This window comes from Budorcas taxicolor, chromosome 4 (assembly GCF_023091745.1).
Source record: "Budorcas taxicolor isolate Tak-1 chromosome 4, Takin1.1, whole genome shotgun sequence".
NCBI classification, from domain to species: Eukaryota; Metazoa; Chordata; class Mammalia; order Artiodactyla; family Bovidae; genus Budorcas; species Budorcas taxicolor.
In genome coordinates, this window is record NC_068913.1 from 54590472 (window position 1) to 54734650 (window position 144179).

Consider the following 144179-nt stretch of genomic DNA (forward strand, 5'->3'; position numbering starts at 1 on the left):
AAAACAACAGAATGGGAAAGGCTAGAGATCTCTTCAAGAAAATTAGAGATACCAAGGGAACATTTCATGCAAAGATGGGCTCGATAAAGGACAGAAATGGTCTGGACCTAACAGAAGCAGAAGATATTAAGAAGAGGTGGCAAGAATACACAAAAGAACTATACAAAAAGATCTTCATGACCCAGATAATCATGATGGTGTGATCACTCACCTAGAGCCAGACATCCTGGAATGTGAAGTCAAATGGGCCTTAGGAAGCATCACTACGAAGAAAGCTAGTAGAGGTCATGGAATTCCAGTTGAGCTCTTTCAAATCCTATAAGATGATGCTGTGAAAGTGCTGCACTCAATATGCTAGCAAATTTGGAAAACTCAGCAGTGGCCACAGGACTGGAAAAGGTCAGTTTTCCTTCCAGTCCCAAAGAAAGGCAATGCCAAAGAGCTCTCAGACTACCGCACAATTGCACTCATCTCACATGCTAGCGAAATAATGCTCAAAATTCTCCAAGGCAGGCTTCAACAGTACGTGAACTGTGAACTTCCAGATGTTCAAGCTGGTTTTGGAAAAGGCAGAGGAACCAGTGATCAAATTGCCAAAATCCGTTGGATCATCGAAAAAACAAGAGTTCCAGAAAAACATCTATTTCTGCTTTATTGACTATGCCACAGCCTTTGACTGTGTGGATCACAATAAACTGTGGAAAATTCTGAAAGAGATGGGAATACCAGACCACCTGACCTGCCTCTTGAGAAATCTGTATGCAGGTCAGGAAGCAACAGTTAGAACTGGACATGGAACAGCAGACTGGTTCCAGGTAGGAAAAGGAGTACGTCAAGGCTGTATATTGTCACCCAGCTTATTTAACTTTTATATGTAGAATACATCATGAGAATTGCTGGGCTGGATAATGCACAGGCAGGAATCAAGATTGCCGGGAGAAATATCGATAACCTCAGATATGCAGATGACACCACCCCTATAGCAGAAAACAAGGAAGAACAAAAAAGCCTCTTGATGAAAGTCAAAAAGAGAGTGGAAAAGTTGGCTTAAAGCTCAACATTCAGAAAATGAAGAGCATTCCTTCTGGTCCCATCACTTCATGGCAAATAGATGGGGAAACAATGTAAACAGTGACAGACTTTATTTTGGGGGGCTTCAAATTCACTGCAGATGGTGACTGCAGCCATGAAAGTAAAGATGCTTACTCCTTGGAAGAAAAGTTATGATCAACCCAGAAAGCATATTGAAAAGCAGAGACATTACTTTGCCAACAGAGGTCCATCTATTAAAGCTATGGTTTTTCCAATAGTCATGTATGGATGTGAAAGTTGGACTATAAAGAAAGCTGAGCACCAAACAATTGATGTTTTAGAACCGTGGTGTTGGAGAAGACTCTTGAGAGTCCCTTGGACTGTAAGGAGATCCAACCAGTCAATACTAATGGAAATCAGTCCTGAATATTCATTGCAAGGACTGATGTTGAAGGTGAAACTCCAATACTTTGGCCACCTGATGCAAAGAGCTGACTCATTGGAAAAGACCCTGATGCTGGGAAAGATTGACGGTGGGAGGAGAAGGGGACAACAGAGCATGAGATGGTTGCTTGGCATCATCGACTCAGTGGACATGAGTCTTATTAAACTCAGAATTGGTGATGGACAGGGAGGCCTGGCATGCTGTAGTCCATGGGGTTGCAAATAGTCGGACACAACTGAACTACTGAACTGAACTGAAGTGAATCAATCAAAGAATTGCTTTGCTTCCACTTCTCTCTTTGAAAGTCTCTCACTAAGTTCACGTAGATAGAGTGATCCTAACCACTCTCAGCTTGGTGTTTGCTCAGATAAATTCTTAAAATATCTACTATGCCTCAGTTTATCTTTTAATGTTTGTTTAGAGCTTCTAACATATTACTCATATTAATTTTAAATCCCCTGACTGTTCTGACATCTGTATCATATCCAAACATCATTCTGATTGCTTTGTCTCTTCAGCCTGTGTCTTTCCTTGCCTTTTGGCATATTGTATAGCTTTTTGACAAAAGCAAAGCACATTGCATAGGGCAGTAGAAACTGAGGTAAACCATGTTCAATGTGAAGATATATGTTGATCCACCCAATAGTTGGACTGTATTTGATGCTCATTGTAACTTTGGGCGTCAGAGGCTTCAAACTCCTCCTGTTCCTTTGTCACCTTATTTTTGTCTCCCTGCTTCACTTTGATACTTCCTTCTGTGCTGAACCTTAGAAAAAAATCTGCCTCTGAGTTCTCCTAGCTGCATTAAACTGTTGCTGGTAGTGAAGTCTTACTAGCTTGGTGGGACTTCCCCAGTGGCTTTGGGGTAAAGAATCTGCCTGCAATGCAGGAGATGCAAGTGACTCAGGTTCAAGCCCTGGGTCAAGAAGACACCCTGGAGGAGGACATGGCAACCCAGTCCAGTATTCTGGCCGGGAAAATCCCATGGACAGAGGAACCCGGTTGGCTATGGCCCATGGGATCACAAAGAGTCGGACAAGACTGAGCATGCACGCAAGACGTAGGGCAAGGTGAGTATCTTTGAATCTTTTGATGTAAGCCTCAGTCTTTGGACTCCTCCCAGGACCTGTGTCTCAGGGGTGTTCCTCACCCCCCCTGTCCTCTATCCCATCCTCAGCAGCAGCAGGTAACTTCTGGGGCTCTCAGTCTATAACCTTAAAAATCTCTCTGTTGTAGATCACCTAGCAATGCTGTACCTGCATTTTTGGTTGTGCTATAATGTCAGTTTTCCCATGAAAGTCTTTCTTTGTTATAATGCAGCCTAGTGATTTTTCTTCCAAACAGGAAAATTCTCTGAAAAAGGGATGTTTCAGTCAGTGCTGTTATTGTTCAGGATAGCTTCACATGAAAAATACCGAAGTTTCATCCTGTTAGCTTCAAAATAATAAAATGCTTATTTTTAATAGATGTCTAATTGGATGCCGCATCTTTTTTTTCTTTTTACTTTTTATTTTTGGCTGTGCTGGATTTTTGCAGCTATGCGGGGGCTTTCTTCAGTTGCTGTGAGCCTGCTTCTCATTGCGGTGAATTCTCTTGTTGTAGAGCATGACCTCTAGCATGTGTAGGCTTCAGTAGTTGCTGCACGTGGACCCAGTGGTTGCAACTCAGAGGCTCCAAAGCACAAGCTCAGTAATTGTGGCCCATGGGCTTAGTTGCCCCATGGCACGTGGGATCTTCCTGGACCAGGGTTTTAATAGGTGTCCTCTGCATTGCAAGGTGGGTTCTTAAAAACCACTGGAAAACCAGGGATGCCTCCTCCACATCTTTTTAAAGCAGTTCTTTGCTATTGATTATTATTGAGACAATTAGCTTCATCTTTATTGCCAAGTTCATTGTTGGGAGTCTAGGAGAGCATTTGATCTAACACTAGATTTTCAGTTCTTTTGAATTTTTTTTTCTCTTTTTTGTGCTTTGATAAGCTGGGCATAGCATGTATTATTTTTATGAACCTGTATATGTTCACTGTTGGAAATTTAGACGTATCATAATTTATATAGGGTAAGTAAAGACTGACATGTACATTTATTTATTTTTTTTTGCAGTTTATTATTTTTATTTTAATTTTTTAATTTTTATTTTTACTTTATTTTACTTTACAATACTGTATTGGTTTTGCCATACATTGACATGAATCCACCATGGGGGTACATGCGTTCCCAAACACCCGTGACATGTACATTTATATAAATAGAATTACTGGTACTGTTGAAATTATATGGCACCTTGGATACTCTCTTAATATACTTTAAGAACAATTGTGGCTAAAGTTAAACTAATTTGGGGTTTGGAGAGATAATGTGTGTGTGTGTGTGTGTGTGTGTGTGTGTGTGTGTGTATAAACAAAACAAATGAATAAAACCACTAGTCTATTAAGTTACAAACTCATTTATCAAAAACCAGCTGCTCAGATTGTTCCAGATCCTTTGATGAGGATGATCTCTAGAAGCTGACATCAGCAGGGTGGAATTTACCTCTATTTTGATGTTCCCTTAACTTTGACTGCCAAACTTGTATCATTGGTTTCCACCATGATAGAGCATTTCATTCATATAGGATATTTTAGAAAGTTTTGTTTTACTAAAATTCTTAAGACAGGCTTAAAGTTTAGGATTCTATAAATGTTGCTTTTGTGAAAATGTAATTTTTAAAAACTCCCCTAAATTTCTCTTGCCAAATCGTTAATAAAACTGATTCTCTAGAAGAGTTGACCATATCAAGCTTACCCTGTGGAAATGTGTGCGCAATTTGTGGAAGGATAGGGCCAGAGGATCTTCTAGGGCTTTACTGCCAGAGGTCTAGGAAGATTTAATCCCCAGGTTAGGAGCAGACTTCAAGTTTTCCAAAATGCTTGGACATTGCTAAGATTTGTCGCATAATCAAATCCAGTCTAGTAAGGAAAGACTTTGTTCAAAGTGATTATTCCAAGAGGAGGGAAAGGGGAACCATTGCATTCAGAGGACACTGTGACCAGAGGATCTGCAAGATCTAAGAATTCAGCAGAATTAACTTTCCTTTCTTTCAAGAGAGATAAACAGGGCTAGATAGAACTGGGTGTAGGGGAGTGGGATGAAAGAGTGGCATGGTCTAAAAGTAGGTCAGAGAAGGTTTTTCCACGAGGCCAGCCTGTTCTCATGAGGAACTGTATGCGGGATCAGGATGAAGGTGGGCCAAAATTCAGGATCCTCAGGGAAGGAGAAAAACTTGACCAAATTTTGGTTAACCAGCATTTTGTCCTGATTGATCTGTGGAAACAAGCAATTCAGTTAATTATTTATGAGGCCAAAAAATTGGAAGGTGGAGGGGCTGTGACTGGCTGTATTATAGGTAAATGAGTTGGGGGCAGGGACGCATCAGTGAGTCTTTCCTAAGTCATATGGTGAAGGGTGTCTTCAGAACACAAAAGAGAGAGAGGATTGCTCAACCGCCCTGTTTTCTTGGAGCACAGGGCTTGAGTAAAATTGTGAGATCGGAAGTTGTCTTCTTTAGCTAGCTCTGAGACTTTGACTCTGCAGCACTTGTGCTTGTATCTCCTGGGCCTCTTGGGCCTTTTGAACCTGGACTGTTGTGTACAGGGCCCCAGATTGCATCCATGCAGAAGGGAATGGAACCTGCAAAACAGGTGAAACGTGCAGCCTGTTAGCCTGACTGCCCTGTGGCAAACAGCATGGCACTTCTTTCATACTTTTCTTCCTGAAAGGGCTGCAGTGAATGCCCAGAACTGCTTTCTCTTCAAGACTGTCCTCTGACCCTTTGAGGTTTGAGATGTTTGGACATAGGGAGTAGAGGCTTTCTTCTACTTTGTTGCGAGTTGAATATTCAGTTTGAATAGTTTTCTATTTTTTTAACTGACTTTTAAATCCTTCTATAATTCTAATTAAGCTCATCTTCATCTCCGGAGCTTGGCTAGCTCTAAGGCAAGAAATAAAGGAAGCTTGCTCACCAGGCCAGGCTTCCTAAGCTCTCACATCTCTACTTGAATTGATTTGCATTATAATGCACATGGGCAGGAAGATAGGTAAATTGAATGTGTGATTAACTGAGCAAAGAATAAAGTCCATATAGAGTTAACGTTATTGCTAGGCTACTTGCAGGTCATTTCTGAAGGATGGAAACAGGCACTCTCTAAGAATAAATGTATGAAATATGATGATTATCTTATTGAATATAAAACATTTATTACATCATCCAGTTCCTTTTTATTTAACATGAAATGTGTTAAACAATTTCTAAGATGAGAGCTAATCATGCTATGTGGAGGTAGCCCAGTGCTGGCAAATGGGAAAACCAATGGATCTGGAAATGATCCTTTTAGTACTAACGGGGAGATACAGTAAAATAATACAGCCCTACCTGGGATGCTAAGATTTTCACATTGTCCTGCAAAAACGAAAGTAATGGTTTTTTAAAGTATATATCTGGCAAAAAAAGTATATCCTATCTCTAACTGGGTTTGGGGGAGTATTTAGTGCAGCCAGGAATAGGTATCATTAAAAAAAAAAAAAAGAAAGAAACTTAGATGACTTAAGAAGTAGCTTTGTGAGGATATGCTTTAAAACAGCATCCTATACATAAGCAAAATGTTTTGTCTGGCATGTGATAGTCATGCTGCATGACCTAATGGCACCCCTAGAAAACATTCTTTTGACATTCATTGTGAATTTGGGTTCCCTCATTCTTGGCATTTTGTAAAATGCTTTGATAATTTAAATCTCACCTTTAGACTTTCACAATACAATTGCTTAGATAAAGTTTGTATTAATCATAACAATACACATATAACACTTATACTTCATTGTCTCTTTCTATGTCAGTGTCCATGGACAGATTTTGCATAATCAAGTTAATAGTATTCGTGAATCTGCATGATACTTCTGGTTTATTCTCAGTCTTGGTTCTTTCCACTTTATTAAAACCAATCATAACAAGAAAATGTTTATTTCATAGGGAAAAAATCCTATTTGTAATTATTAGCATACCATATAGGGTGAAAGCAAGCAGTGTTTTATAATTGAATTATGTACAATAAAAATGTGCTGGGAATAATGCTTCTGTGTGTTAAGAATGAACTCAGATCTCTAAAAAAAAAGTCTTGTATTTTTTAATAAGTAAAAGGTTTATCTTAAGCCATTTCTGAAAAGCGATGTTGCTGATGTTACACATGCTGAACATGTATAAGTAAATTATGGTAGAAATTTTTTTCTCTTGTCAATGAATTTCTAGACTTCTGGAAGATACAATGATTTTAATGAAAAGACCAAAGAATGGTCAATTCTAATACCTAATTCAGCACTCAGCTGTGACTTAAGGGACATATAATTAATATATGACATTTTCAGCATTAAGGTTGTTATTACTACTTCTCTTTTGCCAAAGCAATTTTAATTACTTTCTAGAGATCTCAGAATATTACTTTCAACATGTAAGTAAAAACTTTCATGATATATCATTTACCTACTTTAAAATGTAGGATTTTAATTCAATTGCAATTCCACATTTTAAACACATGGTTTTAGCTACCAGGCTAGAAATAAAATTTCAGCCAATCAGCATACATAAATGGTCAAGGTTTGTACAATACAATACAACTTATCATGAGATTCCCATGTCTGTTGGTAAGATTTTAAAGAACAAGCAATGCTACAGCATAAATTCAATCATGTGGTAATAATTCCAATCAAATTTTAAAATTCTACAAACTTACCCAATCTGGTGACTAAATTATATTTTTGTTTGTTGTTAGTTTTGCTCAATTTAGAATCCTGATGTCCTCCCACTTTTGATTTGTAAAAACAGTATTAACTTTGGTCATTTGTTTCGATTGCAAAGCTGTGAGTGTATTTACCTTGTTAAAGAGAATTATTATCTGAAACTTGCATTTCCTTAATTCATGCCAGAGAATTATCTAACTGGGTTGCCTGAGTTTGAGAATCATCTGATTTTCTCTGGGAATGTAACTTTGTTTTATTTAGAATTCACACTTGATTAGACCCTAGGCATCTGACAATTCTGAAAAGTCAGAAGTTAACTTTTAAAAATTAAGGTGTGGTAATACCAGTCCATTCTAAAGGAGATCAGTCCTGGGTGTTCTTTGGAAGGAATGATGCTAAAGCTGAAACTCCAGTACTACATGTGAAGAGTTGACTCATTGGAAAAGACTCTGATGCTGGGAGGGATTGAGGGCAGGAGGAGAAGGGGACAACAGAGGATGAGATGGCTGAATGGCATCACCAACTCGACAGACATGAGTCTGGGTGAACTCCGGGAGATGGTGATGGATAGAGAGGCCTGGTGTGCTGCAATTCATGGGGTCGCAAAGAGTCGGACACGACTGAGCGACTAAACTGAACTGAACTGAATACTCTATACCTTAAATTTTCTACTGGACAGAAGTAAATTAAAAGTTACATTTTCACTGAACCATAGGAATAATCAATCTTGTAATTTTCTAATCTTATTTTACCTTTCTTGTTTTAAGGGCTGTACACAAGCCTCATTCCTCTCATCTTTTTTTAAACTAACTCTGCCATCTTGCTGGTTCCCTCCTTATGAGGTTAAATAAAGCACTGAGAGGTACTCACAATTCATTGGTGAGAATTAGGTTTCTTTTAATATTTTGAGAATTATGACTTAATAACCTAATGGTTTTTAGAAACAAAATAAGTATAAATTTAAGCAGAAAAAGAAGCAGAAGGAGAAGAAAAATGGGAGAAAGAATTAGGTATTTATCTATGAGATTATTCCAAGTGGTCCATTCAGTCCAGTTGTTGTGATAAATTACTTTAAATGTTTAAGATCTTTTAATCAATAAACTGAAATTGTGCTATCCAAGAATAACTGCTTTCCTTCTCTTTTGAAGGGTATAACCCAGAATTGGAGCACATAATTAGACAGAGTAGACTTATGTTAAATAAAGTAATATTTGATACAAAACTTTGTGGGAAAGAGGCTTTCTATTCCTATTCAATCCAATTTTACTATATTGGACAGGTTTGTTGAACCCTTTCCTGTCAAAAATTTCAGTGAGTTTTATCTGTGTATGTATGTTTGTACATACATATATACTTTTGTTATTACACTTAAGATGTTGATTGCTCGCATAAAAGCATTATGGATAAAAACAAAAGTTTCCAAATGATGTTTAAAATTGCAATGCTCATCAAATCAAAAGAAAAAGGCACCAAATGTTGGATCTTAAAGACAGGAATGCTTTGATATTAAATCTAGAGAACTTCGGTTAAATTCTTTGCACACTAGGTATGGATGACACCATAACTCCCTGCAATTAGTATTGAAAAGAAAAGAGAAAAATACACACAGATACATACCACATACATACACACACACCCACATACACACACACAGAGGCAAGCACGCATATATATATTTCCTCATTGAGGATCTCTTATATAAAAAAGGTCTGCATATAAAAGACAGTCCAGAGACATCTTTGAAGGTTTTCTTTCAAAGCAGCTTCGTTTCTTATGTGTCTGGGGATTTCTGTTATTAATTGAAGTTAATTTTCTAGGATATCAGTTTGCCATGCACGTGGGAAAGATTGATAGCCTCTTCGATTCTCAAGAGTGTTGAAAATGACACTGTTCCATCACCGGGTGCCTTCACTTTTATCATCACAAATCAAATTATAAACATCGGGGCAACCTTGCTGGAATCTGGCTTCGGGAGATTTCCATAAGATTAATTAGGCGGCCAAAGCAAAGATGGTAAAATAGAAAGGGGGAGGGGAGAGGGAGGAGGGAGAGTGGAACCATTCATTCCTCACAGAATGGAAAGTCAATTCAACAATGGGTAATTAGCGTGGGCCACAGATTCTCAAAGGCACTGAGGACACTGGACTCTCTCGCACTCTGATGTTTAGTGCCGTATTGTGGACCCCTCATTTAATTAGTGCACTTTGATACCCACAGGAGTTTGAGGCTCCAGGGCATGCTAAACACAGACTGACACCAGCAAGCTTCTGCCTCCTTCCACTCTAATTAGAGACACAATGAGCTGCAAAGACAATGTTTTACTCTAAGATTTCTTCTGCAGATACCTCTGGCAGGAAACAATCGTTTATTTTGTGTCTATATTGGTATTCAGATTAAATTGTTAGCATGCGAAAGATGAGCTAAGGGCACATATCTATTAAAAATGCTTAGCTGCATTCAAAAATTATGGAAGCAATTTGTGTGAAAAATATATTTTCCCTTTTGGAAACTATTTTCTGCTGGTCTATTTAGAAATAAACTCTAAACAAAAATGCAGGTCGCATTCTAAAGTAAATATCAGTACTTAAAATAGCCATAAGTTCTATTCCTTAAACAAATGCTTCTAAAATGATCTAAAAGGGAGAGGGAGAAAAAGAGGTGAAACCCCTCTCCTCCTCTGAATTCAACTGCATTGAAATAAGTAGCCAACACTGGGGAAAATGACAGAGGTCATTTTTATAGGAAGATTGCTAATCTGTCTAGAGCTCTTTAAAGAAAGCCCTGAAACATTTCACAGTGCCAAGTTAAAAAAAATTTATAATGTTAGTTTTGATGGACAGTTCCATGCTGATTGGAAGAATATAAATATCCCAAGGGAGTCTGCATATTGAAAATTAATCTCAGCATCCACAAAATACTAGTATGTGTTGCTTTAACTACATACAGTAAATTCAGTGCCCCTAAAATTTAAACCCAGGGCAATAGTTTCTCTATCATATTGTTGTCTCTACATATCTATAATACAAAAGCAGCTTGTAAAACAAAATGTTGCAGAGCATCGTCAACAGAAATGAATCAGTGCTATTACCTCCTTATGCACCTATATGCCCACCTAGCTACTTACCTGCCTATTAACCAGTATCTAACTTTTGAGAAAATGAAAAAGCTTCAAATTAAAAAAAAAAATCCATTTTGAGATTGTCGCCACAAAATAAGTATGTCTTAACTAACTTGTGATACGCTTTGACCCCAAAAATCTCCTCCTCCCCATGTCCTGTATTATGCGTTATGAAATAGATACGCGAGGAAAGACATTGTTTTTGTAGGAAAGTGGTTTGTTTTGTTTCTCAGAGTTGCCCTGGTACTTTCCATAGACATTTTTCTGAGCCTTATTCTGAGTTTGCATGCACTTAAGGATCTGTGCAAAGATGGCTCTGAGGATCTCCTGGGAGGACAGTTTTAAGACTGTGTATTAGTGGGGAGGAACGCCATGGTTGTTTAGCAATGCCTTGCATTAGTTTTGCTTTGGATGAAGTGAGAGTCAGAGAACATAGGAGTGGTGAGTTCAACTCCATGATTTTGTCTGCTCCTGCCTGAAGAGTCAGAGGTATAGATCTAATTGACCTGCTGTACCAGTTACCTGGAGCTCTTTCACAGTGTATAGGATTTGTACCCAAATCTAGGAATCTAGTAGAGTCTGTCTTCCCTATTTGTCTCTCTGGATGACCTCATGGCATTTTAGATTCCATTTCTTAGAACTATAATCTCCTTTAGGCATTCTGGCAGATTATGATATATCATTAATTTGCAGTAAACTTGCCTGTGAATAGAGGATGTGTCCCATGTCTAAGGTGAATCTCAAAGTCAGACATGTAGGCCAAAAAGCTTTGATAATGGTATACATTCTTAATAAACGTTTCCAACTGAAAATGTCCCTTTATGTTTGAGAAGTTAAAAAAGTTTTGAGTTAGTCATTAAGAAGCCACTGTCCTGCTCTATGTCCTCTGGTGTTTTTTGATGGTATTCGGAAAATGGCAAAACAGTATACTGTCCAAGTGTGGGGAAAAGACTATACCTATGAAAGGAATATTAAAAATTCACAGTTAAACCTAAACTGAAGAAAACATTCTTATTTGTTTTAACTGAGTAGATATTTTTTAAGCACTTGATAACTATGCTTATATTAAGCATTTTATATTTCAGAAAGTGATGTACCTGTACCTTTTGGGAGAGAATTAGCAGTAACATGTACTATATAACCGTTAGTACTAATGCTTTTGTTAGTGCCACTTGAAAGCAGAATCCTGCCTCCCAAAGGTAACCATCTAAGTCGCTGGTGGAACCGCTGAATAATTAGCTAGCAATACCTTACATATTAATGTTTCAAATCATTCATCACTTGAAGTCCTATATTCAGCCTCAGCACACATTCCTAAAAAAAGATTCATGCTTCTAGCTAAAAAAGTAGGAGGTTCTCTTCAGATATAACAGCAGACACTGTGCTCAAGGAGAGATAATCAGTCCCATTATGAATAGTTTATACATACACCTTCATGTTTTCTATATGTCTTATGAAAATCATCTCATCTATTATTAAGGCGTGCACTAGATTATAGGTGTTTATGGGCACCCCTTTGTTTTTTAAAGCAACTGACTAAGGAGAAATTCCTTGAATATGCAACATCCATAGAAAAGTTAAACTTCATTGGTCAAAAAGGTGAGTAGTATTTTCAAATGACCTATTTGCAGAGTAGGATTACATTACATAGACTTGTATTTAGGCATCCCTGAAGATAGACGAATGTTAAATGCCATGCAGCATAAATGTGACAGCATGGAGCACCATGCTATGACATTGTTTTAGATTACAGGCTATGCCAAAAGTCATTTAATAGCACGATCAGGAAGAAGTGAAGGGACCCCAGTGAAAGGTTTCTATGCTCATCATACCTGCCTTTTAAAGTTTCCTGTATTTCCATCAGCCTATTTTTTTTTTTCCTGTTCTTCTCTATATTCCCTTTTCATTTAGAAATTCATTTCATTCCCTCCTGTATTCAATGATGCTCCTTGCTTCAGGGGCCCTTTATAGTAATTTATTCCATATGCTTATTACCCTTTGTGTAAAAGACTTTTGCCTTCTTTTTTTCCCCTTGTTCCCAACTTTCTAATTTTCAGATCATATCTACTCACTTCTCTGGTCTTGAAGCATAAAGAGTTTGCTTGGATCAATTTTATCAATCCACCTTATAATTTTTAACACTTCAATTGTGTTACATGAAGTCATTTTTTTTCCACTGAGAATTTGTTCAACTTTCCCCATCTTTTCACATAACTTAATCGCTGAGATCTGGTATCATTCATATAATTGCTCCATATCTTTCACCTGAAGAGCAATTAAGCCTTGCAAAGATTTGGTGACCAGCACTGTTTAAATTATATAAGGCAAGGACTAGAAAAGTTGTATCAATAGCAATACTATAATGTTTTCAATTGAAAAATGACCTGAGTGCCTCAATTTATGTTTATTATTACTAACATATTATATTACATACTTCAGTAAGCTTCAGGAAACAAAAAATAGTTTATTATCTATCATTTGACAGAGGAATTGTGTGTGTTTGTTTTAATAATCCATTAACCCAAGTAAAGACAAACTTTTTTTTGTAAAACACATCAATGCTCAGATTTCCATTAGGTTTATACCCGTACGATTTGAAGGGCTGGTTTAATAAAATTACATTAGGTATCTCCCAGAAGGCTTATTCAAGCTTCTTCTGACCCATTAGATAGTATTAGTACATTTTAAGTAAATAGATATTTCTTTTCCAGAAAACCTTCCACTTATACTTATGAGTCTTTTTATTTCCACTGGTAAAAAAGTGGGATATTAACGCATAAAGCAGACAAATAAACAAGAAATATGCCCTCAAAGATATGATTTAGATAAGGCACATCTATGTGTTTTTTTAAAAATTCATTTGCTACTCACACATTTAATTGAATATCAGTTTTGACTCATAATAAATATTGATATGAAGTCTTAGAGGTATTAGAGGATGGAATCTTTAAAAACATTTGTTAATGGTGGATTCTTTCTCAGAAAGAATAATAGTGCTTATTTTTAAAAGCCTTGCTACGACCTTTACTTAGTATCAATTAGGTGACTTGGGAAAAACTAGTTCTCTGATAACTGCACTTACTTAAAAATTGTTCAAATGAAGTTAAATTATAAAATGATTATTTTTAAAGACAATGAAAAAAGCCTTTTAGAGCTTTTCCTACACTCAGATGTCTACAATTGCTTGTGTGTAATATCCAGTGTTAAAGCTCTGAATGAATATGGATGCAGGGCAGTTGCCCAGACCCTCACATTATCTTAATGACTTGGAGCAGCAATTCTCAGTCACCTCACTGTCCTGTACTTTCTGAAATACCTCTTCAATGGTCACTGTTCTCCATATAGGGACAAGGGCCCCTACATAAGAGATTTCAGCATAGACATTCTTTTGACTAATACCTACCACTAAAATGACTGTATTTTTTCCTTAAGAACAAAATGATGGGTAGTTTTGGTGATGGGGTCAAAAAACACAGTTATTTTTCTTAGACCAGTGGTTCTCAACTCTTTCTGCACATTAATATCACCTGGAAAGCTTTAAAACATGTCAGTCTCCAAGTCTAAACCCAGGCCAGTTAAGTCAGTCTTTAGGGGAGGGATTTGGAACTGATTGTTTGCAAGCCTGAGTGTTACTAACAGACATTCACAGTTGAGATGCATTTATTTAAACTAATAGTTCTCACCTAGATCAGGATGCATATTAACTAGACAATATCTTCTGGAACACACAGAATGTGGGGTGGGGGCACGGACAATATTTTAAACAGTTCCCACAGATTGCATGTCCATTCTTGTTTACTCAAAGCAGCATCTGAATGACCTATCAACATGTATTATTATAGAGCTTGCTCCATGATGCTGATGTGCCCTTCACTCACATCTGAGAATCATAGACTTAGGTTACTTGTCCATGCACATATGTATTAATAGGTTGAAGCAACAAATTAATTGGCTCTAAGAGTTGCAGATTTATCCTAAAACTAATCTTGAATACAGCATTTCTAGAATGTGCCAGAGGATACCCTAAAATTTTTATTTATAACTGGGAGGTGTGTGCATGTATATGTTTCTCAAAGTGTTTTCTTTAGAACAAAATCTTGTGGTGAGATAATGGTTATGTCTTTCCATACCAAAAACATGTTGGGGGTGGGCAGTTCTTTGATCTAATAAGATGGGAGAGGTAGTTTCAAGCAGTACTAAAATAGACTTCTTTAAAGCATAATTTATGAGTGCCTGAAATGTGCTGATAGACCCTGGGAATTTTCTAGAGCAGTGTTCCTCAGATTTAATGTACATACAAATTTATCTGGAGGCATAGTAGAAAGAATACTTGTTAGGGATCTTGTCACTGCTAATAAGTCAAAACAGGAATGAAGGGGTCATAAAAGGAACTAATATTTATTGATTGACTACCATTAAATAATTATATGTGGTTAAACACATCTATGAGATAGGTGATGTTTTCCTATTTTAAGGATAAGGAAACTGAGGTTGAAGGAGATGAAATAAGTTGCCCCAAATCATAAAATTACCAAACTCAAGCTGTGATTCTGAATCCAGGTTTGTCTTATTTCCAAGCCTGTACTCTTCTCATCAAATCTTCTATCCCTTCCCTTTTCTTTTAACATAAGGTTTAATAGTAAAATGAGTAAGTCCTAAGTGTATAGCTTGAAAATTTGCTTTGGGTTTATACTCAAGTAACTATCATTCAGAGCAAAACTAGTATATTTCTTTCCCCCAGTAAATTACTTCATACTCCTTCCCAGATAATGATCCTCCCTCTCAGAGGAGGCTCTATCTGAATTTCTATCACTGTTGGTTAGTTTTTGCCTATTTTTGGATTTCATACAAATGGAAATATACCATATGTACTCATTTATGCCTGTCTTTTTTCACTGAATACATTTGTGTTGAGATCCATCCATTTCCTTGTGTGCATATGTGGTTAATTCATTCTCCGATTGGTAGATGTTTACACCGTGGCCAGGTTTTTGATATGATGAATAGAGTCTCTATGAATATTCTTGTAAAATAAATTTGTAGATGTAAGCAGTCATTCCTCAGGGAGGTCTACATAGCAATGGAGTTGCTATATCATAGAGTAAGCATAGAGTAAACTTTATTAAAACCTCTCATGCACCAAAAGTAGTGGTGCCAGTTTACAAAGACTTTGTGCCATCAGCAATGAATGGCAGTTCCAGTTATTCTAATTTTTACCTCCTTTAATTTCTTAACTTTTTATCCATTTCTTCCTAGATGTACAAAATGAATAGAAAAGGAAAGTGTTCTTCTTTTAAAAGATTACCTTGGAATAGTGTCCAAAATTAATAGAAAAATAATTCCCTTGACAACTGTATGTGTGCCCACCCTACCCAACTTTAATAGGGTGATTTTTCAAATCAGAGAAATAAAGACACAGTGAAATGACCATTATAGAACTGAGGATAGGGGCCAAATACAGTTATTGATAAGGCAAAGATAAAAGGAAATATGAACAGACAAGATGTTTTAGCAGGAAGAGGAAGAATAAGCAGGGGAAAGCAGGAGGCCTCAAAGACAAATGCAAATGTGGATAGAACAATAAAGGCAGGTGGCAAGGTGACATGGATCCAGAATAGGTGAAAGCCTGGAAGCCTTCACTGGCAGGGCAAACATCAAAGAAAGCTCGGCAGCAGGGACCAATCAGAAACTGCCTACTCTGAATGGGTTCTGCTTAAAAATCAGCATGGAGTTATACTTTTACATAAGTTTTTCCTAAGAAGAATCACATTTCCCTCCCTCACTTACTAAGAGACTAACTACTGTGATTTTAGCCCCCACTTTTGCTTATCAATCACTCTTTCATTCATCAACCTGATTTTGGTGCAAGTTGGTAATTTACCCAGTTCTTTTCCACTATGTGTGCCGAACTCAGGTGCAGACTCATTTCTTTGGTTTTGCCCCCTGCAATGTTGGGCTTCCCTTGTGGCTCAGCTGGTAAAGAATCTGCTTGCAAATTGACCTGGGTTTGATTCCTGAGTTGGGAAGATCCCCTGGAGAAGGGAAAGGCTACCCACTGTAGTATTCTGGTCTGGAGAATTCCATGGACTGTATAGTCCATGGGGTCGCAAAGAGTTGGGCATGAGTAATGCTCAAAATTCTCCAAGCCAGGCTTCAGCAATACATGAAGCGTGAACTTCCAGATGTTCAAGCTGGTTTTAGAAAAGGCCAAACAACCAGAGAGCAAATTGCCAACATCCGCTGGATCATGGAAAAAGCAAGAGAGTTCCAGAAAAACATCTATTTCTGCTAAATTGACTATGCCAAAGACTTTGACTGTGTGGATCACAATAAACTGTGGAAAATTCTGAGAGAGACAGGAATACCAGACGACCTGACCTGCCTCTTGAGAAACCTATATGCAGGTCAGGAAACAACAGTTAGAACAGGACATGGAACAACAGGCTGGTTCCAAATAGGAAAAGGAGTACATCAAGGGTGTATATTGTTGCCCTGCTTATTTAACTTATATGCAGAGTACATCATGAGAAACGCTGGGCTGGAAGAAGCACAAGCTGGAATCAAGATTGCTGGGAGAAATATCAATAACCTCAGATATGCAGATGACACCACCCTTATGGCAGAAAGTGAAGAGGAATTAAAGAGCCTCTTAAAGAAAGTGAAAGAGGAGAGTGAAAAAGTTGGCTTAAAGCTCAACATTCAGAAAACGAAGATCATGGCATCTGGTCCCATCACTGCATAGGGAATAGATGGGGAAACAGTGGAAACAGTGTCAGACTTTATTTTGGGGGGGCTCCAAAATCACTGCAGATGGTAATTGCAGGCATGAAATTAAAAGACGCTTACTCCTTGGAAGGAAAGTTATGACCAAGCTAGATAGTATATTCAAAAGCAGAGACAGTACTTTGCAAACAAAGGTCCGTCTAGTCAAGGCTATGGTTTTTCCAGTGGTCGTGTATGGATGTGAGAGTTGGACTGTGAAGAAAGCTGAGTACCGAAGAACTGATGCTTTTGAACTGTGGTGTTGGAGAAGACTCTTGGGAGTCCCTTGGACCACAAGGAGATCCAACCAGTCCATCCTAAAGGAGATCAGTCCTGGGTGTTCACTGGAAGGACTGATGCTAAAGCTGAAACTCCAATACTCTGGCCACCTCATGCGAAGAGATGACTCATTGGAAAAGACTCTGATGCTGGGAGGGTTTGGGGGCAGGAGGAGAAGGGGACGACAGAGGATAAGATGGCTGGATGGCATCACTGACTTGATGGACGTGAGTCTGAGTGAACTCTGGGAGTTGGTGATGGACAGGGAGGCCTGGCATGCTGCAGTTCATGGGGTCGCAGAGTCGTACACGACTGAAGGACTGAAATGAACTGAACTGAACTGAGACACTTTCACTTTTCTTTCTGCAGTGTTGTCTCAGTGCTGTGGCCTCTCTTTATGTAACAGGCTTCTGTTTCTAGGACAAACATTCAACAATTTCCCTTAGTCAATTTCAAGAGCTCAGCGGTATCACCTAAATATGGAGCTCTAAACCAGTCTCCCCAGGCTAAAATTAATCACAAATCCCCCAAAAAGCATTTTAAAGACACTCGCAGCATGAGTCTAAAAGTAGCTCTTTGGATGACTCTAAAAATATATAATACTCAGCTATATGTATTGATTCCTATTCTTGCCTAAAGGCTCAGTTTCTTCATGGATGTGTGTATGGTCAGCCCACTCAAGATGTCTATTCTCTTGTTTTCTGTCCATCCACCCTCTGCTCAACCAGGACCTGCTTCACTCTTACATGAATATCCAATTCTCGTAATTACAGGGCTTAATCAGAACTGCCTATGCTGCTTTCCCCACCCCAACTTCTGGTTTCCCTGGTAACTGATGAGCCAACCTAATATCAATTCTCCCTGTAAACCATGGCCCCCTTTTTCTTCCAAGTAACAGGATTGTTCCTGCATCCTGCCTGCTCTTTGCCAAACATCATCACTCCAGGATTTTTGCTTCTAACTCGTAAGAATCCTATCCAAAAAGTCTTTGATGTCTCTGTCACTGCTTCTGGGTTCTTTCTTTGGTTTTGCTGCTGGGCCATTACAAGCCTGCAGAACTGAGGGGTGCAGCTCAATAATGTTATTTTACATATGTGGAAAGTTTGCTGTATAAAATGATATGGAATTTAGACCTAGCTTGTTATAGTCAGCTCTCCAACTTGCCCAAGGAATTTTTGAGACCCATTTATGAGACTAGAACTTAATAGGCAACAGTTGTACCAAAGTTTTCTTTAGCCACCGCCACATTAGAAGTTATCATTCATGTAAGGGTATGTAGAAAGAAGACAAGTCTTGTCATTTGAATGCCCTTCTTAGAGAACTTACAGTTTGACCAAGAAATAGAAATGATCAACCAATAGAAGGGTAATTTATTTAATCTGTTCATCTCTCTTATGTTTTATACTTTGCTGAATAGCAAACTTCAGGTGGATGTATCAAATACATGAAGCTTTATAAGCCAATGGCCTAAAATTCTTCAATGCATCTTTATATTTTCCCTTTTGCTTTGTATGTACACTTGTTTCAATTTATGATTACCAGCACATGATGCAAAAAGTGCATATACTGTTAAAATCACTGACTTTATGACATCTTTTCTCTCCAATTTTCTATATGAAATAAGTGAATCAAGACTTTTTTTCTTTCACGCTATTGTTTTTACTCTAAAAGCCACTCAGGTCTTGAGAAGAAGAAATAGTAAGTACTAGTTGTACAATAGTCTGTCAATCAATCAAGCGCTTACACTTTGGGCAGCCCACTCATGGAGCTTTAGGAAAGATTTTTAAAAACACAAGTAAAGGAAAATCACAATTAAATTAAATGTGGGTTGGAAAACTCCATTTTATATTGATTTTATTACCAGAATTTGGAAAGAAGGGTTCTGATTGTATTAAGCTAATGTTGTAATGGGTGAAATGAAAGAGACAATTAGACTTTTGGCTAGTTGATCACAGAAAAAGTGTTCCCCTGAGCCCTTCATTGAAGCACCTGGGAGGAGGAGCGCATCCCCTTCTATTTAATTGATCCCTGTAAATCTCTTGGCTAGTTTTTGGCATTTTACTGTACTGTCTATAATGAGGAAGATGAGATGAAGGAGTGAAATCCCCAGGAATAAAATAGAAGGTGCTATGCTATCAGTCTCCTTTTTATGAAGTTAATTGAAAATAATAATGATGGGTGAAAATTTTAGATCATCTGATATGAAATATAAAAAATTTCAAAATTCTATTCTGCTTTTTTCTTTCTTAGATAAAAAGTTTGTGGATATAAGTAAGCTTCCAGGTTTTCAAGAATTTTGGGGGGGGTACACTACTACTTCCAGCTTGGTCTCTAAAATTGTGTGCATCAGATAATATCTTCAAACAATGCATTTTTATCTAACTACCAGAAATATTTGCCCAAATAATTTGTGTTTGCAAATTTAGAGGCTGGGTTAAGACCATTTGCAAAAATTGGCCCTGGAAATGTCAAGTACACAGAGCCTTTATATAGCATCATAAATATTAAAAGGTAGAAAACCTAGATCATCAAGTTCCAGAGAAGTAATGCACCATATCTACCCAGTTGACTCTCAAAAGAACAGGAAAGTGCAAAGTTTGTGCATACTGCCACACATTCTTGGGTTCATAGATAGATCAAGTGCAACTTTTCTTTTTTAAAATGGATATTTTGTTTTCCATTGGCCTTTTGTCAGATTGAAGTGGACATACCCTGAAAGGGAGGCTGATCTCCAGGAGTCCTTTGTTTTGGTCTGTGAGCAATGAGCAATGAGTGTGGTAGGCCTTTACTCTACAGTACAGTTCTGCTGTATCAAGTCCAAATGGCCAATTCTTCCTACTATCTATTTAAAACACACAGTTGAGAGATAAAACATGGACAATCTGAGGTGCTAGAAAAGGAGAAAATAGGGTTTCATGACATTTTTGCAACAAACGGTATTCAGAACATAATGGTTAACAGTGACCAACCTTTAAGATTCTAGAAGAGAATATAATTCTAGATTCAGTATGAGAATGAGCAGTTTTGTTGAACAATTTCATAAAGAAAAATTCCTTAAGGCCACTTCTTTTACTTAAGGGTAATTTTAAAATGTAATGAGATAATATTCCTAGTAGCATGCCTTGTAGTTAAAAAAAATAATTTCCCACAGTCTTTTTTTTTTTTAAGATTTTTTTGGTGTGGACCATTTTATTGAATTTGTTATAACATTGCTTCTGTTTTTCTGTATTGGTTTTCTGGCCACAAGGCATGTGGGATCTTAACTCTTTGACTAGGAAATGAGCCACGACCCCTGCACTGGAAGGTGAAGGCTTAACCACTGAACCACTAGGGAGTCCCACAAACTATCTGATTTGATCTTTATAACAAAATGGGTCATTTGCTTTGTTATTCTTATCTGCACACTGAGAATAACAGAAGCCAAAGGACTAAATTATTTCACAAAATATTATACTGTTGATAAGTTCGTGCTTCTGCTCATGTTCAGTCATTAAGTTGTGTCCAACTATTTGCAACCCCACGGACTATAGTCCTCCAGATTCCTTTTTCCAGGTAAGAACACTGGAGTGGATTGCTATTCTCCATTTTCAAATCCAATTTGTAGCTCCACAGAGTTGTTAGGTATTTAAAACAGGAAAAAGGTCTCATTATTTGTAAATATTTTCTCCCATTTTGTAGCATACTTAAAAAAAAAAGTTTAGGATGTGAAAGATCTCATAACATCCATACAAAAAAATTAGCTTGAGAATATGAAAAGAACAAACTCTTTAATTTTACAAGAATAAGAATCGTTAAAATACAAAGGTCTATATCTAGAATAAATTCCAGATTGAACTCAGAGGGAAAAATCATGAAACACCTTCTGCACCAAGGTACTTCTGGGGCTCTTGCATACCAATCCCAAATCAATTTTTTCCGGTTTTCTTGTGATACTATGTGGTGTTCAGTTGCCTCCCTAGGCTTAAATTTTTATATAAGACACAGTTCCAGCCTCTGTATCATCAGCACTGTAGAATCACAATATCCTCTGGTTTCGAGAAATTCTCATGTTAATTGTTGTTTTTGTTCATTCGTTCAGTTGTGTCCAGCTCCTTGGGACCCCATCGACTGCCACATGCCAGGCTTCCCTATCCTTCACCATTTTCCAGAGCTTGCTCAAACTCACGTCCGTTGAGTCAGTGATATCATCCAACCATCTTGTCCTCTGTCATCCCCTTCTCTTTTTGTGTTCAATCTTTCCCAGCAACAGGGGTCTTTTCCAATGAGTCAGCTCTTCACATCAGCTGGCCGAAGTATTGGAGCTTTGTCTTCAGCATCGTCTTCAGTCCTTCCAATGAATATTCAATGTTGATTTGCTTTAGGATTAGCTGATTTGATCTCCTTGCAGTCCAAGGGACTCTCAAGAGTCTTCTCCAACACAACGGTTCAAAAGCATCAATTCTTCAGTGCTTAGCCTTCTTTATGGTTCAACTCTCACATGCATACATGACTATAGCTTTCACTATATGGGCTTTTGTAGGCAGAATAATGTCTCTGCTTTTTAATATTCTGTCTAGATTTGTCATAGGTTTTCTTCCAAGGAGCAAGCGTCTTTTAATTTCATGGCTGCAGTCACCATCTGCAGTGATTTTGGAGCCCAAGATAATAAAGCATTTCACCATTTCCATTCTTTCCCCATCTTCCATGAAGTGATGGGATCAGATACCATGATCTTCATTTTCTGAATGTTAAGTTTTAAGCCAGCTTTTCCTTCTCTTCTTTCATCCTCATCAAGAGGCTCTTTAGTTCTTCTTTGCTTTCTGCCATAAGGTGCTGTCATCAGCATATCTGAGGTTATTGATATTTCTCCCAGCAATCTTGGCCCAGCTTGTGCTTCATCCAGCCTGGCAATTTCAGATGATGTACTCTGCATGTAAGTTATATAAGCAGGGTAACAATATATGGCCTTGACATACTCCTTTCCCAACTTTGAACCAGTACGTTGTATCAGGTCTGGTTCTAACTGTTGCTTCATGACCTGCATCAGGTTTCTCAGGACACAGGTAGGGTGGTCTGGTACTCCCATCTCTTTAAGAATTTTCCACAGTTTGTTGTGATCCACACAGTCAAAACTTTAGCACAGTCAGTGAAACAGAAAGTAATGTTTTTCTGGAAGTCTTTTGCTTTTTCTATGATCCAATGTTTGTTGGCAATTTGATCTCTTGTTCCTCTGCCTTTTCTAAATCCAGCTTGTATTTCTGGAAGTTCTCGGTTCACTACTATTGAAGCCTGGCTTGGAGAATAGTGAGCATGACTTTGCTAGCGTGTGATGTGAGTGCAGTTGTGCAGTAGTTTGAACACTCTTTGGCATTGCCCTTCTTTGGTATTGGAATGAAAACTGACCTTTTCCAGTCCTGTGACAAATGCTGAATTTTCCAAATTTGCTGGGATATTGAGTGCAGCACTATAACAGCATCATCTTTTAGGATTTGAAATAGCTCAGCTCGAATTCCATCACCCCCACTAGCTTTGTTTGTAGTGATGCTTCCTAGGGCCCACTTGACTTTGGTCTCCAGGATGTCTGGCTCTAGGTAAGTGATCACACTATCATGATTACATGGATCATGAAGATCTTTTTTGTACAGTTCTTCTGTGTATTCTTGCCACCTCCTCTTAATATCTTCTGCTTCTGTTAGGTCCATACCATTTCTGTCCTTTATTGAGCCTGTCTATGCATGAAATGTTCTCTAATTTTCTTGAAGAGATCTCTAGTCTTTTCCATTCTATTGTTTTCCTCTATTTCTTTGCACTGATCACTGAGGAAGGCTTTCTTATCCCTCCTTCCCATTCTTTGGAAATCTGCATTCAGATGGATATATCTTTCCCTTTAGCTTCTCTTCTTTTCTCAGCTATTTGTAAGGCCTCCTCAGACAACCATTTTACCTTTTGGCATTTCTTGTGGATGGTCTTGATTACTGCCTCCCATACAATGTTACAAACCTTTGTCCATAGTTCTTCAGGTGCTCAGTCCATCAGATCGAATCCCTTCAATCTATTTTTTACTTTCACTGTATAATCGTAAGGTAGTTTTTTTTTTAAGTTCCTGTTTGAATGGCCTAGTGATTTTCCCTACTTTCATCAATTTAATTCATCAATTTAAGTCTGAATTTAGCAATAAAGAGTTCATGATCTGAGCACAGTCGGCTCCCAGTCTTATTTTTGCTGACTGTATAGAGATTCTCCATCTTTTGCTGCAAAGAATATAATCATTTGGATTATGGTATTGACCATCTGGTGATGTCAATGTGCAGAGTCATTTCTTGTGTTGTTGGAAGAAGGTGTTTGCTAAGACCAGTACATTCTCTTGGCAAAACTGTTAGCTTTTGTCTGCTTCATTTTGTATTCCAAGGCCAAGCTTACCTATTACTCCAGGTATCTCTTGACTTCCTACTTTTGCATTCCAGTCCCCTATAATAAAAAAGGACATCTTTTTTTGGTGTTAGTTCTATAAGGTCCTGTTGGTCGTCATAGAACTGTTGAGCTTCTTTGGCATTAATGGTTGGGGCATAGACTTGGATTACTGTCATATTGAGTATGGAATATTGAGTATGCCTTGGAAATAAACCAAGATCATTCTGACTTTTTTGAGACTGCACCCAAGTACTGCATTTCAGAGTCTTTTGTTGACTATGAGGGCAACTCCATTTCTTCTAAGGAATTCTTGCCCACAGTAGTAGATATAATATTCCTCTAAATTAAATTTGCCCATTCTCATCCATTTTAGCTCACTGATTCCCAAAATGTTGATGTTCACCCTTGCCATCTCCTGTTTGACCAGTTCCAATTTACCTTGATTCATGGACCTAACATTCCAGGTTCCTATGAAATACTGCTTTTTTTTTTTTTTAGCATCAGACTTTACTTTTACCACCAGACACATCCACAACAAATGGATATTGCTTCCACTTTGGCTCAGCCTTTTAATTCCTTCTGGAACTATTTCTCTTCTCCTCTCCAGTAGCATATATATATATTTTTTTAAGTCACTTCAGTCATGTCTGACTCTGTGCGACCCCAGAGACGGCAGCCCACCAGGCTCCCCTGTCCCTGGGATTCTCCAGTTAAGAACACTGGAGTGGGTTGTCATTTCCTTCTCCAATATTGGGCATATTCTGCAATATTGGGCATATTAGGCTCCTACAAACATGGGGAGTTCCTCTTTCAGTGTTATATCTTTGTCTTTTCATACTGTTCATGGGGTTCTCAAGTCAAGGATACTGAAGTGATTTGCCATTCCCTTCTCCAGTGGGCCACACTTTATCAGCATTTTAATCCCAGTTTTCTACAAAAGCTGAATCCTAGCTACCTTTTCATTTTTGGAATTTGACTTCAGCAGGCTGTTTCTGCCTACTCACCTTTGTTGGTGTGGTCAGTTGGGAATAGTATCTTATTTTTGAGCCAGATTGAGTCTTTTTGTTTAACTTCATATATCATCTATATATGGTTGGAACCATGGGGGTATCCAAAAGCATGAACTTACGGAGTAATCTTGGCTAGAAGTGCAAACTGTTTCCTATATTGCTATTTCTTATTTTTCTTAAACATAATTTTGACCATTTTATTCTTTCCTAAAGTAATTTATTGAACTCTCCAAAGTATTAACCTAGGTGAATAGTAAATTCTCTGGTTTAGAAATTTTAAACTAAGTGAAGTTTTTTATTATTTAAAAAAATATTATTTGAATCTTTGGTAATGATAAAATTTCATAGTGAAAACTCAGAATCAGGGCTCCTTTCATGCACTCTTCTTACCTTGTTTTAAAGGGCTCATGTCCAATTCAAACAGCAGTAACCCATTTAAGATATTCCGAAGAGAAGTAACCTGAAAAAATATACCTTCTTCACTAGATTTTCATATAGAAAGAGAGCACAGGTAATAACTTATGAATTAAGCATAAGAACAACATCTTACCTCAAGTAAATTTGGTTCAAATACAGAAAGTTATTGCCTCCATTATACACAAATTTGTCAATTTGAAATGTCTTTCATTATAAATTTTTGGAATAGAATATACCAGTTAGTCTTTGAAAGATTTCTTAATGCATTTAAAGAAGTTGAATTGTATCAGTTTTCTGTTGCTGTTGTAACAATTTATCATAAATTTAGTGACTTAAACAATAGAAATTTATTTTGTAGGTAGAGAAGTAAGAATTCTGAGATGGATGTCACTGACTTAAAATTAATATATCAGTAGGGTACATTCCTTCTGGACGCTATAAAGATGATCCGTTATCTTCCTTTTTCCAGAGTCCCGAGGCTACCACATTCCTTGGCTTCTGACTCCTTTCTCCACCTTCAAAACCAGCAGCATAATATCATCAAATCTTTCTCTGATTTTGGTCCCTTTTCTGACTTCTTCCATGTTTTCGGAACCTCAGTTTTTGCAATGGCTCCCCTCAGATAATCCAGCACAAATCTCCCTTTTTAGAGGTCAATTGATTAACAACCTTAATTCCCTTTGTAGTCTTAATTCATTTCTGCTTTGTAACCTAATACAATCATAGGTTCCATAGATTAGGAGGTAAGCATCTTTGAGGGACAATTATTCTACCAACCACAGGAATATTTATGAAATATACAAACTTGATTCCAATAAAACTTTACAGTTACCACTGGTCAGTTTGTTTACCACTATTTTTATCTTATTTTAATATTTTATTTTATGCTATAGAAGGTTCTTATGATCTTAAAGATCCTGATACTTCCAACTTGGAAGTGTGAAGTATCACTCATGACATTTGTAGATTAAACACTGTTCAATTCTGTTTCATCTGATATGTTCTATCTGGTAAGGTTGGAATTTATTCAATTATAAAATAGGTTTGCATAATATTAGAACTCAAACATGAGTGTAACTAATATATTTTCTCACTTTTCTGAATGTTAATTTTAAACTAAATAAAATTGAATATTTCAATACTTTCTATTTAGCTGTCTGCTTTCTTGTATTTTTTAAGTGAAAAATTTTCTTTTTTAACATTAAGCATGCCATCAATTAAAAAAAAAGCCTTTACCAATTTTTTGTTTTGTTTTGTTTTGGTCTCATAGCAAGTGTTTAACAAATCCATTCTGAGGCCTTTTATTTAAAACCTCCAAAAGTACTAGCAGCCTGAATGTAGAAGTTTTTCACATCTTCTGAGTACCACTGACTGGCTCCTTACATTTGGACCTCCTGCCCTTGAAAAGTTAGTTGCCTACCTGCGAATTCTGCATTTTAAGTGCAGAATTACTTACATTTACCCTTGCTCTTCCTCTAGGCCCTGTATAGTAAGACAGCAACATTTTACTGTATATTGGATTGTAGAACCACTGCCTCCATGTTTCCATGAATAATGAATATTTCATGTTTTTGACCAGTACTGTTCAACAAAAATATAATGCAAATCAGTTCAGTTCAGTCGCTGTCGTGTATGACTCTTTGCAACTCCATGAATCGCAGCACGCCAGGCCTCCCTGTCCATCACTAACTCCCAGAGTTCACTCAAACTCTTGTCTATCAAGTCGGTGATGCCATCCAGCCATCTCATCCTCTGTCGTCCCCTTCTCCTCCTGCCCCCAATCCCTCCCAGCATCAGGGTCTTTTCCAATGAGTCAACTCCTTGCATGAGGTGGCCAAAGTATTGGAGTTTCAGCTGTAGCATCATTCCTTCCAATGAACACCCAGGACTGATCTCCTTTAGGATGGACTGGTTGGATCTCCTTGCAGTCCAAGGGACTCGCAAGAGTCTTCTCCAACACCACAGTTCAAAAGCATCAATTCTTTGGTGCTCAGCTTTCTTCACAGTCCCACTCTCACATCCATAGATGACTACAGGAAAAATCATAGCCTTGACTAAATGGACCTTTGTTGACAAAGTAATGTCTCTGCTTTTTAATATGCTATCTAGGTTGGTCATAACTTTTCTTCCAAAGAGTATTTTCAATATTTCCAAAATATTTTCATTTATCTTGTTGTTGACTCTCTAGGGCATGTCTGACTCTTTGCAACCCCATGGATTGCAGCATGTCAGCTTTCCCTGTCCTTCACTATCTCCCAGAGGTTGCTCAAACACATGTCTGTTAATTCACTGAGGCCATCCAACCATCTCAATCTCTGTCACCCGCTTCTCTTCTTGCCCTCAATCTTTTCCAGAATTAAAGTCTTTTCTAATGAGTTGGCTCTTCGCATAGGTGGCCAAAGAGTTGGAGCTTCAACATCAGTCCTTCCAATAAATATTCAGGATTGATTTCCTTTAGGATTGACTGGTTTGATCTCTTTGCTGTCCAAGGGACTCTCAAGAGTCTTCTCCAGCACCACAGTTTGAAAGCATCAATTCTTCGATGTTCAGCCTTCATTATAATCCAGTTTTCACATCCATAGGTGACTACTGGAAAAACCATAGCTTTGACTATATGGACCTTTGTTGGCAAAGTGACACTACTGCTTTTTAATACGCTGTCTAGGTTTGTCATAGCTTTTCTTCCAAAGAGCAAGGTCTTTTAATTTCATGGCTGCAGTCACCGTCTGCAGTGATTTTGGAGCCCAAGAAAATAAAATCTGTCACTGTTTCTGGGTTCACATAGTTAACCTTGTTTGGGATGAGAAAACTCAGAGCAGAGATGGCTTGGGATTTGTGGACTGAATGACTGAAAATGCTGCATTTCTGATTAAGTAGACATGAAAGTTATCTGGCTTTCAGCTTGTTGATGTGACGGAAGCAGCTCCATCTTGGGGTTAGAAATATTTTTCAGCACTTATTTTTTCTATTATAATTGGTGTTTTGTTTAAAGTTAACAAGTCATTGGTATCATCAATCAAACATAATAAAAAAAGTCTATCATTACTTAGTTGATCATTTTCTAAATGTTTATTTTCTTTAAACTAAATATGTTAATTTTATGAAAAATTATAAATATAGCAATAGTACAAAGCAAACCATGCCAGAATGTTATCACATACATGTATATCTACTCAGAAAATAATTCAAAAATTTCAAAGTATCTACACCCACAAAATAAGAAATGTATAATCTAATTAACTATCCCTCTGAAAACAACCTAAAATACTGGATATGAAATATTTTGAACAGTCGTCTTGACTGTTTCAGTGAGCTGGCATGGAAAATAACCTTGTTAAACACTATATTTAATGCCTCAGTCTTGCAGAATGATGTTTGATTTTCAGAAAAAGTTAACTGTCCACTATCAGCACTTTTATTCAACATATACAGGGGACCTGCTCAGTTATCCAGTGGCTAAGACTCCACCCTCTCAACCTAGGGGGCCAGGGCTTGATCTCTGGTTGGGGAACTAGATCCCACATGTCACAACTAAGAGTTCCCATGCTATAACTAAAAAGAATTTGCATGTTGTATTGAAGATCAAAGATCTGGAAGTGTCTCCACCAAGAGCTAGGGCAGCCAGATAGATAAATAAATAAATATTAAAAAACATTTATAGGAGATAGGGGGTATTTGAAACAGTTAAGAACTAAGGAATCTGTTACAAATCTAATAAAGACAAAACCCAAATATAAAACTGAGAATGCCTTGAGGAATACAACAAATATGGTTTCTAAGCAAAAATATTGAAAATGTGGAAAGAAAGCTAGCTTTCAGGAAATGTTAATTATACTGAACCAAGCTGAATTAGAAAATCAGACAAGACCAATAGATTTGTAGACAACATTTTATATGTTATCTTTCCTTTTAAAAGTATTTTTTTTCCATTCTTTGAGTCTCAAACAATTATTTTGTAATCATTTATTTTTCAATTGGCTGGAAACATTCTCTCACCCTGATCTGAGGGAAAAAATATATATATATTTTAAGCTTCTGTATGCTCATTTGATAGGAGGCTCAGTTTTTTTCCCCCTGCTTGCATTTTGCAGATATTGATCACTGTGAGTTTACTTTTGTTTGCTTGTTTTCTTACTAGATGTCTATAGAACTTAAACAGCAAAAACAAAAACAAACTTTTAAACTTTTCACTTTAGTATTCCAGCAGTATCTTTCAAATTTTATCCTGGTTTTAAATTTTTTATTAAACAGTTTTAACCTAGAGAAAAGTTGCAATAAACAACCTTATACTTTTCACCTAAATTCATCAATTGACATATTGCTGTCTTTACACGTTCTTTCTTTCAATTGTTTATTTTTTACTGAACCATTTGAAAGTTACAGATATCATGATCTTTCACTCCTAAATATGTCAATACATGTCTGCTACGATCAAGGTTCATCACATTCCTATAATTATCAAATGAAGACAATTTAATATTGATACAAAATCATCTAATATTTATTTCAAGTAATAATTTACAAAAATATCCTTTATAACTTTTCTAATCCAATATCCAATCTGGGTTCACACCATTCATTTAACTGATATACTTAATAAAGATTTTCCTGGTTCCCAGTGAACTCTCCTGATTCAGAGCCTGTTTGGTTGGCTTACTGATATCTAAGATTCCTGTTATATAAATGGTGAATCATTTAGATTTCTTTTCCATAACTCTAAGGAATCTGTATGCAGGCCAGGAAGCAACAGTTAGAACTGGACATGGAACAACAGACTGGTTCCAACCAGGAAGAGGAGTACGTCAAGGCTGTATATTATCACCCTGCTTATTTAACTTATATGTGGAGAACATCATGAGAAACGCTGGGCTGGAAGAAGCACAAGCTGGAATCAAGATTGCCGGGAGAAATATCAATAACCTCAGATATGCAGATGATACCATCCTTATGGCAGAAAGTGAAGAGGAACTAAAAAGCCTCTTGATGAAAGTGAAAGAGGAGAGTGAAAAAGTTGGTTTAAAGCTCAAGATTCAGAAAATGAAGATCATGGCATCCAGTCCCATCATTTCATGGGAAATAGATGGGGAAATAGTGGAAACAGTGTCAGACTTTATATTTTGGGGCTCCAAAATCACTGCAGATGGTGACTGCAGCCATGAAATTAAAAGACGCTTACTTCTTGGAAGAAAAGTTATGACCAACCTAGATAGTATATTCAAAAGCAGAGACATTACTTTGCTGACTAAGGTCCATCTAGTCAAGGGTATGGTTTTTCCTGTGGTCATGTATGGATGTGAGAGTTGGACTGTGAAGAAGGCTGAGCGCCGAAGAACTGATGCTTTTGAACTGTGGTGTTGGAGAAGACTCTTGAGAATCCCTTGGACTGCAAGATCCAACCAGTCCATTCTGAAGGAGATCAGCCCTGGGATTTCTTTGGAAGGAATGATGCCAAAGCTGAAACTCCAGTACTTTGGCCACCTCATGCGAAGAGTTGACTCATTGGAAAGGACTCTGATGCTGGGAGGGATTGTGGGCAGGAGGAGAAGGGGACGACAGAGGATGAGATGGCTGGATGGCATCACTGACTCGATGGATGTGAGTCTGAGTGACCTCCGGGAGTTGGTGATGAACAACATGTATCTGGCGTGATGTGATACATGGAGTCACAAAGAGTCGGACACGACTGAGCGACTGAACTGAACTGAAGGTTTCTCTCCTTCCCTTTCTCCCTCTTTTTTCTTTTTTGGTTACTTTAAGTGCCCACTGGAGAGATGATAGAGGGCAAGACTGGTCTTCAGGGCTGCAAGGTATCTTACTGACTCATGCAACCACCAGGCCAAAAGCCTGGAAACTGCCATTTGTCCAAGATAACCTCCCAGTTTAACTTCAGTCTTCCAAAGATGCACGGCCTCCATCTGATGCAGTGATTGCACCCAGTTCTTGGAGCAGCATGGCATCCACAAGCCTTTCTGTAGTGCCCTTGTCAAAAAGGCTCCAGATTATCTCCCGTTTCAGAATTTAATCTTCCAAGTTTGTTCTTATCTGTGGCCACAGCTAACTTCTTGGATCCAGGGAAAATGCCAAGACAGCAAACCTGAACTTCCTAACATACTGCCTGCTGCCTCCAGACTTGCCCACTCAGTCCTGTAGACTGCCCAGAGCCAGAAACCAAAAGCCTACAGATGCAGCCAACGTGGGATCCTACGCCTGGTCCATTGCTGGCCCAGCATGAACCATGTGGCAAGTGTGGCCTCCATGGAAACACAGAGTTGGCACCACAGGAAAAGTGTTTGGTGAGTTGCTTTTAAGGCTTAGTTTCTTGGTTTTCACTTCTTTATCCATCATAAATTGATATCTTGGAGTTTGTTTTATGTCATTAATTTGATTTTCTGGTCTATCCAACATGAAGTTCAATCCTTACAGTATACTGTTTACTTGAACAAATGGTGGTTGTGTGTTTTACAATGTAGCATCCACAGAACTCAGGTTCTTTGTGCTTTGTAACTGCATGCTATAGTTGTGTGTGTGTGTGTGTGTGTGTGCACGCGCTATAGTTTTACATATGCAATATCCTCTTGAGAACTGCATAAGAATATTTAATCTTCTAGTTTTTATGAGTAATTAATTTCATGTGAGAAGGTTACTCTCCAAAGAAATGTCCTCTTTTCTGACTGCATTTCCTTTACATGTGTTGAGTAATGTTTCTCTGTTTACGTGGTACAGAACTCCTGTGTGCTAGGCTTCTGCCTATAATGACTGCCTGGTCCAGAAAGAAAATGCCTCTTGTCACTTTTGGCCTGTGTCTCCTGACAGAAAGCTTTCTGCTATTGTTAGTTGCTCATTCGTATCTGATTCTTTGCAACCCTGTGACTGTAGCTCGCTAAGCTCCTCTGTCCATGGAATTCACCAGGCAAGACCTCTGGATTGGGTTGCCCTTTCCTTCTCCAGGGGATCTTCCCAACCTAGGGATCAAACCTGGGTCTCCTGCATTGCAGACAGATTCTTTACAGAGAAGCTTGGGGGCTACAGTCCATGGGATCACAAAGAGCTGGACACAACTGAGCGACTTTAATGGAATTACCCCATGTTCCTTAATAATTTGATACATGCATAATCTCAGTCTATATATGTCCTTGTTGAGAAAACTTACTGTGAGAGAATAGGTGTTAGTCTATGTATGTTAAATAAGTTCTATATCCATTTTTCAATATTTCCATTGTATTTATAATTGTAAAAATAGAAAATCTATCATTAAGTAAAGAGTTACCCACACTTTTTTTTTTTTACATTTGTGTACTCATAATATCAAATAAAAATAGCAGGATGCAAGGATGTGTATAATATATAATATATTATAATCACACTTTGATTTTTATATTTGTATATGAAAGGGAAAAGATGTTTGGAAGGAAGTGTGTCAAAATGTTAGCAGGCTTATATTAAATGCCTTCCTTTTGTTTTCCCTGATATGCAAAATTTACCTACAAAATCAAGTATTATTTTATAATCAAAACAAAGTATTCTTTTAAATTAAAAGTCATTATCTAAAATTGAATTCTTCATCTTCCTTCCCAAATGGTCTTCACTTACTGACCCCTCTATCACTACAAATGGAATCATTTTTCTGGCTTCCCAGACTTACAACTCTGGATAGTTATTTCTTCCACTCCAGTATATCCTACTTACAGGGCAGCCCCTTATTTACTATGGCAACGGCATATACATACACTGTACTGTTCTTGTGGGGGTTGTGAGTCAGGTGGAGATGACAGCTGGAAACAATGCTGTAATCTATTACAGGAACTCTGATTGGCCAGGCCTGTATCTCACTCTTCCCTGCATCAATGGTGTAGCTCTAACTTGAACCGCATGCATGGAGAATGAGGGAGACTTGACACCTCAGAGGAAATCTGTGGTACTGTTAGCAACAGGGGAATGTACGCTGGAAAGTAACAACACAGCAAAAAAAAAAAGGCCATTGTAAGTCTTCCACTTATTGTTTGGGGATGTACATGCCAAATGCTATCAAAAACATATCCTTTGTTTGTTCCTGCTTATTTTGATCCATGGCCTGGCTTATAATTGTTTTAGACTGTGTTTTTCCTTAAGACAAGGATTATGACATCCATATTTTTATCCCTAATACATAGGTAGTACCTGAATGACAACACTGAATTGCTTTCATTTGTTAATCATACCCCGTTTCATGTGATATTTAGTTTATTGTCTTCTTAAGTAGTTATTTGAAAATTGTATGTTACAAAGCCTCTATGTGTGTTTCCTCATCTTAAGAGTTATAGGGCTCAAAGTTTGAATACTAATACTTATAGTTTTCATACTGTATAATCAAAATGCATTTACTATCCCAAAAAAGAAAAAATAAATAAATCAGCAGTCAGTGCCTCTTCCATCAAAAGCTATCCGTCTCTATCAGTGAATTTGCATTAAGTAGTGAGTAATAGAAAGTTCAATAAGAATACATTTTCCTTAAGAATTTAATAAGCTTTCAGGCAGTCCATTTTCTTCTGGTCAATTCCATCTGCTAGTAACTACATCTAAAAATTTTGTCGTGGAAAATATTTCTCAAATTTAATGTGTTATGAGTCACTTGAGAATCTTGGTAAAATGCATATTCTGAGTAAGTAGAACTGGGTGGGACTTGAGATTCTGTAATTCTAATAAAATCCTAGATGATACAAATGTTGTGGTGGTATCAAAGAGTCTAGAGTTACTTTTACAGTTAGCCATTCCAAGGATGGTTAGCTCAGTAGTTCAACAGCAATATCTAAGAACCAGGTTCTTTCTAGCTTTCCATTGTTCAGTCCTCAGTTTATTAGCTTGTAGTTTTATGCTAGTGTCTTTTATTTCTGAAGATATTGGCCTTAGATTCAGATGTCACATGCATGCAACAGTATTCAGAGGCAAAAAAGATCTTTTCTTTTTTATAATACATACAACTTCTTAGGAGACAGAGTCATTTCCAACAAGTGCCCAAGTATAATTCCTTTAAGTCTCATTAATTAAAATTTCATTACTTATCCTGGCAAGGAAAACATAATTCCATGACAAATTTAGAATATTCTAGTGTTTTAATGTTTTACTTTAATATTAATCTTTGGTGGCTGGATGATGGACAGTCCTGCTGTTCTGATACACAAAGACACCCTTTTTCAGAGCAAGAATGAAAGGAAATGGATGGATATTTTACTACAGTCCTTTTCAAGGTGAGGAGAGGACATCTTAGTATATTTGTCTAGTTATCCACTGCAAGTGGAAGGAGAGATGACTTGAGGAACATATCTACACTGGTAGTGTAGGTAGTGACTAACAAGTTACTTGGCTTGTCTGGGAGTTGGAAAGAAAACAATTTTTAATGGAAAATTGGAAAATTGAAAAATGTTTGGGGGTTGGTTATGTACAGTGGCAATTCTGGAATGGTACAGAATGTGACAATGTTTGTATGTCATGTAATGCCCAGCAGAGGCAATCCATTGCTGAAGAGGCTCTCAGTAATTAGGTAAGGTGACCTACCCAATAGAGAAAGTCATCTTTCTTTAGGTACTCGGTGCTTGCTCAATGTATCACATATAAAATGACCACAGCATCAGGGAGAGAAGCATGGATTTTCTGCCAAGACTGATTTGGCTACTCACCACTGTGGAGTGTCCAACTTAATCTGGTTCGTAATTTGCCTCCAATGCCTGCAGTGCTTCCACAAGCAGCATCGTTCATGAATTTGTAGAATGACTTATCAAGTGTCATTTTCCTCCATATATATCTTATCTGACTAGAGTCACATTTCTTGACAGGGGACCACAAACTCAGAATTCACTAGTTTTTACCACATGCCTCATCCAGGAGCAGGTGACTTGACAAAGCATTGAAATGGCCTGCTCAAGCCTCAGTTATAGTACAAACAAAGAGAAAACACTTTGTGAGAGGAGGGTAAGATCCCTAGGGATGAGATGTGTGCCTTAAATCAGCAGTCAGTGCCAGTGTAGGCTCTCTAGATGGAATGACTAGATCTGAGAGTTAAGGCATAGATATGGGAGTGGCCTCTCTTGTAATTATTCTGAATTGATCTTAGTTAATACTCTAGAAGAATTTTTTGCTTCCTGTCCCCAAGACTATGTATGGTTCAATAAGAATGAAGGTCATAGTGCCTAAAAGACGCATGCTTATGAGGAAACATCATCATGTTTCCAAGAAACTGAGACTATCCCCTGAACGTTTTGAATTTCTCATGCTGCTGAACCATCAGGTAGAGAAGGTGAAAGTCACGATTCTGCCCTGGGTGATTTATCTCAATTACCAGGAGGAAATTAGACTGCTGATTCAGAATAGAGGAAAAGGGACTAATGTTTAGAACTCAGGATAATCACTGGGTTATCTCTTGATACTTAATTTCTTACCTGACTGTCCTTGGAAAATTGTGCTAATCCAAGGAAGACATGGCCACTAATGGCTCATCTGCAGGAATGAAGATATGGATTACTCCTCCAGATCTAAACCCAGTCTAGCTGAAGAGGTTGACAGAGAGTATGAGAGCACAAAATAATAGAAGAGTTGCTTTGATTTACAACACAGGCCTGTGATCTGCTACAGAAGTGAAGAGTGTCGCAGTTACAGTTTATGTTGTTAGTTGAGGTCTTTTCCCCCTCCATTTTGAAGCTGGTACATTATCTGAAGAATATAACATCTGGCTAACATTTTCAATTTTCAGTTAACAATTGTCCTATTTACAATCTTAAAATGTCTTTGGGCTCCCGACTATTTATCTCCCTTAAAGAATGTCATCTTTTCCCATGAGTTTATTTTTCACAGGCATGCTGGGGAGTTCTGGTCCTAAATCTCTTATGAATTCCAAACATTGATATCCTGTTGCCTATTGGTTACCTTCAGAATTTTTCTTCCCCAACCCCCATAGTTGTTGGCATTCCAACAATAGACAATTTCATCCTCTTTTCCCTTTAAGAAAAATTCTGGTTGATTTTATGTTTTAAATGTTGCTTTGTTCTATCCTGTTCTCAATATCACAAGATTACTGCCTAGCTTAGGCACTTATTTTATCTTTGTTGGGTCATCAGAAAGTATAAACCAAATAAAATTGGAGCCTTAGCCTCGCATAGAATCATATTTGAAGAAGCAGCAGTCAAAAGGAAAACTAAGATCGTAATTCTAATCTCTAATCGATCTCTTAGAAAATATCCCAAGGGAGGAAACACATTACCAATAGTGATTGTACTTTAAACTTTCCCACCCCATCTCTGCCTCTTTGCGGCATCCTCCATGTGGATAACATCTGTTTCTCCAACTGTACCCCTGTACAGAGTTCAGCTCTACCATATTGTTCTCCTGCTGTTATTTCTCCTTTTTGCAATATAAGTCTCTTAAACACTCACTTTTTCGTTGAGACAATCCTTTTTCCAATTGTCCTAATTGTCCTTCAGAAGGCCTTGGTGCTGGGTAGGAAGACAAAGACTCTTCCTTAGAAGTTGGAGGAAAAGGAGCAATCAAGGAAGTAGAACCAAGCAACAGAGTGTTAGTTTGCTGAGACTGGTGCATTTTCTCGAGATCTGATGAAGCACCCACAGCTATTCCTACTATCTGGAAGCTCCTATCATCCATCCCCCATGAACACCCTGCTACCCACTTCTTTTGTGTCAGTGGCACTATATCTGTGGAGAGACTTCCTAAATCTACTTTGTGTTCTTTTCAAATTCCTGTTAGTGCACTGACCAGCTAACATGCCATTGTTTTGATTTAATAGGTCTCTGCTAGGAATAAGATGATGGCTCAATCACTGAGTTAATTTTTTTCCCTCCTGTGGTTTCAGTTAACCATGTAATGTGCTTCTTTCACAACTGCTGTATATATAGGCCACTTCTATGGGCCTTCTGATGTCTGGGAAGGGCCAGAATTAGACTTGTGGTGATTGCCATCCTGCTTGTGACCTGCCCTGCGACACTAGAAAATTGCTAGGCTCATTGTCCAAACTTGGTTTAGTTTCTTTTAAGGGAGTTTCCTGGCAGAGACTGAAAAATCTGATGCAGTGGACTGAATGTGTCCTCCCCAAATTCCTGACTTCTAATGATGGTATTGGGAGGTGGGACCTTTGGGGTGTCACAAGAGTGGGGCCCTCGTGAATGGGTTGAATACCATTGTAAGAGGAATTCAGACAGCTCTCTGACTCTTTCTCCCATATGAGGAACAAGGAGCACTTAGTAGTCTGCAGCTTGGAAGAGGATTCTTAGCACAACCTCACCATGCTGGCACCCTGATACTAGACTACCAGCCTTGAGGAATGTGAGAAATACATTTCTGTTATTGATGGCCCAGCCAGCTGATAGTGAAGCTGGAAAGGACCAAGACACTTGACTACTTATACCTACCACAAACTCTCCTGCTCAGGGGCTTCTTTCAGGAGGCAGAAGCATACCTGCAGCTCTTCCTGGATTCCATTTCCATTCTAGAGGAAATCGGGGGTTATCTTTTTTTTCCCTATAATGCTGATTGATGAACTTTACGAGTAGCAAGAAAACTAGACATGGCTCAGTTTTAAGATGTAAGACAAGACTGTTCAGTTGTTAACTGCAGATTCTCACAGAATGACCTGCTCTAAACTATTCTAATTCCGTAGTGTGTGGGCCACAAGGGTTGCCTTTCAAAACTGATTTTTTTTCAAAGGTGAAACATTTTTCATGTTGGTTAGGACATGGAATTTAACACAGGAGTTATGGAAATTCTCTACCCTGATTTGTAATTAGCACAGGACAGTCTGCCATCATAATGGAGATTCTTGAGGCTTTGAGCCCATGAATAATCTCCAGTGCTGAGTTTCTTGGTTGCTTACTGTAGGTGCCAACATTCCTCTGCCGCTGATGCCTACCATTCCTACAGAATTTCAGCAATATGTTCTAATCATGAAGTATATTGTTCTTTCTCTGTCCCCTGGCATGGTGATCTTTCTGAGCTCCTGATCCTATGTTTATGCGAACTGTCTGTTCCAGTCATTCTGAAGCCCGTCTGAGTCCCATGGTGGATGTCAAATCTCCAGGGGATCCTGGATTTTTTGCCCTCCTTCCAAAGAAAGAAGTAAAGAAACTGAATTCACTCAGTTGCGTCCAATTCTTTGCGACCCCATGGACTGTAGTCTACCAGGTTCCTCTGTCTATGGGATTTTCCAGGCAAGAGTACTGGTGTGGTTTGCCATTGCCTTCTCCAGGGAATCTTTCTGACCCACGGATCGAATCTGAGTCTCCCACACTGCGGGAAGACTCTTTACTGTCTGAGCCACCAGGGAAGCCTCCCCTCCTTCTAAGGAAAACTCTAATGTCTTCATAAATTTGATGCTGTTAATTTATTAATTTGCATATAAAGGAAAGCAGAAAATTTGGGCAGTGACTGAAATGGGGAGGTAGGGCTGAGGAAAATATTCTAAGATTGGTGAAAATTAAGCCACATTTTGCTAACAGCCTATCACAGGGTGCCTTTGCATACTGTAAGCCCAAAAGTATTTGTTCCTGTTTGTCAGTCAGTCCTCATACTGTGGTGCTGGATCATTTGATTCCAAAATCAGGCCGTGCTGTTTCCTGCTCTCATTTTGTTCCTCAAATTCTTTCTCGACCAAATGTCTCTCTAGCCCCAACTTCATCTCTTTTTCTGCTTTTATCCCATGCATTCTTTACAGTTTCCACAAGGTAAGATCTGTAACTTTCATATACTTTTCTTTTCTCCCATTCATTGTGAACAAGAACTAATAAGTGCTCAGTAAAATGCTTGCTGATTTAAATGGAATTGAATAATTTTGCCTTTTATTACAAAAATTTTTCACATAGTGTAATTTATGAGCTTTTCCAATTGTCTGTCTGCTTTGGTAGTGTAAATGTTACTATTTCCATTTTGCAGATAGGTTTGTTGAGGCTCAGGGAACTTTGCATGGTTTTCTGGACACAATATTTGTGACAGAGGTGATACTAAAAGTCCTGTCCTCTGGTGTATACTTCCTGCTGCTGCTGCTGCTGCTAAGTCGCTTCAGTCGTGTCTGATTCTGTGCGACCCCATAGACGGCAGCCCATGAGGCTCCCTCGTCTCTGGGATTCTCCAGGCAAAAACAGTGGAGTCGGTTGCCATTTCCTTCTCCAATGCATGAAAGTGAAAAGTGAAAGTGAAGTCGCTCAGTCGTGTCCAACTCTTAGTGATGCCATGGACTGCTGCCCACCAGGCTCCTCCGTCCATGGGATTTTCCAGGCAAGAGTGCTGGAGTGAGTGCCATTGCCTTCTCCTAGTTCAGAGTAAAGACCTTTGATAATATTTTCATGGTTCTGTAGGATCCAATTGGATTCAGCAAAACTTCTAAAATCCTAGTGGCAGAACATGCCAATTTTATTTTGTTATTTTGTCTTTTTCCAAACTGGGAACTGCTAAAACGTCCATTTCTGGAGAGATTCTAAAGAAATGTTTTCTCCCTTTCAGCTTCAGAAGTTCCTCTAGAGACATGGGTTAGATTGAGGGTTGTTTTGTTATAAGAATTTTTTGAAATAATAAAAATAAGTATTACATTTGCAATTTTATCCCACTTCACAGTATTAAGCACAATTTCTAAAAAACTTAAAACATACCATTTTTATTAATGGTCCATTTAAAACCACCAAACATTTTGATGTCAATTACTAAAACAAGGTTTAACGCTGTCAAAAAGCATTAGTGCTAAAAACAGTCATCCTCTCTGTATTTTCATCTGCAAAGCATTACAGTTTATAAAACAATTTTAACTCTGGATATGTAAGGCTCTATATGAAGGTTTCCATATGTTAAGAATTTTATTTGTGTGTTTGATTTTAAATTGCTTTGAAAAACAGACAGTTGAGGTTTATAGAAAGGAATCTTTCTTTTAGGAAATAAATGTCTCAAAAGTGCAGGGCACCAGCAGTAAAAACATTCTGACCACAAATCAGAAACACATTGGAAAGTGTTTGTTGAGTACACCTTCTGAAACTAGTATTTTGTTTCTATTTGCTGGAAAATTGAAAAATCTGTTGTATCTTGGCAAGGCTTAGCCAAGCCCCGGGCCCCGTCCCAGATTCCTTGTGCCATATATGGTATTATTGTGCACATGGCTAGACTAGCTCACTCTGTTTTCATCACATATATTTTAACTGTAAAATGTACCTACTAATAGTACCATTATTAAGCTGTAGTTGTTTTCCGCATCCTATTAGCTTGCATATTCTTTATCCCCCCCCTTAAAAATTGTGTCTAAGACAAGAAATAAAAGTGAAAGAGAAGATGGCAATCAGTGTTACAGCTGCTGAGTGGCATCTGGCCAAAAGCCACCAGGCTGACAACTGGAGTTTGGAGTGTGTTTTTGCAAGGCTAATTTAAGGTGAACTTAGATGGATTCAAGATTTATAAGCCCTCAAATGTCCTGACTGGAGCAAAGTTCAAGTAGAGTAATTCACTGCTCGCCACGCAGATGGGGCTAAGCCCACACTGCCCTGTAGTTTAGTCTATGGGAGAATTAAAAAAAAAAAAAAAAAAAAAAAACCAGGCAAAAGGGCTGTTTCTGTGTTTCACTTCAAAGGTCTTCTAATAACTGAAAGGATTATACTCTTTTAACCAGCTAAGAAGGTTAGGTGGTTTTGAGCTAGTGCTTTTCTAGCTATCGATAATTCTAAGTTTAAACTTTAAGGATTGCCTCTAGTGTACATCTGCTTTAACACATTCATGACTGTGAGAGACTCACACTTCTAGGGATTTCATAAAAAATTCAAAATAAATAGCAGACATTTTTGATTGTAAATACCCCTGGTGCTACAGAGAATTTGGAGTTGAGACACAATCTGGAAAATCATTTAATATATTTAGCCTGTTTGAAAAAATTTTAACTGCTTCAAATACAAGAATTTGTTAATTTGGAATAATTGCCGCCCAAAAGAGGTAGTGGTCTTGGATGTTAGTTTGCTGTACAGTAGCTTATTGTAGGCCAGTGTTATCAAACTAGAAGGAAGTTCAAATATTTGATAGTGGAAAAAAAAAAAAGAAATAAAAGAAACCTTTCCCCATATGAAATACAAAGGATTTGTGTAAATGAAATGAAAAGGGACAAACAGGAAATTGCTGTTATTTTTAATATGAGAAAGCATTAACCATATTGTGAAGAAATGAGCTTTATCAAAGAAGTCTCATTTTCTTTCTGAATCCTGTTTATCAGTACAGAGAGATAAAATCTTCTACAGTACAGTTACTCTATTTAACAGATACTTAAAAGGAAAACAACCAAAAGGCGACAATGCTGCTTAGATTGGTTAAAAATAAATGAAATTGTCGCATGAAAACCAAGTAGTATTATCTCATGAATTTCCTTTTTAAAAAGGTTCAGAAATAGACACCTGTGAATGGGACAGGGAATTGCAAATTACCTCATTTAAGTATAATAGAATGACATTTCCAAAGTAATAAGTTACATCTGGTAAACAATAGTTGATGTTTACAATGGCTCTGAGGAAAGGAGCTTTAGGGCTTTTAAGTAATGTTGCTTTTTATAACCATAAGTAATGTGATAATTAAATAGTTTTTGCTTCTTTTACTTTTAAATATTATTCATGAGCTTCACCAGGATATTTTTTTCCTGGCAATTGCAGAGATAAATATGGATTTTTGCACTACAGATGAAAAAATAATTGTGCGGAATCTTGTCAGACACCAAGACTCATTCTCTCAGCACAATTAAGCAGTCTTGATTCTTTTCCCCTCTAAACACACCTTTTATTTTCTACAAATGTACATGGATTGTGGGCTGAAGCTTGGCAAGTTCTTTGTCTACTTCTTTTATTTTAAGGCCTGTTTGCCCACCTGTATTGGAATGGAGGCCACAAGACATAAAACAGTCTAGCCAGGCTGTGGGGACAAACCCTCATTGGGAGAGAAGTTTGATCTATGTTTTCTTGTGTAAAATGGCTCTCATGAGAGAGAATCATATCTTTTACCAAGGAACTTATTTCCTAACAAATGCAGTACCTACTTTGAAAACAGGATTTATGCTGATCCTGAATTCATTGGCTCAGGAACTGAGGGTACCCAGACACTCTGTTGAAGTTACCTGCTAGTTTCATCCTTATTTAAATTTGTTTGTTATGTTTAGACTGATTTGATTGATTTTCAAAATATCTAGCTTTAACTCACACCAGAAGTCCATTGACTTAGCCTTTTGCTCTGAGGGTTCCTAATTCCAGGAGCTAGAGTGGACTGGGGCCCTCAGCAGAGGATGCCTAACTGGAAGAACCCATTCAGTGAGAATGGGGACCTGCAGTCCTTAGGAGTTGTCCATCAGAGGAGAGAATTCCTGTGGGCTTTCCTCTAACATTTTCTATGTATTCTAAAGGATGCTTTGCTTTTTTAAAGCTAGGAAGTATTGCATTCCTGCTGGAAAATACCAAGTGTTTCACTAACTAATCCCTGATCAGCTTAAAGTGGGCATTCTTTTCTAGCAAGAAGTATACATAGTGAGGCTGATTCTAAAGAGCCTAACCTTTTTTCTCTTTCCAATCAGGATTAGTCTAAGCAACTCCAAGGCCACACCTTTAGTATCACCTCTGGCTCAATGAGAAATATATTTTAAGAGTGGCTCCTCCATTGAGGGAATAATCTTAAACTTTGATTATCTTAAAATCCTAAATTTTAATTTAAAGCAAAAATGGGAAAAAAGTAAATCTTCTCTATTTATTGTCTCTACTGAATTAATGTTGTTCTGTTTCTCTGACACATACTGTACTTTGATTATGGACGTCTAGTTTTTTCCTCTGGAGATTCCCAGGTGGCTCAGTGGTAAAGAATCTTTCTGACAATGCAGGAGATGCAGGAGATGTGGGTTTGACCCCTGGGTCAGGAATATCCCTTGGAGGAAGAAATCACAACCTATTCCAGTATTCTTGCCTGGAAAATCCCATGGACAGAGGAGCCTGGTAGGCTACAGTCAGACACCATTGAGCATGCATGCATGCACTTTTTCTGTATTCTTTAAAAATAAGTAGACATTGAGTTTTAAAATGTGTATATTTATCATTAATTTTCAAGATATTCAGTTAATAATATGGGAACATTAAAATATACCTTTCTCTGAAGATATAACAACCCTTCTGTGTTTGTGGTAATTTTATGTTGCAATTTCTCTTCTATACTTTCTTCACTGCCTGCAGCAATTGAAGAACAATTTGTTCTCCAGTTTTGGCTACAATGGCAGTTATTATAAAAACAATCATGGAAGAAAAATGTATCGCTTTCTGCCCAGACATATCTCCTTCTATTTTCAAAGAGAACACTGAATCATAAACTATTAACTTATGCTTTCTCTAAGAATATTTTTAAATGGTCTTGGGGATCCAAAAGATTTCATTGTTTTTGTCAACTCAATATTAGATGCAAGGCTATGAAGTCATTTATTCAATCAGCTCTGCATAGCTGAATGTGACATAGGGCTTGTTCTCATAAACATTTGCACATACACGTAACTCAGACCTAGCAAAGCAAGTAACAATGTCTTCAGCCAGGTTTCTTACGCTAAAAAAATCAAAACAAAACCAAGCCTAGCAAAACAAGGTAAGCTTGTCTTGTTAGATGCTCTTGCTAATTTTTTCTTCTTCTGAAGGTCAGGTAGGGAGAGCAGACATTCTGAATTTGTTGCTTTTAATTCTTTAGAACATGAACTTTGCTTTCCCTAAACTTAAAATCTCCAACAGGTTTATTTATATTCTGTAGAACTAGGGTCTCCCAGGTGGCGCTAGTGGTAAAGAATTCACCTGCCAGTGCAGGAGACCAAGAGATGTGGGTTTGATCCCTGAGTTAGAAAGATCCCCTGGAGAAGGGAATGGCTACCCACTCCAGTATTCCTGCCTGGAAAATTCCATGGACAGAGAAGCCTTGCAGGCTACAGTCCATGGGACCTCAAAGAGTTGGAGATGACTGAACACACACACACAAACACATAGAAAGTTCTAGAGTCCAGTCAGAACTATTTCACATACAAGTTAACCTTCTTGGTAGATATCTTCTGGGAGTATCAAGCAGTGGAGACTGCCTGATAAGTAGACTAGTAACTCTGGTTCATTTTTAGATATGACTATAAGAGGCGCATAAAGCCTGAGACTATTTCTTACTTATGCATTAGTCAGCAAAAATATGTTTTTAAAAAATCTTATCTTTTGAAGGATCTCTGAATTTCTCTTGCTACTACTTAGCACTATGCTTTTTCCTGATAAAGAAGTGGCAAGAGGGACATTTACAAGGAACTCTCAGGAAATTTACTCTCCTCATCTGAAGTTAGTCCATGTCTTAGGTAACACTTGCATTCATCTAAAATCTTTGTACAGGTATTATCAAATCTTGTATGGAATTTTTCCACTTTCAGCTATCTTCTGAACTTCTTCACATTTTTCTAGCCCTAAGTAAATCTGAGAACACATTTGGAAGTAAAGTGCTGCTCACATTGGTATACTATTACATATTACCCACCTCTAAAAACATTCCATACAAATTTAAAACAGAAATGAAGCCTATTGCTGCCATGAAGCTAAAAATCTATTCAGAATCCCTAGGTGGCATAGAAAGCATTTAGACTTATTTCATTCACATGTCAGGTAAAGACTTTCATTTAGCAGTGAGATGAATGCTGAATAATGGATCTTTTGAATAATGTAATTAAGAATTCATTAAGGAGGACTTAAAAAAAAAAACCTGACTGAAAGCAATATGTGTGTACTCCCTACACTGAACTTCCAAAATGTATCATAGGATTGATGACTGAAAAAAACACCAGCTGAAAACCAATTAGAAAAATACTGGCATTTCATTTGCAAAATACTGACATTAAAATTCAATGGGGAACAAATATATGTTTGAGTTTATTAGAAATTACGTTAAATTAGGATTAAAGATAATTTTTATTATTTTTAAATGTGCTAATAACAGAGACATTTAACCAACACTGTTTTTGTGAGAAGATCTCTTAGTGTTCATCTGAACCTTATAATATTGAAGAAATTCACTCGGTTCTTGGATAGTTGATCAAATAAGAAATGACAAATTTCCTTTTTTATTCCTTGGTCTTTGTGAATTGAAATGATGAAAATTTTAAAACAGGCCCAAATGCGGTAACAGCAGATCAGAGATTTGCCTGTAACAAAAGCCCTAATATTGTTCATTGCTCTTTGTATTGCTATTATCTGTGCAAGAGGAAGGAGGTGAAGAATTTCAGTGCTTTCATTGATCAGCACCTACTAGTATTCATAATCCCATGTCCTTAGAGCCCTGCTTGTGTCCTGTTGCTTGCATACCAGAGAGAGGAGCTACCTGCTGAAGAAGAAGCAGATGTTTGTGGATATTTGAGTTCAGTAGTTGAGGACTTAGGACAGTCTTCCCAGAGGCAGTGACAGAACTTTTACTATTTATCTTGAGCACTGTGAACATTTTTTTGAAGCTTCAGAAATACCTTCTCATAGGATATGCAGTCATCTGTTTTTGTCCTGGGTAAAGGACCATATTCAGTAAATAGCTCTTGTGTTTTTTGTCTTGGCATGTTACAAGCCTTATCTATAGCATACAAGTTACCATTTTGTCATCAGTTTTTTCTTCCCAACTATATGAAGGGAAAATGTCAAGAAGTTGATGGAATAGAATGAATTTATTTTCTTTTGTTTTCAGACATATTGAATTATATTGGATTAATTAGAGATCAAATTGCATTAGTGTATAACCTAAATTTTGTCTTTTAGCTTGTTGAGACTGGTAAAAGCAAATACTAAATCAATTAGAGTCTCTTCTGAGTCTTATGCAGCCATGTAGAACTGACTTGTACAATGAGCTGGGTTTCCCATTCTCTTGAGAATTTTGACCCAGGGGAACTAGACTGTTTAATGCATAGTTATGGGAAGATAATGACCCACCCTGAAAGACCCATCCTAAAAATACAAAAATGAAAAAAGGCTCACCTCTTCAGATGGCACATTGGAAGCTTTTATGCTGACTGCCTTCTTTAAGCTTTCATTTTTATTTTGAAGATCATATCTTTCTTTAAAGATTTCTTCTTAGTTAATTGGAAACAGTACAGTAAAACCTACTGGAATGAACACAGGATAAAGGATCACAAATGTTAAGGTCTAATCCTCACTCTGTCAGCGACTAATGCTTTGAGTTCAGCCGCATTACATTGCCACTCTGTCTCTGTTTTATGCAAGAGGTAGAGTTTCTATTTTCATATTTGGAGTGTGTTAGCAAGCACAGGAAGGGAAGATGAGAATTGTTGCCTTTTCTGACAACAGTATTGTTTATAAGATAAATAGATGTGTATATCCTTTAACTATGTATACATTAGAGAGATGGAAGACTTCGTAAACATACTTGTTAGCATCCAGGAACCAGTACAATTTAATAAAATCTAAACTTAGGACGTAACTGATGGATAAATCCATTGTAGGAAGTGAGTAGAGTTGAACTAAGTTGATGCAATAAATTTTCCAGGAAGGAAGATATATTTTAGGTAAGCTTTTGAAAAATTAAGATTAGTCAACCGTGCTTTGAAGCTAAAACAACCTTTGGATTTTCTTTTAAAGAATGGTTTCCATGGAAAGCACACCTTAATGTGAGTCCCCTGGTGATCCATACCCTTGTATAATCCCCTCCTCTTGAGCGCAGGTGGAACCTGTAACTTGAGTATGGCAAAGATGATGGAGTGTCACACTTGTGATTATGATCTGTTAAATAAGACTTTGCCTTTGTAGACCAGAGCTGGGGAGATTCTCCTTTGGCTGTGAAGAAGCAAACAGCCATTTGTGTACTGTCTATGGAGACGGCTACATGGCAGGAAGGCTTCTGAATGAACTTGGAAGAATTCTTCTCTAGTTGAGGTTCCAGAGGAGGAAACAGCTAAACCATGGCAGTACTCATGACCCATAGTAACTTTGTGATAATAAATGTGTGTGGTTTTAAGCTGTTAAGTTTGTAGTAATCTATTACTTAGAAAAAGAAAATTAACACAATTGAATCAGTTCTGATCCAAGAATGCTATCAGTAAAAATAATTTTACCTTGCACTCCAATATATTTGCTTTCATTTATAAATTATATATACTACTGCTACTGTAAAACCATAGATTATCACTGAAGCTCAGTTTCTTTCTTATTTTATCACACAAAAGTAAAAATACACAGTGGTTCTGACATTTCCCTCTTATATACTCTACCTATACCACATGCAGGAGTTCTGCACATGCATTAGAGATCCATCACTTTCATCTGGGATTTCTAAGTTTGTGTATCAGTACTAGTACAAAAAAAGTTTAGTTTTACTTCAAAAAAATTTTAACATTGTGTTTAATTTCCAGAATGTATAAACAGCTCATACAACTGAATAACAACAACAACCAAAAAAAAAAAAAAAAACCAAACAAAAATAAACTCAAAATGGTTTGAAGACCTAAATGTAAAACATAACACCATAAGAATGGTGCCTTCTAGAAGGAAACATAGGCAAAACATTTTCAGACATAAATTGTGGCAGTGTTTTTTTTAGATCAGTTTCCCAAGGCAAAAGAAATAGAAGCAAAAACAAATAAATAGGACCTAAACAAACTTAAAAACATCCAAGGAAACCCTCAATGAAATGAAAAGACACCTACAGAATGAGAGAAAATACTTGCAAATGATGAGGCTGACAAGGGGTTAATTTCTAAAATATACAAACAGCTCATATCTAAAAAACAATCCAAAGGGGGAAAAAAAAAGGCAGAAAACTAAACAGACATTTCTCCAAAGAAGACATGCAGATGACCAAGAGGCATATGAAAAGATGCTCAACATCACTAATTATTAGAGAATTGCAAATCAAAACTACAGTGAGGTACCACCTCATACCAGTTAGAATGGCCATTATTAAAAAGTCTACAAATAACAAATGCTGGAAAGAGGATATGGAGAAAAAGGGAACCCTCTTATACTATAGGTGGGAACATAAATTGGTACAGCCACTATGAAAAACAGTATGGAATTTCCTTTGGAAACTAAAAATAGAATTGCTATTTCTATGAGGCAGCAATCACAGTCATGAGCATAATATCTGGAAAAGATGAAAACTCTAATTTGAAAAGATACATGCACCCCAGCGTTCACTAGCACCATTTACAATAACCAAGACTAGGAAGCAATCTAAGTGCCCATCAACAGATGAATGGATATAGATATGGGATATATATATACAATGAGATATTATTCAGCCATAAACAAGAATGTGATATTGACAGGGCAGCAGCATGAATGTACCTAGAGAATATCATACTGAGTGAATTAAGTCAGAAAGAGAAAGACATACCATATGATGTCACTTACATGTGGAATCTAAAATGTGATACAGATGAATTTATTTACAAAACAAGCAAACTCACAGGCAAAGATAACAAATTTATGGTTAAGGGGAAATCAGGAGTTTGAGATTATCAGATACAAACTACTATATATAAAAAATAGATAAATAACAAGTCCCTACTGTATAACACAGTGACTATATTCAATAGTCTATTATTATGAACCATAATGGAATAGAATATGGAAAAGAGAATATATTCATATATATTAATATATACACATAACAACATTGTAAATCAACTATACTTCAATAAAAAAATCCCTTACATTTGAAAACTTACATATTGTTAGTATTTCTACAAAGTACCAGATGTCCATCTGCTGCTGACCTTGATTGGATCCCACTAAACAGTAGTGTAGATAAGGGAAGAAGGGGACACTGAGGAAGGGGGCAGAACTGAAGACAAAATTGCCATGGCTCTGGGCACATAACGGTTCAGGTCAGCTCCAGGGAATCTGAAGTTTGCTTGTTCAGATGATAGCAACCGATGCTTGGTAGATACTATCTATATCTATCTATATAAGGGATGCACAGGATATTCATTTATCTATCAATCATAGTGTTTTTCTAGACCTTTTATTCCTTTATACTCTGGTCTGTTTTTTTTTTTCTGGTCTGTTTTTTATTCAGAGTTTTGAAAGGGGAGTCAAGTTGGCCACAGAGTTAGGAAGGGGGAGACACCATATATATATATTGGAAAATGGCTGGTAGAGGTCTCACTTTACTAAAATTTGGAGGGACAGTCACATCAATTATTCTCTACTATGCCAAATACCAACTAGAATATGACTGTTGACAGATTTCATCTCCTATAAACCTTTGAGTGGTTTGAAGTTGAGAAACCTCTGAAAATAAAAAGATATTTGTCATGTATTCAGTAATTACCATGTATCAAATGCTGTGATAGGAAATTGACCTTAATTATGTCTTTCAAGGTCACTGATCAGTAATTAAGAGTGGGTTCATACACTCACTCTATCCCTTGGTATGACCTTACTTCAGGCTGCTAAATCATTCCTTCATTCATTTAACAAATCCGTGTTCTATGAGCCACCCATTCTTCTAAGCACTGAGAATTCAATAGTAATCAAAGAAGGCTAAATTCCTCATGAGTTTCTTGTGGGGGACCAGATGATAAAATAAACAGATAGTAAACAAACAAATATATGAAATGTTAGGTGGTGGTAAGTATTCTTCAGAAAAGTAAATCCGAACAATTTGGATAGAGGAAAAGAGTAAGAGGGTGCTGTCTCTGCAGATTGGTCAGGAGAAACCTTTCTGAGGGAAGATGTCCTTTGAGAGGAGACTGAATGGAGGAATAGGAAGAAGCATGCATGTATCTGGGGGAAGACAACTCAGGGAGGGAGATGGAAAAAGGCTTATCGAGGGAGCTTGCTTGGCATGTTCCAAGGAGAGAAAGAAAGACAGTCTGGCTAGAAAAGGATGAGCCTGAAGAGACTGGTAAGAGGTAAACCCAGAGAAACCAGGATGGAGATAGGGAGACTATTTTAGAGGCTATTTCAATAATTCCGGTGAGAGGATAGTAGCTTTGACTATTGCGATAAGAAGTGATAGAATTCTGGGTGTATTTGGAAGGTGCAGCTTGATGGATTAGAGTAACACGTAAGAAAAAGTGAAGAATGACTATTTTGGCAAGTGGATGAATAGAGTTGCCATTTACTAAACTGGAATAAACTGGGGCTAGAGCAAATGTAAAGAACACATAAATAGTTCTGTTCTTACCATGAAAACTTTTGACATGTTATCAGATATTCAAAGGGAGATGCTGATTGAGCACTTTTAATACACAGAGTTGAGAGTAGTGGTTGGGCTGTTGTCAGTGATAAGTAGTATTTAAAGATACAGTACCAGGTCGACGGCCATCATGTGTATGCTAATCTCGCCCATCTTCTCCCTAGTCTCATTTACTTGCTGATATCTTGATTCTATTTCGAGTCTGTATTAATATTTTCAATTTTAATAAAAGTTCAGGAGATTTGTTAATAGAAAATAATCTAAGTATTCAGTTCAGTTCAGTTCAGTTCAGTCGCTCAGTCGTGTCTGACTCTTTGCGACCCCATGAATCGCAGCACGCCAGGCCTCCCTGTCCATCACCATCTCCCGGAGTTCACTCAGACTCACGTCCATCGAGTCCGTGATGCCATCCAGCCATCTCATCCTGGGTCGTCCCCTTCTCCTCCTGCCCCCAATCCCTCCCAGCATCAGAGTCTTTTCCAATGAGTCAATTCTTCGCATGAGGTGGCCAAAGTACTGGAGCTTCAGCTTTAGCATCATTCCTTCCAAAGAAATCCCAAGGTTGATCTCCTTCAGAATGGACTGGTTGGATCTCCTTGCAGTCCAAGGGACCCTCAAGAGTCTTCTCCAACACCACAGTTCAAACGCATCAATTCTTCGGCGCTCAGCTTTCTTCACAGTCCAATCTCACTTCCATACATGACCACAGGAAAAACCACAGCCTTGGCTAGACAGACCTTAGTCGGTAAAGTAATGTCTCTGCTTTTGAATATACTATCTAGGTTGGTCATAACTTTTCTTCCAAGGAGCAAGCGTCTTTTAATTTCATGGCTGCAGTCACCATCTGCAGTGATTTTGGAGCTCCCCCCCCCCCCCCCCCGCCCCAAAATACAAAAAAGATCTTCACGACCCAGATAATCATGACGATGTGATCACTAATCTAGAGCCAGACATCTTGGAATGTGAAGTCAAGTGGGCCTTAGAAAGCATCACTACGAACTAAGCTAGTGGAGGTGATGGCATTCCAGTTGAGCTATTTCAAATCCTGAAAGATTATGCTGTGAAAGTGCTGCGCTCAATATGCCAGCAAGTTTGAAAAACTCAGCAGTGGCCACAGGACTGGAAAAGGTCAGTTTTCATTCCAATTCCAAAGAAAGGCAATGCAAAAGGATGCTCAAACTACCGCACAATTGCACTCATCTCACACGCTAGTAAAGTAATGCTCAAAATTCTCCAAGCCAGGCTTCAGCAATACGTGAACTGTGAACTCCCTGATGTTCAAGCTGGTTTTAGAAAAGGCAGAGGAACCAGAGATCAAATTACCAACATCCGCTGGATCATGGAAAAAGCAATCTAAGTATTAGCCCCAGTAACTTAGCAAAAGTAATATATCACTTATTCTTCATCCTACATTCCACTCTGGAAGGTTGATTTGACTTAAAAATATTTAACTTATAGACCAAGATTATAAATATCATCAATAAAATAGATGTATTCATGTATAATAATTTTCGGCATATTTCTGATCTTCAGTTCTAGCTTATGATGGATTATTTCCTTTTCTTGTATTTTCAATATTCCCTTTGCTTGTTTTTCTAATGCTTCTTACTTTTGCTTGTGCTTCTTTATTTACATTGTATAATACTTCACTTAGCATTTTCTCTTCAGCTTTCTTTAGAGTTCTAACCAATCCTCACTTAAGCTTTCAAATGTTTTCATGCCCTTAAGACTTCCTTCTCTGTCTTCAGTTCAGTTTTGTCTCTGTTGGCGACAGAATGAAACACCAACATTGCAGAGTGGTTTGAATCTTTATATTTTAACACTTGCTTTTTACAGCTGCTTTATTTTATATCTTTTGCACAATAATCTACAGGGCAAGTTGCCAAACACCATAATTCAGCGACTATACCGTGCGCAGGCGCGGGGCGTGATAACCTTTACCTTAACTTATTTACTGCAGCTAAGACTTTGTTTTGGGGAACTTCCTTATCAATTTGGAATCCGTTTGTCCCTGGGTCTGTTCCTTTTGAGGGATCAGAGAAACATCCTTGTGTGCAAGAAATGTTCTTTTCCCACAGGAACAAACAGAGGATTCTTAGCTGAACAACTCGTTTGCAAGAATGTTCAGCCCTGGTTGAGAGTCTCATTTGCAAGCACTTTTCAACCTTCTTTATACCTTGTTCCCTATATGTCTCTTAGCAACTGGTGGAGTTTAGCTTGGAGAAGGGCAGGACAAAGTTGTGATTTAAATGCTTTCAACTCATTCCACAAGCACTTGTGGAATAATGCTCTTAGTATTAATACAGTGTGAGTTTAAGATAGTGCTTGCCTCAGTAGCACATGAATTAAAATTGGAACCATAGAGAGATTAGCAAGGTGACATACAAATTTGTGAAGATTCCATATTTTAAAATAATAAGTTTAGGATAGAGATCATTAACTCACTGTCTTAGTGAATACTCAAGTCTCGTTGGGAAATATAATGTTTCCAGATTTTAAATGGAGAAAGCAATGGCAACCCACTCCAATATTCTTGCCTGGAAAATCTCATGGACAGAGGAGCCTGGTAGGCTGCACTCCATGGGGTCGCTAAGAGTCGGACAGGACTGAACCACTTCACTTTCACTTTTTACTTTCATGCATTGGAGAAGGAAATGGCAACCCACTCCAGTGTTTTTGTCTGGAGAATCCCAGGGATGGGGGAGCCTGGTGGGCTGCCTTCTATGGGGCTGCACAGAGTCAGACATGATTGGAGCAACTTAGCAGCAACAGCAGCAGCAGATTTAAAAAAAAATAGAAGAAAACTACACAACAATATAGAAATAATGATAAAATTTTAGGGTAAAAATTGTACATACCAGTGTTGAAGTACAACTGAGTATTTGAGTATTGTACTGGGATATTATTTATGTCACAAAGGTTTACATTATCTTAATATATTTCCCATTACTTTAATTTATGGAAAGCCATTTTTAACTGAAAAATAAAAATGCACAGCCTAAAAGTTGAGAATAAATGTTTTTTTCAGGGACCTTATTGAGGATGATAGCCCGAGATGGTAGCCTCTCAAGTAGCTCTGAGGTACTGTTCCAATATGATAAGTGAGGAACCAAGACATGTAGCTATTTCTGCTGGAAAAAAAAAAAACCCTCTCAAAAATCACAACTGTAGTCAGATATCAAAAATTACTGCTAATCACAAAAACCACATCTCATGTTAATGATTTTAGTGCTTTTCTATGTATGTGAAGATATAAGTCTGGGCTCATTGATATCATTCCTTAGATGTTTATCTTAAATCCCTAGGGCCAGGACCCTGTTTCCTCCATCCTGAATTCCCTCAGGGTACACTGTTGGGGTGTCTGCAATGGCCCATGACCTTATGGCAACAACATCCTATGTTTACTGAAATGGAAGGGGACATATTTTGTCTCTAGTGTAAAGGTATGTCATGCAAAACATTTAACAACAGGTGAAACAGAGTTGCTGACCAATCAAATTGGGTGTCATTTGTGTAATCAAATTGAAACTATCATGAGATACCACTATGCCTCTATTAGAATACCACTTTTTAAAGTGCTGTTGAAGATGTGAAACAACTGAAATTCTCATACATTACTGGTGCAAATGCAGAATTCTGTAGCTACTATAGAAAATGGACTGGCAAAATTTGTAGCAGCTTTATTCATAATTGGCCCAAAATGTAAAAACCAAAATGCTCTTCAACTAGACAAATTCTGGTGCATTCATACAATGAAATACCATAAAGTAAAAAAAAAAAAACAATAACTACTGGTATATATAATCAATGGATGAATCTGAATGTATTATGCTTAGTGAAAGAAACTAAATTTATAATACATAATGGTTCTCTTTTGACATTCTGAGATGGTAGAACTATAGGCACAAAAACCAAATCAGCATTGCTAAGGACTTTGAGCATTGTGAGAGATGGGCCACAAATAGCAATGACAGAATTTGGGGGTAATGACACAGTTTGTGATTTTGATGGTTATATGACTATGTGTTTATAGTCATATATAGTTTTATGTGTTTGTCAAAAGTCATAGAACTATGTACTAAAAAAGATAAATTTTACTATATATTAAATTATACCTCAATAAGCTTGGTTTTAATGACTAGAAGAAAAAAAGAAAAGTCTATGTTTTGAATATGATAATCTAGTGTTTTGGAACCGAGTTTGATTTGAATAGTCTATCAGGTGAGAATAATACCTCATGTATACTATAATTAATTGTTCTATTTTTATCATAAAAATGTTTTTTCATGGATCAAGTATGTAGTTTTAGGAGAAATTCAGCTACAGTAGGGAGGGAAGGAAAGGATACCTACCTATATATAATATTCCTGAAAATAAAAAGATTTAAGATTGAGCAGTGCTAAAAGCTGTAATACATACTGGGTATCTCCCTCATGTAAAGCGTGTCTTGATTATTTTAAAACAACCCTTTAAGATCCATTATTATCATCTCTAGTTTACTGATGTGAGAACAGCTTCAAAGAACCAGCCAGGATTCAAACACAGATTTTTCTTTTCCACAGTTTATGTTCTCTCTCTAACATTATCCTGTCTTCTAGATCATTCCCACAAGTGTTTTCACGAAGATAGAATGGACTAAATCTGAATTATTTTATATTTTAGGTAGAGTTATTAAATAGTGAGTTCCCTCTCTCAGAAACTGAGGCTGCTTTGTAAATTACTGAGGATTTTTCTAGCCATTGAAGGCATACACAGTTTGATTCTGAATTAAGCCATCACTAATTGCCCTTTGAACTTATGCTCAGGATACTTTCGTGGGGTAAGGTCTTTGTTGGTTCTTCCAGGTCTCTTCCAAGATGTTCATATTTAGAAGGTGGAGGAAAGTTATTGTGCAACCCAGGATAATGATATAATTATTCAGATATACCTCTTATATACTGAGTCCTTTGAAGACTGTATTCCCTTAAAGTATCTATATATTCTTTAAAGACAAGAGTTATCTTTATAGTTTCAGAGATATAACATCAACTCCAAAACCCTTCACCTCGGTGATATTCAATAAACATATTTTGAAGGAATAACAGAATGAATGAAAGTGGCAGTAAGGAATATTGTAAGAATCTTTGGAGTTAGAAAGAGACTTGTATCTGAGTTCTAGCTGTTCCATTTACTCTTTGGGTGACTTTTGGTTAATTATTTAACCTTGTCAAGACTCACTTTTCTCTACTATAAAATGAAGATGATAATAACACCTATTATTTGTGAGAATTAAAAGTGAGAAAAAGTATGGATTGTGTTTAGCACAGTTGTGAACATAGTAAGTGTTCAAAGTACAGTGTTTATTAAGATATTTGTAAAATCCTCTTATTCTATCTGACATCATTAATAATTCAAGTGGTAAATTAATAATAATATTTTGGTACTTCCCCTAAATAAATTTCATTTATTCTTCAAATTTTCCTAGTTCATGACACTTATGTATTATTTAGAGTATGATTCAATGAGTAGAATGATTAGTCCAGTTTTCAAGTTTCCATTGAATCAAAGTGGCTCTGGGCTTTTCATACATCTTCATGTCCACATCTGCTGTCATCACATTTATATAGTGGGAGTAATTAAAAAAAGATTATTTTGATATAAAATCGTATTTGTTGTTTAGTCACTAAGTCAGATCCAGCTCTTTGTGACCCCATAGATTGCAGCACGCCAGGGTCCTCCATCCTCCTGGAGGAAGACATGTCTCCTGGAGTTTGCTGAAATTCATGTCCGTTGGGTTGGTGATGCTATCTGACCTCATTATCCTCTGCTGCCCCCTTCTCCTTTGCCTTCAGTCTTTTCCAGCATCAAAGTCTTTTCCCATGAGTCAACTCTTCTCATCAAGCGGTCAAGATATTAGAACTTCAGCATCAGTCCTTCTTGTGAATATTCATGGTTGATTTCCTTTAGAAGTGACTGGTTTTGGCACTGACCCAAAATTGTATTGGAACCCTAAAAAATAATAGAAGATTTATTCTAAGTTATTTTGTATGGCTAATGATTGGTGGCTTCAAGTGTGCCTTGAGCATAAGCTGAATCAGCCTCTGGATTTGCGACTGTTAAATTAGCAATGGGGGCAGTGTCTAAAAGGAACCAATTTTTGAAATAGCCTAAAGAGCTGGAGAAGGGGACGACCGAGGATGAGATGGCTGGATGGCATCATGGACTCGATGGACGTGAGTCTGAGTGAACTCCGGGAGTTGGTGATAAACAGGGAAGCCTGGCATGCTGCGATTCATGGGGTCGCAAAGAGTCAGACACAACTGAGCGACTGAACTGAACTGAACTGAAAGAGCCTCTTAGTATAGAACTTATTTCCCAGGAAGAGAAAGCTTGTTAGCAAGCTTTGGCTAGACACAAGGCCTTTTATCCAAAAGGAGAGCCTCTGAATAAATATGGTAAACCTCCTTTGAATTTGCTTTAAGTTTAATCGTAAAGTCTGAGTCCTTCAGAGTAAACAGGGATGGAAATAGAGTAGCTGTAATTAACAATGGAAATAATTATTTCATGTAGAGTGAAAGCACCACCAACCTTCATTGCATTGAAGACTTGAGACATTTCAATTTTATTTTGTGTCCTCAAAATTTTTAGGAAATCAGCAGTTACCTGTTAGCCTTTGGCTGACCATACAAATTGTGACTTTGGTGCACTGGTTTTGATCTTTCTTTTAACCAGTGAATGTTTTCCTGGTTATCAGAGTGATTTCTATAACATTTCCATGGAATGAAAAGTAAGTTAGCTCATAAAAATTGTAACTTTGGCAGGTTTGCACTTCAACCAACTCTACTAAATGATCATAACCAGGGCAGCAACCAAGCCAGTATAATAATGACAATGCTTCAGAGTTGTGTTCAGAAATTGTAGTTGGATGTCCATTCAGTCTGTACAGAAGAGGCAAGGAGACAAAATATTAGTGAAAAAAGCCTAAAGCAAGTAATTAGTAGCAGGGGAAAGCAATGGCACATTTAGATTATTACACTTCACTTTGTATTGGTATCAGCTTCTGAATATTTCAGCAGCATTCATTTACATACCCACTGAGGATTGCTGAGCAGAAATTACCCTTTGTTCTCAGGCATAGAATTCAGCAGGGTTACAAGTTATATCTAGACTTTGGCCCCTTCAAATAGAAAGAGCTTTGTGATGATACGTTGAATGATATGTAATCTTCACTTTTGTTAAGTAAAACCACAGGATTTTCCTGCAGAATCATTTGTTAAGTGTCCACATCATAAGAATTGAAAATCTGTCTATTGTGAATTTGCTCTTAGATGAGAATATTTTAAAAGTAGTTCTGAAATGTAATTTGTGGCACCTCTGTTTTCATTCTTGTCACACTCATCCTTCCCAAGTCCTTTTGCAGTTCTGCCACCCAAGCTCAGAGTGTCCTTTCCAGCATCACACAGTTTCTAGTTGAGAAGTAGCAACCCAGGTCTGTCTGAGTCTAGCACACCATTTCACTCCCCAGGCCTGCTCAGACAGTATTTGCCAGGGTTATCTGCTGAAGTCCAGGTGTCTGAGGCAGGTTGTTCTTGGGTGACTAAATGAGTGTTAAATGCAAAGTGTATGATCTGCTGCTAAGAGCTATCTAGACTGTGCACATAGTTATTTGGATAGAAAAAAAAATTAGAAAGCAAGTATTGAACATCATAGACTGATACCAAATAAAATTGAGTTGACAAAGAATGGAAATACTGAATAGAGAGGGAAAAATATTTCTCCAAAGAACTTTCTAAATCACTAGAGTATCTTTTTCAAGCGATATTCTTATCTGTTTCCACCCTTGCTCTGCAGTCTCCTCAAAGACCCTCTGCCAGGCAATTTCAGATGTATTATAAACATACTCTTGTGAACAAGAGCGATAATTCTCCTCGATGTGGGGCCCTGCTGCTGCTGACAATCAGCCCCAGGTAGCCTTTTACTTACCAATTGCTGTTGGCTCCAAAATAAGTTTTGAAAAAAGTGAATCAGAGCTTAGGATCCAAATGATAAGTAAAATGAAGGAATGCTTGTATTTGTATTTTCACAGCTTGTGTTTCTGAGATGGTCAAAAGTCACTGAGCTGACCCACCCACAAGAGCCCTCATCATTGCATTCATCTATTAACAACCATTTCTGTGTGAGTTCAGGCTGCTGACCTTTTCTTTAGAGTCATGTTTGAAGATTAGCCTTGTAGTCAGGCTAATAGCAATTCCTCCAAAATAAACCACAACCTATATTTCCCTGTTATTCTGTTTTAACGTTTTGGCTAGTTTATTAAAGTTTTGACATCTAGAAACAGAGCATACATTGAATATCGTATTGGAAGCACCTATTAAAATGAACACTGTAGGGGCATTATGATTTTTTTAGAGTTGATGTGAGTGAAAAAGAAGATTTCCCCCTGCATGAAGGGTCTTATGGGCATTGACAGTTGGGGGGTCACTAGTATTCAAGGATGGTAAAGATGTTAGTGTGACACCAGAATTAAGCTTTTTAAAAAATTAAAACCTTCTAGTGTCAGGACAGGATAGCTAGAGTTTACTTAAGACATTTTAGGTGACTCTTGGAATGGACTAGACTCTGGACTGCACTGGGCACTCCCTACCTTTTAGAAATTTTCATTTTTTTTTTTGGTGAAAAAGATGAAATCCTAGAGAACTGCATACAGTACAGATTAGTGAGGATAGCCAGTGAGTTGAACGTGTAGCAGAGAGCTCACAGAAAGAAGCTGTTTGGCTTGGGTGGTAAGGAATTCTTCACGGAGGGGTGGCATAAAATAGAACTTAGATTTCACTGAGTAGAGATTTTCATTTTAAAATAATTAACAAACAGTTCTATTGTATGTGCCCAGAATTACAGAAGCATACCAAGATGTGCTTGTAGAGTCAGTTCAGTGAACATTTCAAAGTAAATTGTTGTTTGTGAGTCTTGAAAGGTTGGTAGGCCTTCATTTCAGTAAGTGGGTAAGAATGTAAAACCATTTTAAGCCACCTGGACATCAAATATAGCAGTGAGAGTTCATGAAGTAAACATATGTCCAGGAGAAATTTAGATATAAGGTAATCCATTTACTGGAGATGTAAGGTAATCCATTTACTGGATGGTGGAGGTGGTGGTGGGGTGGAGGCGGGGGGAGGAATGGTAAGATTGCCTCCTTCTTGCACAGGATTTCTTTGAAGGTGGTTTTGTAAGTGCCCACTCCCCTAGACCCACATTTCTCTGGAATATAAGCATTCACGGCCTTTGGGGGGAACATTTACATTGGTTACAAATCTAAAGTTGAATATCCATTTCCCTTTTGATTGATTACTTGTGCTAGTAGGTAGTAAACGTGGGGAATAAAGAGTCACTTCCATAGAGACTTTGATTTTGGTTTGAAATACAATCTGAGCTTTTCTGTAGGAGACTGAATGAACTAGAAATCACACCCTTCTAGAGGCCACTGTTAACATGAGTCTGTGTATGCGGAGCTCCTGCTGACCGACAGCAGTTGGAGAGTAACTATGTAGAGGGGAAAAGTCAGTTTGTATTAAAGTTTAAATGGATATAATATGTGAAGTAAGCCCACAGAACTTTCAAACACATTTTCAAAGATCAAAACAAACCATAACCAGCTAGATTTGAATGTATGGAGCATTTGGAATATATGTTTTTGTACTAACCAACAACCCCCAAGTCTATGTGCTTATATAAATATGTCCATATAAAGAAGCAAGATACTTATCCTTGTTATTATATATTAAGGTGAGACAAACATCTCTTTGCTGTTGACTGTCAAAGTGTTTTATTGAAAACTTGTACTCTACTAAAGAAAACAAGGTCAGTGCTGGGGTAAATTTCTGGCAGATTATTTAAACTTCTGGGAGGGTGAATGCCATTTAGAAATAATGTGGTTTTTATTAAATAAATCTGTCTAATAATATTAAGGTGCTATTTCAATGTTAAGAACAGACAAAGCCAATCGAAGGTACCAAGAGAGGAAGGCAGAAGGTTGGGGTCAGGGTGAGGGGGAATTGAGTACTGGTTAGAACTGATGCTGAAAACAAGAAAAAATGAATAAGTAAATTTCCTTTTATTTCTATTTTGGGCGATGTTTTATTTTTGTTTAAATTCCCTTTGCTTTACTGAATTTTCAACAAAGTGAGATATGCAATTCAAGTATACGTCTACTGTGGAGTTATAATGATACATTTTCTTTAGACAGATACAAAAATAAGGCCTATAGTTTTCAGTAATTCAGTGAAGATTGAGAATAAAGGTTATAAAACGTAAAAACAAGGAATATTGTTATTATGTTTCAGTGTGTCATGAAATGTAGACTTCAAAATGTTAAAGTAATTTTATATCTGTGTTTCCTTAAACTGTCTTAAACTAGTGAATACACTATAGCCTTCTTAACTGATCAAAAATTCACAAGCCTAGAGAATCCCACTAAAGTCTAGAATTTTTGTGTGTTTACTTTACTTGATAAAATTATTTATCCCAAGAGAAAACATTTAAAATCTTTTTAATATTACCCTCATAGTACCTTTTTGTATTCATTAACTCTAAATTAATGTTTCATAATTTAGCATTAAACACAGAATTAATATTAGTATTTTATATAAAAAAATGTTTTGGGTATGTTTAATAGAAGCCAAAATTCTATCAAATTTTGAGAGCCTTGCAAACTGAAACTACACGAGATTAATATGTACATCTCAAAATGCATTGAAGTCTTAACAGGAAACTACAATTGTACCTTTTGGATATTTGTCATCAATATGGTTTTGTTGGCCAGAGGAAATGTGTTTTGAGATGAATTAGATACAAGCCCCAGGATTCTTGTATGAGACAAGAATCTCATAAAAACTAAGGAAAATAATAAGATAAAGAGAACTTTACCCCTGCCAACCCATAGTAGATTCACAACGTGTTATAGGATAATGGTATAATACATACAGGGGGTTTAACATTGAAAAATTGGTCTTAGAGGAAGGAAGGAAGCAAAAAAGGGAAGAAAGGAAGAAAAAGAATCGATTGAGGTAGAATTACTTGCATTGAAGACTCCGTTTCTAAAAGTCTTGGAAAACACCTTGGGGTGTTTGACCAAAGTGTGATTTGACCTTGGACAGATTCATCGATATTTCCCCATATAACTGCAACTTGATTTTCATTGCTTCATGTGTTTCCATTTTATTTCTATACGTTTCTTAACCATTGTTCACAGCACATCACTTATGAGCTAAAAAGAGAAATACTATTTTTATTTTCTTGTTTTAAATCCTGATATAATGTTTTTTTCTTTTTGTAACATAGCATCTTCCCACCCTGACTGACTGGGTCAGTGCACCACTTTACAGGTAGCTCACATTTCTTTGGGTCTTTGCAACGTGTTAGACATGTTTTGCAATAATGTTTTACATTAGAATATGTTTTAAAGTTACATTGTTTATTAGTTAATTTTTATTTGCACTTGTAGATGAGAGTGAAAGAAACTAAAAAATTTTAGCCTAAAAATTTTAGTTAATCCTTTCCTAATCTTCTACTTCATTTCTTTTTATATTCTTAATATCTTTTCCTTAAAAAAGCAAAAAAAAAAAAAAAACCCAAAACTTTTCTCTTACTTACTTACATGCTTTCTTTCTTAAAACATGGAACCACAGTTCTCAGGTAGTTTGGATTTCTCTTTCTAATTAACCCCAGTTTCTTCTTCACTCTTCCTCCACTTTATAGTCAATCAACAAGAATTCTCTCATTTTATCAGTAGTCTCAGATCTGTCTTGTTCTTTGCTTTTTCATGGTCACTGCCCTAGAAGAGACCATCATTAATTCTCCAGTGGTTTCTTGAAATGTTTTCTAGAGTCTTTACAAGAAAAGACTCCTCAGAAAAACTGGTCAGTGAATTAAGTTGAGAATTTGCTATTGAATTATGCATTGCATCACTGTGTATCTTCTATTCCAGTGATTTCTAAACATAAAATAAACTGATAGTAAAGATTTTTATCCAATCATCCCATTCTAAAGGAGATCAGCCCTGGGTGTTCTTTGGAAGGAAGGATGCTAAAGCTGAAACTCCAGTACTTTGGCCACCTCATGTGAAGAGTTGACTCACTGGAAAAGACTCTGATTTGAGGGATTGGGGGCAGGAGGAAAAGGGGATGACAGAGGATGAGATGGCTGGATGGCATCACCGACTCAATGGACGTGAGTTTGAATGAACTCCAGGAGTTGGTGATGGACAGGGAGGCCTGCCGTGCTGCAATTCATGGGATCACAAAGAGTCGGACGCGACTGAGCGACTGAACTGAACTGAACTGAAAGATTTTTATTGTGATTTGGTCTATCTATGAATATGGATTTTATGCACATATCTGTATAAATATATGTATTAGCTCTGAAACACCTTTCATGAAATAATATTTTTTCCAAGATGAGCACTGATTTTTTTTTTTTCTATTTTAATCTTCTCCGTTAACTTCCTGTATAGAGTCAGTCTTCATTATTGGTAGGTTCTGTATTTGCAGATTTGCCTAAACCATAAAGTTTGTTTGTTCAGACCAAATTCAACACTCATAGTCCTGGTTTGAGTTACCAGATAGGTACATACCACACATACCAGCTGAGGTCAAACATGGTGAGATGCACTGCTTTCTTGTTTTAATTATCAAACTGTAAAATTCTTTAATGTTTTTCTTTGGTCATTTTGTTGTTTTACATGGACCCCAGTATAATGCTGAAGCACTGTCTAGTGTTTCTAAGCACCAGAAGGCTGTGCTGTGCTTTACTGAGAAAATATGTATGTTAGATAAACTTAGTTCAGGCATGAGTTATAGTTCTGTTGGCCATGAGTTCAATGCTAATGAATCAACAATATATAGTAAATAAAGTGTCTTTTTAACAGAAACAAACAAAATAAGCTTATGTATTGATAGGTTTATAAAAATGTGGCCAGGCAGGTACTTAATACTGTATTTTTTCAGGGTCAGTGAATCAGTATTTGCTAATCTAGTGTTTATAGGGACTATATAGAATATCATTGCTGTAAATAACAAAAACTGACTGTATTGCATTTCAAATTTTGGTCAGAATCCAGTGACATTATTTCATGGGCTCAAAATATTGCCTCCCATGAATTATTTTTCTCAAAGTCTACTACTAAGAAAAACTTTGCTTTTCAGGGGCAAATCATAGCCATGTTTTCTTTTCTCTGAGAGATCCGTAACTTGCTGCTTTGTATTTTTTACCTTGCCTGCCAGAAAACTTAATATAGGTTTTATGCTCAATTACAGCAAAGTATTAATCCTTGATGTTGAAATGCTTGCTTTCCTGTTTTTAGACCTGATTTCCTCCTTTTATTTCTACTGTATTATTTTTGTTTGATTTATTCTTTTTGTGAAAGAGTCTTGAAACCTCTTGAGAAAAAGATAGAAATGAATAAAAGAGTTAATGAATAGGTAAATAATTGAAGAAAGTAATCCTGGAAAAAAGATCTAGAGATAAGAGGCTATCTTTTTAGTAGAGACTTTAAAATATAACATTATTGTCAAATGCTTTGATAGTATGTGTTCTCCTTATTAAGTTGATTTTTTAAATATGTTGTATGTTATCTTAAAAATGTTCTTTGTGAAGATGAATTGGAAAGGTTTTCTAAAGTGTCAGAATAATTAAGTAAAGCTTAATAACTTATGATAACAGTTTAAGAAAATTACAAAATGTATATTAACATGCTCCCTTTTAAGATCACCTATCACTTCATTATTGTGTGAATAGTCACCAATATAGATGATATGAAAAATTCTTCTTCTTTTAGGAATAGCAAAGCAGATGTAGTATGGATAATTAAATCATGAATAGTGAACTTTTGTGTGTTAGTCACTCAGTCATGTCTGACTCTCTGCAACCCCATGAACTGAAGCCCATCAGGCTCAAAAGTCCAAGGAATTCTCTAGGCAAGAATACTGCAGTGGGTAGCCATCCCTTCTCCAGGGGTCTCCCCAACCCAGGGATCAAACCAGGTCTCCTGCATTGCAGGGGGATTCTTTACTGTCTGAGCCACCAGGTAAGACTTCTCAATTTTTGGATACTATAAAAATTCAGATGTTGTTGGGGAGGAATCTGAGGCACACTGCCCCCTCCACCCCAGGGCTCTATTTGCCATTCCAAAGTCTAGGGTGCCTGTTTCTGCTCTCCACCCCCAGTGGAATGAGCTGCATGCAGGCAGCCTTTTGCCAGGCGGAAGGTCTCAGGAGCCCATCTGATGGCTTGTGTTGCAGGAAGGCTGGCCAGGATCAAGGACTGTGGATGAGGAAGCAGGAGGAAGGGATGGTTGGAGGAGCAGCTGCTATCTGTGTGTGGGGATACGGGGTGTCATTTAGCCATAACCAATAATTTTTATATTTCTACCTAAATTACTGGAGTTTTTCAGCCTTCCTTTCTACATCTCTATGTCCATTAATAAAGATAATCCTAAATAGTCAAGAGTTGCTGTACCATATTACAAAGTAAGTGAAAGTTTATGCATTCTCTTCACTCAACCAAACTCAGTGTATTTTATGGATTGTTTCAGTGAAAAAAAAGTTAAAGGATAATAAATTCATTAATTCTAAACATCCCAAATTACATTTTGTCACAGTGTGTCAAAAAAGTTGCAACAATTTGTGGGGAAAAAGTGAAAAGGACATACTGTATGAGTATATACTCATAATATTCATTAATGTCACAACTGAAGAAACCTCTATTGTTGAAAATCATTGGCAGTGTACATTAAAGGGTATTATATTACATCTCAGAACCACAGCTTAAAAGGACTTCTTAAAATAAGCTTCCTATAGTTTATCTCTAGTTTTTCTTTAAAGCAATAGAATTAGTTGTGTCTCTATTTTCATTTACAAATGAACTGGGAGTGTTAAAACTCAAAGTCTGTTTTAAGCAATATGCTAATATTTTCCAAAATATAATCGTAAGTATTTTCAGAAAACTACATAAACATCAGTTTTATGAGTACCATATGTTTAGTAAATGAATAATCTTAAGATAGAATATGTATATATTTTTTCCTGATAAGATGATTTATGATTTTTTATCTATTTACCTACTGTTATATTTATATATATATAAAACTCACCTACAAATCATAAGTATACAGCAACTTAAGAAGCAAATATAGGAAATTTTGAATTGAAAAATATGGATAGGAGTTAATAAATATTGCTTATGACCAATGCATCTCATTATCTGTGCTAGTGAAAAGTATGTTTTGGATTAATCACCAAGAATATTTTGTGGTTGTTACTAACAGCTTCTAATCCATGCTTAAAGTAGAAACCTTCTCTAAAAGTGATTCATACAAAGAATATGAACATTTACTCATGTGTGTTCAGCTGACCATGGGACCAGCAGGCCTTAATGATGGTTATGTTCTTGTAGGTGATGGTACTACAAAGGTCATGTCACATTTTTTTTTTTACATTGGAAAAATCAAATTTTAATACAGTTGGGAAGAGATAAAAAGCTCTTATATTTCTGAATCATTAAAGACTTGTTAAAGGAGCTTGTTAAAGGATTGCTTATTAATCAGCAATCTGTACTGTATCACTAGTATATCACTAATACATTTAAAATATATGATAGGTTGAGCACAACAGATTCTAGAACCAGCAGCCTGGGTTCAGATCCTATTTCCACCAGTGACCTCTGACCTTGGGCAGATAACTTCTCTGTGCCTTTGTTTTCCTCCTTTACAAAATAGGCATCATTATGATATCTGTCTTACTAGAGTAAATGTGTTATTATTTATGAGGTAGTCAGAATAGAACCAAGCACACAGAAGTTAACATCTGTGTTTAAGTAAATAAATAACTAGGTCTGAGGATGTATAACTCTTTAGATATGAGATAGTTATTCCAATATTAAAAAGTGTATGGCATTTTAAAACTGAATGAAACTCAGAAATCATGTAGAAAGTTTTCTTCAATTTTTTTCACTGCATTGCCACTTCCATACCTTTAAAATTTTTTTTCAAATGAAATCATGGGACCTCAGAAGAGAAAACAAATTGATATTGTTGAATGGGGCAAAAGGCCTGGGTCTTTGCCCATGCTACATTTGGCTACATCTCTCAGAGGCTTCTGATTTATGCCATAGACTCCTGAGTTTCTAAGGATGAAAGTTTAAAAATTCTTGATTTTCATTAAAGCCTTCTTTTACAGATGAGGTAACTGATGCTCAGAGTTGGTAAATGGTTCATTTTCAGGGTAACACAGGTTATTCAGTCAGTCAGTTCAGTCGCTCAGTTGTGTCCGACTCTTTGTGACCCCATGAACTGCAGCACATCAGGCCTCCCTGTCCATCACCAACTTCTGGAGTTCACTCAAGCTCATGTCCATTTAGTTGGTGATGTCATCCAGCCACCTCATCCTCTGTTGTCCCCTTCTCCTCCTGCCCTCAATCTTTCCCAGCATCAGGGTATTTTCAAACGCGTCAGCTCTTCGCATCAGGTGGCCAAAGTATTAGAGTTTTTCAGCTTCAACATCAGTCCTTCCAATGAACACCAGGACTGATCTCTTTTAGGATGGACTGGTTAGATCTTGCACTCCAAGGGACTCTCAAGAGTCTTCTCCAATACCACAGTTCAAAGGCATCAATTCTTCGTTGTTCCGCTTTGTTTATAGTCCAACTCTCACATCCATACATGACTACTGGAAAAACCATAGCCTTGACTACACGTACCTTTGCTGGCAAAATATGGTCTCTGATTTTTAATATTTTGTCTACATTGGTCATAACTTTCCTTCCAAGGAGTAAACGTCTTTTAATTTCATGACTGCAATCACCATCTGCAGTGATTTTGGAGCCCAAAAAGATAAAGTCAGCCACTGTTCCCACTGTTTCCCCATCTATTTGCCATGAAGTGATGGGGCCAGATGCCATGATCTGAACACAGATTATTAGTCTTCAGCAAATTCTAAAAATAAAGGATTTTTATCCCCTGCACACTATTCACTCCCTTGGCTGTCTCAAAGCTCCAAATGATTGAGCTCTTACTGGGCAAGATGAAAATATATTTTAGTCTTTATTTTCCAGGTGATTCCAATGTCTCACTTTAGGCATGTTTTCTAACAATATTCCTACAGTTAAATGCCTTTCTATCGCAATCTGTCATTATGGCCTATGTGAAAAAAAAATGTTTTAACTTTCCTATTTTCTTGTCAACTGAGTGAGGCTTTCCATGTGCAAACTAGTTAAGTCAACAAAATATTAAAAACATATTTGAGTGTGAATTTCACCAGTGATAGAGAAGTGTCCTATCATCAACAGAAGGAATGGCATTCAAATTATTACTTAGTATCTACATAGCATTTCAAACTGTGCAAAATACCTGTACAAACGCACTAGTGGGACTCAGAAATATTCTACTTAGTGGAACAGGTGGTTCAAAGATTGTGGGAATTAATATGGGTAACATAAACAAGACCCAGAATATGAGTTTGACTCAAATCTAGTTGGATTGAATTTTTATACCCTTGTAAAAGACTTAATTAATGCATAGGCATCTTATTGTTGATTGCTAATTATATAAAAATCAATTTTATATAAGTGATTGGAGTTAAGGTGAAATACTCACAAACCAGCATTACAGGCTTAGAGAAGAACTTAAACTTTTTAGTAAGTGTTTTTGAGTGCAAATGATCATTACATTGTTTTTATTCTTGATATGTACACATATTATTTAATAACTGATTTCCCTTCCTTGACCCTTGGTGCATACAACTTAACATATCATAAAGCAACTTATTTCCTCAGGGCAAAAAAAAAATAGTAGCCATTTATGGTTGTTTCACACATTTAAGTATTGAATGAAATGTTTAATAATGTGATTAATTTTGCTTATAAGAATTTTAGATTCTGGAGGAAAACAAAGCAATACTAATTGGGTCCTTGAGTCACTAATTGTATCATATTGGAATAAGTCCTACTCTTGGATTGTGATTAAGGTTAAGGATTCTACAATCCTTATGATGGATTCTATAATCCATCATGTCTATAAGCTACTAGCCTCTGTGTGGTCATAAAATTTTGGCTGAATACTACTTTTTTAGTAGGCAAAGTGACATTAAAAAATATGTACCATCAGGTGCTCTTCCCTTAACAGGATTCTCTGAGGTACAAATCACTATAGTAGAATGATGCAATGGGGCATAAGGACAAGGAATCAGGCTACAAATTGAGTATAACACTAATTATATTCACTTTGAAGTGACATATAAACATTTGGTGGCCATAATGATACACAAGTTTTCAAAGCCCAAACTGAGAAATGCATTGCAACTTTTCTCTTTATAAAAATTCAATGGTCTCTAAGTCTGTGTCTCATATCAAATTCTATATCTCTACCTGTGTTTTTAACATGGAAACCCAGTTCCTAAAGGAAAGATTATTATCATTATTAAGTTTTATAACAAAATCAGTATGTACCAGTACCTATTTAATAATGAAGACATCATGAATGTCAGACTTCACACACCTTGCAGAGCGCTAATAACTCCTAAAGCGTATCCTTATTTCAATTTGAAGTCAGTATTGGAAATTTTATATTATCTGCTCTTGCTGAAAGTATTAAAACTACTCTGTAATAGCTAAGCTAAAAAAGAAAATTGTGGCTTGTTACAACTTTGCCTTATTTTTGGTTCAATTTCAAAGCGTGTAACAGTTTAGGCTGAAACTCCAATATTTTGGCCACCTCATGTGAAGAGTTGACTCATTGGAAAAGATCCTGATGCTGGGAGGGATTGAGGGCAGGAGGAGAAGGCAACAACAGAGGATGAGATGGCTGGATGGCATCATCGACTCGGACATGAGTCTGAGTGAACTCCGGGAGTTGGTGATGGACAGGGAGGCCTGGCGTGCTGCAATTCACAGAGTTGCAAAGAGTCGGACATGGCTGAGTGACTGAACTGAACTGAACTGAACTGAACTGAATAGTTAAAGCATATGATATTAGCATTGGCCTGAATTAAGCAAGAGTATCATTTTAACCATATATATTTTATGTTGTCTTCAGGATGAAGTAAACAGTTATGTTTGCCTCTTATTTGTAAGTTTATAAAGTACATGTGTTTTAGATACATTATTAGCTACATCAAAATTCTTTTAGTTTTGGAATTGCATGGATATAAAATATGCATTTATTCAGAAACTAAACAAAAACTTTAGTAATTTCTGCATTTACAGTGGCCTTAATTCAAGTCCAGTGATAGACTGAAAGAGGTTGTTTCTTTTTCTATTATATATTTAAATTAAAAGTAGAAATATGTAGTTTCTACTAATGAGTTTTGTAGGGCTTTTTAAATATGATGTCCCTTAGGAGGTTTCCTCACTCGGTATGAAGGCTCCTAAGCGGTGCTTGTGCACCTGATTAATTCATAAATGGCACTGAGGGCTGCACATTTGCCCAATCCTAGTTAAATCTTGGTAGGCAGCGATTCCTCTGTAGGATGCATTGCAAATTGTGATGCTTTTATTATACACCCAATTACAGCATTCTATACCAGTCTGATTCTATCCATAAATTGTTGTAAATGTGATGTCCATTTTAGAAATTAGAGATTGAATTTCATTAAAATGACTTCAATTCATGTGATTGAGAGAAAACAATGACTTGCCACTTCCTGCAAATTGTTCTGAAATTCCATAAAGAATATATATGTAAAACATGGAGAAATTAAAATAGAGTGCTTTATAAAACTAAATTCTATATTATAAATAATAATTAAGCATGTAATATGAGGAAAGTTATGGCCAACCTAGATAGCATATTACAAAGCAAAGACATTACTTTCCCAACAAAGGTCCATCTATTCAAGGCTATGGTTGTTCCAGTGGTCATGTATGGATGTGAGAGTTGACTGTGCAGAAAGCTGAGCACCGAAGAATTGATGCTTTTGAACTGTGGTGCTGGAGAAGACTCTTGCGAGTCCCTTCGACTGCAGGGAGATCTAACCAGTCCATCCTAAAGGAGATCAGTCCTGGGTATTCATTGGAAGGACTGATGCTGAGGCCTGAAACTCCAATACTTTGGCCACCTCATGCGAAGAGTTGACTCATTGGAAAAGCCCCTGATGCTGGGAGGGTTTGGGGGCAGGAGGAGAAGGGGATGACAGAGGATGAGATGGCTGGGTGGCATCACTGACTTGATGCACATGAGTTTGGGTGAACTCCAGGAGTTGGTGATGGACAGGGAGGCCTGGCGTGCTGCGATCCATGGGGTCACAAAGAGTTGGACACGACTGAGCAACTGAACTGAACTGAACTGAACTGATGGGGTTTCAAGAAGGAGAACATGAAAAACATCTGAAAGGATGGATATAGTTGTTTTGGAGTAAGTAACCAATTAAAAACCTTTATGCTTTAAGACATAGTTCTTAACCCCTCTGTGCCTCAGTGCCTCATGGAGAGTAGTAATCCAACCTATCTTATTGACTGTGATAATTGATTGAGCTAATCTATATAAAGTGCTTAAACCAGTGACTGAAAGATAGTAATTTCTGTGCAAACCCTTGTACAGAACCTTTTTGCTGAAGTTCTTGTTGTTGTTGTTCAGTTGGTCAGTATGTTCAGCTCTTTGCAACCACTTGAACGGCAGCATGCCAGGCTTCTCTGTCCTTCAAAACTCCTGGAGTTTGCTCAAACTCAAGTCCATTGAGTCAGTGATGCCATCCAACCATTTCATCCTCTGTTGCCCTCTTCTCCTCTTGCCCTCAATCTTTACCAGCATCAGGGTCTTTCCAGTGAGTTGGCTCTTCATATCAGGTGGCCGAAGTATTGGAGTTTCAGCTTCAGCATCCGTCCTTCCAATGAATATTCAGGATTGATTTCCTTTAGGATTGACTGGTTTGGTTTCTTGCAGTCCAAGGAACTCTCAAGAGTCTTCTCCAACACCACAGTTCAAAAGCATCAATTCTTTAGTGCTCAGCCTTCTTTGTGGTCCAACTCTCTCATCCATACATGACTACTGGAAAGACCATAGCTTTGGCTAGATAGACCTTTGTCAGTAAAGTAATGTCTCTGCTTTTTAATATGCAGTCTATGTTTGTCATAGCTCTACTCAATCTAATTCTTGCCTGAAATGTACTATTTTCTATATAATGTTTTGGCCAAAACTGATATTTCCGCTACCACCCCTCCTATCTCAGACATTGCTTCTTTTTGACGTTATTCTGGTTGAGATGAGAGGAGTGTTCCGTTTACAATTAGAAAGACTGGATTAATTTCATTAAACACAAATTTGAAGAGGTAGAACTTTTTGTTTCTAGATTTATAGATGAAAGAAGTGGCCCAGAGTATAAATACCATGTAACTAAAACTATTTCTCTTCAAATATGCCTATTACAATTTCTCCCTGTTACCTGAAGCGTGAGTGTGTGCTTGTGCTCAGCTGCTTTAGTCGTGTCTGACTCTTTGTGACCCTGTGGACTGTAGCCTGTCAGGCTCCTCTGTCCATGGGATTCTCCAGGCGAGAATACTGGACTGGGTTGCCTCTCCTCCAGGGGATCTTCCTGACCTAGAAATCAAATCCATGTCTCCTGGGTCTCCTGCATTGCAGGTGGATTCTTTACCCACTGAGCCATCTGGAAAGACCATTATATGAAGCAACAGTATTTTACTAAGACACAGCATATATTACGGTATCTAAGGTAAACGTTCAAGTATCTTCTGAATCCTGTCATTGTTTCTGGGAATACACAAGTTCTATCTTCATAAGTTAGGGACCATTCTACTTTCTGACTCTATCATTTAACTCAGTAAGGTTTATTCTTGTTGTTTATCTGCTCTTGTGATGCAGATATTAAGTCTAGAAACAATCTGAATGTTTATCTAAACCTGGGGGTCACTCCTTCAATATGGTCCTTTCCTTTTATTCAGGAGCTAGAAGACTTCAATTACATTATATTGAAGACAGGAAAGGAGTGTGCATATTATAAATGTTTTAAATGAAACATAAAGAAAACTGAAGCACAAAGAAGTTAATAAGCTTATTGCAAATTTGACAACTAATTAATGTTGTGAGTAGAGCACATGGTTTGTGATTCATAGATATTTTTCTTCAATTCTGCATTTTATCATAAAGCACAAGAAACAATAGGAATTATGAAAAGGCAAAAATATAAATGTGAAAATATATTGTGAATGTCAGTTTAACACTTTATTCTTTTAATTCACCAATCATACAGTCACCCAGAATGTGAAACTCTTTTATGACCTTTCCACCTGACACAGCTGAATTGTTTCAAGTCATCTAAGAAAAGCTTAGACATACTGTGCTGATTTGTATGGTCTAACGGGTATAACAGAAAATGTTCTTTCCCCTAGATAAAGATGTTCTAAGTTTTAATAATACAAGACATTTCACTTACAAAATTATCCAGTTTATAAAAAGTGATTATCAATGTTTAAAAACTTTGGATGTGTGCCGTTTGACCATCTTTTGTTTTATTTCACACTGTAGATCAAAACATAGAGAAACTTGATCACTTAGTAAAGCTCTTCTGACCCCAGTCAAAATAAGGTAAAGAATTAAATGGTTACATGTGTTGGTAGGATAAAATTTCCATTAAAGTTGAATTAAAAGGAACATACTCTGATCTCTTACTGGATAAAGAAGTGCATTGTATTTAGAATAAATAGCATACTTGAGATCCCGGTCCCTTAACATGGGTGACTCACTGTGTATATCATAGCGGTGGTGGTCATATTTGTGAGGAGACAGATAGAAGGTGAATTAAAGTATACTTTGTAAAATGGAAAAGAGAAGTTGTCACTGTTGCTATAATTAACTATAATAGTATGGTATCTTGCTCAACATTAGCCTGTTATCCAACACTAGCCTGACTGATACTCAGATTTTACATAAATGAAATAAATAGAATTAAGAAGTTTAGCTTCTCAAATGAATCTAAACAAGTACAGTTATACATACTAGACATTAGTCAAACATCGCACAGTAAGGTTACCATACCCTAATCCTAAATATTACTTCTGAATTTTGTTCCTAGTTGTCATATTGCCTTTATAAAGGCCTCAAGATATTCCTTTTGAGATTTTAACTATATTCATGTATGAGTATCCTGTACTGGAGGTTAAAAACATTATAGGATGTTTCCATTTTTTTATAGTGGATGGTTGGCAGAAGGGAGAGGTGATTGAGATTCTAATGAATCACCAAGCATACATTTAAAAAGGTCTATGAACCTATATAAAAGTCATTCTTAAATCTCAAATAAAGATATACTAATAATGAACTTTTGATTTATTAAGGCTTTTATTGGGCTTGGAATTTCTTTTAGAAATTAAAGTAGATTTTCTATTGGCATTTGAATGTATGAGTTAAATACTGTATACTATCAATTAACTTAACCTGTCCCTTTTTTTTTTTTTTTTACATTTCTTTTTTACTTTTTTTCTCTCAGCCTTAGCTAGCCATGAAACATCTCTTGGGTTCAATATCATGGGAGAACACAGTAAAGGTTGTAGATCCCCCTTATGGGGTAGGGAAGGGTCACAGAAGAACCTGACCATTCACCAAGGGCCTTGATGTGATTTCTGATTAGAATTTAATGAAAAGGGAATTCATGACCCTGGTGACTGGAAGGCATGGATGCAGTAGGATATGGTACCAAAAGTGAATGCATACGTGGGAATTACACAACGTAGAGCAGATAGGAGGATGCTGTTGAACAAGTTAACCTCACCCAGCCTCCCTGAATTTGGACCACAGAGAGATGAGATAGCATGGGAAAAGGCACTATAATCTTGAAATGGCAAATCTAAACTGATAGTGACTGAGTGTACCTTAAAATTCAGGATTATGTAAAAATGGAGGGCCATTAGCAGAAATAAATTATAGAGAAAAAATGATTTTTCACATCTGAATTTTTGTTTATAAAATCATACCTTGTTTCTGGTATAAAAATTTAAAGAAATTATTTAAGAATGCTGACACACTCAAAATGTCTTAACTTAGGTTTTAGATTTAACACGGAAGAAGAATATTATCTTGTCTGAAAACATTATTTGTTCAAGAAAATTAAAACAAATTATTTTTTGTTTATTGTTCAGCTTCAGAATTTTGATCCAAGCAATACTTGTAAGTAAGTCAAAAGAAAAGATTTAGATAAAGCTTTGCAGTTTGAAGTCACACAAATTAGTTACAAGGGACTGACTGAAACTTGGGCTTAACAGAGTGTCTTGCAACAGTAAACTGGGAATAAATGGTATGATTGTCCGTATCATTGTTATTACTTCTCACACATAGCCAGTTTAGGAGGGAAGCAGTGCATTCAAGGCAAGCCTTCTTGATCTTACCTGTAACTACCTCCATGATAGTGTTATAAAGACTGGAAACAGAAATTGAGACAGAAACTTGAACTTGCCAAATGATTTCTTACAGTGGAGTTTTCGATTCCTGTAATTGCCAATCTGAAAACCATAGCACAGTTCCTATCCAGTAGTGGTGAGGGAGGGAAGGGGCTGTTCATGGACACATGTGTTTGAATTAGTCTTCAATTATATCAGTCCTAAGTTGTCTTGATTTTACTGGTGATAAAGCCCACCTATTGCTTCTATTTACAATCATGGTTAAAGATTGTTAGTATTAAAGTAAATCTTAAGAACAGGAGGATTATAGTAGTACTCCATTCCTTCCTAAAACAACTGAGTTTCCATCTATACCAACTGGTATTTATACTAGTGTGTCTATGGTGGTTTAACACCCTAAATGTGATATAATAATTCTACTGAATTTTAGACTGAATGCTACCATAAAGATCTACTATATTAAAAATATTTGCATATGGCATTCTCCTATCTGAAAATTTATGAATTTTAATAAAGTTGCTTAGATTTTATGGCCCACAGCTATAATTGTTCATAATCCAGGAATACCATTTAAAGGCAATTGAAATTATATGAAAACACTTAGCAGAATTATGTCTTCAGCTTTCCCATTACTTTTTAAAAAAATATTGGTGTCAGATTTTCTTTTTTTAAAAATTATTTATTTGTTTATTTTTGTCTGTGCTGGTCTCCATTGCTCGGGCTCTACTTGTGGCTAGCCGGGGCTACTCTCTAGATGTGGTGATCAGGCTTCTCTTGTTGCAGAGCCCAGGAGTTGTGATTCCCAGGCTCTGGAGCACAGACTCAATAGTTGTGGTGCATAGACTTGGTTGCTCCGCTGCATGTGGGATCTTCCTGGACCAAGAATTAAACCCATGCCTCCTGCATTGGCAGGTGAATTCTTTATCACTGAGCCTCCAGGAAAGGCTCCCATTACTTTTTATATGTTGATTATTAATTTCTACAGAGTAAATGAAAGATTACTTATTTGAAATGAAAACTAATACTTAGCTTTGTAAATATGTTTGTGATCTAGCATGTGTAAAAGTGTGTCTTCATGATAGCTTAAAATGTATCAATATACAAATAGTCTATGGAATAATATGTACTTTGGTCCAGCCACTCCAACTATTAAATAGGTGTCTTTTTTTATGAGAGAAGACAACAATAGCAAAAAGTATTATTGAATTGTAATGAATGAAGAATAAATAGTAACAATAGGCTCCAAATCAAATGTACATCCAGTTTCATGTAATAAAAAGTAGCAACTTCATACATTAGAAAACTAGAATGGAAAATAAAGTTTTAGAAATTTATTTTAGAGCATTTTCTAAGTTGGATAATTCCAGAAATCTCCCCTTGTTGTTCTTTTCCTTCTATAGTAAACGCATTAGTAACTGTTCTTTTAAAAATTTTTTGTTTGTTTTTTTTCTATTCAGTTGAACACAGCTTTATTGTTGGGTATACAGAAGTCAACGAGAGGCATTAGGTTTCCTAAAGAGTTTTGCAATTAGAAAGATTATTTTTTTTTTGCTCATTTATATATGTTTGATATGTACCAAAAATAATTTAAGGCAATCTTTGGGCTTTCCTGGTGGCTCTGATGGTAAAGAATCTGCCTGCAATGCAGGAGACTGCGGGTTTGATCCAAGGGTTGGGAAGATCCCCTGGAGAAAGGCATGGCAAACCACTCCAGTGTTCTTGCCTGGAGAGTTTCAATGTAGCCCTTGCCTGGAGGGCTACAGTCCATGGGGTTGCAAAGAGTTGAACACAGCTGAGTGACTAACACACTTAAAAATACATTGTAAGTATAACATGAATAAAAAACAGGTAAGAATGATGAAAGGAAGAATGGAAAAGAGTAGGGAAATAAAATGTAATTAGAAATAAGATCTGTATAATTAGAAATAAGATCTTTAAATACTTGTAGTGAGTTATATGTAAAGTGATAAAATGCAAGGCATGATTAAGTATAACAATTAAAAAGTACAAAATAGTGCTGTAACAAAGAGTATGGAATATATAATTAGCTTATTTTTTTGAGTACTGCTTGCTGTGCCTGGTTGTGTTCAACTCTTTGCGAAACCATGGACGGTAGCCTGCCAGGCTCCTCTCTCCATGAGATTTTCCTGGGAAGAATACTTCCCAGGATTGTCATTTCCTTCTCCAGGGGATCTTCCCAACTGAGGGATCTAACCCGAATCTCTTGAGTCTCCTGCATTGCAGATGAATTCTTTACCACTGAATCATCCGAGAAGCCCAGGATTCTTAAAAGTTTTATTTATTTATTTTAAGAAGTGGTATCTGACCTCACTTTTGAAGAAACAAGAGAAAAAGTAGACACATAGAGGGTGGAATAATACCTGCAAAGTTGAGTAGGCATGAAACAACATGGTTGGCTTAGAACACAGTACTAGTGTATTTTGGAAATCGAATGTTGCATTATAAAGTAAAAGAGAGGACATGTAGGCTCGTGGTGGGTATGGAACTGGCCAGATCTACACTGCATAACTTTTTGCATTAAAAAAAGTATGGATAAAGAAGAACATCCGTGACCCAGGCTTGAAATGATGGTTCAGTTGAATGGTTATGAAGAGTTGGGAATTAATTACTGTTATTTTCAAGTTTTTTGGCAGGGGAAATCAAAGAAAGAAACAGAGAATAATGTCATGAACTTCAGGTATTTATGTCCTAGATTTTTGAAGACAGTGTGGTTTCATCTATATTTTTCCCAACCATTTCTTTCCCTACCCCAGCACTACCACTGGAATGTTTTGAAGCAAATTCCAGACATTGTAGAATTTCATCGGTAAATAGTTCAGTGGGTATCTCTATAACGTAAGGACTTACTAGAAACATAACTGGAACACACATAAAACCTTAACAGTAAACCCTTAAGATTCTCTAGTACCTCATCAATATTAAAATTTCCCAATTATTCTTCCAAAAATTCTTAGGGATAATATATTAAGGATACCTTTTTTGGCCTGGTTTTATCTGTATATTTTATATAAAAGTATTTTTTTTGGCTAAACTAATCTGAATACTATTAATATCTATGCTAAAACATATAGTGTTTCAAATGATAACAGCTTATAATGAAAATTTCAGACTACTTAAATTCTGGGACACAGGATTCAGTTGTCAACAGCTAAGATGAGGTGAACTAGTACGGAATCAGTATCATCTATAGTTTCATAGAGAAAAGGTGGCAGAACATAGCATAATTGTTTTCAGAGATGCATGAGTATTATCAAAATTTCATTTTCATTTTTAAAGATACATTAGTATTATTAAAAGTTCATTTGATAAATGATTCTTTTTTTTTTTTTCAACTTTATGGAGAGCCATAAACTGCTTGAATATCCTCCCTGTATCTGTTTAAGAAAATAATTTGGGTAGCTATTGGAAATAGAGTGAAACAGTTACTAAAATCAGTAAATGCAAAGAAAGCAAAGGAAAACATAAACCAGACAAAAATCTTTCCATGACCAAATTTTTAAGTAGTCTGTATTTTGTCATTTGTTAAACCACAATAGGCATACACAGAGCTGTAGTTCAACATGATTTTGCTGCTAACGTAAATAAAGTTGGAGCACTCTTCTGCAAATCAACCAGACTGGACCATGAACTACAAATTTTACTTACGTATATATAGAGAGAGCAAGAGAGGGTGTGTGAGAGACTAACTGGAAGGTTACAGTTGGACATGAACAAACTACAAAGGGGCAAGAAGACTTAAGCTGGGAAGAACAGACTAGTTCTTTACATGTCACACACAGTTCTAAATGATAAAACTGAATTCAACATAGGTATTTCCGAAAACTTATTTACTACTTATAATAGCTGTATTAGAATTCCTGGTCTGCCTCATTTGAGCTTCAGTAGGTCTTCAAGCGTTTCCCTAATTTGTAAGTGAAAGTGCTTAGTATATAGTAACATATAGAAAAATAGAACCAAACTGCACATGATATAAAATCAGAGTCAACATATAGTCTATTTGCAGATGAATATTTTCAACTCAAATCATTGTAACTACTAACTGGCCACCATCTTTTCCTGTAGTAATCATTAAAGATTATTTTTAAATTATTCATTTAAAAAGGAGATTTATCATGTTAAACAGGTTTGTTGGGCAGAAGTTACTTAGTAATAAAAAATGACCAACACTGCTTTTGAAATCATTCTTCAGAATGTGTATGTGTATATATATATATACATAAAGCATTTTAAAAAAATCAATGGTAGAGTAAAAAGGTATCTTAGCTCATCAGTAACTCTCAAAGTATATAAGTCCTTTATGACTATAAGGCTTTCATTTTACTATACAATGGCTGGCAATGCTATACACAAAGGAAACACTTTGTTCCCAACTTAAGAAGCCTGCAGAGGTCAGTATAGCAACAGCAACAAGACATCATTGATCAGTTGATCAATGCTGAAGGTGTACCATTAGACCAAATGCTTATTTACACATACCAGCATCTTGAACATTAAAATGAAATTTGTTATATTTGAATAGGATATCCTTTGAGTAATTCATTTCAGTACATTTAAAGAAAATCAACATTTGGAAAATCATTCCACTCAAAAAGTTTAGGGGGCAGTGAAATGAAATGTACAATTATAGTAATGACTACTTTATATAAAAATAAATGTCTTTTTTGTATGCTGATGTATTTGAAAAATGTTCTGTTCATTTGACCTAGAGAGTATATTCCTCATTCTTGGTTCATCAGCTTCTAGCTCTTGTCAATAAAGCTCACTATTAATCTGGGCAAAGCTATGATTTTTTTTTTTTTAACGTTGATACATAAATGATGTTTTCTTATTTCTAGTCATATTCCATATAATTCAGAATAAAAAGTGCTTCCAAATATAGCCATAGTTCTCAAGTACAAGTTGCAATTTTTTTACCTATATTGAAGTATTTTAAATTTGAACATGAGAATGACCATAAATATATTTCTTAAGAAAACATTTTTACAGTTTGTTTTTATAAAAATGAAAAAAATTTGACAGGTTTTAGAAACTGTACTCTGATACCCAGAAGCTGTCTTCCCCAAGATGACCTGTCAGTGACCTTTGTCCTGACATTGAAGGACTACACTCTCCAGGGGTGAGAAGTAATTCAACTTCAATTGTTCCTGTGCACCAGACATGTATAAAACAGAGACTATAAACATATCCCGTAGGCTTATTTTGGCTCCAGTTAAGCTGACACCATCAGACTCATTTAGTTTAGAACTTGCAGACATGGTTTCAGTATCAGCTCTCTGCTGCAATCCAAAAGGCTAGCTAAAAGAAAAGCTAGCTAAAGCCGGCAGCATTGGGCTTTTGCTGGAGCAGTTATCTGTTGTAAGGTAAGTTTCTCATACTTTTATAACACTTAATGCCATGACATTGTTGCTCTGGTGTTTCTAATGCTGCTATGGATGGACAAAGTCAAAAGTTTTTTCAAAAGATCAGAAAATAGGTAGGTAGATAGAAAGTGGGACGAGACAGATTAAATAGACATTTTTTATAAAAAGAATATTTGTTTATTCTTTTAAATGTAAGCTTTAGTTTTCCCCTAAATGTATTCCAATAGGCACTTGTGCAAATAAGGAATGAGAGATGCACATAAGCAATTAATTTTTACAGTCCACAAATAAATGTATACTTATTTTTTTCTACTTATACATTTGTTGCAATTTTACCTAAAATTTTAAAATCTTCTCTGAGAGCAACATCTAGTACAACCATATATCCTTATCCACAGCAGTATAATGGACTATATAATAGCCCACAAATTAGGCAAAGATAAATAACCCCATAATGGATATAAAATAAATTTAATATAGTTAATACTGTTAATATCACATTCTATATCCTATAAAAAAATAACTATTGAACTTATATAAACTGGTTACTTATATGTAAGTAGGCCAAAAATACAACCTAAAAAAAATCTCAAAATGCGTATTTAGGATATTATCTTAACACAATGTATAACCAGAAATCAGTAATAAATTGCAAGTTTAAAATGTCACTTACAATAAAAAAAATTCTCTCCTGAATAATGCTAAGATCGAGGAGAACGTTAAGTCTGAGATTTTCAATTGTAAAAAGACAGTGGAACATCATAAAAGCCTGTGGTGTCCATCCAAATCTGTAATCAGACAAAAATTCAGAGATGTAAATGCTTACATTTAAAAGCAAGGAAAATATAGAGGAAATAAATGTTAACTTAAACAGTTTGACAAATGAATATAACCAGAGTTGAAGAAAACAGAAAAATATAAAATAAATAACTAAAAATACCGCAATTAAACAAACTGTTTCAAACTGGTTGTTTGAGTAAGCTTTACAAATAGATCAAAAAACAAAGGAAGTGAAAGGGAAGGGAGAAAGGGAAAGACTGAATGCAGAGTTCAAGAAAATAGCAAGGAGAAATAAGAAGGCCTTCTTCAATGAACAATGCAAAGAAATAGAGGAAAACGATAGAATGGGAAAGACTAGAGATCTCATCAAGAAAATCGGAGATATCAAGGGAATATTTCATGCAAAGATGGGTGTAATAAAGGACAGAAAAGGTAAGGACCTAATATAAGCAGAAGATAGTAAGAAGAGGTAGCAAGAATACTCAGAACTATACAAGAATGGTCTTGTGAAAGTGAAGTCGCTCAGTCGTGTCTGACTCTTTGCAACCCCATGGACTGTAACCTACCAGGCTCCTCTGTCCATGGGATTCTCCAGGCAAAAATACTGGAGTGGGATGCCATTTCCTTCTCCAGGGGATCTTCCCGACCCAGAGATTGAACCCGGGTTTCCCGCCTTGCAGGTAGACGCTTTAACCTCTGAGCCACCAGGGAAGAATGGTCTTAGACCCATATAATCATGATGGTGTGATCACTCACCTAGAGTTGGACATCGTGGAATGTGAAGTCAAGTGGGTTTCAAGAAAAATTACTGTGAGCAAAGCTACTGGAGGTGATGGAATTCCAGCTGAGCTATTTAAAATCCTAAAAATGATTCTGTTAAAGTGTTGTACTCAATACGTCAGCAAATTTGGAAAACTAAGCAGTAGCAATAGGACTGGAAAATGTTAGTTTTCATTCTAATCCCAAAGAAGAGAAATACCAAAGAATGTTCAAATTGCTGCACAATTGCACTCAGCTTACATATTAGCAAGGCTTATTGATGCTTTTGAACTGTGGTGTTGGAGAAGACTCTTGAGAGTCCCTTGGACTGCAAGGAGATCCAACAAGTCCATTCTGAAGGCGATCAGCCCTGGGATTTCTTTGGAGGGAATGATGCAAAAGCTGAAACTCCAGTACTTTGGCCACCTCATGCGAAGAGTTGACTCATTGGAAAAGACTTTGATGCTGGGAGGGATTGTGGGCAGGAGGAGAAGGGGACGACAGAGGATGAGATGGTTGGATGGCATCACTGACTCGATGGACGTGAATCTGAGTGAACTTCGGGAGTTGGTGACGGACAGGGAGGCTGGCGTGCTGCAATTCATGGGGTCTCAAAGAGTCGCACACAACTGAGTGAATGAACTGAACTGAACTGAAGGCTATACTGAAAATCCTTCAAACTAATCTTCAGCAGTACATGAACCAAGAACTTCCAGATGTGTAGGCTGGGTTTTGAAGAGGCAGAGGAACCAGAGATGAAATTGCCAACATTCATTGGATCATGAAGAAAGCAAGGGAATTCCAGAAAACATATCTTCTGCTTCTTTGCGTATGCTAAAGCCTTTGACTGCATGGATCACCAGAGACTGTGGAAAATTCTTAAAAAGATGGGAGTACCAGACCACCTTACCTGTCTCCTGAGAAACGTATGTGGGGGTCAAGAAGCAAGTTAGACCCAGACATGGAACAACTGACTGGTTCAAAATTGGGAAAGGAGTATGTCAAGGCTATATATTGTCACTCTGTGTATTTAACTTATATGCAGAGTACCTCACGTGAAATGCTGGGCTGGATGAATCACAAGCTGGGATCAGGATTACTGGGAGAAATATCAATAACCTCAGATATGCAGGTGATACCACTCTAATGACAGAAAGCAAAGAGCCTCTTGACGAGGGTGAAAGTGGAGAGTGAAAAAGTTGGTTTAAAACTCAATATTCAACAAATAAAAATCATGGCATCTGGTCCCATGATTTTATGGAAAATAGAAGGGGAAAAAGCAGAAACTATGACAGATTTTATTCTCTTGCATATGGTGACCGCTACTGTGAAATGTAAAGACACTTGCTCCTTGGATGGAAGGCTATGACAAACAAAGAAGAGATATCACTTTGCCAAGAAAGGACCATATAGTCAAAGCTATGGTTTTTCCAGTAGTCATGTATGGATGTGCAAGTTGGACCATAACAAAAGGCATAGTGCTGAGGAGCTGATGCTTTTGAACTGTGGTGTTGGAGAAGACTCTTGAGAGTCCCTTGGACTCCAAGGATATCAGACCAATCTATCCTAAAGAAAACTGACCCTGAATATTCATTGGAAGGACTGATACTGAAGATGAAGCTCCAATATTTTGGCCATGTGATGCATAGAGCTGACTCATTTAGAAAAGACCTTATTGCTGGGATAGGTTGAATGCAAAAGGAAAATGGGGTGGAAGAGGATGAGATGATTTGTAGCATTTCTGATTCAGCGGACATGAATTTGAACAAACTCTGGGAGATAGTGAGGAACAGGAGAGCCGGGTACGCTGCAGTCCGTGGTGTCACAAAGAGTGGAACACAACTTATTGACTGAACAACAACAATTTTCTTTGAAGCTATATATATATATATATATATATATATATATATATATATAATAAGTTATATATAAAACATCATGGACTTTATTATATTTTATATATACAGTACAGTTCTTACTGTGTTGTTTTTAGACTCTAAGCTTGTGATGATTTGTTATAGTGACAATAGGAAACTAATACAGCCAATAAAAGAAATGAAAAAAGTCATAAGAAGAATTTAAAAATAAGGCTAACTACAAAACAATAGGGCTTCCCAGGTAGCTAAGCTGGTAAAGAAGAATCTGCCTGCAATGCAGGAGATCTTGGTTCAATTCCTGGGTTGGGAAGTTCCCCTGGAGGAGGTCATGGCAACACACTCCTGCATTCTCGCCTAGAGAATCCCCACGGACAGAGGAGCCTGGCAGGCTACAGTCCGTGGGGTCATAAAGAGTCAGACATGACTGAGCAACTAAGCACAGCACATAAACTGTATGTATGGCTGTGATTAAATATGTTGGATCACTAAATACAATTTAATGCTAATAACTCTGAAAATCTAAAAGAATTCAAGAATCTCCTGAAATGGTTCCAAAGTCTGGCCAGTGAAGTATACAGAAATAAATGGTACAATGTACTTGCAAATCTAGATACAAAGGTTACAAAATAAATTCAGAGAAAACCACAAAAATATTAAAAAATAAACCATCATTATATATATTAACATATTAAGCTTCAAATAATTCTTTGAGAAAAGCAACCTAACTATATCCATTTTGTAGCTGAAGAAACCAAAGTTAGTAGGCCCTAAATTATATAGTTAATTAATTCCAGAGCCTATATTGAAACACATGGCATCTGGTTTCAGTGCTTATCTTGTAACATTTTTATTTCACGAATATAAGGATGGATAAAAATAACTCAGTTTCCCAACCCAGAGATCCAACCCAGGTCTCTCAGATTGCAGGTGGATTCTTTAATGTTTGAGACACCAGGGAAGCCCAAGAATACTGGAGTGGATAGCCTATCCCTTTTCCAAGATATCTTCCTGACCAAGGAATTGAATTGGGGTCTTCTGCATCATGAGCAGATTCTTTTTCAGCTGAGCTACCAGGGAAACCCCAAATCAATTTCAATAGCTCATTAAATCAATCAATAACTCAAAAAAAGCAATATTTTGTCATATTTCAAAAAAATATCTTGATGAAATACAGTATCCCTTTATGAAAAAGTTAGCACAAACTAAAAACAAACAAAAAAATACTGTGATAAAATTTATTCCAACAATAATTTGCATTTACTTGATTTTGAAACATTGAATTATATTTTAATTAAAATTAAGAAACAGAACAACGTAAGGATGTCTATTATTGCTGTTATTCAAGATGATTCTGAAAGTTCTAGACAATACAATAAAGGAAGAAAAAAATTAGAGATAAAATTATTATTGCTAGAAAACATACTTGTTTATTCAAAACATTCAAATTAATTGATTAAAATTAATTTTTGTTATATTTAGCCCTAATGAGCGAGATTCATAATCAGTTACAAAATCAATTTTTTTAACATGTATTACTGCAAAAGTTTAGTCAATAGGGTAGCAAATATTCTCATTCACAAAGCAATGAAAATAGGTAATACCTGTAAGTGATTTTGAGGTGAAAATATGTTTCAAAATTGTTGAAAGACCTCTATAAAGATTAGGATAAGAAAAGAGAACTCTTCCTAAATTAGAACCATACTAAATCTTCATATGGATTATCCCCCTAAATAACTGATAAATCCAATTAAAAATTTAAAGTAATATTGTATAACTTCTTAAATGCTTTACTTTGGGGTAGATATTAGGTTAAAGAATAAATGTATAAGCATGCTGCTTTTTACAGACATGTATCTGATTGGTTATGGTTATTATCAGTATTATTGTTGTTTGTAAATGAAACAGGTTTTAAGACAGGACTAAATGTCGCCTCAGGCTGTGAATAATTTGAGTCCTCCCACTTTTGTACTTGTAAAGTCCCTGGTAGCTCAGTTGGTAAAGAAGCCGCCTTGCCAAATTCAGACTTAAATTGAAGAAACAAGGGAAAACCAATAGACCATCCAGGTATGACCTAAATCAAATCTCTTATGATTAAGGGAAGTGAAAAATAGATTCAAGGGATTAGATCTGATAGACAGAGTGCCTGAAGAACTATGGACAGAGGTTCGTGACACTGTACAGGAGGCAGGGATCAAGACCACCCCCAAGAAAAAGAAATGCAAAAAGGCAAAATGGTTGTCTGAGGAGGCCTTACAAATAGCTATGAAAAGAAGGGAAGGAAAAGGCAAAGGAGAAAAGGAAAGATATACCCATTTGAATGCAGAATTACAAAGAATAGCAACGAGAGATAAGAAAGCCTTCCTCAGTGACCAATGCAAAGAAATAGAAGAAAAGTATAGAATGGGAAAGAGTCAAGAAAATTAGAGATACCAAGAGAACATTTCATGCAAAGATGGGCATAATAAAGGACAGAAATGGTATGAACCTAACAGCAGCAGAAGATATTAAGAAGAGGTGGCAAAAATACACAGAGGAACTATACAACAAAGATCTTCATGACCCAGATAATCTCGATGGTGTGATCACTCACCTAGAGCCAGACGTCCTGGAATGCGAAGTAAAGTGGGCTTTAGGAAGTATCACTAAAACAAAGCTAGTGGAGGTGATAGAATTCCAGTTGAGCTATTTCAAATCCTAAAAGATTAAGCTGTGAAATGCTGCACTCCATATGTCAGTAAATTTGGAAAACTCAGCAGTGGTCACAGAACTGGAAAAGGTCAGTTTTCATTCCAATCCTAAAGAAAGGCAATGCCAAAGAATGCTCAAACTGCTGCACAGTTGCGCTCATCTCACACGCTAGCAAAGCAATGCTCAAAATTCTCCAAGCCAGGCTTCAACAGGACATGAACCATGAACTTCCAGATGTTCAAGCTGGATTTAGAAAAGCCAGAGGAACCAGAGATCAAATTGCCAAAATCCACTGGATCATCAAAAAGGCAAGAAGGTTCCAGAAAAACATCTACATCTGCTTTATTGGCTATACCAAAGCTTTTGACTGTGTGGATCAAAACAAACTCTGGAAAATTCTGAAAGAGATGGGAATCCCAGACCACCTGACCTGCCTCTTAAGAAATCTGTATGTGGGTCAAGAAGCAACAGCTGGAACTGGACATCGAATAACAGACTGGTTCCCAATGGGGAAAGGAGTACATCAAGGCTGTCTATTGTCACCCTACTTATTTACCTTATATGCAGAGTACATCAGGAGAAATGCTGGGCTGGATGAAGTACAAGCTGAAATCAAGTTTGCCAGGAGAAATATCAATAACCTCAGATATGCAGATGACACCACCGTTACGGCAGAAGGTCAAGAAGAACTAAAGAGCCTCTTGGTGAAAGTGAAAGAGGAGAGTGAAAAAGTTGGCTTAAAGCTCAACATTCAGAAAACAAAGATCAAGGCATCTGGTCCCATCACTTCATGGCAAATAGATGGGGAAACATTGGAAACAGTGAGAGACTTTATTTTGGGGGGCTTCAAAATCACTGCAGATGGTGACTACATCCATGAAATAAAAGATGCTTGCTTCTTGGAAGGAAAGTTTTGACCAACCTAGACAGCATATTAAAAAGCAGAACATTATTTTGCCAATAAAGTTTCATCTAGCCAAAGCTATGTTTTTTCCAGTAGTTATGTATGGATGTGAGAGTTGGATTATAAAGAAAGCTGAGTGCTGAAGAATTGATGCTTTTGAGCTGTGGTGTTGGAGAAGACTCTTGAGAGTCCCTAGGACTGCAAGGAGATCCAATCAGTCCATTCTAAAGGAAGTCAGTCCTGAGTATTCATTGGAAGGACTGATGCTGAAGCTGAAAGCCCAATACTTTGGCCACCTGAAGCGAAGAACTGACTCATTTGAAAATACCCTGATGCTGGGAAAGATTGAAGGCAGGAAGCGACGGGGACGACAGAGCATGAGATGGTTGATGGCATCACCAACTCAATGGATATAAGTTTGAGTGAACTCCGGGAGTCGGTGATGGACAGTGAGGGCTGGTGTGCTTCAGTCCATGGGGTTGTAAAGAATTGGACAGGACTGAACAACTCAACTGAGCTGAACTTTTGTACTTTGTCACATGATTTAAAATCGCTATAAAAAATGTTGGGAAACTTAATCAAATAATTCTAAATTCCTTGTGTAAGATTAAATATATGAGACTAGCCAAGAGAATTCTGTAAAAAGATAGCTTATTTAATGTTGTCCTTGACTTTTAAATGTTAAAGTACATTGTAAAATTATAGTAATTAAAAGGGAGATACCAGCACAAGGAACAGAAGAGAAAACTGTCAAACACATGTATCAGTGAAAACACTAGTGTATGATAAAAATGGTATTTTAAGTCACTGCATTTTGATTAACTGTTTTTTTAATAGTGCTAGGACAATTATCTTTAACCATAATTATCCCAATAACACTTCATATTTCAGAACATCAAAGTGTAATCCAGGTTGGTTAAAGAACTAAATATAGTATTTGCATGTGTGTGTGCATTCAGTTGCTCATCTGTGTCTGACTCTTTGTGCCCCCCATGGACTGTAGCCCTCCAAGCTCCTCTATCCATGGGATTTTATAGTCAAGGATACTAGATTGGGTGGCCATTCCCTCCTCCAGGGGATCTCCCAGACCCAGGGATTGAACCCACATCTTTGTGTCTCCTGCATTGACAGGTGGATTCTTTATCACTGATACCACCTGGGAAGCCCTTATATGGTCTGCAAAAATGTCCTCCCATTGTGTTGGTTGTATTTTTATTTTCTTGATGGTGTGTTATAAAGCACAAAAGGTTTTAATTATGGTGAAACCTAATTTATCAATTTTTTTTTTGTCAGATATGTTTTTGATGTCATACCTAAGAAAGCATTTCTAAGTATTTTAGAGTTTTAAGTCCTTACATTTAAGTCTACGAGTTAACTTTTATATATTGTGTGAATTTAGGGATATAGTTTCACTCTTTTATGTGTGGATTTCCTGCTGCTCAGGACCAATTGTTAAAAGACTGTTCTTTCTTTCCTCATTGAATTTGCTTGATATCCCTTTATGTTGTTGTTGTCCTTTAGTTACAACTGGATTAAGTCTATAAAGTCTGGTTTTAGTTATGCGGGGGCAATGCAAGCTCACTAAGCTTAGTGGTCAGTTAATGGTGGGATATGTCTTGAATTAATAAATCTCCCAACTTTTGCCAAGTGGTTCTTTGTGTATTTGAAGGCCAGTTCAGTTCTCCAAGGAGCAGTCTGTAACTCTGCCTTAGCCTTCTATTCCTGCTTGGGGAAAGCTTCAAGCTCTGATAAAGGTAACCATTTAGAGTATTTTTAGTTTTTTCTGGAAGTGTGCACAGCTCTGCACATGTGCTTGGCATTCTATATTGTCAAGAATATGTCAGAGCTAAGCACTACTTATGGAAATATCTTTCCCCTGATATTCCTTTTAGATTTTTACTCAACTTCTTATTTAGCACTGACGAGTTTGAGTGAACTCTGGGAGTTGGTGATGGACAGGGAGGCCTGGTGTACTGTGATTCATAGGGTCACAAAGAGTCAGACATGACTGAATGACTGAACTGAACTGAACTGAACTGAACTGAGTACTCCACCCCAGACTGCTTCCCTGTTGGATAATTGCCACAGATTACTTTCAACACATGCGCTAGGAATAAGACTTCACACAGGATAAGCTTTGAGTTTGATTAAATAAAGGCAAACTGTGAAAATGGAACTTTTCAAGGAGCTTCAAAATTGTGATGTTTCTCTGGGAATGGGGGTTTTGGGAATTTCCAAACCCATCTGTCTTTTCCAGTGCCCACTAGAGTACTGATTTTTATAGCCATCATAGTTGTGAGGCTGTTGGCTCTCAAGCATGCTGTAGACCTGGGAGGAGAAAGAAAGGAATAGGGAAAATTTAAACAATGCAAAGCTTGCAGTTCTTACTGAGATTCATTTTTCTTGATAGGTTCTCCTTGGATTATTGCAAGTTCCTTGGTTCAGTTTCCAAGATTCTGAAAAAGACAATTTTGATAATTTTTTCCATCGTTCTTATCTCTTCTATGGAGGAGCAGATTTTTCACCATTCCCAATGAACTTCTCTTAATTTGCTTCTAATATAAATTATTCCATTCTAAGGTAAAATTGTTTTAAGCTTTATTTAAACAGTGATATTTAGAACATGTTAGAAATTGCATAACTTACAACTACTTAAACTTATTAAAATTATGAGAAGTTTCCGATGAAAACTTAAAAATTTCCAAATTGATACATACTTTTATAATTCTTTGGGGGCTAAATCACCAGAACATGTTTGAAGTCTATCTTAATAAGAAATGAGTTTGAAGGACCTGTTTGAAAAGAAATGGATATTTGTGACATCACAGATGGACATAAAGGGCATTGTGTTAAGTGAAATAAGTCAGCAGAGAAAGTCAAATGATTTACGATATCACTTATATGTGGAATCTTTAAAAAATATGTAACATAATAAAACAGAAACAGACCGTAGATACAGAGAATAAGTAAGTGGTTGTTAGAGGGAAGGAGAATGAGGGAATGAAAAAAAAGAAAAGGTAACTATGTGAGGTAATGTGTGTGTACATCATGTTGTTCCCTTATATATAATTTTTGACAGTTGCACCTCAATAAAGCTGAAAAGGGGGGGGAAAAGGAATGAGAAGAGCTTAAGTATATTTAGAGTGGAACAGTGAAACACAGTTCTTTTAGCTTTTCTCTTTAGAATATGACAATGTAAAAGGGGATATATATATGACATGAGACAAGACAGGAAAAAAGTGTGAAGACAGCAAAGAAAAAAATGAGGAGAGTGGTAGCATGGTTGGAGATTAATGCCTGTTGAATGGGGCAGGTGGGCAATTTCTTATGGCAGATGGTTAAATATCTTAAAAGAGATTTATAAAAATGAAATTCAAGTATGTTTTATGTGAATAACCAAGCTCTCAAGTCATTACCAAAACATTGCGTGTGCAAAAAAGATAAAATGAACCGACAACAACAACAACAACAAAAATTAAGAACCAGCATGGATTCTTTTTAGGTGTCCCCTGGAGGGTGTTTTCAATTCTGTATTCCTGCTGCAGCACTGTCTTCCAGACTAACCGTAAAACTGGAACACCACATCAGATGTACAGCATGTACCCTGTTTGGGGAGAAGGTGATGTTTCTGTAGTGTATTTTGGAACCTCATCAATAGAACCCTTCACTGAGGATTCCAAACAATGCCAACTGGAAACCTGAAAACAATTTCGATAAATTTGAAGAACTTCAGTGTTAATTTACCATGGAATCCCATGACCTGGATGCTACTTCCTCAAAAAGTTTGGCATAGAATGTGTGTGGTATTATCCTTGTGGTTGGAAACTTCTCCTCAAGAAAGCAATATGCATAGATGAAACAAATGCTTTGATGAACTTTCTAAGAAGGATTCAATTTCATCTTCGTTTATGACTGCATGCCCAGAATCATATAAACAAAAACTGCACAATTTAGCTAATGTTCCAAGATTGAAATGAGTCCCCTTGGTTCTCACTGAATCCCAGAAGATGCACTGAATTCAGGAAACACTGTGCCTTTATACCGCTGAAGCATGCTTTCAGTGTGTCCAGCAAAATGATTCTGGAACACCAGCAGAACCACAGAAAGTTGGAAAACACTTTTGGAATAGTAGTTAAGAACCCTTAATGATTCCTCTCTAAAGTCCTTAGCTGTGGAAAATCCATTTTCTGATCCTTACTGTCAAAAAGACTATTGAATAATGCATCTATACCTGTATTTGGTGAAATAATGTTCTCCCTGTCATTAAGATATAAAACAACCAAATTTTAACAGTTTTTTTTTTTTGTAGCTGTGATACTTGAAATTTTTTCACTGTCATTTCAATCAGTTTGACTTCCCAGTGAGTGATTTACAGCACACAAATACTTCATTCTACCTCAGAGTGAAATAAAATTGATTAGCCACATACCACTCACTAGCTTTAAACTGGGAATTCTTGTTGACAATAAAAGATTATAAAGTATCTTGCTTGTTTGTGTATGGTAAATAATTTCAGACATAATCATTTTTATGTGCTGTCCCCCTTGAGGCTCTGAAATATCTACTGTTATCTCTCCGTACAATCTACATTAGGACACAAACACTCACTCCCTTGCTCATCTAAGTGAATATTTTACTCGTCTTGTTTCTTTAGTTTAAATGCCCTTCCTTAAATTTTAAGTCTCATTCCTTAAATCTAGGCTCTACTGTTCATTCTTTCATAGACTCTTTTCCCCATTCTCTTTGTACTTTTCTCGAAATATTATCTGAACCCGTTTGAATTAATTAACTTCAGCGTGGTATTTGTCATTAAGTCTGTTGGAGGCAGTCTCCCTCTGCTAACGCAAAACTCCTTATAAGCAGAGATTCTCTCTCATTTATCTACATTTCTCTACAACTAGCTTCTAAATATTTGGGAATCTGCTTAGAAAACAGAGCCCCAAATTTAGACTTACCCAGAAAACCAGTGAAGGAAAATACCCAGTTACTCTGCATTTTGTATTAGGATTTATGGACAAAAATCTTAAGGAAAATCAAACAGTGTAAAACACTACACTCAGGCCTATGCAGTACTGAACTTACATTTCATATGGAGAATTTAACTATCAGTAAATTTGCTACAGTCTTTGAGTAGCAAAGCCTTCAACAATGTGCACAAAGGTTTTGACTAACTGAACTGAAATGACAGGTTACTTTAATTGAGCAAGTTAGATATCATTTTGAGTTAAACTCTTATTTAGTGTCTCAAAAGCCATTAACAAAGGGAATTGACTGAACTTTTCAACTTTTCACTATTTATTTAGACACTATATAGACATGGCTGAAGGAAATTTTGCCAAAAATACCTCAAAGAATTTTTTCTTCAACTGCATAAGATCATGAGAAAATAAAATCCCTCTCTTCTCAAATGACACTTTTAAGTTATAAGAGTACAGTGTAGGGAAATCAGTTCAGCCGTGGATTATCAAAACAACAGAAATATAAAACAGGTACCAATTTATAGTATTTGTTGAAATAAATTGACTCTGATTCAAACTGTCAGCTAGGTTCTTTGACACTGAAAATAAAATGCCAATCATACTAATGTAGAAACTTAGCAATGAAAAGCATGACCCTCCCTTTTATGATAGTATCTTACTGTGAATTGAATTGATTGATAAATAAAGTTCAATTTGGCTCTTTCTGCATGAATTCAGTCCTGAGTCAAAGGGTTTTTAAAGTTTACACACACCGTTTCTGCTCATATTTTTATCCTTTATAGAAACCATTTTGCATTTATACCTAATTGGTTCTACTGAACTCCACGATTTTTCTATCACTCTGTTCCTTTCAAAGAAAATAGTTTTTCTGGCATAATCTAGGTCTTGGTTGAGAGGAGTCATCTCCTTTTGTTTGCTGTCAGAAAGTCTCATTTGTGTGACTAGTTTAGTACCAACATTAAAAATTTAAGTAGCAAATGGACTGAAGGAGATTCAGGTGCAATAAGTTAAAAATTAACAAAAAAGTAGATATTAAGAGTGTATGCAAGATAGAGTAATGTACCAAGGTAGGGTTGTGTTCTCGATGACTACCGTCAGAAAGGGCCCATCCATTGAATGTTGCTATTATATCTTGGCATAAACTGTGTTGAAACTCTTTCAGCTGAAGTGTCCTGCCCAGGATGGTGACCTGCAGTCCCCTGGGTTCTAAGCTGTCCTGTGGATAGAAATCCATTTCCTGTTTCCCATATCCCCCATCATCTCACCCACATATCAGGGTTTAGTTTGAAAGAATGAATCAGAGGCCTTACAAATGCTTAAAACCCAGAAATTCTGTCAAGGGGAAAAGAAATAGAAAAAAGAAGAAAGAGAATAAATCCCCAAATCCCTGCACATGCAAAAGCTTTCTTATTTTTTTCCCCACTTCTAAAGGAGATGAGTCAAATAAGAGCCCATTCAAAACCACATGAGTAAAAATGAAGTTGTGTGTTTTTCACATCCTTCAGAACAGGCTAAGGGATGAAAATGAGGGCGAGTTCCCTATAGTCAAACATGCCCAGAAGTAGCAAACTTTGACTTAGCCACGAGCCAAATAAGCTGCTCCTGAATAATCAGGTCTTGGTTTAAATCCATAGAGATGCCCTTTTCATGTATGTGAGGTGGACTTTTGATTTCATCTCTGGGACAAAGTTTGAAGTTATTTTGTGACTCTAGCATAGAAAATGAAGGAAACCCTTGTAACAGACGGCTCATGTAGGCTTATTATGAGTGTGTGTTTAACTCCCTCATGTGAATTATATTTTGAATCATTACCACTCAAGAGTCACAGGGTTTCATCTACTTAAGCTCAAGATACCTGTGTGGAAAAGCATTCTAAACTCAACTTGCTGGGCAAATACCACTTTAATACTTGAGTACTTAAATACAAATATTGTATCAGAAATTAGATCTCTTCTTTCTCTTTCTCTTGCCTTCTATCACATTAAATTAACAGACACTGTAGAAGATCTACATTACACATCAAAAGAATAACTTTTTAGAATTCATAACAGACAAAAAAGAGCCAAAACTCAGTTTTAATGTCTTTTTACAATGGAAAAAGGTTCCTGTGGCAGAGGGATAGGATGAACTCTCATTGTAGTATACGATATGAAATGGATCCGAAGTAGCAAAAGCACAGATGCCCATGAACACTGAAAGTATGGATGACAGCAGGACACATGTCTAATTTATCCCTTTCTCTTCCTGAACTTACTATATCTGACTGATAAACTTACCTCAAGATGGATAGTTCTTCATGGATAATTTCATCCAAAATGCCCATCATTACAAATGGATTTCAAGCCTTTCAACTTTCTACTGTCCCCTGAACTTGAAATGTTTTCAGTTCTACTTTTGTCAGAGTAATATATTTTTCTGGGTGTGTCTGGAAGGAAATTTCTATAAAATTTGTTTTAGACCCTGTGTTGTCAAGCATTAAGTTTCAGACATTAAAGAACTCAAAAATTGTTTTAATGTCCTTTTGCTCTGCAATAAGGTTCTGAAAGGGAAATACCAATATACGAGGTCAACTAAGCTATGAAAATTGTGAAAGTACCAAATCCCAGGATGCATGTTCATAGTGAAAACCTGAATGACCAAACCAGGACTGTTTTGTTTTTTTTTTTCTAGCCCAGACAAGCTCCCATTATGAAACTTTGAAAGCTGTTAAAAAATACTTTGTTATGGAAGGAGAATGGCTTTATTATCCTGTAGACTTTCATTTTTAATAATATTTGTATACATTTAGCCATATGAGCATATGAACTTAACCACTTGTTAATAAGAGTGGAAAGAAAGAAATAAAGTGTTAGTCATGTCCCTCTCTTTTCCCCATAGACTGTAGCCCACCAGGCTCCTTTGTCCATAGAATTCTCCAGGCAAGGATACTGGAGTGGGTTGCCATTTCCTTCTCCAGGGGATCTTTCCAACCCAGGGATCAAATCCAGGTCTTCCTGCACTGGAAGCAGATTCTTGACTGTCTTAGCCAGCAGGGAAACCCTATTAAGAGTGGAGTTCATCTAATCTGGGGCAAATATAAATGTAGCAATAGTATCAATAAGGGGAGTTTACTGTGCAAAGTATATTTTACAAAATATACATATAACTGTTAAAATTATTAGAGAATTAATGAATTCCAACCCCAGATGTACATGGGGCGGTCTTTTATGTGAATGTGTAATGCCCTTAATTTAATAGCCTAACCTCAGCAATGGAAATAACAGTGCTTATTCTACAGGGATGTATGGAAGCCCGGACACAGAGGGAGTAATCAAAATTTTGGAAAAGATAAAATAATTGATCAACATTAATTTTGTATTTTTAGTGGCAGGAATTTTGCTTCTGATAAAAAAAATAGTTCCCAGCTTTCAGAAGAGAATTCCTTAGTTAATAATTTCATATATATATATATACACACACACATATATATATATTTGTATACATTGTATATGTAAAAAAAGGTATATACATATATAAAGCATTGTAATAGTGGAATACATTCTAAATGGTCATATCTTTCCAACTCTGTTCCTTTTTGTCAGAAATTAGGAATATCCTGTTAGGTATGTCAGTATTGGTTCTAGAAGAAATAACGTTGTCCTTATTCACTACAGTAAGACCCTTTCTGTGGTAACGTGCTAATCTTAACCACTGACCAGTACAAGAAATGCAACCCTCTGTCTAGGGACATACCTTCTATCCAAGCATGCATAAGATCAAACAACAGTAACCAACAAAAGATCAAAGCTATATTTCTATGGCAGAATCATTTTTTGTAACTTTGAAAGTACAATTATTCTTCCTGGTTAAAATTATGCAGCCCTTTAAATAGCTCTGAGTAAATGAATTATGCGCCATTAAGAGATTTCTTAAAAGTTTTTATTAGCTACGAAATAAAATAGCTTAAAGTTTTAGAATGTACTACTCAGTTGGAGACTCTCATGTCTTTGTGATATTCTGGTGACAATTTCTATTCTAAGTGTCAAAAACAACTCTGCTACCTGGAACAAGTCATGTAGTATTCTCTCCTTTTAATATTCTAATCGTGAGGTGTGAAGTGAAATGGTTGCACGGTGTAATCGTGGTAAAGAAGTGGAGTGTCAATGAGACGGGGAAGGTGACAGACTCAGAATAGGTCCCTGAGGTGCTCTCCAAGTGCACTGGATAAAGATTCCCCTGGGAAAATTTTCTCATTAGTTCTCAGACACAGTTCAGTAATTCAATAGCACCAGGTTACCATTAGTCACAAGACCAAAATATGTTACTTTCCATGCTTTAGTTCCTTTATTTGTATATGTCATTTTCAGACTGAAAATTATGAGCCCCACTCTAGTACAAAGACAGTCAGTGAATTGTTTACCTACTGAAGTATGATAACATGACAAGCAGATTCTACAGAGTTTTCTTTTAATTGTTGACGTATGAAGCGATTCAAAAGGAAATAGACATTTTAAATGATTCTAATGATACTTCGCTAAAACAACTGTCAATTTTTTTATACCAGAATTACTGAACATGCACACATACACACACACATGTATGCACATATATTTTCATAAGAAAACCAGGAAGCATTCAGACAGTTGTTAAAGATCACATCATCAAAAACCTCTGTTGCCCTTATTTGTGCTACTTATAATATAAACTTCTCGCTGCTTAAACCAGTTACTATCTACTGACTATATTCTGTTTCATACATTGTTAATGTTCTTTATAAAATCAGAAAATGTCAAGTGATTTACTGCACATGTGAATATGGTATGTCCACATTTTATACTGCAACAGGAAGCTCAAAGACTGTGACCTTTAGTTAATTTTCTATATAATTACTGAGAAGGATGTTAAAGCACAGATTATAACTCTACATGTTCTTTTTCCACAGTCGTAAATGATATGTACCTTTTGCTATGTTTTGAAATTTAACTGCATGCCTACTCCATAGTTGAAGGCGTAATGGGTTAGGGGCTTGTCTACCTCATTACCCACTAGGTCAGAAAGAAAGGCGTATGCACCCCCACACCCCTACTAATCATTTAAATCCTCCTTGTTATATTAGGGAATCAATAATGAAATTTGTGAAAATGAAAATCAGATGCTATACAAACAGATTGTTGTAGATCTTTGTATTTCGTAAGATAACTCAGTATTTTACTAAATAGATATTTCAGTGATGATCATTCTTATGTTTGAAAGATAACTAGTGTATGGTGTTACAAAAAAATTACTCAATTTACTTTATAATACATTCTAGAGGAAATATAATTTTAATATATCTACCTAAACATCATGACAGAGTAGAAGAGGAAGTTAACCTTTGATGAATGCACTGTATGTTTCTTACAGAAATAAAATGTGGTAAGTAAACTGTAAGAGGGAGTTATTTCTTAGAAATAATTATGAGACACAGAGGAAAGACTAGACTTTTCTAAAGACTTGTTGAAAAAAACCCTTCCTAATAGAAACACATGCCTATCAACACAGTAATGATCAGAATTCCAAGCAAACCATCAAATACTTCTGTTTATATGCTACCCATAGAGTTATTGTTGAATTATAAATTGTAAATATGTATAAGTGACTCATTTTAAAGAAGTTGTCAGCTGCAGCTACAGTTCTTCACCTTCTGTCATCCCAACTATCAAGGGGGCTGACTCAATCACTTTCTTGTCAGTCTACCTTTCTTGCCTAGAATACTCAATTCCCAAAACACAACAAAATATAAATGAAGGGAAAGTGCTAATGATGCATAATTGTCATTATTAAGTTTTTAAAGCTGCTTTGCTGACTAAATTTTAAAAGAGCAAAATCCTGAAATTAATTCGCCAAGGGAGTAATATTTGTATTTTTAAGAAGTGTCCACTGAAAGGAAATATGTAATATTGTCTTCTGGTCTATCTTTCCTATGGTAGGCGTCTTATCAGCTTTTGAGACCCAAATATATATAGTTTAGCCCATGTATATCATCTGTATAGATTAAAAACTAGACTAATGAAAAAACCCTACATTCTAATTAAAGGAAAAGTGGCTCTAAATGATAAGATTTGGAAGCTGTCCTGTATCACTTAGAAGTTAAAAGGTGTATTTTAAGTCTTTAGAATCAGGTTAATGCCATTTTTCAACAATTGAATCAAAATCTTTATATTTAGCAAATAATACAGAGTAGTTCTCAAATCTTATAATTTCATGCCATTTTCCCTTTAAATTACCTTAAAAATGCCACTGTGATGACAAAAGCTGTCCTCTATAATAACTTGATACAATCTAAATGTGCAATTTCTTTTCCATTTTTGACTTGGGTTGGTTTATTTTGTTTCTGCTGACATTGTATTTTGTGGTATGTTTTCATAACTGAGAAAAATCTTTTCTAAGCAAGAGAGATGGATGGTTCCTGAAATCACAGCTTATGGGTTCAAATTTTTAGAAAAAAAGTGAAAAATTTTCCATGCTGTTTATTTATTTAGTCATTATTTTAGAAAAATTAAGCTTTTACTTAAATTTTTTGCTGTGGAGAATTGCTTATATCTGTCTATATATAATTTAGTATACACAGAAATCAATAGTGGAAACTCAGCAAAACAGTTGATCAGATAGTCTTAGTGAAAGGAGGCCCTAAAATATGAAATTAGTGGTTTTCTCAGATTATGGTATAAGTAAGATAATGGCAGTGTGTTACCCTTTCTGTAAGTTTTTGTTTCATTTTTAACATTTCCCATGTAAAATAGTTCTTAAGAATCTTAGAAATGTGTGATGTCTTTATTATCATTGTAGTGCTGTGACTTATGCATGCTTTCACTGACACGAGTAAATAGACTCTATATCCACATGCAAACAAATGCAAGTCAGGGGCTGCTCAACAGATGTGCTCTTGTGTGGGAATCATATCACTTTTTCTGAAATACTGAAGGCACGACTTTCAAGTAGTTTTAAATTTCAAATCAGCTTAGTCCATATTTAATCTGGACATGTTGGTTTAACACCAAGCCACACCAGACCTTTTAAAAGTTCAGTGGCTGTGATATAAAATTCTTCACTGTGTTGCACCAATAAATTGAGAAGTGCAATATAATTCTCCACTATTACAGGAACTATCATGAAATGAAATAAAGACTTTGATACAGGTCCTCACTCAGGTGCACACTCTTTTCACAGTTACATTGAAAGTGTATGTTCACAAAATTCATAAAAACTCACATAGAAGATGCATAGTATATGGAAGTAAGTAGTAAAAAAGAAAATCAACTCCACTATTTTTTTTCCTGTTGGTCACTTTACATGCCAGTAGATTAAAAGACTCTGAGTTCTTTTTCTTCGAGGACCCCTTTGTAACTGAGTTATTTAGTTTAAAAAAAAAATTTTTTTTTTAAACTAAGCAGCCAAAAGAAAGAGGCACTTGACACCTCCACAAGTATCTCAGTTCTTTTCATATTGTCAATAGCTCCACTGATAGCACTGTTCTTTTGACAGCTAAAAGCAGATTGTGGGGGTTAAGTATGGGAGCAATTCAAATGTCCATAGTAAACTGCAGGGGGGCAGAGAGAGCTCAGAGAGCAGCAGCTTTAAAGTAATTGACTAATACAGTAAGGATATTAAAGTCATTTAGTGCCAAAAGGGAACACACTGATCCCTGACCCTCAGCCACTTTGGAGTAATCTAGTATTCAATCCAGCGTGTAATGACTGCCAGGCCTGTCAATCCTCCAGGCTCTCCAGTCAAATGCCTGTGGCTACTATTGGCTTATGGTAAAAGGACAGAAATGCAAGGAAATGCCTCTCAATCAGTCTATGATGTGATAATGTTATTGCTCCAATGTATTCTATATTGTCCCTGCATAGTTTAATCTGTTGAGACCCATGTCAAAAATTGCCCTTGTTCCCCAGAGGTCTTTACTCAACCTTTTAGTAATACAAGTGGATTTGAAAGGGAAGGGGGTAACTTACTTGATGAATTGTTTCCAGCTAACATATATGTATATGTATATATGAGATAAGAGGTCAACTGTGTCTTAAATGCTATCCATGCAAGGTAAACTAGGAATGTGGTAGTAATCTGATTTGTGAACCCTTGTTCCATTTTTACTCCAATGGGCAAAATATTTTACAATAAAAAATATTGACACAGAAGTGTATTTACATGATGGCTGATTCATATTCAGTGCATGTGCCAAAAGGAGTTTTAACAGGAGATTGCAGAAAAAAAGATTTATTTGTTTCTGCCATTTTGAACACAAAAAAGTTGGCCAACTTTTGGGAAGCTTGCATTTCAAATGAGGTATTTTGCATTTGGCAAATAAAATTATTGTGACAGGCTGCAATTGAAAAAAAAAAAAAACTAAGAGAGAGTGCAGGAAATTGCCATTTTTTTGTTATTTTGATTTTGCTGTAATTCAGGCAATAGAAATTGACCCATATAGAGACTCTAAAGTTGAAAAAACAAAATGGGATAATAATTATTCAAATCCTATTTTATTATCTTACAAAGAATCTTTGTATTTCTTAGTCATTCCTTCATTTATTTTTCCAAAACCTACTATATAGAATCTTTGAAAAGGGAAAGCTCCGGTGATGAGAATACTCTACTATTTTTAGAGACCATTACGGTTACATGGGGGAGGCATTTTACCTATTTCTGTTCCATGGAAATCTGTGAAGTTCATCACAGGGAAGGTGCTATACAAAATTAGTAACAAAGATTAACATCTATTTGCTTATAAGCTTGAAATAACTTTGGTGTCAAAAACAAATGGCATCAACTTTGCCCCCTCCATCAACCTGTCCTCTTGCCGTTCAGCCCTGTAATTAATCAATGTTTGGTTGTAGTCTAAAAACCATTCTGCGTGTGTTACCCACTTTTCCCACTTGAGGTATTCTGAATTTGTGTGCAATATTTTGCAGAATATAAGAGATAGAGGAAAATGTTACTTTTGTGTTTAGTGATTTCCCAGACCTCAGGAGCGTAATAATTGCAGGAGGGATCCCATCGGGCAATTTTTCATTAGTATCTGTGACAAGCTGTTTCACCACAGGCTATTGTTTTCATGGAAAGTTCAAATATAATAGGATGGGATAAGGTGTGCTATTAACACATAATGGTATGATTATTACCTATCATATATATATGACCTTAGTCACCTAAAACATTGATACTTTTCATTATGATGTACCATCCTAGTATAAGAGGAATAATTGGACAGCTTTAGAGTGCTTCTGTTAGTTGTCTAATTATATTATATATGTTTAAAGTTTTCAGAGCTTTCCTGAGAGGTGAGATAGAAGGGAAAAACCAAATAGGTCAAAGAATCACAGGGCTTTAAAGGACTTTGACATTAATTTGTCTATTCCTTCTACATCCTGGCATCAAGTAGCTAAGCTATTTCAGGTGAAGGTATATTTTATACAAAATTCTAAATTTCAGCATCACATGTATCTGCAAAAATCCGTATGCCTCTAAAGTAATAACTTGACTCTACAAGCACACAAAAAATCAGTCTTTATAGCTACCTATTGTATTACAAGTTTCTTCAATGAGTTGAAACTTATTTCTTCTCACATCTCGTTACACAAATCAGTAGTCCTGTTTTATTTATTTTTTGTTTGTACAACCTCATGTTCCCAATGACAGCTGTTAAATACATATTTAGTTTTCTCTAGAATGAATGTGAGTAATCATCATTGGTTTGGGTTAATTGAGTAGATTCTCCTTTAGCTTCAGCAGAATTAAGGGCACATATCTTCATTTCTCACAGTCAATATGTGGTTGAAAAAATTTCATTCCTTCAGCAAATATGGAATTTCAGCTCTGCACATGGCATTATGCCAAGTTCTATAAGGGGTATAAAGAAGAATAAGATATGATCCCTAATTTCAAAAAGCTTACAGACCAATATAGGAAGTGAAACACTAGACAAGTGACTATAGCTAACCATTGAAACAAGAAAAGGTAGCTGAAATTAATTAAGTACATATAAGCAGCCAGTCTGTATAACTGCAATTAATGGACACAGGATTACTTTCACTTGTTAAGCTGCCCTTCCTGAGGTTTAGGAAAGTCATCTTGTTAGAAAGTCAGTGACTATATTTGAGATAGGTTCTTTCTGGCTCCCAGATGGCACAGTGGTAAAGAATTGGCCTGCAAATGCAGGGGATGGAGGAGATGAAGTTTCAGTCCTTCGGTCAGGAAGATCCCGTGGCCTAGGATATGGTAACCAACTCCAGTATGCTTGCCTGGAAAATCCCATGGACAGTGGAACCTGACAGGTTACAGCCTATGGGGTTGCAAAGAGTCAGACACGAATGAGCATACATGTCCCCATCTTTTTGGCTCTGGGGGCTACTCTCTCCTAGCAAGACTGCCTCTTCTCCATAACAGGGCCCATCATGGCCTAATTGCCCCATGTGAGGAAAGTCACCTTATTCTTTTCCAAACTGAAATTCTATTTTTAATTTTAGGCAAAAGTGAGACTCCAGAGGTAACCATGCCATCCAGTGTAAGCAAAGCAGTCTCTATGTAGGCTCATCTCTTATTAAATTGATCTCTAAGGCCATGAGATTAAAAAAACGTGTCTTATTTCTTATGATAATCTGAATATAGTAGAAGTTTAAAACATGGAACTAGTTAAATGGATACACAGCATATCAATTTTCTTCTCAGACCTAGAATTTTCTTTAGGAATTAATATCTAGAACATCTCCCAGAGAATGAAGATAATCCCAGCAAGGTACAAAGCTGTGAAAAGCCATAAGCTTATTAGCCATCAAAATGTTTAGTTTATTTATATTTATCAGGTTTTTTTCCCATATGTTTTTTAAGGAAAAATAAATGTCAAAAAATTTATTTTAAAACAAGCATAATCTCTCCCATCTGGCAGACAGATTGTAGACATTAGTATGTATAATTCAGTGTGGTATACTGATTTTTCTTGCGATCCAAGTGGACCCTGGCAGTCTCTAGGTGTGTGCGCGTGCATTGCTCAGTCACTAAATCATGTCCAATTCTTTGTGACCCAATACATTTATCAGAGTTTTTTCCATACTTTTAATTAATGTATGAGGAAAAGAGGGCTTCCCTGGTGGCTCAGACAGTGAAGAATCTGCCTGCAATGCAGGAAACCTGGGTTTGATTCCTGGGTCTGGAAGATCCCCTGGAGAAAGGAATGGCAACACACTCCAGTATTTTTGCCTGGAGAATCCCATAGACAGAGAAGCCTGGATGGGGTCACAAAGTGTTGGACATGACTAAGCGACTAAGCACATTCACACATGAGGATAAGAAGGCAGAAAATTTGAGTGTATGAAAAAGTAAATATTTTTTGTGTGACTTTTATAATTCCATATTTAATGGCAGAATTGTACCAACAGGTTAAAATCAATGGATGATTGATCTGCTAACCAATTATATCTACATCTTCATTTTTCTTCTTATTTACTTAGAAGCTGCTATTACTATTAAGGGCCATTATGATAACCTACAGAGGTTTTTTAGAGCATTAAAAATTTGAATAATTTCTTTATTCTTTCTCTTTTAATCTGCTGTTTCTTATTTTTCAAACTTTTTATTATAAATTATAACATTCAGATCATTTGCACAACACATAAATATATAGCTCAAAGAGTGATCACAAGTGAGTATCTGAAGAAAGCCAGGAAATACAAAATTGGCAGCAATCCAACAACATTCTCTGGAACTTTGACAATTGCTACTTTCATCTTTTTTCCTTTTTACCAAAGATAACCACTATTCTGACTTCTAACTCTAAGGTTAAACTTTGTTTCGTCTTTATGTACCTGGAATTACTTTTGTATCTAGCTTCTTTCACTTACCATGTATTGGATAAAATCTTTGTAGTTGTATACATCAGTAGTTGAGTCATTTTTGTAGTTGTACAGTGTCCATTTTATGAATACCACTTGATTAATTTGTCCGTCTCACAGCAGATGAACCTTTGTGTTTCCAGTCTGGGAATATTACAGATAATGCTGTTCTAAACACAGTGCTTGTATGCAAGTTTTTGGTTCTGTGTATAATTAGGAGTTGAATTGCTAGGTCATAAATTAGGCATATGTTCAAATTGAGAAAAATGATGCCAGTTTTTCAAACTGGTTGTACCAGTGTATTTTCTCACCAAGAATATAAGAGAGTTCCTTCTGTTTTATATCTTTACTAGAGATTTGTGTTGTTAAAGGGCTTCCCTGGCAGCTTAGAACTTCCCCGGTAGCTCAGCAGTTAAGAATCTGCCTATAATATAGGAATGCAGGAGATGCCGATTTGATCCCCGGGTTGGGAAGATGCCCTGGCATGCCAGGATGGCATGGCAGCCCATTCCAGTATTATTGCCTGGAGAATTCCATGGACAGAGGAGCCTGGCAGAGTATAGTCTCTAAGGGGTTGCAAAGAGTTGGGTATGACTGAAGTGATTGAGCACGAACACATATGTTCTTAAAGTCATTAATTTCAGTCCTTCTTTGGTTCATATAACAGTAGTTCATTTTAATTTGTATCTCTATGTTTACTTATGAAGATATGCACATTATAATGTTTATTGGGTAATATCAGTATATTTCACAAATTGCTTTAAAAAATTGCGCTGATAGCATCAACAGTATAGAATACGTATTTCCTCATACCCTTAACAGCACTGAGAACTACCAAACTTTAAGTGCAAACAAAAAAGTCACATTATTACCATGATTAATCTATCTTGTTATGACTGACTTTGAGCATAGTTCTCTGCCTTTATTTTTTTTTTAACATTTTTGTTATTTTTTGTGATACTTATTCCTTTGATTATTTTTTTTTCTATTGGGTTGATTATTTTATTGATTTTTCAAAAAACTCTTATATATTTACATAAAATATTATCTATTACAGATTTCCCCCTTAGTTTGCCCTTTGATTTGGTTTATCCTATTTTTAGCCATAGAAAAGTTTTTTGGTTTTTTTTGTGGCCAGATTTGTGGATCTTCGTTCTTCATGGTTTTAGGGTTTTGTCTATATTTAGGATTGTCTTCTCTACTCAAATTAACACAAATTATTATTTTTTAATTAGCTAATGATCTCTTCTAGATCTCTTATGGTTTGAAATTTTACAGCTAAATACTTGATCTAGGGAGTTTATTTTGGAGTAAAAGAAATTCAGAATTATTTATTATTTTTTTTTAATCCAAAATGGGTAGCTAGTTGTCCAAATATTATTTTTTCATTGATAGCAGGTGGCAATAGTGGTAAAGAGACTACCTGCCAATGCAAGAGACATGAAAGACGCAGTTTGATCCAGGCTGGGACCCACTCCAGTACTTTTGCCTGGAGAAGCCCATTGGCAGAGGACATGGTCCATAGGATTGCAAAGAGTCAGACATGCACATACACTATTCTCTGCTAGATTCCAAAGTACCCTTGAACTTATTTCTGGACTCCCCACCTAGTTAAAATTCAAAATTTTCTATCTATAACAATACTAATTTTGAACTGTTATAATTAAATTATCTAGATTGCTGGGAGAAATATCAATAACCTCAGATATGCAGATGACACCACCCTTATGGCAGAAAGTGAAGAGAAACTAAAAAGCCTCTTGATGGAAGTGAAAGAGGAGAGTGAAAAAGTTGGCCTAAAGCTCAACATTCAGAAAATGAAGATCATGGCATCCGGTCCCAACACTTCATGGCAAATAGATGGGGAAACAGTGGAAACAGTGTCAGACTTTATTTTTTTGAGCTCCAAAATCACTGCAGATGGTGACTGCAGCCATGAAATTAAAAGACGCTTACTCCTTGGAAGAAAAGTTATGACCAACATAGATAGTATATTCAAAAGCAGAGACATTACTTTGCCGACTAAGGTCCGTCTAGTCAAGGCTATGGCTTCTCTTGTGGTCATCTATGGATGTGAGAGTTGGACTGTGAAGAAAGCTGAATGCCAAAGAATTGATGCTTTTGGACTGTGGTGTTGGAGAAGACTCTTGAGAGTCCCTTGGACTGCAAGGAGATCCAACCAGTACACTCTGGAGATCAGCCCTGGGATTTCTTTGGAAGGAATGATGCTAAAGCTGAAGCTCCAGTACTTTGGCCACCTCATGCAAAGAGTTGACTCATTGGAAAAGACTCTGATGATGGGAGGGATTGGGGGCAGGAGGAGAAGGGGACGACAGAGGATGAGATGGCTGGATGGCATCACGGACTTGATGGACGTGAGTCTGAGTGAACTCCGGGAGTTGGTGAGGGACAGGGAGGCCTGGCATGCTCTGATTCATGGGGTCACAAAGAGTTGGACACGATTGAGTGACTGAACTGAACTGAACTGAATGTGTTTTAATAGTAGTTTCTCTTCCTTTCAAAATATTTCTAGACTTTTTTACCTTAACAATTCTAGATGAACTTTAATATCATTTTGTTGATTTTTCACCAAATTCACATAATTCTAAATTTACATTATACACTAACTTTGGAGAAAAAATTGGCCTCTTTGTAGTATTGAATGTCCCCAACCAATAATAGTGTATATTTTCATGTATTCAAATGTTTTTTCATTCTTTTTCTACTCTTTTTAGTCATTTGCCAACTTTGGCATAGAGAACTTAAGATGGCTAATTAGACACATTAACCATTAGATTTTAAATGAAAAGATTTAAATGAGCTTAATTTAATAACTAGCTCACTATTGAATGTCATATACTTTACAAATGCCCTAAAGTTAATACATACATTTGTATAAATATGTTGCCCTGTATATGTTAGATGAAAATGCATTGTTTCTCTTAATTTTCTGGACCCAAAGAAGTCAATTTACATGAATAGGCATACATATCAGTTCAGTTCCGTTCAGTCGCTCAGTCGTGCCCGACCCTTTGTGACCCCATGAATCGCAGCATGCCAGGCCTCCCTGTCCATCACCAACTCCCGGAGTTCACTGAAACTCACGTCCATCGAGTCGATGATGCCATCTAGCCATCTCATCCTCTGTCATCCCCTTTTCCTCCTGCCCCCAATCCCTCCCAGCCTCAGAGTCTTTTCCAATGAGTCAACTCTTCGCATGAGGTGGCCAAAGTACTGGAGCTTCAGCTTTAGCATCATTCCTTCCAAAGAACACCCAGGGCTGATCTCCTTTAGAATGGACTGGTTGGATCTCCTTGCAGTCCAAGGGATTCTCAAGAGTCTTCTCCAACACCACAGTTCAATAGCATTAATTCTTATGCACTCAGCTTTCTTCACAGTCCAACTCTCACATCTATACATGACTACTGGAAAAACCATAGCCTTGGCTAGATGGACCTTTGTTGGCAAAGTAATGTCTCCTCTTTTGAATATGCTATCTAGGTTGGTCATAACTTTCCTTCCAAGGAGTAAGCATCTTTTACTCATGTGTATATGATGTATGATTTCCTGGGTGGCTCAGAGGGTAAAGTGACTGCCTGCAATGCGGGAGACCCAGGTTCAATCCCTAGGTGAGGAAGATCCCCTGCAGAAGGAAATGGCAACCCACTCCAGTATTCTTGCCTGGAAAATCCCATGGTCAGAGAAGCCTGGTAGGCTACAGTCCATGGGATCGCAAAGAGTCGGACACAACTGAGCGACTTCACTTCACTTCACTTCTTGGTGATCTTTATACAGGCAGAGAGAGGGATTCCAGGTAAAAGTTATATATATATTCAGATATATCTGTGATTTTATTTAAGATGCAATGCCAGTAGTAACATAGAGAAAATTATGTACCTCAAGTAAGAATGTAAAGTAATATTGTTTCTATGTAAAATGATTTTGTAATAAATTAACTATAGAATTTAGGAATATATTTCCTCTAATACAAAATATCAAATTGTTATTTTTTATTGAAGTAACCCAATATCTGAAGGCCTCATACCCAACCAATGTAATATGGTAGCCTCCTTTACCACATGAAGGCGTGGTCTTGTGGGATAGCAGTTGAGCTGGGTGAAGTTGTATCAGTCATATTCATCTATCAAATAACTGGAAAATGTGTGCTGAATACTTATCATGTGTTTACTTGATATATACTTAGAACAGCAAATAACCAAAGTGGTTATTAACTGACTGTAAAAGGATGTAAGAGACATGAAAATTGCTTTGGGCTGAAAAGGAAGAAGATGATTTCATAAATTAAGTGGGATTTATAGAAAGTCTTTTAGATTTCTTAAGAGATGAATGCTATGTGGAAATAGGGAAAATAAGACATGGCAAAGAAGACAAACTGAACACATAAGTAGTGATCAAAATGTTGGAGAGGTGGAGCATGGAGTCTCTTGACCCCCGCCCTCTTTTTGCATTTTATCTACGACTCTCCAGTTTGACAACTTTTGACAATAATAGGATTAAATTTTGCAGTGTTGTCCACTTTCTATTTGAATTCAAAATATGCCTCCATACTTAAAGATGAGGCATTGTTGTGATGTTTACAATCCCTGAGAGCATCGTTGCTGCCTCACTCGTGGTTTGAGAATAAAGCTCACGAGACAGTTACCTAAGAAAAATTTGTTTTAGTGCACTAATACCACAACTAGCCTTCTGCTTCACAGTTCCAGTGAAATAATTTTATCTTACACCATTAAAGTATGATTTCTCCTATACTATTCTTTCAAGTACATTTTAATCTAATAGAACCATTTTGTAAACATATAAAATGACAGTGCTGTCTTCTCCAAGTTTGATTTCAAACACAAATGTGTATGTATAGATATACAGTGCATAAATACACAAATGTACACACATGTACACTTCTTTATTACATCAGAATAAAAATGCAAATGAATTTATTAGCCTAAGAGTGGCACCAAATGGAAATTTATGCACATACATTTAAAAAACAGAACCTTTGAAAATAAAGCAGTTGCAGCTATTAATTTTCCTCTTTGACAGTTTTTTAAATTCCTCTAAAAAAATGAAACAGCATGAAGACTGTCAATATATCACAACAGCCACATTAGGTTTTGTGATATACATCATAATATAAAGAGCACTATTAGAGCACAACCTGGGAACCATTAAATCATTCTAAATCACTGTTACATTCCATTAGTGTCAATGGTGAAACCACATAATAGGCTTTATTACAAACTTCACCTTGGTAGGCCATTGTCTCTAATAACCACTTCTCTATGATGTGGTATCATACCCAGAAATCCAGGGAGATAATAAAGGCTCCCTTATTTCTTTTTTATTGGATGGGTAAAGTTAAATTTAGCTGTAAGTAAAAAAAAATTCTGAGGCTTTGTTCACTAACTGCGAGTTGCTGCTATTTGGACAAAAAAAAAATTAGACAGACTTGGGAAGAACAGTTTGAAATAAATTTAAATCCTGGCAATGCTGAGGCCAGGGTAGGCTGGGCAGTGCCAGCAATTACAATGTCATTTCTGAAATGCAGTTTAGTACATTTGTGTGCCTCTTTACACTTTTGTTCAGGAGCAGAGTATTGATTATAGAAACACTGTAAGTTTCAAACCTGCCCTTTCTCTCATTCTCCCCCGGTTTGAGTTGTACCCTTTTAAAAAGTCATTTGGGCACTTGGTTGAGGTGAGCCTGGTAAGGACTTCAGCTCAAACTGAGATCAATTTTCAGATGTTTCAGGGAGAATTGTACAGTGTTCTGTGCCCCTATTCTTTACAAATAGAACCATTTATTCCCCTCCCCCTACTAAAATTTAGTTACAATCTCTTCACTGTATTTCTTGGGTGCATCTACAAATATAATGCTCCTGGCGAAGATTTCTGCTGCACAATAGACATCTGTTATTGGCTGAGGACATTTTAGGATAGGTTAAAATAAGTGAAAGTCAGATACAATTGCATAAATAAATAATACTCTAACGAATGATTGAAATAATTTGTTTAGTAGACCACCACATCAGAGACCAAATGTTTTATATTCTCTCTATTAATTATGAGAAATTGTAAAGTGTTTAAACAATTATTGATTATAAATAAGTACATTTATTTTTATAAACCAACCATCTACCCTTTGGAGGTGAGCTTTGAAAAAGTCAGTTCAGGGCACTGAAATAGATGATTATTCTAATGGCTGCATTTGGCTTCTGATCCATTCTTTAGAACCAGATTTTAAAACAGCAATAATATTGTCATATGTCATCCCTATGATAAGATGATGTTTCAAACTTAGGAGGAGAAAGTGATAAAGCAAAGAGGAACAAATACCAAATACTTCAAGGGAATTGGAAATAAGTCACTAAGAGTTGAATATTTCAGAAAGATAAACAGGCAAACAAAAATCATAGTGAGGAATCTGGCAGATGTACGTTTATACGAATTGTCTAATAAAAGGGACAAAAATAAATATATTTGGATATCATAAAGTAGATAAAATATAAGAAATATAGAAACCTGGTCTCATGCCTTGTAAATTTATTTAAAGTGTCCTTGTGCCATGAAACACTTTGAAGTCTCTTTGTTAATAGTGAAGCTTGCTTACCCAAGTCAGAGGTACCAGATTGACATGAAAGCATATTTCTCCATCCCTCCCATTTCTATTCCTTTCTCTTCCTTTTCGTTTCTTCGTCTTCTCTGTCTCTTGTCTCTGCCCGCCTCCTTCCTTCTTCTTGCCTTATCTTTTTCCCTCTGTCTCCCTCCCTTTCCCACTCTGTCCTGTCTCTCTCCTGTTAGCTCTCTTGCCCTCGCCTCTTCTTTCTCGCTTCCCTTTTAAACAAATCAACAACCTTTTTCAATTCTGATTTATGCATAATATGTTTGGAAATAACAATGCAGGAAAGTGTTAGTATAGCACTTCATGAAAGAAAAATTAAAAATAAAAACTGGTGGTATTAGGCTTTTTTTTTAATGAACATTTGAACAGAAAGAAGTATAAACTGGATTTACTGCCTCTGTTGCCCAAAGAAAGTCTTTTAGGTAAAGCATCACCTCTGACCTTGTTTTCGACTTTCAGGGTGCATTGTATTTCTCATTTTTTGTTACGTGTCTGGTTTACAAGGTCATTAATGTTCATAGAAAAGTGAGAGAATTGCACTTTGAAAAGTCCATGCTCTACTTTATGAAGGTTAGCTTTATTTCCTATGTTTTCGAGGTTCTTTTTTCCCTCTTGAAAAAAATCATGATAAAGGTCAACTCTTAAATACATTGGAAAACTTACCTAAGTAGAAATTACAACATTAAAAAAATAATAGATGTTATTTTCTGATGTTAAATTGGCACATCAGACTGTTAGTTCAGAATTGAATCTCAGAGTGTCGTGAATAAACTGGTGTCAGAATTAAAAGAAAAACATTATTAGAGTTTGTTTTAAAGCTTTGGTTTTAGGCTTCAAATGGTGAACACACTAGGTTTAATTTGTATCACACGGTTACCAGACAGAGTAGTTGTATTTTCCAGAGCAAAGGGAAAAAAATTTTTTCTAAATCAAGCCATATATTATTGCTTCTTAATTTCATTTACCTTTCTGATTCCAGAGATTTTGTGGAAGGCTTCATATGGTTAAGAATCTATAGGGAATGCTTCGCTTGTGGCTTTACCTAATTTTGCATTTCTTCTAGATGAAAATGGTGATAGTTGGAAAGGTGGGGGGAAAATTTTGCCAGAGGATTACATTGTGGCTAATCTGCCAGGATTAAGTAACCCACTTACTACTGAACAGGCGAATCTATTTTCCATATTCTGTATATCTCTTTCAATTTTAAGAAACAATGCTAAGAAATATGGACTAATTAATAGTGATCATAAAAACTGCATGAAAACCAAGAGAAGCAATGCTGTTAAATATTCTTTCATAGACCAAGTGTGTATTTTGTGCAATTTTTGTTAAATATATATACATTAAGATTTTATAGCACTGGAAATCCTGAAACATCTTGCAAATAGTATGAAGATTTAGAAAAGTAGACTTTCCACACTGGGCCTGGTTAATTAAATATAGTTTTTATAGTGACTGATTTGAAAGTATAGTTTTGATATTAACCTGTTTCTCTAGATAGTACACATTTCACTTATTTATGGAAATAATTCCCTTTATCTTCTTCACTTGCCCAAATAAAATGGAGGGTCATTTTCTTTAAACTGTTACATAAATATACATGGATGTTCTTCATGGGAATGATCACTTCGCATGATTTCCCATATAAACCCTTACACATTGATGTATAGGATATTTAGAAGTCTGTAACTTTTTGGAAATTATAACTGCAAGCTGAAAGATTTTTTTCCCTTAGAAGAAGACAGCCAGTAGTATTTCATTCAGTTCATTTATGACAGTATGTTAGAAAGCTTCCTGCTAAACCACAAATCTTATCCCATTAACTCAGAGTCCTTTAACCTTGAGCTATTCGGATTTCACAGGGCCAAGTGAAATGTTCCTACCTTGCGTTTAAAATACTAAGGCATTTTAAGAAAACAGAATTGTTTGAGTGCCACAATTATTGTAAACATGTGGACAGATGAAACTTATTTGATGTAAAATGGGTAAGATTAAAAAAAAAGACATAAATATGTCATAGGCTAAACATAACTTAAATACTAAATATATTTTTTCCAGTTCTGTGCTGCCTTCTTTAATGATCATCCCATGAGAGGTTCTTCTTTAATAAGTTAATCAAAATGTAGTTTTAAAAAGGGGGATTCCGTTGAAAATAGAGATGAAAACAATGCAAAGCAAACATTCACTGCAGATTTGCTAAGTAAGTAGTTGGCACTTAATTTTCTATAAATATCTTATCTAACCACCTAACAACTTTATGAGGGATGAGATGGACATGGTGTTTCCTTCCCACTTTATGAAATGATTAAACTGAGAACCACAGTTTCTTTCTTCAGTTCAGTTCAGTCTCTGAGTTGTGTCTGACTCTTTGCGACCCCATGAATCGCAGCACGCCAGGCCTCCCTGTCCATCACCAACTCCCGGAGTTCACTCAGACTCACATCCATCTATTCGGTGATGCCATCCAGGCTTCTCATCCTCTGTCGTCCCCTTCTCCAATGAATCACCTCTTTCCATGAGGTGGCCAAAGTACTGGAGTTTCAGCTTTAGCATCATTCCTTCCAAAGAAATCCTAGGGCTGATCTCCGTCAGAATGGATTAGGTTTAGATGCTATAATTCTACTTAATTAGATATAACACAATGACTCCTGCCTCAGGGAATGGTTTATTCATTCATTCAGCCAGTTTTATTTAGGGTCTACAATGCGAAATACTGTGTCAATTTCAGAATATGAGGCTATGAATGCAACTCAGTGCCAGTCCTTAAGATACGTAGATTCTATGTGGTAGAGACACCCAGGTTGGGCTAACAAATGCCATGATGGAGGAACACACCTGGCACTGTGCTACCAGTATAATGGGGGCAGGGCAAGTTATGCTCTTTGTTGGAGAAGCAAGTAAAATCTTTCTCAGAAGGAGGACTAACATTGAGCCCTAAATGAGTGGTTAGTTTAGTGGCGCTGTGGATTAGACAAAAAGCAGCCACGTACCAAGAGTCAAAAGAGCAGAGAATATCAAGAATTTTAGTGAGATTTGATTTTTCTTTCTCTTGTGAGCATTGGGCTTTCCAGGTGGTGCTAGTGGTAAAGAAACTGCCAATACAGGAGAAATAAGAAATATAGGTCCATTCCCTGGGTTGGGAAGATCCCATGGAGGAGGGCATGGCAGCCCACTCCAGTATCCTTGCCTGGAGAATCCCATGGACAGAGGAGCCTGGTGGGATACAGTTCATCGGGTTGCAAAGAGTCAGACATGACTGAAGCTACTGAGCAGCAGCAGCAGCATCGTAAGCCTCAAGTCATTTACGATCTTTGGCTGCATTTTAACATAAGTGTAATAGGTGGAACTGAAATGATCATAGCTGAATTTTATTTCAAAAATATCCCTCCAGCTACTTGTAGAGCAGAAGAGACACTAGTAAATGCAGGAAGACCAGAGAGCTATTACATTTATCTAGGTGACTGAGGTAGAAAGACTCCAGGATAGGTTTTAGAAGTAGCATAGAAAGAACTTCTGATAAATTACATGTGGACAATAGGGAAAGGGAATAAAAATCAAAGATGAATATTTGTATATTTGGAGGCATAAACTTCAAAATAACTCTTTTGAAAATAGAGTTTTCAGGAGCATTCTAATTTTTACTTCCTGAAAGAATAAGAGATTGTAGAAACTTTTTTGGTAACAATTTGTAGAGCTGAATTATATAGATTCATTTCCAAGGGTGTCATGTTGATTTGCTTTTCTGTGGATGGAGATCTGATTCAAGAGGCCCTTTTCCTTTGCATGACAACATGCAAGGAATGAAAAATCTTTTCAACAAATGGTGCTGCACAAAATGGATATCTGCATGCAAAAGAATGAAATTGGACCCTTTCTTACTCCATATATAAGAATCAACTTAAAGATTTAAATGTCAGATCTGAACTGTAGAACTTTGAGGAAAATGCAGGAGAAGAAAGAGCTTCTTGACTTTGGTCTTGGAAATGATTTCTCGGATATGACACCGAAAGCACCGGCACTAAAAGTAAAAATAAGACAACTGCAGCTTCATCAGACAGATTATCAGTCAATTGTTCAATCAGTCAGCTTATAATTTGTTTTTGTCTCCTGATTAGCAAAGCAAGGTTCCAAGTCAGTTCATATGTGATAGGAACTCCATGTACAATTAGGTGAAGTCATATGACATCACTGTCCTTTTCAAATAGCAGCCTTGGACCTGGTTAGGGACAGAAGGAAACACTGAAATGAAATAATCATGCAAGTTAATACACACTAATAGCTTCTATTGATTGAAAATTTATGTGGGACTACATCAAACTTAAAAACTCTGGACAGCAAAAGGAGCAAATGTAAAAGCAACCTGCATAATGGTAGAAAATATCTGTAAATCAAGTATCTGATAAGGGCTTAGTAATATAAAGTACTTGTACAACTCAGTAAGAAAAAAGCTGATTAAAAATGGACAGAGGAAATCCACGTAAGTTTCTTCAAAGAAGATATATTAATGGCCAATATTTAGATGGAAAATATGCTCAGTCTCCTGCATACAGTGACTCAGATAGTAAAGAAAAGACACGCAATGTCCCACTAATCACCAGAGAAATATAAATGAAACCATACCTCACACCTGTTAGAATGGCTATTATTTAAAAACACACATACACAAAAGACAATTGTTTACAAGGATGTGGAAAACTGGAAGTTAGTACACCTTTGGTGGGAATTAAAAATGCTTCAACACTGTAGAAAACAGTACAGAGATTTCTCAAAAAAGTTAAAAGTAGAACTACCATATGATCCTGCAATCCCACGTTGGGGTAATTGTACAAAAGAAGTGAAATCTTGATCTCAGAGCGATACAAGTGCTCCTGTTTGTTGCAGCATTATTCACAGAGGCTAAGATAGGAATCAGGCTAAATACCCATCAGCGATTAAGTGGATAAAAAAAAAATGTAAATACACATAGCTGAATATTATTCATCCTTAAAAAGGAAAGAAATCTTGCAATATACCACAGCATGGATGAACCTAAGGACAGTATATGCTAAGTGAAATAAGCCAGTCACAGAGGAAAAATATTACATGATTTTACTTATGTGAGATATTTCAAAGAGTCAATCTCAAAAAAGCAATAAATAAATAAATAAAAGGGTATTTACCAGGATTCTAGAGCTCTGATGTATAGCACTGTGCTATACATAATATTACGCTATTTTGTACGCTTAATAAATCTGTTGACAGTAGTACTCATGTTAAGTATTCTTTTCACAATAAAATAAAATTAAAAACAAATTAGCCTCCAATTAAATAAATTAGTTTGAAAAAATTAAAAACAAACTTCCAAAGCAGTCATGATTATTTAATGTTCAATTCTAGGGCATGGTGGGAATTGTAGTTTTCAGTTATTCATATGTAGTTTGTGGAGCATTATCTAGCCTTGCCGAATTCTACTCATCTGTCAAAAATATCATTTGCCGTAGGCAAATGCTTGAATGCAATTCTGCAAGACTGATCTATAAAGAGCAGTGGGTGACAACCAGTTCTGATTTATAATTTCTAGGAAATAGTGCTATGACTACAGGTCTGTTTCCTTCTTCCTACAGAAAACGTCCAGGCATGCCCATAAGGTTTTTGGTAATACAGTGAAACCACCAGCAGGTAAATAATCACCACACACTGAGTATCTTTGTAGGGATTAATAGTGGTTGTCAGGGTACTTTCAATGTGCACAAAATAGACCTAGAGAAATTATATACACAGGCTATATACTGTGAATCAGACTCAGATAGTTCTGAATATAAAGATATTTAGGGAGATTTTTTTAAAAAATACTTAGGATGACAGAATTTCATTACTAGATTGTGGATTATCCTTTTATTCTTTTTGAGAACAAGCAGTGATAAATGGAAAAATGCCAGGCCAAAGCAAACTCATCTTTAAACGATGAAGTAAAAAGAACAGTGATGATCAAAAGCCTTGGTGACCACTAAACAAGTTACAGTTGGTTCCCCGGAGAGCTGTAATGGGCTTTACTTGTCATTAGAGGGAAGATTAAGTGCCAGTGGTTTGGACTTGGTTAATTATATACTCAAATCCTTTCAGTATATCCCAGAAGCCAGGCTTTTTGCCTTTGAATATCTGTATCGTGACTCTCAGGATTGTTTATTGGTTATTTCTCTTGACAACTTGAACCTGAACATTAAATCCCATTGGCAGCAACTATCTGTCAGGAGCAAAAAAGAAAAAAAAATTGAAAGAAATAAGATTTGTGTATTTAGTTTTCATTATAGAAGTGCTTGTAGTTAGAAGAAATGTGTACCTGTCAAGTTTTCAACATCTCGCTGGGAATGCAATGCTGTTGTGGTTTTAGAACCTGGCTGACAAATTCACATTTCAGTATTAAAGACAAATCAACGGTTTTTCTCCACTCCTCCCCAACTCCTTTTCTAATTCTTTTTTTCTTACCGCTTTGACAGTCATACATAACAATTTGAGACCTAAGTGCCACTTTGATGCACTATTCCATTATTAAGTGGCACAGTCACTATAGAAAAGATGACGGGCCTATACCCAAGGCATTGTGAATTAAACAGCTTTCTACATGGGAAAATGAATGGTCCAAAGAATTCTGAAATATTTTTTAAAAATAATTAAAAACTGTTTCAGAAACATCAAAGTATATAATTTAATAATCTCAGGTAGTAAATGATAAACTATGGAAAACAAAATATTTTCAGCAGAATCTTTAAAGTGTAGAGGAAATATTAAATACATTAGCAGAACCCTTAAACTCACAATTACTAATTTCAAATATGATTGCATGATGGATCTAGAGAAGAAAAAAAAGAGCAGTGTGAACCTATGCAGACTTTAAGATGGGAAGAAATGAATGTTTATTATGTGACAGTAATTTTACACTGTATTAATAGAAGAATGCTCTAAGAGTATTTCTTTATACCTACAAGGTAGAGTTTGCACTAAAGTAATATTGACTTAAAGTACTTAAATTAATTCTTTTGTCAATGTCTCTACAGTAAATCAATGCACCTAGAATTAAACGACAGTTTTTGCCAGAAGGCAGGCTAATCTTTGTAATTTTTAGTTATAATTCATTAATCAGTTGGTTGTAATTAGAAAAAAACAAAGCAGCAAGAATTTGACAATGATGCCAAATAATAGAAGTTTAATATCTCTTCATAAGTTCTGTTTGTAATTCAGGGATTCAGAAAATATTAAAAAAAGAAAACCTACACTATTATAAAGCCCTATTATATTTTAGCCAGCAAAATTAAGTAATTATTTTTTCTAGAAGTATATTAAAAGTAAAATTTTAGTACTTATTGCACTCTAGGATATAATGGTTTACAAAATATTTTTATCATAAGGTTATCAAAGGCAAAGGAATTATTTTACAAATATGATCTTGTGATATGTCCTAGGGCAGGGTAGGGGGGGCAGACAGCAAGAATTTTAAATTTATATTAATTCATATAGTTCTGAAATATTTGCTATAAGACATCTCTTTATGTTTCTGACAACTCAGTCAAACTGATTGCAATCTGAGGATGTGAATACAGTTTCAGTGCTCAGTACTCCAGATCTATTTTTTTTTCTTTCTTATTTTTCTGCACTAAAGAGACAAAATTGAATTATTCCTTTATCCTCTTTAAGTGGTAATCCCACAAAGCAAGAAAGAATACATCAAGGATAAAGGGGTGTTTTATACCTTTTATAGGGTGATGGTAGAGAGCAATAGCTCTGTGAAACAACAGTCAAAAGTAAATATATTGTTTCTGATGTACTTGAGGCTGAGTTGTTTAAGAAAGATAGAAAAAAATCAATTTCATCAGTTTTCCACTTTACACTTCTGAAGTGCTAAAGGAGTTTAAAAAAAGAGAGAGAGAGAGAGATAAAAGTAATTATGGGAAATAAAATAAGAATTTTCTTAGTTACAATTCCTGGCCCTTTGCTGATTGCAGTAAATTATAAATTATGCAGTCAATGTAGGCCAACAAAAGAAGACATCTTCAAATCTCAGTCAAAGGTAATTACTTAAGTCGGCTGAATGTTCCCTTTTCATAGAGTGTGATCTCTCTCTGACAGCTCACACTGACAGATGACCTTCTCGGCAACGTTCTTATCCTTCGGATCATGAGTAGTGTGCCTCTCTCCCTGAATATCTCTATATATTTGTGACACTAAGCTTTCAAATACAGCTATTGACAAATCAGAACATCAGTCTAAGTGCTGGTCTTCCTATCACTCACAATAAAGTAGCTATCACTTGTGGTGGCGTAGAGCAAGCACATCTCTGAAAAATGAGTTCTCACCAAGTGCTAATTTGACACAGCTCGCTTGCCTTCCCATAATTGCTCTGTCATTGTCAGTTGGCAGTTCGGGCTCATTCCTGGAAGCTGTGCTGTACAATTGGATACAATTACTCCCATTTACCACCACTATTATGCCACTGATGTTGCCCAGTCCGCATATTGACATGCCTCATTAAACCTGGATGCGGGCCATTAATGAACATTGTTAGCATTTCTCTTAAACTTTTTTGCCTCTAATAAACAGTCAGTGTTCCATGAAGGAGCACTGCCATCCTTGTGATATGATATTTATTATCTTATGGGGGAAGGGGACCCTGAAAATGGAAACTATCCAGATGCTGAGAGACAGATACACAGTTAGATCAGTGGAGAATATTGCTGATCAGCGGGACCTTTCCCCGCCAGGAGCATCCTAACCATTAACCAAGTGACCTCGTCTATCCAAAAGACAAGCAGGATAAACATGAACATCCCAGAAGTGCCCGCACCACAGCAAGCTCCTCAAGGTTGCCTCATTGCCAGCACCTCTCTAGCCGTCTCCTACCCCCAGGTGGTGCTATGTGCCATGATAAAGATAATTTTGCCCTGGGTATTCAATCCATTATGTCCAGCTAACTTCAACGTGCATTTTTATTCAGAGATAATTATGTGTTGATCAGAGAAGTCAGCGGCTGTCACCCATACAGCAGGCACACCTGCAGTGTGACATAGGTGGTAACGATGGCATGCTCTTGAGCTGTCATGACATGGACAGGGACTTTATTATGTATATGTCATCATTTCTCTTAAGAAAATTATACTTTCCCACACAACGATGATAATGAACCTTTACAACACTCCGATAAACCTCATTTGCAGTTTTATTCTTGACCTTCATTAAATATGTTCTAAATACATAGAAACACCTATAAATACACAATGTGCTTTGAGTCCCTATAAACAACTTTGCATGTGTAAGCAAGTATGAGATATCAAATTGAATATATAGAGCTTTTAATTAAAAACAAAATAAATGAAAAGCAATTTAACCACTTCTGCATTCTTAACTTTTCCACAAGTAAAGTAAGAAAATAAATCTGCAGTTGGAGCTATTTGTTGAACTGTTATACGATTGTTACTAAAATGGAATTTACTGAATTACCTAGTGTCAAGCTTTCATGTGTATCATATCATTAAATTTACATCATAAAACTAAAGTGAAAACCTTCTGTAGATGGTGTTGATTTCTAAAACTTTATGCATATAATATTTAAATAAAATTTTTGTATTAAGTCATTTGCTATGTAATAACCAATTGTGATTCTGAGGCAGGAAGCAAACAGAGTCAATTTTTCAATTTTAGTTGCAAACTTTGTTCATAACTATATAATCAAAGTGCATATTTTAAACAGATGTCATGAAATTGGCCTGAACTAAATTTTGGATCAAGTAATCCATTACATTCAGTTCAGTTCAGTTCAGTTCAGTGGCTCAGTTGTGTCTGACTCTTTGCGACCCCATGAATCAGAGCACGCCAGGCCTCCCTGTCCATCACCAACTCCCAGAGTTCACTCAGACTCACGTCCATCAAGTCCGTGATGCCATCCAGCCATCTCATCCTCTGTCGTCCCCTTCTCCTCCTGCCCCCAATCCCTCTCATCATCAGTCTTTTCTAATGAGTCAACTCTTCGCAAGAGGTGGCCAGAGTACTGGAGTTTCAGCTTCAGCATCATTCCTTCCAAAGAAATCCCAGGGTTGATCTCCTTCAGAATGGACTGGTTGGATCTCCTTGCAGTCCAAGGGACCCTCAAGAATCTTCATCAACACCACAGTTCAAAATCATCAATTCTTTGGCACTCAGCCTTCTTCACAGAAAAACCTATAAAGGAAGGATTAAGAGAGAATTTTTCAAATGTTCTTCTTTAACCCCAAAATCCATCACCCTTACAGACCTGAAGAATTTGGGAGGTCATGGCATACAGCATCCATGATCTTGGGTAATTTAGGGTTCGTAACATTAACACTGGGCTTCCCTGGGTGACACAGTGGTAAGGAATGCACAGATCAGTGTAGGAGACATGGGTTCGATCTATGGGTTGGGAGGATTCCCTGGAGAAGGAAATGGCAACCTATTCTAGTATTCTTGCCTGGAAAATCCCATGGCGAGAGGAGCCTAGTGTGCTATAGTCCATCAGTATACGGGGTCACAAAAGAACTGGGCACAACTTAGTGACTAAACAACAACAACAACAAAAACAGTTGGTCTAAGATCACCTCTGTGTTTATTTCTTGTGGATTATTTTAATAGAAACAGAGGTTTTACCTCCTCTCCTTTTAGCTAGGAAACATAATCTGTAGTAATTTCTAGGATATGCTTAGCGCTTGCCCTCTCTCCCCTAGTCTGACTAAAATAGAAATTTATTTATTGAACAGTTATTATTAATATTTCTAAGACATTATAACAAGCCTTCTTTGCATTAATTCATTTAATCCTCAATCAAGTCTGTGAATTAGATACGGTTGTTATCCTCATTTGAGAGAGTATAGTGAGGAACAGAAATGTTAGATAACTCTCCTAGGGTCAGCAGAGCTCTCAACAGTGGCAGGATTTTCGCCAGGGAAGAGGTCTCCAGTGACCATATTCTTAACCACTGCCTCTCAGTGAAAGTGAAAGTCACTCACTTGTGTCTGACTCTTTGTGACACCATGTGACCCCAGTCGGTGGAATTCTCCAGGCCAGAATGCTGGAGTGGGTAGCCTTTTCCTTCTCCAGGGAATCTTCCCAACCCAGGATTGAACTCAGGTCTTCAGCATTGTGGGTGGATTCTTTACCAGCTGAGCCACAAGGGAAACCCAAGAAAACTAGAGTGGGTAGCTTATCCCTTCTCTAGGGGATCTACCCAACCCAGGAATCCAACTGGGGTCTCCTTCATTGCAGGAGGATTCTTTACCAGCTGAGCTATGGGAGAAGCTATATTTCTGTCTTTAAAATGGCAAGCTAGTTTGATTCATTTTTTTCCATAGAATCAATTTTGAAGTTCACTGCTTTGCATAAGGTTGCAAATAAAGACAGACTGTTTTGGTACAGTGAAAGCATTGTGGAAAGTGTAGACTTAGCTTATGCTCTATAACTTTAATATTAAAATAACTTCTAATATATAAACATAAACATACAGGGTAAAACGTTATTTATTTGAATGTATTCCATTTTAGAAATGGAAGTATATTCGCTTTGTCTCTCTTTTTAAAATGTGTCTAATTTCTTCTGGTCTAGTAGTATTTGATTTGTTATTTGTAAAAAGGTGATATATTTTCAAATGACTTTTGAAAAGTGACTTTTCTTGTGATGTGGACACCTATCTACCTGTTACATGGAGCAAGGCTAAGATCTCCAACTCACCTAACTTGGTAGTTTGATAGTGGGAATAGTTGCTTGCAAAACTCATAAACTCTGTTTTGTTTTTTTTCACATTTGATAATTCTATTTGCAGGTCAGTGAAAGCCAATACATAATTTTATACTTGAGTGGAAAAGGAAATGTTAAAGAATTTATTTGTGTAGATTTTGTTTTTTGGCAAGGGGAGGTTATGCAACTTTAATTGTCCTCAGTATAGAATTGTCAGCATAAACCTTGAAGTATTTTAGAAATTCTTTGACTTGTTAATCACTTAAATTACTATTAAGCTTAAAATTGTCTGCTTATCCTCTGTACCCTGGTGTTACAGAAATATGGGGATAGAAAGAGAGGTGTGAGATGTGACTACATAGGTAAAACAGGCTAGTGTTACATTTTTATAAAGGGGAAGGATTATATTACCTACTTGTGTTCTTTTCCTTCATCTTATGTTACAAAAGTGAGATACAAAATCCGGTTGGCAACCAGAGTAGTTTTTGATGTGAGGGTAGATGGAACTGTAGCAGAAGCGATGATCAGGTCTGCAAATGGAGAAAAAAACACAGCCAGCTGAGTCAATAATAGACTCACAAATGGACTAGGAGTTTTATGGTGTCATGGCTTACATAGGTCTTTAAATCATTTTAAGTTTATTTTTGTGTATGAACGTTCCAATTTCATTGTTTTTCATGTAGCTTGTCCAGTGTTCCCATCACCACTTGTTGAAGAGACTGTCTTTTCTCCACAATGTATTTTTGCCTCCTTTCTTATAGATTAATTGACCATAGGTATGTCTGGGCTTAATTTAATTTAGTTTAGTTCTGGACTTTCGATTCTGTTCCATTGATCAATGTGTCTGTTTTAGGACCAGTACCATGATATTCTGATTACTGTAGCTTTGTAATATAGTTTGAAGTCTGGATGGGTTATATCTCCAGCTTTTTTCTCAGGATTTCATGGGCCGTTTGGAGTCTTTTGTGGTTCTATGTAACCATAAAATACCTATAAGAGAACGTAGGTGAAGTATTCCTAGGCATAAATCAGAGGAATATTTTCTTAGATAAGTCTCCCAAGGCAAAATAAATAAGAGCAAAAATAAACAAATGGGACCTAATTAAATTTTAAAGCTTTTGCACAGCAAATGAAAACCGTGAGCAAAATGAAAAGACAACCTATAGAATGGGAGAAAATTTTTACAAATGAGGCAACTGACAAGGGATTAATATTGAGAATATACAAAAAGCTTGTACAACTTGATAACAAAAGCTAAATAATCCAATCAAAAAATAGACATTTTTTTCAAAAAGACATACAGATGGCTAATAGGCACATGTGAAGATGCTCAGTCCAGTTCAGTCACTCAGTCCAGTTCAGTCGCTCAGTCATGTCCGACTCTTTGCGACCCCATGAATCGCAGCACGCCAGGCCTCCTTGTCCATCACCAACTCCCGGAGTTCTCTCAGACTTACATCCATTGAGTCAGTGATGCCATCCAGCTATCTCATCCTCTGTCGTCCCCTTCTCCTCCTGCCCCCAATCCCTCCCAGCATCAGAGTCTTTTCCAACGAGTCAACTCTCCACATGAGGTGGTCAAAGTACTGGAGTTTCAGCTTTAGCATCGTTTCTTCCAAAGAAACCCCAGAGCTGATCTCCTTCAGAATGGACTGCTTGGATCTCCTTGCAGTCCAAGGAACTCTCAAGAGTCTTCTCCAACATCACAGTTCAAAAGCATCAATTCTTCACTCTCAGCTTTCTTCACAGTCCAACTCTCACATCCATACATGACCACTGGAAAAACCATAGCCTTGACTAGATGGACTTTTGTTGGCCAAGTAATGTCTCTGCTTTTTAATAAGCTGTCTAAATTGGTCATAACTTTCCTTCCAAGGAGTAAGCATCTTTTAATTTCATGGCTGTAATTATTAGACAAATGCAAATCAAAACTACCATCTCACACTGGTGAGGATGATAGTTATTAAAAAATCTACAAAAAATAAATGCTGGAGAGGATGTGGAGAAAAGGGAATCCTCTTATACTGATGGTGGGAATGTAACTGGCTACAGCCACTATGAAAGACAGTTTGGCGTTTCCTTAAAAAGTTTAAATATAACTACCATATGATCCAGCAGTTCTACTCTGGGTGTTTATCTGGAAAAAATGAAAACATTGGTTCAAAGAATATTAATATTACAAATGAACCTATACAAAAAACAGACTCACAGACAATAAAATACAAATTTATGAATACCAAAGAAGAGAGAGAGAAGGTAGGGGAAAATTAGGAGTATGGATTTAACAGACATGGACCACTATACACAAAGTACATAAGCAACAGGATTTACTGTATAACATAGGTAATTATAGTGCTTTCCTGGTGGCTCAGCACTAAAGAATCTGCCTGCTAATGCAGGAGATATTGGTTTGATCTCTGGGTTGGGAAAAATCCTCTGGAGAACAAAATGGCAACCCACTCTAGTATTTTTGCCTGGGAAATCTCATTGACAGAAAAGCCTGGTGGGCTATAGTCCGTGGGGTTGCAAAAGAGTTGAACAAAACTTAGTGGCTAAACAACAATAGCAAACAACAACAACAGGGAGTTGTACACAATATCTTATAATAACTTATGAGGACTACAGTCTGCAAAAATCTGAATCACTATTCTGTATACCTAAATGAACACAATATTGTAAATCAATTATGCTTTAAATTTTTAAAAAAAATATACAGAGGGGGAAACAAACAAACAAACAAATGACCTAGTTGTTTGGCTTAGCTTGCTGCAAGCTGAAGTGCTCACACCAAAACAGTTAGAAAGAGGTGTATTTTATATTCACACTATTCTTTTTCGAGAAAGTGTTTCTTTTCTCTCCTTCAGTGAGGTATTTTAATGATTCATATTCATTAATTCAAAAAATGTTTTACTGAATGCTTGTAAGTACCAGGCAATGTTCTAGGATGCATGATATATCAGTAAACAAAACAGATTAAAAAAAAAAATCTTGTCTGGAGTGTTGACCAAAAAATAATGCAGAAGGCTGTATGTAAGAAAAGAGTTTATTTGGAGTCTTACGGATTAGAATTCATAAGACAGATTAGTTCTTCCCCAGTAAGAGTGTTCTGGGGACAAGGAGTCAGGGGTCAAAAGGCAAAAGCTGTGAGACTTACTCTGACACAAGAAATATTTGTGTTAAGGGATGGTTATCATAAGTTATTTTAGATTAAGGCTTCCATGAGTATGTTGCATTTCTGGCAGATGTTATGGATGCTTTCGTTAGGAGAAGAAGTAGTAAAAAGGTCAGATCTCATCCAGACTGAGATGCATAAGTTACACTTCATCTTTGGCCTCCCAGTTCCATTTTTGAGGACTGTCATAGTAATACTGACTCCATTTTGATTTCCCTTTCACATCAGAAAATATACCATGTAGGAACATGCTGTTCTTATAAGTGAATCATTGGCTTTCCGTCACCCTTTTAGAAGTGCTAATGCCATGCCCCTCTTATCTCAAACAGAATTGGAGGCCATCATGCCTGAAACAGGCAACACAGATTCTTATTTGGGTTCTAGAAGCTGGAATGTCAATAGTATGTAATGAACCCAGGAAGGTTTTTCTTTCTGAAAGTACTTTGTTGGAGAAGGACTACATTGTCAATCTGTTCAGTGTGTTACTGTGTTGCACAAGTCCCTAAACAATATTCACAGATCAGCAATGGTTTATGAATTTATATTTTCCTTCAGAGGTTAATTTAGCTGGCAGAGTTAAAGACATTTGAGACTAATTTTGCATAATTTTTGTTTTCTTTAGCATATTGAGCAGAAAGTTTCAGTGAAGCAGAGTAAAAATGTTAACAAACATATTACATCCGTTGTTTTTTCATTATTCCTTTGCATTAATATACATGAAAAAAGTGCATTCTGTCCTAATATACTAACTGGCTTAGAATTTAGTTACTTATTTACTTGCTTTTCTCACTTTATACGGTAAACAGTTTTTAGAGACTAGCTGTCCTAGGACATCTAAGGGGTAATTATTAACTAACATATTTTATTTATTTAATAAACGCATACTTTTGAAATGGGCTTCCCAGGTAGCGCTAGTGGTAACGAACCCGCCTGCCAATGCAGAAGAAGAGAACTGAATTCAATACTTGGGTAGGGAAAATCCCCTGGAGGAGGGCATGGAAACCTAGTCCAGGATTCTTGCCTGGAGACTCCCAAGGACAGAGGAGCCTGGAAGGCTACAGTCCATGGGGTCACAAAGAATCACACAAGAAGAAAGCAACTTAGCACCCACACACACATCCTTTTGAAACCCACGCTGACCCATCATTTATATGAGCCCTTGTGGCGTTATTATTTCATCTGTCGTTTCTCAAGTTTCCACACATGATGCTGCCAATTTTATACCTCTTATTATGTTTAAACTTTTGATTCAATAAATAAGAATTCAAAAACATTACAAATAATTGATTAAAGGTATAAAAAATTCTTTTGAATGTTATTATATACTGTATTGTGGTCCAAATAAATGTCTGTGGTTCAATATAGAGAAATTAAGTATTTTATAATATCACTACCTGCCAGTCACATATTGTGTTAAATTTATAAATTAACTAGATGAACTTGAGATAAATATTAGGTCTTTATTTAATTGGAGTAATTACATAACAATCATAGATGGTCTCTGCTGCTGCTGCTGCTGCTAAGTCGCTTCAGTCGTGTCCGACTCTGTGTCACCCCAGAGACGGCAGCACACCAGGCTTCCCCATCCCTGGGATTCTCCAGGCAAGAACACTGGAGTGGGTTGTCATTTCCTTCTCCAATGCATGAAAGTGAAAAGTGAAAGTGAAGTCGCTCAGTAGAGTCAGACTCTTAGCGACACCACGGACTGCAGCCTACTAGGCTCCTCCGTCCATGGGATTTTCCAGGCAAGAGTACTGGAGTGGAGTGCCATTGCCTTCTACCTATATGTAAAAATTGGTAGTAATGATAGGAGGCAATAAAAGAAAATTGATGCTTTTGAACTGTGGTGTTGGAGAAGACTCTTGAGAGTCCCTTGGACTGCATGGAGATCCAACCAATCCATTCTGAAGGAGATCAGCCCTGGGATTTCTTTGGAAAGAATGGTGCTAAAGCTGAAACTCCAGTACTTTGGCCACCTCATGCGAAGAGTTGACTCATTGGAGTTGACTCATATGATGCTGGGAGGGATTGGGGCAGGAGGAAAAGGGGACAACAGAGGATGAGATGGCTGGATGGCATCACCGACGCGATGGGCATGAGTTTGAGTGAACTCCGGGAGATGGTAATGGACAGAGAGGCCTGGCGTGCTGCAGTTCATGGGGTCGCAAAGAGTCGGACACGACTGAGCGACTGAACTGAACTGAACTGAATAATACAAAAACAACAGATCCATATATATGTCGAATGCTTTATAATCCATACAATCTTTTCTATTCTGTTCTTATAGAATGCTTTGTGATTGTTAAGACTAGAGTCTTAACACAAACTTGTTTCTGAGGAAACGGAACATTTTGAAACCTAGCTCTACCCAGTAATGAAGACAGCATAAAACAGCCATTTATACAAACTTAGCACATTTTGGCATCCATTAGACCATCTCCCTTTCTAACAAAAAGCTAGAAGGGGGAATTTTTGTCACTCCGTAGAATTTATTTCTGCTCAATTACTGTAAATTATGAATAATTCTTTTTATGGAATGGGTTAAACTCTCTTTTTTTCTCTACCAAGAATTTCAGGCATTATTAAAAAGAAGTATCTGAATCAAATGGATCAAAATGTTATTACCATAAAAATTATAATGCAAAGAAAAAGGTGTACAATGCCCCCTCACGAAATGACACTTTCCCAATTTGACATATTTTTCATAAACAAATGAAAAGAATAGCCAAGATCTGTATTTGCAAAAAAAAAAAAAGTTGAATATTAAAGTTTGAATCAACACTTGAAAATGGTAGTTGAAAGAAAAGTATGCATTTCTAAACTGAAAAGTTTCTTTTGATTCCCAATTTTCATCATTTTAAACTTTGGAAAATTGAGAACCAGCAAACTAGAATGTAATAGTGAATAAATTGTATGCATAATTAAAATATAAAAGCAGGAAAAATCATCTTGAAAGAAAAATGATGGCACATGTTAGAATAGTGAAGTTAAAGGCACTACAGCAAGTAAGTTGTGAAAACATGATTGCACACTCTCTTCCAAATTCTTGTAGCCCCTGTTTAAAAGATAGTTTCAAAATTTTATTTTAAGATCTTTTCCATCTATTTCCTTCATATTTGATATCTGATTAACAAAATGTGGGAAGATAAATGCCTCTACATGTATCCTTTAGCAGAAGGCTGAAAAATTATGGATGTAAAATATAGGATACAGATGGTCCCCAACTTAACCAGGTTCGATTTAGGATTCTTTAACTTGATGATGGTGTGAAAGCAATACAAAATCAGTAGAAACGGTTCTTCAAATTTTGAATTTGGATCTTTTCTCAGGCTGCCGATATGTGATATGAGTCACGATACCCAAGCTTTATTATAAAATCGGCCTTAGCTGACTTTGCTAAGCTGTAGGCTAAGGTACTCATTCTAAGCATGTTAAAGGTAGGCGAGGCTAAGCCATGATGTGTGGTAGATTAGTTATATTAAACACATTTGAAAATTAACAATATTTTTGAATTAAGATGGATTTATTGGGATGAAATCTCATTGTAAGTCAAGGAAGATCTGTGTACTTTTAAAGAAAGACTCAGGATTTAGTTGTTTGTGGTTAGTTCATATCACGTTTGTACCACTGAATCTCATGATTTTTCCAAAACTAATAGCTGATTACATAGACTGTCAATAAGTAAAAATATCTAAAGTGAATGTAGTGAATAAATATAAATATCCCGTTATATTTATTCATTTCTTTTCATATTGTAAGTAACAATATTTGTTACAATGCCTTAATATTTATGCCAAGATGCAAGACATATGATTGAGGAGTTTATATAATATTCATCATACATTATTTCTTATACTATGAGAAATCTGTGCAAAATTGAAATTCAAATATTTCCATATATATATCCATTCATAAAATTAAAATACTCTCAGTATAAGTCACTTTATATTCCCAGTGAAAGCTTATAAGTCCTACTACTTAAGATAAAATCTGACAAAAAGATTTAAGTCTACCAGAAGCACGAAAGCTCTTGTTTTCAGCAAGGTGTAAGTGGCTGTGAGCCAGCTATAGCAGTTCATGCCAGAAAATCTGTACACCAGAGCCTTATAGAGAATGATTAGTTAACATCATTTTAATGATGAATTAATGAGCAGTAAAAGCATTCTAATTCCAATATGTACAAAACCTTCTATTTGAAGACACAGGACCAGGGAGAACAGATTCATGACCTTTGTGATACTGGCAAAGGTTGGGTTCACCACAGTTAACGCCCAATCTGTCTTTCAAGGTTAACTACACATGCCATGCTGGGAAATGAAACAATTACTAACGAATTTTATAGGATATTCTGTCAAATTTAAAAGGCAATCAGAAGTCTAAATGAAAATTATGCCTGAGGAAAGCATATAAAAGGAAAGAAACTAGGCAGGTGTGTGTAGGTACACCTGTGTATGTGTGTATTGCCTGTAAGACACCTTCAGAAAAAGGCAACATAAACTTTTCAAGTGCACAGATGAAAATCCTTACACTGAATGAAAGGGATACCCAGCTTATGGGAATGGAAGTGTATTCAGGAAGGACAGCATCTAATCATCTGGGCAATTCTAGCACAGCAAGGGTAGATGATTCATTATTCTGTAATTAACTTTTAATTAACTTTACTCTGCTTTACTTATTTTAGAAAATTAAATAAACTTCATTTTATTGCTCATGCTAAACCAATGAACAGAAGCTAGAATTCTGCTCTAATTAAAATATGCAGTTGAGCAAAATTGTGTGTAAAGCATAATGAAGAACTGTTTCTGTCCAATTGATGTATTTCTTATATTCTGAAACACTTTGATAGGTTTTTCAAGAATTCTGTTAGGCACTGAAATGTGATTTAAGAAATAATATTATAGGCCAGTTTTCAGTATGGGACACATAATTAATTCAAACTTATTAAGTAGCATTTCGAATTTGATGATTGAGAGAAAGAGGAGAGGAGAAGGAAGAAGGGAGGGAAAGGGAAATAATTTGAAATTATGATTCTTTCATCAGTCATCAAAGCTGTATACATGTTTATGTGTAGTATACATATGGGGTTTCCCTGGTGGCTCAGATGTTAAAGAATCTGCTGCAATGCAGGAGACCTGGGTTTGATCCCTGAGTCAGGAAGATCCCCTGGAGAAGGAAATGGCAACCCATTCCAGTATTCTTGCCTGGGAAACCCCATGGACAGAGGAACCTGGCAGTCCATGGGGTCACAAAAAGTTGGACATGACTGAGCAACTAACACTTTCACTTTCATTTTCAATATACATATATAAATAGGTACCCTGGAGCCAAAAGGAGAAGTCATTGACTTAATACAGTAAGATTACATATTTTTCATCCTTTTTTTGGTTTTAGTTTTTTATTCATTTTTAAACTTTTGTTACATGTTTTGGTGTTAAGCCTGAGACAGTAAAATTCAGTAATCAAGTGATATTCTAGTAGTTCTAATTATGTGCTACAAGAGAATATTTGACAAGAGAATAAATGACATTTAATTTGGGGATCTTGTACTATAATATTCTAAAAGGCAAATGAAAGAGTATTTGAACACCAAAATTATTAAGGTATTTTCTATTTTGTTTATAACTCCTAAAGTTTGTAAAAACATCCATGTAACTCAGCGTATCATTTATTGAAATCCTTTGTTTCACCTGTTAAGAACTTTTGGGTTCCTTGATGACAATCTGTTGCATCTCCATTCTATAGTAGTAACCCAGTGACCACTCCATTTCTGATTTCAAATTCTAAATTGTGTAGTTTGAAATTTCTGAAATCTTCTGATTGTTAGCTTTGATTTCTGTCTTCTCTAATTTTTAATTTATTCAGAACCTATTTTTTCCTTATCATGTATATTTATTAAATATTGTGTGTTCTTTACAGTATGAGGATTCCTTAAAAAACTAGGAATAAAGCTACTATATGACTCAGCAATCCCACTACTGGACATGTACCCTAAGGAAACCAGAACTGAAAAAGACACATGTACCCCAGTGTTCAGTGCAGCACTGTTTACAATAGTTTGGACATGGAAGTAACCAAGATATCCATCAACAGGTGAGTAGATACAGAAGTTGGTTACATATACACAAGGAAATATTACTCAGCTATAAAAAGGAATGCATTTGAGTCAGTTCTAATGAGGTGGGTGAACCCAGAACCTATTTTACAGAGTGAAGTAAGTCATAAAGAGAAAGACAAATATCATATATTAAAACATATATATGGAATCTAGAAAGACAGTGCTGACAATCCTACTTACAGGGCAGCAAAAGAGGCAGAGACATTTTAGACACAGTTGGGGAACAAGAAGGTGGTATGATTTGGGAGAATATCATCGAAACACATATATTACAATACGTAAAATAGATAGCCAGTGGGAGTTTGGTGTATGAAGCAGGGAACCCAAAACCAGTGCTCTGTGACAACCTACAGAGGTCGGATGGGGAGGGATCGGGGAGGGAGGTTCAAGAGGGAGGGGACATATGTATACCTAATGCCAATTCATGTTGATGTATGGCATAAACCATCACAATATTGTGAAGTAATTATCCTCTAATTAAAAAAAAAATTCTGTGTTCTCTAAGGGCATCATCTCTTTCTAGTTACACTACTTTTCTACCCAGCCTTTAAACATAATCAGCCTTGTCAACAGTATCAACACCAGCATCCCAGAGATTCTTTGCCCTACCGAAAACTTCTAGGTAACCCGTCTTCTCCTGTGAGAGATCCCTGCGTTCTCCATCTGCAAAGCATTGAACATTGCAAAGTAATATGTATAGGAAACTGAAGAAGTGAAAATGAACCAGGCCAACCAAACAGCTTGACTGGGTCAGAATCATCTTTAGCTAGAACTTTCTCATACTCTTAAACTTGCTTAGTTCAGCTCTTGATACATAGAGGATGATTAACTTTAATTTTCTTTTTTGTCTGTTTGAAAGTGGATGAATTAATAAATTTGGTCCACAGCAAATTCCTTTCATTTAATTACAACTAAACACTTCCTTATTCTCAATATTCCCTTTATTAACCTTTGACCACACCCAAGGGAGCAGCAAACTCTTGACTCTCTTGAAAGCATCTCTCTTAAAACTAAAAAACTTTGGAGCTTTAGATAAGGCAATAGGAAGTCCACTCATAAGAGGAAAAGAATCAAGGAAGCAGGTAAATGCTGATGTTTGAACAATGAAAAAAATGAACAAACAAACAAATGCTTGAAAGCAGTCTGAAAGCAACAAACAATGGATTTTTCATTATTTAATTAGAGAATTAATGTTTATTTCTTTTTAAGAAAAGGATATATGTAATTATTATCGGGTTTTCCTTTTTCTAAGGTGGAAAAGTGTTACATATAGAAAAATATATTTGTTTTCAGTGATCTTTTTATTATTTAATTACTGTTATTATTATTAACGTTTTATTTAGAAGAGGTTCTGAACCTGTATAATTAAAGCAATTATAAAGAGTATGCACTGTGAGTAAAAAATCTAGGTAAGTCTATGATTATAAACTCCAGCTACCAGCATTTAACTTCATTGCTCTTTATCAAATGCAAGAACATACTCAAGAGCTGGAAATTTGGCATTTCAGAGCCAAGAGCTGAAAATTTTGGGTGATAATAATTGGTTATAATGTAAACTAAAATTTTTTATTTGTTTAAGCTATTTTCAAGTTTTGGTATAGTGCTTAGGATGAAACGTAGGGAACCTTATTTAGCAGAAAGATCAGCAGCTTTCTGATCACAAACAAGTTCACACATCCCAAACAAGTTCATTTTCTGATCCTGTGAGCATCACTGTTTTCCATTCTTCCTTTCGTCATTTCTGATTTATTCTCTGTACTCATAGGTACAACATCTTCAGGCCTTTTCTAAACTTTGTATATTGTCCTTGATTTTTTTTCTAATGCCAAGTCTCCTACTATTGCAAAATATTTCTTAATATAAGGCTGAAACATTTTCTTTTTTAGTTTCAGATCGGTGCTCCTTGTCTTTCCATCTTCGGATGCTTTGAATTATCACAGTCTTTCATTTATACAGAGAGTACTTGTAAGGTATTTATAGACTGTGATCAAATCCCCTTCAATCTTCTCCTCTCTTGACTGTATAAATGTCTACGATCCTATATTTCATCCAACACACTACTTGTATCATCTTTTGCCCTTCTTCTTTATTATTAATTTTCATTAACCCTCTCAGTTCTAGTATACCTTTTCCATTGGCAGGATAAATAGACATGCAGTAACTCATTTATTTTTTATCAAAGATAAGTAGAGTTTAAAGGAGATCAGTCCTGAGTGTTCACTGGAAGGACTGATGTTGAAGCTGAAGCTCTAATACTTTGGCCACCTGATGCAAAAAGCTGATTCATTTGAAAAGACCCTGATGCTGGGAAAGATTGAAGGCAGGAGGAGAAGGGGACAACAGAGGATGAGATGACTGGATGGCATCACCGACTCAATGGACATGAGTTTGGGTAAATTCTGGCAGTTGGTGATGGACAGGGAGGCCTGGCGTGCTGCGGTCCATGGGGTCGCAAAGAGTCAGACATGACTGAGCGACTGAACTGAACTAATACTTGAAAAGAAGGTATTGTCAATGTGTCAAGTTATACAGACTCATTATATAGACTGTAGTTTGTTGTTGTTCAGTTGTTGTTCAGTCATGTCTGACTCTTTGCAACCCCATGGACTGTTGCACACCAGGCCTCCCTGTCCTTCACTATCTTCTGGAGTTTCCCCAGATTCATGTCCATTGAATTGGTGATTCCATCCAACCAGATTGTAGTTGCTCTCCAATTATTATATATTCAGTTGTTTCTGGATTATGGTGTTTATGGTTGTTTCTTCAATTTCTAAATATACTTCACTGGAAGAGCCTCAACTCTCTGATTTAGATGGTAATTGGGCTCTGGATTCAGATGGTAATAAAGATATTGCTAGAGAAGGCGATGGCACCCCACTCCGGAACTCTTGCCTGGAAAATCCCATGGATGGAGGAGCCTGGTAGGCTGCAGTCCATGGGGTCACAAAGAGTCGGACACGGCTGAGCTACTTCACTTTCACTTTTCACTTTCATGCATTGGAGAAGGAAATGGCAACCCATTCCAGTGTTCTTGCCTGGAGAATCCCAGGGACAGTGGAGCCTAATGGGCTGCCATCTATGGGGCTGCACAGAGTCAGACATGACTGAAGCAACTTAGCAGCAGTAGCAGCAACTCTCTGAGTCACTAGAAATATCTATGTCGACTCTAGAATGAGTGTTATATTCTTAATAGTTCATTGATTATAGCTGCAGAAACTTGGTTTTGAACTTGTATTAATTCATTATAAACTTAACTAATTTCAAGTGTACTTATTATATCTGGAGTCTCTATCTTGGTACATTTTATAGTAGTTTTTCTAAGTACATTACAATGCTGATTAGTTCTGCTTTTTCTATGCTAGTGTGGGTGTAAATATGCTTAAATATATTTTATGAAAGTAGCTATAAGTATTTACTATAAATTCATATTCATAAAAACATTTTATAGTGTTCTACTGAATTTTTAAATGCATTTTATAGTAGAGATCTTGAATAGTTCAATAAGAATATTTACTTAGCTCACTGATAAAAATGAACTCAAATACAGTGATTAAAAATTACATAAAGGCCCCTGACTGAAGAATTGTGAAAAAGAATAATAATTAGGGAAGCGGGGTATATGTGTGTGCGTGTGTGTGTGTGTGTATGTGTGTGTGTGTGTGTGTTGGGGTGGGGAGATTGTACGTGTTTGTAATTTGTGGGGGGTGATTAGTCCTCAGAAGTCCATAGAGGATTTCCTGAAGGAATTCACCACAAAGAGGTGACTCACTTAAGGGAACCTAATTATATGTATGTATGTAAGTATGAAATATTCATTCATTCATTCAGTTTCTGATGAAGTTTGGGAAATAAACAAATGGATAAAATATAAAGAGGTGGTATTTAACGTGAATTTTTTGTAAAAACCCAGTTCATTTTCTTACCTACTCTGGAGGTAGGAGCAAATTTTTTTTTGACATGGCCCTAAAGTTCTCTGTGACAAAATAAATATATAAGCTAAAGTGGAAGACAGCCCAGACCAGTTTCCCAGGAGTCAGTGTCACTTAAGGTTAAAGAATAATGTATAAAGAAAAAAATGCTAGAAATGCTTTCTCAGGAAAACAGACATGCAAAAAGATTTTTTTCCCCATGTTTGTTTTTCCTGAACCAAAGGAGTCAGCTTGGTAATTACTGCTACAGGCAATTGCAATTCTAAGGGAAAAGGATCCATGCCAACAGTTCATTTTCTCTCTCACTGCCCCTGTCATGAAATACCAAATGTGTGCACTCCCCTCCAGTCTTAAACATTATTGTCTGTTTTATCCTATTGTAACTCTCCTCACAGAACCAGTGCACAAACTTCCATTCTTTTCCTTATGGGATTAGAAATTCCCTCAGTGGGCACCATCTGAGAAATTTTCTCAACTGTTAGTTGTAGGGCTTTTTTCTCAGTGTCTCTTCTGAGCCTGAATAATATCTTCTTATTCACTATGCTTATGCTTGGATCCAGATAGATTTTCCCATTGCTTTGCTGGCTTGCAGGTCTTTTAGCAGCTTCAACTTGGGTTCTTAAACTTGGGTATATAATATCAGGGCAAAATACCTACCATCCTTTGCAGTGGGCATATGCCTCCATTATACACATCGCATATCACATAGAGTAAGTCAAACACCTGGATTGAGCAGTAGTACTGAACCTGGCTGGATAGCATCACTGATGCAATGGACATGAACTTGGGTAGACTTCAGGAGATGGTGAGGGACAGGGAGGCCTGGCCTGCTGCAGTCCATGGGGTTGCAATGAGTCGGACATGACTGCAACTGAATAACAACAAAATGTGAAGTTGGAGAGAAATGGATGATTCTAGAGATACAGGGGATAAGGTTGACAAATCTAGAAGATTTTTTGGATATAGATATGGAGATAGGAGGCGTCAAGGCTTACTTCCACGTTTCTGACTTGCACAACTGAAAGGAGGAAGATGCCATACATTGGGATGGAGGAGGTGGACTATGATGTGTGGGTTACTTTAGACTTGTTCTGCCTAAAGTTTCTGAGACATAAAGAGGTAGAGATATCAGTAGATAGAGGGTTATATTGATCTATAGCTCATAGAAGAAGCCTAGACTAGAGATATATAAATTGTGTTACAGTAGATGAAAACTGAGGCCAGAGAAACACATCTGGATACCTTTGAAAAGCTTGGATGAGCAGATAATAGAGTCTAGGATATAGCTTTGATAAATCTCAACATTTAAATTTTGAATGATGAGCCAAAGGAAAAGTTTTGCTTTGTTATAAGTAAAACAAATTTTGATGTCACAGAACCTGTCACACAGAGTAAAATAAGTCAGAAACAGAAAACAATATATATGTATATATTAGTGCATATATGTGGGATCTGGAAAAATGGTACAGAATGAACCTATTTCCAGGGCAGGAATGGATACACGGATGCAGAGACTGGACATGGGGACACAGCAGGGGAAGAGGAGGGTAGGACAAATTGGGAAATTAGGGCTGATGTTTGTACACCACCATGTGTGAAAATAGATAGCTAGTGCGAAGCTGCTGTACAGCTCAGGGAGCTCAGCTTGCTGCTCTTTGATGACCAAGATGTGCGGGATGGGGGTTGGGGGGGGGGGGAGGGAGGCCAAAGAGGGTGGGGGTGCACGTATACATACAGCTGATTCATTTCATTGAACAGCAGAAACTAACACAACATTGTAAAGCAGTTATACGCCAACAAAAAGACAGAAATTGAGAGGACAAAAACTTAACAAAAAGTCATTGATGACTAAGCCAAAGTTAGTTTTCAAAACAGTTCTGGAGGAAATCAGATTGCAGTGTTTTAAGGAAGGTTTGGATAGGAAAGTTAATAGAGTGAGGGTAGATGAGACACTCAAAATTTTTGACTGTGAAAGAGAGAATAAAAGACAGCAACCGGAGTAAAAAGTGGGATTGAATTATTTGTTTCGGAATGGACAAAATTAGGCTGTACAGATAGGGGAAATTGTAGATAGAAAGTGAAGTGATAATTGGCTATCATTTGCTTTTGTCTTTATACAAACTATTCTTCCAAATTTAGAGTTGTATATACTAAAACAAAATGACATTGCATTTTAGAGGCTTGAGTTATAGAGTCTGGGAAGCAGGATTAGCAATAGATAGTTCACTGAAGAAAAAGAAATTAATAATTAATCCTGTGGTCCAAATCTGTAAAAGAAAAGAGGAAACCCATACATTTGCTAATGTTTTTCATCTTGAAATGTGAAAAAGTAACTGAATAATAATTTTAACTGTCTCCTCTTTAGTTCTATAATTCACATACGGATAAAATAGGATTCACTCAGCAGGTTGCAAGCTTGTGCCTCTAAACATATTTAGTTGAGCAAGAAGGCACAAACTGGAACCATATGTGTTTTCTTTTAAGGTAATCTGCTTCAGTAGTATTGTCAGCACTTCTGAGAGCCTCTTCCACATGCATCTTGCCATACTTTTTATAAATACTCTGTATTGAGTCATTTTGATGTCATCTATTAAACCCTTCTTGCAAATATTTATTAGTTGTTTTATGGGATTTAAGAAAATAATAGTCTCTGTAATAAGATATATTGTAAGAATGTTAAATCACAAACAGATCCAACAAAGATATTGTATTTCAAACATTCAGTACCACTTAGGAATAGCCATTTAAAAGATAAGCCTTATGTCAAGGTTTGATGGTCAATAAACATAGGTGAGTTTTCAGACAAAAATGAGATTCCTAAGGTAATTATTCTCTGGGAAAAAAAATCTCATGTTTCTTGTCCATAGAATCCAAGTCCTAGGGCTATTATTAATAGTCCCCAGAGCTACTTTTCTCTCTTTGCTTTATAATGACACTTTAAAACAGCATTCATGGATATTCTTGGCAATATTGACCTTGATGTGGCATTTAACATTTGCAAAGCAATCCTTTGACATGTTTCTATTAACACTGAGAAATCTATTTATGTTGGACCACTACACATATATTCGAGGTGGCGTGTTTTCAGTGGTATGTGCCTTGAGTTTATAAGATCTATTTAAACTAAAACCTGATGCCACACAGTCAGAATCACCTGCACTGTACCTCTCTTTCCCCACTAAGTCCACCAAGTCCTTCACATGTGCTCTGTGCAAGGAACCCATTCAGTAAATGCTTTTTACATTTACAGCCATATCAATTAGAGAAAAATCATTTAAACAAATGACAAAGTTTTGCATACTGTTTTTGTAATTAACTCATTAGCATTCTATAACACTTTTTTCCCCTAACACAGAAGAAAGATCACCATACAAATCTATTGAATTGAAATGTATACTACTCACTTCTGCCTCAGAACACATTTCTCAGACTTACTGCCTAGTTTCCAAAGAGATTACAGCTTGATTTTGTACCCATACAGTTTCCCTTAGTCAGTTTCACTGCAGCCAGATATCCTGGCTAGTTTATTCTCCTTCACATGCTGCTCTGTCAAAACTGTTCACTTACATTTTCTGCAGATCACTACTAGCCACGAACAACATTGCTCTGCAGAAAAACTTCAGTCCATGCTCTCTACACTAGCTGCCATTATGCCCAGCACTTCCTTTCTTTCTCCGGGACTTGTCACTCAAGTGTTTTAGCAAATGCCAACTGTCTCTTAAATCTAGTACTCTATCTCTCCATCAGGAACACTTTACAAGTATACTGTATTCATTGTACTTGGCACATTCTTCTATCTAGAATATACCACTCATTCATTCACTCCTTCTAGCTTTTCTCACCAAGTACAATGTTCCCTATCCCAGGAATAAAATTGTGTAACATACTTCTCTTTTTCCCTTGTGACAACATTTTTTTCAGCCATTTCTTTTACTTTTGGAGGCTGTATCTCCATCTTCTGTCAGGAGCATTTTCAAAAACAATATGTATATAAGGTTTAAAGTGTATATAATTATCTGTTTTTTTCTGTATGGAACAGAACAGCTGAGGCTATACGTACTCTAAAACTAGATAGTGAAGAGCTATCACTAGAATATTGCATTTTTCGATACAAATATGTATTTCTTCTTTTGTGGAATAACATGGGATATTATACAAATAGTAAAGATATTATCCTGTAATAAAAGCTATAATGTTAGAAAGTGAGTAACATTCATAGCTTTAATCTGTGGCAATGAGTTTTATCAGTAACAGTGTCAGAGAACATAAGCAGTTAAGATTCCTGGAGGCAAAACGTACCCAATTACGGTGATATATCACATTCCAAAATGACTTGACAAGTACATCTAACTCTCTAAAATGATATCTGTTCTTATATCTGTCATGGCTTAGAAAAGTATGAGAATTCAAGATATCATCATCACCATCACCATCATCATCATCAAGGGGATTTATTAAGTATATTCCTATGATGGATCTGCTACTAAAATTTTTAGATGTATAACGCATACCATCAAAGAAGTTTTACTGTGCTGCTGTAATATTATAAACCTATGTTGAATGCCTAGATAGAATAATACTTTGCTGTTTTATTAAGTTAAAAATATTTGTTTAAGATAAATAAGTCACTGATGATTGAGATTAAGGGTCAGAAAACCTCTGTAACAGCTAGACAGTAAATTTTTTGGCTTTGTGGATCAGATGGTCTTTGGGGCATCTACTCAACTCTGATGTTCTAACACAAAATTAGCCATAGAAATTCATAAATGAATGGCCATGACTGTGTTCCTATAAACTTATTTACAGAATTAGGCAGTTGGGCTATAGTATGCTAACCTCTGATTAAATGGTGGAAGAAGCTATCATATCTGTAAAATCTTATTTCTTTATAACAAGTAAAAATAAAATAGATTTTCGCATGTGAAGGGATAATGATATGAGCCATCATTATCTGAGCTTTCATTATCAGAGCCATCTCTGGGCATTTAAAAGAGAAATGAAAGTTTTTAGAGGCTAAAAATAATGAGAAATGACAAATCCAGGGAGGTAAACCAGTACTAAAACCTGTGACTGCTGTGTAATGTTTCCTGGTCTCCAGCAGCCTACAGCTTTGATTTGAATGACTCATGGGAAGAAGACTGAAAGCAAAGACTAGAATCTCTGTGAGAGAGGAAGTCAGACTTTAAAATCTCTGTGGAAGTCTGTAACTGAGAGAGAGTCAGTGGTCGATCTTAAAATTTAAAATGACATTCTGGAGATCTATTAGTTGACCAATGCATGGGCTTGGATTCTTAATGTACCCTTAAATCATCAAAAATATATAAGCTCAACATTTAATTAAAAGTGATTTTGTGTTAATTGTACCCCTAGCCATCTAGAATGAGCAAAAAACTCAGACACATCAAACTTTCTCACACATAAAATTGCAAGGGGATTTTTCAATTTTCACTTAAGACTAAGGGAAAAATCATAAAGTACATACAGAAACTAGCTACCACCAGTTAGATTTAGTAGAAGCAATAACAATAATATCAGACCAACAAAACCTACAGATACTGGAATGATCATATGTAAATGTAAAATCAGTATTTAAATAAATAAAAGAGAGAAGAACACATATGACTAAAGGGCAAGACGTTATTATAGTTATCAAGACATTATTATAAAAGAAAGCCATAGAAACACAAATGTAAAAACTGAACTTAGAAACTGATTGGGACAACTAAACAGCAAATTAGTTAAAAGTGAAGGGAGAATTAGTAAACCAGAACACAGAACTAGAAGAAATGTCCAGAAATCAACAGAGAAATAAAGAAATGGGAGATACAAAAAGACATGCTAAAAGATATGAAGCAAAGACACAGAAGTTCTAAGATGTGTGTAATTTGAGTTCCATGGGGGATAGAATGAATTGGATAGAGTATTAAATGGGGTAATTAGTTCTTACAAATTTACAGTTTTTGAAGCCCAACTAATCATAAGAAAAATAAAAGCCATCCTAATCATGATTTACTATAATGAAAATGAATATTGACTGTAAATAAAGATAAACTTCTAAATGGCAACAATTAGACTGATATCTGACTTTGCAGTAGGTAAGCAATGGAAACCAGAAAGCTGTGGAATAACATCTGTAAAATTCTGAGGAAATCAAATTTCAAACACAGATTTGTATTGTCTGTAAAACTGGTTTTCAAGAATAAAGGTACATAAAGATTGTTTTTAGATTTGAAAAATTGAGAGAACTTACTACCAACACATTTCCCTAAAGAACTAGAGGATAAACTTCATGAAGAAATAAAAAATCATTAAGAAGGAAAGATGGAGAGTGACAGAGGAATGGTGATCAGAGAAAATAGCAAATACAATGTTAATTCAAACAAAACGTGATGGTATAGAATAATACTCACAATTTCTAATTTGTATTAGATATTAGATGCTAGAATTAAAATATTGGGTAAAAATACAAGTTTGGAGATAAATCATTCTAAGGTCTTCACAATGTTTGGAAAGAGAGAATAGATATTCCTTAACTATGGACTTAAAGTTAAATGTATAAGCTAACGTTTTGGGGATAACTACAAATAATAGAGGTAGAGTATGTATTTTCCAAACTAAGGGAATAGAAATATGTGGGGATTAGAGGGCGTCAAACAAAAAAGTAAATAATGATTAAAAAAAAAACTATATCAAAGATTTAAAAAATCAGGAAAGGAGAAAAATGATAGAGAAAGAGAGCAGTTAGCCCAACATAATTAGAGCAGAAACTATTTCAAATTTCTTAATTATTATATGTAATTATATTATTAAATAATACTTATAATTGTAGATATTATATTATTTATTGTAATAAATGGATTAATTTCTGAAATTACAAGACAAAAGTGTGAGAACAAATCAAAAGATACAACTGCATTAATAGTAACTAAAAGAATAATGGGGGTTTCCCTGGTGGCTCGGATGGTAAAGAATCCACCTGCAATTCAGACATGGGTTCAATACCTGGGTCGGGAAGACTGCCTGGAGAAGGGAATGGTTACCCACTCCAGTATACTTGCTTGGAGCATTCCATGGACAGAAGAGCTTGGTGGCCTACAGTCCATGGTGTTGCTGAGTAGGACTTGGCTGAATGGCTAACACTTTCACTTCAAAAGAATAACTAATCAACAGATACAAACTAATACCAATCAAAAGAAACACAGTGTCTTATATAGGACAGGAGGCAGGGATAAAGACCATCCCCAAGGAAAAGAAATACAAAAAGGCAAAATGGTTGTCTGAGGAGGCCTTACAAATGGCTGTGACTAGAAGAGAAGTGAAAGGCAAAGGAGAAAAGGAAAGATAGATCCATTAGAATGCAGAGTTCCAAAGCATAGCAAGGATAGATAAGCAATCCTGCCTCAGTGATCAATGCAAAGAAATAGAGGAAAACAGTAGAATGGGAAAATCTAGAGATCTCTTCAAGAAAATTAAGAGATACCAAGGGAACATTTCATGCAAAGATGGACACAATAAAGGACAGAAGTGGTATGGACGTAACAGAAGTAGAAGATATTAAGAAGAGGTGGCAAGAATACACAGAAGAACTATACAAAAAAGATCCTCATAACCCACATAATACGATGTTGTGATCACCAGCCTAGAGCCAGACACCCTGGAAAGTGAAGTCAAGTGGGCCTTAGGAACCATTACTATGAACAAAGCTAGTGGAGGTGATGGAATTCCAGTTGAGCTATTTCAAATCCTAAAAGATGATGCTGTGAAGGTGCTCCACTCAATATGCCAGCAAATTTGGAAAACAACATTGGCCACAGGACTGGAAAAGGTCAATTTTCATTCCAATCCCAAAGAAAGGCAATGCCAAAGAATGCTAAAATTAGCACACAATTGTACTCATCTCACACACTAGTAAAGTAATGCTCAAAATTCCCCAAGCCAGGCTTCAACGGTATGTGAACTGTGAAATTCCCGATGGTCAAGCTGGATTTAGAAAAGGCAGAGGAACCAGAGATTAAATTGGTGACATCTGTTGGATCATTGAAAAAGTGAGAGTTCCAGAAAAACATCACTTTCTGCTTTATTGACTACGCCAAAGCCTTTGACTGTGTGGATCACAACAAACTCTGGAAAATTCTGAAAGAGATGGGAATACCAGAGCACCTGACCTGCCTCTTGAGAAATCTGCATGCAGGTCAGGAAAAAACAGTTAGAACTGGACTGGACATGGAACAACAGACAGGATCCAAATAGGGAAAGGAGTACATCAAGTCTGTATATTGTCACCCTGCTTATTTAACTTATATGCAGAAACTTACCGTGAGAAACGCTGGGCTGGATGAAGCACAAGCTGGAATCAAAATTGCCGGGAGAAATATCAGTCACTTCAGATATGCAGATGACACCACCCTACTAGCAGAAAGCGAGAAAGAACAAAAGAGCCTCTTGATGAAAGTGAAAGAGGAGAGTGAAAAAGTTGGCTTAAAGCTCAACATTCAAAAAACTAAGATCATGGCATTGGGTCCCATCACTTCTTGGCAAATAGATGGGGAAACAGTGGAAATAGTGTCAGACTTTAGTTTTTGTGGCTCCAGAATCACTGCAGATGGTGACTGCAGCCATGAAATTAAAAGACGCTTAC